Source organism: Rhyacophila brunnea, unplaced genomic scaffold (genome assembly GCF_057557595.1).
Source record: "Rhyacophila brunnea isolate RB1 unplaced genomic scaffold, BYU_Rbru_1.0 scaffold_8, whole genome shotgun sequence".
Lineage (NCBI taxonomy): Eukaryota > Metazoa > Arthropoda > Insecta > Trichoptera > Rhyacophilidae > Rhyacophila > Rhyacophila brunnea.
Genome location: NW_028233350.1, coordinates 11,179,613 through 11,301,508, shown reverse-complemented (window position 1 = coordinate 11,301,508; position 121,896 = coordinate 11,179,613). Strand labels below are relative to the sequence as shown.

At 31.0% G+C, this 121,896-nt stretch overlaps 1 protein-coding gene across 1 annotated transcript; it reads right to left on the bottom strand.

Moving 5' to 3' along the window:
* Window positions 1-428: 428 nt before the first annotated feature.
* On the bottom strand, window positions 429-68,407 carry LOC147063907 (delta-sarcoglycan-like). The gene is made up of 6 exons (XM_085959109.1): window positions 68,169-68,407; window positions 10,206-10,425; window positions 9,087-9,276; window positions 6,783-6,975; window positions 4,865-4,988; window positions 429-623 (listed from the first exon to the last, which is right to left on the bottom strand). The coding sequence occupies exons 1-6, from the start codon at window positions 68,405-68,407 to the stop codon at window positions 429-431; spliced, it is 1,161 nt and encodes a 386-aa protein (XP_085815235.1).
* Between the last annotated feature and the right edge of the window lie 53,489 nt (window positions 68,408-121,896).

Sequence of the window (121,896 nt, the reverse complement as noted above, 5' to 3'; positions counted from 1 at the left end):
TTTCGTCAGTAGAACTAGATCTAGCATATTGATAGAACGTCATTCACAATTTTAATACAATAGATTAAAAATAGTAATATGATTAAACAATACTAACTTACATTCGAACAAAAAATCTATTTGGAAAAGTATTTTTCTTAAAAATGAAAATAACGACAAAAACTGCATTTCGTTTTAATTTAATAGATGCTCAAGATTTATGACATGTTGTGTTGTCGTACGTATATTATGTCATCAGTAAATAACGGATCATTTCATAAAAAATAAAAAAAAATACAAAAGATTGGGAATTCTCAGTAGTAAAATATTAACATGTAATATATTGTAATTAGTATAGGTTTAAAAAATTAAATAATGAAAAATGTACTGTATCAATTTAATACTCAATAATTTCTAATACAATTAATTTTCTAGAGTAATATCATAGATCATCGACAGATGTAGCTGTCTTCTTTCGCCGCGCAGACGCCGTGCGGCGACGCCAGGAAAAGCTTTCCATTTCCACATGCGCACAGCTGGTAGATATCGTGGTGGTGAGGATCCCGCGAATGTGCAGTGCTCGCCGGAAGCGGCAAAGCTGATTTGAGCTTTGGCATGAATATGCTGGAAGCTTCCAGTTTTATCTGCGAGAAAAAAATCACTTAGAAATAACTTTCTGCAAAATCGTGTTATTATCGTTAAAAGCTCTTAAGATTTCTACACAAAATTAGATTTATTTTGCTATGTAATCATGTTTTTCAAAAACAGATAAACTTATACAAAATAATATTTTATTTATAAAATATAATAATATTAGATATTTTTTTAATGTTTGTAAAATCATTAATATAATATCTAAAATCCGCCTATGGCACTTAATTAAAAACTTAATATTAATTCTACTTGGAAATTTATTTGGCAGTGGGTATTAATAATTACAACGCATTTTTGTTAAGTATTTTGCTTAGTGACATAGTGAGTAAAGCGGTCGTCTTTGGATTGATACGAAGTCATGGGTTCTGGGTTCAAACCCGCAGCTAGTAAAAAAATACATGTTGTTTTTCAATGTATCTTTAATCCAGCGTAAGGATTCAGAGGGTTCGGAGAATGGCTTACAACTATGTTTCGTAGAAAAATATGTTAATATAATGTATACACTTAGTCCTATATTATGCTCCGCATAGAATCGAATGTATTAATTTATGTTACTTGATCCATGACATATACTTTGATTTCTTATATAATATAAAATACTTTAAAATAAATAGGTAAATAAATGTCTAATGACAACATAAACGTAAAATTGACCCTTTACTATCGAATAAATGATTATTTATACCTAGTATCCAGGTATAATAAAACGATACCAACTGAATGTATATACGATAACATAACAGCAGTGAACATCGTTAAAATATCATGTGTAATTTTCTACACTAAAATCATGTTTTATGGTTTGGTAATTAGCATTAAATTAAGGCCATAAAATTTAAAAAAAACTTATGTATTTGTAAACAGTTTGACATATAATACGATTGACTATTCAAATTTACAAAGTAATTCTTAACTTTTATAATTATAAACTTCTCCCAGAAGAACTTGGATAAAAAAATAAAAATTAAAAATTATATTATTATATATATATTTAAATGACGTACTACCAGTTATTAATTTTTCAAATACGTTTCTTGCAGGATCTATAATTTAATTACGTTACAATTGTGATTCAATATTTAAAATTCGCTTATTAAACTCATACAAATGACACTGTTTCCCTGTGTTGTTGTGAGGGAAATCATGGTTCTCACATAATGAAGCGGGCTCCGAGGCTAGGATCTTTGTCGGGCCCCCCTACCTATCGCTAAGGTTAAAGGCAGTATGAAGCCCTACAGTAGCCTTTTCCAAATGGTATTCACGGTAAAATAAAATTATGGGTATTTAGTATAACCCCACGATGGCCGCGTGGCTTAAGGGCCGGTCTATAGTGTCGAGGGTTCCAGGTTCGAATCCTGGGTCTGGCAAGTACACAAATTGTTTTTCAATTTGTGTATGAGTCAGAGTATGGACCTAATAGGTTGAGCAAGTGGCTGACATCCATTTCTCGTAAAAACAAAATTTGTTAATACAAACCTCCACTCTGTGGAGAGCCATATGATCCTATTAGGATCGGACATGGTCAAAAGAAAAAGAAGAAGTATATTTTTAATACTTGCATTATGAAGTTGTCGAGTATCGATACACAATTAAAAATTGCGTCGCATCACCACATACTTTAAAGTATTTACAGTATTGAAGTAAAATAGCTCTTATTTTACTGTTAAAACCAATTTTTAACGTGTGTTTATCTAACTTATCTGGTCGACCCGACACGCCGAGCCCTCCATCACACCCAGCTCCCAGGCTAGAGCCCTTTCAGCCCCGCCCTTGTACGGGTCATGTTTGATATTTTGAATATTAGGGTTACTTGTATTAAAGAAAGTTAGCCTATAACATAACAAGTTTACTTTGTGAATGTGAAATAACCACCGTAGGAATAGTCATGGAAAAAATCTATTTTCTACTATTTGAAATAAACTTATACATTTGAAACGTGTTTTAAACAAACCATGTTTGTTTACTCAAGTGGTCTGGTCTGTTATTGCGACGGGGCTTTCGGGAAATCCCTCTCTATTTTCAGTTATTTTGCAATTCAGTGTAGCCATGAGAGATTTCGAAAAAAATCAAACGAAAACAATGACCGGAAGAGTGGCTAGAAAAATATACACCACCACTACTCAGTGAATTGTTTGCGTTCGTGATTAAAAAATGACCATTATATTTTACGAGCGTGATTAATATTTTTTTAATATTACAACCCTTTCCTACTAAAATTATTACCAGACCATAAAAAAGTAAATATATTATTATTCTTCTTTTCTTTCGACCATGTCCGACCCTAATAGGATCATCTGGGCCTCCACAGAGTAGAGGTTTGTATTGACAGATTTTATTTTTACGAGAAATGGATGTTAGCCACTTGCTCAACCTATTAGGTCCATACTCTGACTGATACAAAAATTGAAAAACAATATGTGTACTTGTCAGACCCAGGATTCGAACCAGGGACCCACGACGCAATAGGCCAACGCTTAAACTGCTCGTCTATCGTGTATCATATATAATAATATATTTTATTGTATCTAAGCTATTTAAAATTGTGATCAAACTTTGAATACTGTTTTTCTTATAGGTAATATATTTTATACGTATTCATCCTCATAAAGGGCGGACATGCTCAGCGTAGGTCAAAATGGAGCTTTTATTGTATTTTCAAAGCATGATCCTGGACATTCCTTGAACGTTGTAGATAATATATTTATATAATTTTGAAGCCTAATTATTCTTTATATTTATTTTAAGCATTTGATTACTGCAAAAAGTATTTTTATTACATAAAATAGTATTCTTTTAAACCTCTCGCTCTAATGTTTTAGAATATAGTCATATTTTAGTACATAGATGTGCAGTGGTATTAAGATTTTTTACAATTATTAAAAGCATTTTATTATTCAAAAAATGAGCAAGATTGACACATTTGAAGATAATTCTAAAGATACTAATAAAATGCGTAATTTTTGTCAAATTTGGGATCACAGAGATTATCAATATAATTTTTTATCGTAAATATTTCACTATAATAATGTCAACATAAATTATACTGATGGTTTTATAAATGCGTTTAAAAATTAATAAATGTAAAAAATCTTAAAACCACTGCACATTTATGTACTGAAATATGACTATATTCTAAAACATTAGAGCGAGTGGTTTAAAAGAATACTATTTTATGTAATAAAAATATTGTATGCAGTCATCAAATGTTTAAAATAAATATAAAGGATAATAAGGCTTCAAAATTATATAAAAAGATTATCTACAACGTTTAAGGAATGTCCAGGATCATGCTTTGAAAATGCAATAAAAGCTCCATTTTGACCTACGCTGAGCATGTCCCCCCTTAACATGGTTTCAATGACAAAAATATAGACCATCAATAAATTAGTTAAATTCTATTTTTTTTTTTATTCTAATTTGATTGTATGTTTTGTCAGAGGAAAGAGACAACCAATGGTGTGCTAACCAAACAAATAAGATAAATATTATGATAATATGCAATAGTAAAAGTATCTTGTAATAAATATATGTTTATTTATTATGTTGCAAATCCAGGTACATAATAATAAATTAAAGGCACCTTTTCATGGTATCAATAGGCTACATCAACATTACTTCATATAAGCTAAACTTCTTTATTACCAAGTCATCTCAAATATTATTTTTAGATGATAAGCAACATTGATGCGAGGAATAGTTATTTGTACTGTGCGATTTTTCACAATGTCTTTAGCATTTTCAAAATAGACATGATAGAGTTACAACTACTTTTAGTCAAATACATAGTTATGTAGATATAACAAAACATATGGAAATATTATTTTAAATAGCTCTCTTGTAATATTGCAAATTTATACTGTCGCGCTTAATTTCTCTTTAAAATACGGTGCATTTTACTACGTTTTACTTTGAATACCTTCAAAAACTTTTAATCGATTTTTATGTTGGTAATAGTTATATTTTTTTTAAACGTGCTTTTCTCAGAATAATAATTACTTGCGCTTTTATTTATTTCAAATTTCAGTTACTGTATAAAAAAGTAGATACATGTTTACATTTATGGCTGTCAATTGTTTTTTTTTTTTTTTTTTTTAAATAATTTTGGATAAATGCTATTTATTTACATAATATTTTACCTTATCACAATTTTTAAAAATAAAAATAACACGTCATCGTCTTAACGATAATGTGTCTCCTTTAATGATATAACATAGAGAGGTGTGTTACTTACTGCTCCAGCTATTGATTGAAGCTTGAGGCTTGTCAGACAGGTGGCCGTAATATCTCCGGCTCTGGATTCGATGTTTATTGAATGTGCTGCTCTCATCTCTAGTGATCTTGTCAATGATTCAAGTCTAGACACAAAGAAATATATTAATATTAAAAAATGTTTATAATATTATACCCCGTTTACACTGCATGAGTTTACTGTTGACAGTAGGTATTATTGCGGACAAGAAAATGTATGGGTATGTATTATCCTGCAGCTGGCAAGATTGCATGCATGAATAAAAAAATGGAAGCTTCTGAATTTTCATGTGACAGTAGGATTTTTTAGATCTGTGCCTGCGCAGTAGAATGATAGTGGCGAACCTGCCGGCAAAAAAATGAACTACGAACGAATTTTCGTGTTGACTGATTTTTACTACCTGTCAAATAGTACGAAATAGCACCTAAAATGACAACATCACGCCTCGCTCACTCTTAAAGAATAAGATTAGAGAAACTTTTACATGTAAACAGCTGTTATTGTCACGATAGTTTAAAATAAGCACTATTGCTGCCAGTAAATCCATGCACGTGTACAGGCGCTATTATTAAAATGACGTGAATATATTTTTTTATTAATGTTGATCGTTTATAATATTTATTTTAAATACAATAATTTTATATTGTATTATAAACGATCGGGGTCTCCCAACTGCGGCCCGCGGGCCAAAGTATTCCCGAGAGAATATAATAATTGTCATTTGAATTACCTTGCATCCGACTCGTAACCTTCATATTTTGTTTTAACATCTACCTATTTAGTTTTAGGCTGCTTGTTGATATATAAATTATATAGAATATATACAAATTAAATTAATATTTTAACATTCATTATTTACAAAAAAAATCCATGTATATGTGTTTGAATATATTTCAAAGTTTATTCAGATATTAGTCTCTAATAAAATTATTAAAAAAATATATAGGTATATGTATACAAAAAAATCGTATATTAATGAAAATTGAAAAACTGTTCATTTCCGCTGACAATAGTTTATGGGTGTGGTTCACCTTACTAGTACCGACTATCGAAAGTTTTTTAAGATGCTTATTTGTCAAATTGAATTTATAGACAGATTTAAAATATTTCATTTTCGCACAAGTACGTAGAGCTAAATACAGAAAATACTCATTGAGCAAAGTGATGTAACCTTTCAAAATATCAATACAGAAATGATAAAGAAATATATTATTATAATTTTTATTTAATATGTAGGTACTTATAAAAAACACACTAAAAGTCAGATCTTGGCCCACTTGCCTATGAAAATTTGTCTATGAGGCCCTACGATCAAAAAGTTTGAAGACTCCTGGATTATATTATAAAATAATATATCTACATAATAAAATAAGACAAATATTTAAAAAACATATATACTACAATTATAGTACGATAAAGGAAAAATATTTAGGTTGGGATGTTATTTACAATAATAATTAAAACGTATCTGTTCTCGTAATCAAAAAAGTAGAGGTTGAACTAATGAAAAGTAAAGTTTAGTTAGTTAACATGCGTACTTATTATTACAGCAGTATTATCTAAAAATGTTTGTATGTATAAGGAAAATAAAAGTAAATAATTTGCTAACAAAAATAAATTAATTTAGAAGGAAAAATATTATTTAGTGTAAACGAAAAAAATACGCTCAGTAAGTAGGTACTCCAGTCATTTTGATTTGAAAAAGCAACGCTAATAAAAAAATTGAAACGTAGAACTCATTTATATAAGCAATAGTCATAATAATTAGTGCTTTTATTTCTCTTATACAATATTAATGTTGCATTGTAGATCACAATTGACATATTTATTTTATTCGTTTAATTTAGGCATCTCTCGTAAAACAAAATAATAGACTGTTGCTATATAGTTATCTACTTACACAAGTGGACTTCCAGAAGATGCCCTGACCAGCGGCGTCTGTACAGAGCCCGTGAAAGCGACGCCACCCTCGCCCGTCGCTCGCAGGCTGTCAGCCCCAACGACCACCTCTTCAGGATCTGCCGAGAACAGCAATGACCCTCTCGTATCCGTAATTCGTAATGAATTTGTTAGGCACTCCATTTTGTCATTTCCTGTAACAATTTAGTAGGTTTTAAAGATGTTTACATTTCCTATTACAACAAAATATTATAGAGGCTGCCAAAAGTTTGTATGAGACATTTTTTTAATAAATACCTAAGTTCTAATGGATTTAAGTTCTGTATTATTCCATTTGAGTCATTTTTGCGTATCTGTGACCTTACGGCACTGTGTACACTCACCAAAAGGAAACACTGACAACGAATACTATTTACTCTAACTCAGTGGTCTCCAAACTCAATAAGGATGTGTGCTACTTTCAGAAATTGAAATGGCTTGGTGAGCTAATTATACATATTATTCCTTCTTTATATTTTTTAATCATCGTCTTTTATCGTACCATACATAATTATTATACATATTACTTAAAATAAATTAGGACATCAGAATTCCAATAAAACATACAATGCGTACATACCTACATTAATTATTTATTTATAAATAAAATAAAAATTAAAAATTATCTTGGAATAAGTGTGAGTAAAAGTAAAAATAATTAGTGTAAAGATGGCATTCACCTTCCTCTACGATTTTTTCAATTCTCAGTGAGTTCCTTGTCACTCCCGTCTGAATGCAATTATCAAGATGTACATCTGTGAGTCGGTTTCAATGTTTACTTTTAACTACCTTCATAGTGGCAAACGTTGATTCGCATTAAGTAAGTAGAACAAAACAATGCCTTCATTTTGAGCGCAATTCGAAATAAAATTGCATACCTACTTTTCTGTTGGGACGAAAGGCCATACAGACTCTACAGTTGAGGCAACACTTTTAAAACCCATTCACTGTGGACTTCACTGCTCTAACTTATATAACAAATCAATAAAATCAATAGATTAAAGTAGGTAAAAACTTTATCACCTACCTATTTAGTCAAAGATGACAATAAAAAAATATAACAAAGAAATTATGAACAGTTAAAGTATTTGTAAAAAGCCCCCTACCTTATCAATAATAATACACCCTATAAGCGTATAATACATCGTCAAAACCTAATAATAGATCAGTAGTAATTATAAACAATAAAAATGCTGCTAACACTCAAGAGGTGTAAAATCGTCAATTCTCGGAACAATGGTAACGTATTGGGAATTAATGGAGTTAACTAATGAGATACCTATATTGAAAAAATAATAGGTATTCAATAATATTCTCATATTATACCTGACTCAAATGGAGTCGTTGGTACAAAACTTAAATCCATTAGAATTTAAATTCAAATTCCATTAAGTACCTTCGGTCGATAGTATTAATTAAATGCCTAAGTATTACGGAGGTGAGATTGTTTTGAATTTTTAATTTGGTCGAATCAAAATTCCTAACGATAATGGTTATCCAACTAATAAAACCCTTCTTACATTTGGGTAAAAAAATATATTGCAAATCATCCCTTAGGTACGTTCTTTTGGCCTAATAATCTCGGTATACTTATATTAATGGACTGTGTGCAGTGTGCTTATCTTATTTATTTTGAAATTATTTATTATGATAATAGTAAAATGCTTGTATTTTCAATCAGACTGTATAATATATTCCAGTTCATAAAATGGAAATATTGTTTTAATAAAATGAAGGGGTAAGTATATTAAGAGATTTTTTACGAGGAATGTTCGTTATCTATTCATATAACTCATTGGACCAATGGAATGGATCAATAATATACATTGAAAGAGCAGCACGTTTTTTGCTAGCCACGAAACCGGACTGGTAACTGACGGTTTTAGAGGCGAGTACTGTACCAACTAGATTATTGTTGATTATTAAGTGTAGTTGTGTTGCCCAGAGTAATAACTCACATATTCCATAAATCGAGATTTGAGATAATCGCAAATAAACACTAGAGCACTGTTTTTTTGTAATTAGAAGAAAAGTATTGAACTCTCTCGAATATTAATGAGCGAGTAAGTCACACAGATCACACTATGAGAAATAGATATTCCTGATTGAATAGATAGGCCTTGATGACAGAACTCATATTATTCATTGAAAAGTGTGAGTCATGACACCAACACTTTGTCAAAATATAAAAAAATATTAAACTAGATATTACATACATACCATTATAGTTTTAGGTGAAACATTCCAAGTAAATTTTATAACTTACCAATAAAAAATCTGTTTGCCAATCTTCCATCTCCATCTCTAGTGTTAATAGAAAAATTTCTAGATGATTCTATTGTAATTGGTTGACCTCTACGTGACCTTATTGAGGAAGCGTATAAGGAATCTAAAGCCATCGCCTGACCTAAGAGCTGTAGTCCCCCTGGTACAATTCGTAAATGTCCCATTCCTTCCTATAAGAAAACGGTACAGAATACAATAGGTACGTATTATTTCACAAAATTATTTACAGTTTTTATTGCACTGCTGTATGAAATACATAAAAATGTGAGAAACAACATTAATTTTTATATTGTGTACATATTACTATAATACAATACAATCAGCAGGTATATAATTATTTAATATCACTCCATAATATTTTACAATCGAGTTTAAAAAAAACATGCAGAGAGTGTGTGTCATGGTCATTTTAAATTATAGCCATAACAAGTACGCTTTATGATGTATGTCAAGGATGCAAAAAAACTGGACAAAAATTGTAATTTTTATGAGATACCTGTTTAATACATAAGGAAAAAAATAGGAAAACAATGAAATATTAGGTTCCTTCAGAATTTAATATTTTTTTCGTTGTGAGCTTTTATTTTAGTAAATGCTCACCATTGCAATTGTTTGTGATATTTTATAAATAATTATTCTTTTCAATATTTTTTGAATACAAAAAAATATTTTTTTATTGAAGATACATAATTTGAAAACACTTCTGAGAAAATAATGATTATTATTGACAGAGTTAAATTTCTTTAAAGTAGATGGCGACATGAACAAAGAGTTTTGTTGACTTTCGTACAACATATTATTTGAGTTCCATAATATGTATTGCTTTTATTAATACACAATATTATATTATTATTATATACCTATGAAATTTGTTATAGTTTTGTGATCAATGTAAAAAAGAACCAATTTTTTAATCATTAATGTTTTAATTAAAGTTTATCATAGGAACGGACACCTTACATTAAATTACTGACAATGTTAAAAGGAATAGTTTTATTAAATTCGTAAGAAATATAATAACATTATTATTATGGTGAAATTATGCTTAATAGATATTTAAATACAATATTTATATTGCCAGCGTTGAGTAGGTACATACCGTATTAAAGTCCATGACTTTCAAAACCCATAATGTTAAAGCCAAGTTTATGATCATCATGACCATAAGACCTAGGATGAGGAGGTAGAGACATCGTTTTCTCCAACCGTAAATCCCAACTTTTATATTGCTATTCTTCCTGGAATGGTGCGAGAGCAACGCGTCTGTCGTTCTCACGTGATTTACTGGATTTGCTTTTGTTGTGTCGTTATAGGGCATTCTGGAACAAAATAGAAAGACAATCGTTAAAAATATTTAAATAAACACTACGGGATAGTAACACACCAATAAATCTGAAATCCTGAATAATATATTATTACATATCTATGAGACTATTACGTTTCAGAAAATGTTCTGTGTTAAATTTTCTTATATGGTATTTTCATTCAACAGGTACCTACCAATCTAAGAAAAAAAAATGATTAAATTAACTGAAAAAATAGTCTATTGTACGATATTCTATCAAATAGTCTTTATAAATTTTTCATATTATGAAATTCGCTTCATAAGTTTATTGATAACAGGCGGTGGCGCAATTTTGTCAAAAGCGGGGCGAATCATTATTGCATATAATATATTTCATCTTATGTTAAAGAAAGCTGTAAGAAAAGTTCTTCAATAGAAAGACGTAGAATCAACTGAAATAGATCTTATAATATATTGAGATATGCATAATATGACCAGTGGGTCTATTCTATACTTATCGAACACTAAATTGATAAATAGTATCAAACTTAGGGTAGGTTTGTATCAAAATATTAGCACTTATTGTAACAATTACACGAAGCCGGTTTTTATTTTTGCAATAAGTGCGATATTTTAACAGCAGCAAGATAGGTGCTGTTAAAATATAGCACTTATTGCAACAATAAAAACCGGCTTCGTGTAATTGTTACAATAAGTGCTAATATTTTGATACAAACCTACCCTAAGTTTGATAATATTTTTCACTTTATCACTTTAGCGGTCGATAAGCATAGAATAGACCCACAGGTAATGAAATAACTTGTGCATATATTTCTATCATGATTTTTTCGACTCTCTGTAAGATATGACGAAGGATCTCCTATATATTATTATCCTAAGAGATTTTCGAAAACGCACCAACTGCTCATTTAAGCGACATTTTATTGTTATTTCGACATCTTCACTTCGATATGTGCGCTACTGAATTATCTACCATTTGAATTGAACACATTTCAGAAATTTTCATGATTTTACAGGTACGTGAGGTTTATATCCGATATTTTCTTACATACCGTATACGATCGCCATATTTACTGTTCGCGCCTAACAAAATTACATCTTCGTTGCTTAATATATTCTAATCCTTTATTGATAGATATAACTAATTATTTTTATTCAAATGTTACTATGTACACATTGGCGCACTTAATTTTTTTGCGGTGAAAAAACTATAATTTTGGAACGATTCGAAATCTTTGCATAGTCTGCCAGCGTTGTCACTGGTTTAATTCTATAGATAACGTAATTGTATTCCAAATTTGATTTTTTTTAAATAATTCTTTGTGGCTGTTCACACACTATTTTTTTTATTGAATAATTACTTAAAGGCTACTAATTTCCATAGATTACAATATAGTCATATTAATATGGCAAATTTGAATCTACTGAAGGAATGAAAGATTTTTTTTTTTTAATTTTATTAATCAATCCGATATTACTACGTGAAAGACAGCATAACAACAGGTGATATAATTATTATATTATATACATATTTATACCAATCCACTACGGGCTCCGCAACTTGATGCTACTCCTGTTAGATATACGAATTGTTATAGTTATCAAAATTTGTGATATTGTATAATATCTACTATTTTCATCATCCTTATCATCATCAACCAAGGTTATCTGAACCTAATTCTACTCTTCTTGGTCATATAAACTGCTATATTTTATTAAATTTGTAATTTTATATACCTACCCATTTATATCGTTACTCTCGTCATCAACCTGTATCAATCAACTGCTAGATGAAGGCCTCTTTAAGCTGATTCCACATCTTTAGGTATTATAAATTCCTATTCTTATCAGAATTGGTCTACTCCTCTCAGATATAATATGTATTGCTTTATTATTTATCAACATATTTTGTTTCGATATGAATGTCCCGCACCGGGAAACTATATTGTTTAAGGTTAATTTTTAATTCAAAATTAGATTTTAAACATTATTCTATAGCTGCAAAAGCATTTATTTTTAATAGGCAATGAAAAAAAATGTTTAATTTTATTTTTTTACGCTGCTAAACTTTTTCTATTATCTAAATGGGACCCGAAAGAGATTAATATTTACGTTATATTGGATCGCTATTCATATTATTCACATATATTGCTGTATATTCGAATGATTGAGATGTATAATTATTTTTCATATTTAAATGCACATACCTACACATAATATATTGTATTAAAATTAAAATGCCAGTGGTAGCAATCGGCGATTGCTAGCTGTTCTGCTAGGTCAAGTAGCCTGAGGTGGTGTCAGACGATATTGTAAAGGCCAAACTCCAGATTTATATTGGCAGTGACGACTTGAAAATCGTAAAACTGACAAATCAGCAAAATGTCAAACTGACTGAGGTGAATGAAAATTCATCCCGAAGGGAAAACTATGGAGCCGTCTATGCAGACTTCACAATTATATTACTATCTAACACCGCCGAGCCGTCTGAAAGAACTAGCGAGACAGACTGGCTACCACCAGCTGTCTCTGCTAGTATAAATTAATCAGTGAATATTGTGAAGATCAATAATTATTTCACCGTCAAAATATCTGAGATCCAATATCTTAAAAAAGAACAACTTGCTTATAGATTGAAGAATGAGAATGCTGTATTATTTATATTGGAGATTAAAGCTGCTTCCCAAAACAACCAAATTCCGGTAATACATCGATTACCGGATATAATTATTAGGGAATCTAATCCCGAGCCAAAATTCTGATCCCGGGATTTCGGGATTACAATTTGACAATCCCGGGATCTCGGAACTGGTCCCGGAATTGGCATTTTTTCCATTGTTACTATAAAATTTTTATATTTACAAATAAAATTGATAAAAACGAAATCGGAATTAAAAATAAATCTAGTATAATTTATATTATTTAAGACATTTGTATACGTTCAATCTTGGAAATACATAAGTTTAATAGAGTAAATAATATTGTAATATAAATAATAATTTAAATTTAATATGATATTGCAGTTTCTGATAGTAAAGACTTAATGAATGGGTTAGCGAGATTTAAAATAGTAAAGCAAATCATGGTGTACCTATGGCATTTCCGCTAGTCAGCCAAATATGAAACTGCCGTAAAACGCATGAGATCATGGTGGAATTACTTTGTTAATAGTGCGAAGCATTCCAATCTTTCTCATTTTTATTAATTTATGTGAAAAAATAAAATGAATCGGCAACTTACACATGGGCATAAATCAAACTCCATTCAAACTCAGTTTATTTCTAATGTAGTTATTCGTTATTAAAAGTATTTTCTCTGTTATATTTTCGTTTTTATTTTATTTTCCATAAAAATTTAAAAAAAAATCAATCCCGAAAGTTTCGGGATTATGTTCATCAATCCCGGGATTCATAGGTATCGAAAATAGCTCGGGATCCCGGGATTGGAATCTCTAGTTATAATATATATTACTGTAGGCTACTGGAAATACAAGACAAGGCTATCATGTAAGTTTTTGAAATTAATATTCTTCGAAAAATACTAGCACCGGTTAAAGAAAACCAAAAGTGGTGATTTTTAGGATTTGTACAAGCGCTGAAATCTTAACTGCAGCCTAATATGGCAACATTTTGAGAATGGTCATATTGTTAGACGAGACAGGTTTCGAGCTCTTTATAATATTAATTCTGAATGATCCCCAATGTGAACTCAGCTTCTGAGTAACCCCCGATTGAGATGGGCAGAAAACTTTTAGAGAAATATTGAGAGGCTGAGTATGACTGACTAAAAAAGAGAAAGAGTAAGAGCTAGAGATATATATATATATGCATAGGACATTATTTATGTCATCAGACATGAACCTGGATAAACTGTGGCATCAATAACTATTGAAGTAAGCACTTTCGTTAGGGCTAGAGTGGAGTGACAATAATTAACAAATTGAAATCAGAAAGGTATTTATTTAAAAATTACAGTAATAGCATAATATAATAATTATTAATGTACATTTATAATTGAACCGGAACCAGTGAACGTTCAGTGACAACACTATTTAATCATCGCCCTCTCCCGCTTTATCTTTTAGCCGACACTGTCGTTACTTAAGAAGCCTTGTGACCTTCTCAGAATTTTGTTCCGTTAAGATTCAATAGAGTAGGTATTTGGAAATAATTTACATTACTTAAAGTTAATCCAATTATTTGTACAGAAAAATAAAGTACGAATTAATTTTCATACCAGTATTACAAAATTAAACACCACCAGAAACCGGTTCCAGCGAAATTCTCTAAATTCGATTAATTTATTGAATGTAATTACAGACTATTGTTTAATTCATATGGCTAAGATTCAAACTGATACAGAAGTATATTATCGAAGAAATGTGATCATATCATAAAATTCTAATTAATTAAAAAGTGTGAAAATTTAAAAAAAATACATATACCTATACGACGGATATAAATTTTATATAAATTCGTAAAAATATTTCATGAAAGTTTCTGTCATTTTTCTAAAGGAAATAAATAATTTTTTCTATATTATTACTTTATCAAGCGCACATGTAATATTTTCAACCGTGAAGTTTAGAATCGTTTATGCATTACTTATAAGCATGCATCAAGAAGCTCACAGCGTTCCAGTAAACATGCCGCACCGAACGAAGGAAAGATTCAATAGCTCATTAGAAATTTAATTAAAACATAGCATACGAGACTCACGATATGCATTATATGGAAACTATAAAATGACGATAATGCAACCAGAGTTTTAATTATAATTATTACTAGGTGATGTACGCAGCTTCCCACGAGGTCGCTTTATTGATTGATATAATATGTTTATCTTAATTGACGAAACATTATTAATAATAAAACATTCTTCATTATTAAAATTGACTTACAATATATTGACATGAAAATAATTTTGGCAGCAATAAAGTTTAAACAAAAGAACACTAAATTAAAATCGAATCCAAAATATGTAAACTTTATCATTCTTATTCTGTGGTAAAATTTAAAAATTGGAACAAACAAATAAATAAACTTCGTATTATATTTGGTACATATTATATTATTATATATCACAAAATTTATAATATTATGTGTAAACTTTATAGCTTTTTCAGAGCACTTTAAGCACTTTCTTAGATTGTTTTACTTAAAATTACTGCCGTCTTGAACACCTTAAGCACCTACCTATATAATTATATTATTATGATTCGACATATCTCTGTAACCCACGCAAAAATTAACGACGATAGTGCAATATTTAAGTGCCGTTATCTCAAAAAGTAGATGAAAAACAACGTTTTTTTTATTTTGACCCAGAAACTATATATGAAGAATTTATCAGTAAAGGTTTTAGATCGAAAACGTCATTAATATTAATGTTAGTATTTAGAATATTGTATCGAGACCCATGACACCCGTGTTGGCCGCGCGGCTTAAGCGTCGGCTTATAGCGTCGTGGGTCCCAAGTTCGAATCCTGGGTCTGACAAGTACACATACTGTTTTTCAATTTGTGTATGAGTCAGAGTATGGACCTAATAGGTTGAGCAAGTGGCTGACATCCATTTCTCGTAAAAACAGAATCTGTTAATACAAACCTCCACTCTGTGAAGGCCCATATGATCCTATTAGGATCGGACATGGTCGAAGAAGATTGAGACCCTATGTTCTAAGTACCGATCGCTTCTTAATTTTAAGTCTTTGGATAAATGGAGAAATATAGTAAGTAGACATTATAGATAATAATTGTATACAATCTGGGGATTTTTTTCCATTTTTTTCAGGTAGGTACGTATACATCTACTGAGGTATTTTCAAATTATGTATGTTCAATAAAAATAATGTAGAGTTATATTATTATATAACTATATTAAAAGTGAAACATTTTGATGCAAAGGCTTTTCTAAAAATGAAGGCGAAGAGACTTTTAATAAAAAGTTTCTCAAGAAAACTTTTTGTCAAAGAAAACATGTTGATGGTTATATGATACCAACGCTAACATCTTTTGAGATATAGCGTAATGCTATTCTATAAAAATAATTTTTTGAATGAAAAATAATTTCCTTTAAGAAACATTTTATATAATAGAGAGATAAGATAATAATTATATTATTTTAGGTTCAGTAACTGAGTTGTACATTATTTCTACTTAAACAGGTATCAAAGGTATCTTTATGGTGGAGTAGTAGACAGAAAGATTTTCTGTGAAAACACAAAAATGAGTTCAAATAACGCGTTTAGAAAGAGACTACTGGTTGTATATTTATTTTAATCTACATTAATTGATCATAAGTAAAGTTTTAACAAATCTTGTAAATGGTTTGCTAATACAACCTCAAATCTGTGGAGGTCCATCTGCGATAATTTTATTATATCACCCTATTATGACGCGTCATCGGTAAAAAAGATTTTCAGAAATTAGAATTGTAATTACATAATGTTTAGTGAACGATGAAAATATATAGATCCATTTGTAAACAAGCATTACATAAATCCAAAGTGTAAACCGTACTGCATTGTAATGTGTGCAAACTAATTAAACAAAACAATACACGCGATTAAAATATATTTTCACATATTATACATGTCGGGTGAATCAATTTCACAGTAGTGATCAGCGTTATGATAATGGATTATACAATGTAAATTTCGGTAAATATACTCGTATAATAATATTTATAGAATTACGAACATATACCTACCATGTGTAGAATACTAACAATTATTATAAAATAATTACAAGATAAAAAGAACTTTTTATGTACAACGTTTTTAAATTTTCTGTTGAATCATATAAACTTGACTTGACTAGTTTAAACGATCAAAAAAAATTGTACTTAAATGTACTGTACTGTAAATAATACTGAAATCTCATATTGATTTCCATAGTAACGCACGTATATATTAATATTAATAATTAAGTTGCTTGGACCCACTTAGCAACCAATAATAGTTTTACTTTTTACGGATGTCTTCCGAAATAACTTTTTATACAAAACAGAATTAACTGAAAATGAAATCAATTCTATTTAAAGATGGCAAAAAGTATTAAAAAATGCATTGGCATCGTGTTCTGATATATTCTAAAAGTTTCAAATGTCTAGCTAGTCGAGAAGTTAGTTAAAAATCGATTGCAAGATTTGTACCGGACAAACAACCTCCGGAAAAATAAGAATACTAGCTAAGAAAAACGTTGTAAAATATATTGGACTAGTAGAAATACTTATTTCGCTACTTAGGTAGTCGAGTGGTAAAGTGCCCGGATCGGGTGTGAAAATTGTGCTTTCTGCAATAATGGCATAGAGCCTCAGTAACTGCATCGAAAACAAATTGTATTATAGTTGTACAAGATGACACCACTGCGTTACATTTTATGTAATAGATCCTGTCACTTCTTCTCTCTCGTATTCTACGGTTAAAAAAAAACGTGAAAAATTGATGCTAAGTGTGGTTTAAAGTGAAATTAAAGTTTAAAATTAAAATTTGAAAAGTAAATTTAAAACTAACTGTAAGCTGAAGATGTTCATAATGTGAGTTAATAAGGTAAATATATCATTCATATGTAGGGAGAATCAATAAGAGCTGAGTTAAAAATTTGCAGCCATCTTGTACTGGTGTAACTTGGTTATTTCAAATTCGGTATATTATGTATGAATTCAACTGGTGTGGAAAATTACTTATGAAAAACTGTTCAGTATAACAGCGAGTGAAAATTGTAAAGGTAAATATTATGATATTAATATTTCAAATACAAGTGTGTAGCGAACATTGTGTGATATATTCGGATGAAACAAGTCCAATTAATCATACAGAATGATTACTTTAATACCTACGCAAGACTTTTGGGTTTAAGAATTTAAAAATTCTTAAGTGGTTTATGAGAATTTTGTTCTAAATGCGATTGATGGCATATCAAAACATTTTATTGCATGAATTTAATGGAATGACCTTTAAAAATATATTGTATCAACAAGATGGCACTACTGAAGGTGCGCGAAACACAGGCATTATTGCATACCATATTTCCTGGTCGTAATATTTCCCCGTTTTCACCACGTTAATTAGCCTCATAGATCATGTAATTTAATAGCGTTGGAGTTTTTTATTTAGAGTATTTTCAAAATTAAAACATACGCTGGTAAGCCAGAAACGATTTATGATTTCAAACATAATATCCAGGGCTTCATCGGCGAAATAGATTTATCCGAGTCATGGAAAACATAGCCAAGAGAATGATTATCTGTCGGAGAAGCCAAGGTGGTTGTTTGAACAATGTAATATACTGTAGATCAGCGCCCGGCAACCTATGTCATGGATGCCACCAGGTGGCACGCGAAAGGATTTTTGGTGGCACGCCTCGAAAATGACGATTTATTAAAATTTTTGGTACATTAAAAACTGTACCATAATACTGATATGATAACCAAAACGTGGAATAAACTCTCAGATAGATTTAATTGTATGAAACAAGTCGCATTCGCTCTTTTAAGAGCATACTTCAGTGAAACGGCAAATAATTTTCAATTATATGTGCGACGAAATTTCGGACTGGCTGCCAATCGGAGAGCGAAAGTCGAGCTGTGAACACGTCAATTTGTTTTGTGATGGCGTCGGGGGAACTAATTCTTAAATCGTGTAAAAATGACTAAAAAACGTTACCCATTTACTTGAAAAAGAAAACATGTCAATGAATATATTATTATTATTATTACAAATAGAACAATACACACAACACTAAATGGACGCATGTTAAATTTTTAAGATGAATTATATTTTGTTCTGCACGCGTCGTTTGCACATTCTTCGCGTCGCGCAGTCACGATCGTTTTAGACCGTGCCCCAGCTGAAGTATAGACTTAAGTGCTTTCGGTACAACGTACTACTGTGAGCAACAATTCTTAATTATGAAAAATATTATAAACCCATATCGAAATCGTTGACCTGAAGAAAATTTGGATGTGCATAAAAAGAAAAACTTCAAACTATGAACCAAATATTGAGGTGTTAGCTTCCAGGACATATTGTCAGGTGCGGACCGGACAACCTGGAGAGACTGGTAGTTTTGGGTAGCCTCCAGGGAAAGCGAAGCAGATGAAGAGCGTCTGCGCGATGGAGCGATCAAGTGAAAGAGCTGACTGGGGGCACCATCCATTCTGCCCTGAGAGTAGCGGAAGATCGAGAAGGATGGAAAGTCTTGGTCGCTCAAAGGATGGCGAAATTTAAATGTGGTCACGATCCTCAGCCATGAGTGCACGACCAAGAAGAAGAAGAAGAAGCTTCCAAAATTGAGCCTCAAGGGAGTCACTAATGTTTAAATATTGTAGTTTTTATGTTTTTATGTAGCGTGTATTATTATAGTCAAATCTTACAATAGATTTACCAGTTTTATTTCAGTGGCACGCTGAGTGTCCAGTGCATTGAATTACCTGTTTTGTGGCATGCCAATGCATTTGGGTTGCCGACCACTGCTGTAGATAATTCTATGTATCTAAGAAAATAAATGTGATAAATAAACACCTTCTCATCGACAGGTTTCATGTGCACCTTGGAAAATCAAATAACAGATATTTGATGATTTTTTGGAATACAGATTAATACTAGAGTTCTTATATATAATCGGCCACTTGGTCATTATAGTGGTTTATTTTTAGCAATATATTATAAACAGTCATAACTGAGTATTTTTAAATAAATTATAAAATAGGGTTAAAAGAAAAATATGCTATTAAATTGGCATTTGTTTCGTAGGTTGTATTGGTTTCTCAAGGGAGATATAAATATATTTACGAAAGTTAACGTGTTTTTTTGGAAAACTTAACACGATTCCTACCTAGTTTGAAAGGTAGGGAAACTTAGACACTCGCTCGGCACTTTGGAAGCCCCGAATCACATTTTTTTACCTTTGCTTCCACAAGGTAGGTAGGTATTTCGGGAGGCTTTCGAAAACTCAAAACCTTCGCACACAGCGGTAGGTGAGAGTAACCGCAAATCCAGGGGTTAGTTAGGGTTTACCACCCGACTACTTAATGGAAACCAAAGTCTACCACTATATAGGGGACTAAGATTGAGAGTAAGGGTGTTAAATGTAAGAATGAATTCTTACCTCTATAAGTATTCATTGCTAAAGAGTTGTAATATAAATTGATATATTCCCAAAGAACGTATTGACTCATAATAAAAAGTATAATTATTTCTCAAAATGTGGTTTAAAACATATTGTTATTAGATAATTTAACAATAAAAAATAATTAATAAATATCATTTTGTATGTTTAATTCTTTGTGGTATTATACTAAAAGTATAACACATATGAAATAAAACACACACTTATCCTTTGCAGTAGACAGTTTGACCGTAAGTATACGATTTTTGTTAGAGCAAAACAAAATATTGGGGTTTACAAAACAAGTAATATATTTTATTATTAGGTATATTATAATGTTTGGTAATTATATTTTTATTTTCAATAATAATTATTGAATATTTTATATCATAGCCTGTATCAATCTGGACAGCCTGCTTCTCCGAGCTGAGTCCAGTATTTTAATCCTGTGCACGTGCAACTTCTATGTAATATATAGGTAAATTAAACACCACTGAATAACTTTAATCATACAGATAGTGTATTTTTCATACACAGTCTATCCATACACATGTGGGGGCATCCAGTATTTCAAATATGGGCCCTTATTATTTTTTTTGTTAATACTACGATCAATCCTTTTGATGCCTTCAACAATAAATAATTGCTCATGGTTGCTTTCATCTTATAGCGATTAATTTTGCATTAAATAAAAATGCCACAACCTCAATCTTAAGCCAAGCAAAGTCATATACGATGACATATTTGTAACGAATTTTATCAATTATAATCTTACATAATATTGATTTAATGAGAATTTTTTAAAATTCAATTAATTGTGATGAATATACACAAGATTCAAAAATGTTACATTATTAATAATGAAGATTGTAAATATTGAAAAACCTTACAAATACACCTACTTACTACAAACAGTTCGACCGAATATGAAACTTTCACTGTTCTTGTGAGTATAATTATTGTCTATTAAGCTACCAATTCTTTATAAATTATGCAAATAATCTGTATAACCACATTATCTAAGGTTGCTGAAATTCCAATAATGCAAAAACAACTAATTTTATAATTCCAAAGTAATTATATTCATAAAACATAAAAATATAAAAATGATATTTTTCAACATCTTCTGACATCTGAGATTTCGATTTAGAAATCTAAATGTAGAAGTTTAAAGCTATCGGCTTAAAGTGCTCATTTTATTTGGAAACAAACGATTCAAAGTTATCGTATAGTGATCTGATATTAGATAAACGTTAAATTAAAAGTTAATGCATGTTAAATTGCACTACTTAACCGCTTTAAAGCGATACATATCTATTCTACAATTTAGCATTATTGCACGCGGTGTAAACGGTCATAAATTAATGTTCTGCATAAGCGATCAATAATAATAATATCGTGTAACGAGGGAATACGAGCTCAAAACATTAATTTACTTTAGCACTGCTGCCAATTATAAAACAACTAACAAACAGAAATCCTAATAATTGATAATTTTGCCATTTCGTATTTTTTTATATAATTTAACCTATATAACTACTGCTACTTACTATAATTATTACTAAGATATTACATTAATCATTGGTTACATATTTTTAAAAAAATATTTGGAATTTCTTTTAAGTACTTTGAAGTAAAAAAATGACTAACAAATATAAAAAAGAATAAAATATAATTTTAAATGAAAACATTTTATCACAATAATTACAATACGATTATAAAATTTTGCTGGAACTTTGGTTTTTATATTTGATGGTTTTAATTTTATAATATTTTAAAATTCATCAATAATATAAGTAAATACTGAACAGAGAAAAAAATAATAAAAACGAGAGATTTTTCTTCAAAATAAGCATAAGACATTGTAGTATATCGTATATCTTTGTAGTATTCTAAGACACCATTAACTATTGCTATTATATGAGAAGTAAACTAGTTTGCTTCATAACTATTTAACAAATTGTTATGCTTAAGTTATTTATTTGGAGAGGTATTTTTTGTAAGAAGAATAAGATTATAACAGTAAAAACCTCACAAAGGAGTCAAAGGGCCGACAAAAGCTCACACGTCCGGTGACACGAGGTAGAAAAGCTCGTTTTCAGACTTCGCGGCCCGGACGTGTGCTTTGATAAAAAGCTTTTTGGTGTACTGAGTGTTTAGCGCACCATTGTGTCTCTATTATCTCCAGTTGTCTCGAGCCGCGGTCGACAAATGAGATCTAGAATAGTGAACGCTCCTAGAGGTCAAATAACTCAGGTAAGAAATGTCACTTGATCTTAGTCGTGGGACTTTTTGGTAATATTTACATTCCCCTTGAATCAGTGTCAAGATTTTTTCATAGAAAAATGTGAGAGAATAATATTTATAAAAAATGTATCAATATTTTAAAATATGTACTTGTACGTAATATGAATTTTAGACTTACACTTAACTAAAAATATTTACAACGTTGTTAAAATAAAGTAATTATTAAAATGTGTCAGAATTACATAATTAAAAATTATCAAATAGTATGAAAACGTACATATTATTATTAGGAAAAAATACGTAATTTGTATATACCTAAAAAATATTAATATATCAGAAAAAATCTTAGAAAAAAAGTTAAGTCAAGTGGTAGTCGAACCTCTCATCTTTTCACTAACCGGATGTATGCTCTCTCTCATCATTTTTATCCAAACTCTTATCTCCTGAATAAAAAAAAATAATGGATTTTTTTTTTAAATACAATGAGATTAAACAAATAAAAGGTAGGTATTAGAATATTAAATTTTAATTCCTTTTTGTCTGATACTTATTTTTCTGAGGTATTTTTAAGTTATGTATTTTTAAGAAGACGAATTTAACACCCTTAAATCTTCTGTTTATTCACTATTGAATAAGAAAATAAAAATTCAATAATTGTTCGTAAGCATAAACATGTCACATATAAATTCAAAAAAAATACTTAGCACCATTTATAAATCGTGTTAGTATTATAATCTATTAAGTGTCTCGAAATAATTTTAAGCACCGTAGCATTTTTTTAATTAGGTAGCATATAATCGACAGGGTAGCTTAGAAGCTAGAGTAGCCACGCAGGTTTGAGTCCCATTTCCCTCAACTTTTTTTTTATTGAATAACATAATAATGTAATAATTTCTGACACGTATAAATACGTCATTAATAAATTTGGCTAACCGTCTATGCACTGCCGGTAAGTCCTGTTAGTAAAATAAAAAAACTATATATTAAAAAATATAATATAAATAGAAATGTGTTCTAAAATCATAGTTGCATAATTTTGTTATATAAGTACCATGAAGGATAATGAGTGGGACCCTATTTTAAGAAGTTATAAAACCTTCTAAAGATTGAACACAGCTATTACTCTACCAATTGGTATAATAATTACCATTGGCAGGTACATTTTGTATTTTGGGAGAGCAAACAAAACCATTCTTCTGATTTGTAAAGCAATTAATAGGGATATAGTTAAATGTATATTATAATATAAACAATGTGTAGTACATACTACTTAGCGTTCCATAGTTATTTTTATTGGCATTTTAAATACATACCTATATGTGAATTTTCGCATGTACTAGTGATTAAATAATATAATATGACCGGTGTTGTACTATTAGAAGAATATTGCGAACGTCTTTTTCTATATTAAAATAAAAATACTCTAAATTTAATATTGATGTATTATACAAAACAAAAAACCTTCCATTTTGTCAAAAAAGTGATTTGAGGTTATATCGGTCACAGAAGCCTACGTTGTGTTTATATATATATACCTAGTACAAAATATTCTACGAATACAGCCACCCTAATAGTAAAACTTGAGCAATTTTACAGAAAATAAAATAAACATAAGATTTACGGTGAAGACAAGAATAACCGTCAAAGGATCTGAAATTCATTTCATCTCTTCATATATGACATTTTTACTCGCGTTAGCACCGCTCCCATAAAAAGTTACTACATAGAAGTTTTGCGAAAGCCACCTGCCCCCGCCGACAAGGAATTTGACAAATCGAAAACATAATCCTGAGCTTTGCCTAGGAAGTCGCTTTCTTTGCCGTTTACTTGTAGCTTTTCCCTTATCACGAAAGCCAGTTCCTAGGCAATAGAAATCAAATTACGTGCGTTATCAGGAGTCTCTCATATTTTCACTACGTAAAGATTTTATATACCTACTAAAATTACGTAACGTTACATGGTTTACGGGAAATTGACCGCCGCTGACAACTGGGCGCAGATAAAAAAGATGTGTTTTAATTTAAGATTTTTTTCGCCACGTCTTTATGCTCTTTATATTTTTTAGATAGAAATAAGTTATTTTGCTGAAACAATATGGTTAATATATAACATATTATGTTTTAATAATGACGAGACTATGGTCAAGATTTTCTTATACTGAAGAGATCCGGGTTCTATTTTCGGCGTTACTACAATAATTATTGGCTTTGCAATCAATTTCCTCACATGTGAATCAATTGTGCTGCAATTGTTTTACCCATTGTGATATATGTTCCATTCCTGATGATGTCACTCCAGATGGAAAGCGCATCTTTGGTGCCAATAGTCATCGCTAAACGATCTCGTCTACAACCAATGAAGCCGAATAAATGAAGAATGTGTCTTTTACATGTAGATGGCACACGGTAATTGACACCGAACACTTTTAATATAGAAAAATTATGATGCTGCAGTTTTTCCATATCTTGTTGACTTAACACATGGTGTCTTCGGACAGCACCTTAAAATTCCTAATTTAATTTTCTCAAGTACACAAGTCGACATTTGATTTTTAGTATTCATTCATTTATAAATTGATATGTCCCTACCTAAAAGTAACAGTGAGATAAAGCGAAAAATGTCAATTATGAAATTTTTGAAAGTTATACCTCCATAATGAATCACTGAGTATTTTTAAATTGTAATATCCCCATTTCAAAGAAAAAATGCCAATATTGCATTTATTAAAATTGTCCTGTAACTTCATAGCAACAGTGATAAATCTGAAATAGCTTACTGTTAATAATGGTATACAAAAAATTCTACCATTATTATATATTATAAACTGTAGAAAAAATAAAATAAACATAATATATAACTATACAATTAGGTACCTATCTCAAAACTAGTATGTGTGACTTATCCCATTGTTGCTTTCAGTTGTGTAAGCCAAATATGACGTGTCGTATATAAAGAATTTAATTTTTGGTGACTACCAAGATATACATCTTTTTTCATTGCCTCTACAATCTGGTGTAGATTTTGGTCGAGAAGAGGTTTTGTAACATTTTTTACAAGAAATGCAAGATAGTCACTTGCTCTCGGTTCAAACACATATTGTGAATTTTGCCAAACTCAGAATTCAAACCAGATACCCACTTACCGAGCGGATACTTTGGACGCGAAGATAATAGAAATATCTACGTATCATATTTAATATATATATATATACTGCATTATAACCAAAAAATTACTTAACACCTAACACCGCTATATTTTAGAACATATTCCGTTCTTCTCCGGTTTATAACTTCTAAATATAGATAAAGAAAATTTTATCACTTAATTATCAAAAAAAAATCAGTTAAGATTGAATTTTTTTTACATACCGTGAACATTACAAATTTGAGACGTTCACAACATAACATTTGATACCTATATAATTGGTAGATCTATCAATATACCCCATTTTACGGTTGAGAAATTTAATTCAACGCGTATAAATTTAACCATCTTGAAAAAAAAGTTAAATACAGACATGTTTAAATGAATAGGAATAAAATTAAGGTGGAGAAAGGACTGCTATAATCTTTTAACCATATTTTGTCAGGCATTTCTTTTTCACGCCAAATTTAAGGAGTGAGGTTGAATCTGCGGCAGGCTCGACTAAACGAGCCCTTGGGATCACAAAGTTACACGGCAGAGTAAGCTTGCACCTTGTTTCACCTCACAGACGCATGCGAGATGTGAAAAAAAACTTGTCCTCTCAGTGGGAAAACAAACCGAATCTAACTTGTATATAAATACAAATCGCAACGATTTACAAGGTGTTCTGTTTTTAATTTAAAATTGTCGTTTATTTGTTTGGAAAAAATGATTTTATATTTTTATAGTAGTTATTATTCATTGGATACTACATGTATCTGGGACAACAAGTGTCTATAGATAGATGTATATTTTGATGACATTGTTCGTAGATTAAAGCTGGACTGGAGTGATTTTGGCCGCTTGAATAATGTCTTTAAAAATGAACTCCCACTGTGCATGTGTTCAACCAGTGTACGCTTTCCGCATTTAGTTATGCGTGTGAAACATGGACCCTAAGTAAAAGAGAGATCCAAGAACTTAGACTTTGGCACAGCGCGGTATGAAAAGGTACATGCTGGGGACAACGTGAAAAGACAACAAGCGGAATGATTGGATAAGAAAACAGACAAGGGTTTGCGATGTAAAAAAAAATGCTAAAAACCTTAAATGTAAATGGGCTAGATACATATCTCGAATAAGAGACAATTGCTAGTCATCCAGTGGTACCCAAGAGGTACAGAACGTCCGCAAGGTAGACCTAAAGTCCGCTGGATGGATGAAATGGTTAAGTTCTTCGGAATTACGTCGCAACGCAACTATCGAAAGAAGTGGAATCAGCTTGGAGAGGCCTTCGTCCAGCAGTGGATAGATTCAGACGATGATGATGGTGATATTACGAACAATGTTACTAAAGTACATTTTAGTAATTTTGAGGTATCGTCTTATATCCCGTGGAATAAAAATAAGTACGCTCGACTGATAAGTGGTTGCGGGTTCAAATCTCACAATAATTTTAGGCGTTAAGATTAAATATGGGTTAGAGAAATGGATACAAATCAATAGTATACAACTTTACTATTGTTAGGAAGAATATGCACAGTTTTCGAAAAAAATTATGATTCATTTAAATATGTTTGCAGTTTCCTAATTACTGATGATTATAAACTTAATGAGTATCTATTCTGCTTACGATTCTTATCCAGTAATCTATGTACTCAGGTGAGTGAATTACCAGTAACATTAAATACCCACTCGCACTCTTGATTTGATAAATTCTGGATGAAAGTGTTCGTCTTAATATGTGGTCGCCAACCCTCTCTCTGAGTCATATAGCTAAATAACTGAAAAGTTGGTCTGAAATGCTTTATCTTTACCTACATATTTAAGAATAGATTTATTTGTATGTTTGGCAATTTATGGTAATATGATCAAATACCATATCTAAAAAAACATTGACTGTTTCCACATGGTCTATTTTTTTACACAATGAAGTTAAGAAATGAAAAATACAACAAATAATTGTACAAGAAATTGATCAAAATACTAAGTACTGTCACCATCATGGTATTTTGATCTACACATGTCATAGGTATCTAAAATTTTAAATCTCGTCGAGAAATTTTCTAAAAAAATTATTAAGAGGCATCGTTTGACCCGAAACGGCTTGGTCTTGTCTCTGGCTGGACGTTTTTTGGGATTAATCTCCGGTTTACCAAGTTTTCGTCCGTACTAGTTAAAAAATGTACTCCGCCAATTTTCATAGTTATGTAAACTATGAGACATAATATGTAGTCATCATCCTATAAACCTTCCGTTATATATTGTCTATTATCATTTTCGTAACCCGACTGTTATAATATTAATTATTATACTTAATCAACCCATTGTTAAAATATCCCAACAATGAGCTTTTCGCCGACTATTTTAAAGATAATCGAAATATCGGAAGTGTCAATATACTGTGTTGGTGGACATATTATTATTAAGTATTAATACTTGACAAAATATAATATGAAGTATTCTATTCCACTAACGTCTTTTTTAATGATTTTAAATTGATACATAAAAACAGTAGTAAGATAAGACGTAATGACTTAAATTTATTAAATTAAATAAAAATATATATTTGTTAAGTCAAATCAATAAAACGAGTTAAAAAAGTGCTGCAATAATATGTACGCATCATGATTTTGTCAAGCATAAATAAACAATGCAAGAAAACGGACATGCCTGTACTATGTAATTCCTAATAAATAAAATTTAATATTTTTTTTTAGAAAATCGATTTTACATACATATGCGAGAAACAAGTTATTTTTTGAAAGACACAGTGATTTTATATCATAACAAGATGGGTGTTATAACTGGAATTCTGAGAAAAGACCAAGAAAATATATTCCATTGCAGCTGAGTATATTTTAATCTGTTTCCAAGTTGAGGGAAATGCATATCTGACACGTATCCTAAAGGGAAATAACGGTAACATTTCATGTCTTCGAGTAAACAACGTTAACTCCTACCTACATAGACTACTAGGTACATTTTATGCATATATTTTGAAGGCAGCCCTGCATTCTGATGTGAATTATTATATTAAATACAAGTGATGAGAAAATTGCATATTCATAACAAGTGTACAGTATTTATATTTATGTATTTATTGTTAGTAGCATTGCAGTTAATATTAAAAGATAACAGTATCAAAAATGAAAAATTCACTTATAAATACACTTTATTTTGAATCCTAATAAACAAGTCGGACTGGGTGGTATTTTAACTCATATAATTCACTATTCAGGTGACTTTTTTATAATAAATATAAATTAAATATTTAATCCAATAGTTTAATTACAATTCGTAAGTGTTTGTTTAAAACTAAATTTTATGAACGGTACAATGAATGTCGTTAAATAAAATTGAATTGAGTAAGACATCTAGTACTTAATTGTGAGAACATTAAAATACCTTATACTGTTATAATTATACTATGCAGTATGCACCCACACACACGGGGCGATTAAAGTATCCATTTTACTCAGACAGCAAAATTATTTTCCGTGATTCATCAATTTTAAGATAACGTGCATACTAATGCTTTACGGTAGAAAATGACTTCATATTATTATTATGTTTGTTTATATTATATAGAAAAGCTATGTATATACAACTATTATAGCACGGTTCAACCAGGATGCTATAATTATCCAAATTTAGAAATAAACAATTTTTTCTTATTTTAATATTTTATTGGGTTCAATCATTTGACAATTATTGTAAAATCAGGTATTTAACATAACTTATCGATATGGCGTCTGGAACAAGAGTCCTCTTTGCATTAACTATATGCTCAATATATGGGAAGTTCACAATATGTCGAACACTCCACAGGCATCTATTATCTCATACATGGAATTCTCTCACGGGCTAGGGCCACTGTGAGACTATCCAGGGATATAATAATCTGTATATGGGGTATAGCAAATGTTCCACAAAAACATCATAAACTATCGATTTTATCATGTGAACATTACACTTCATATTATTACACCATCGAAAACATTGTGCAAATATAGGGGGTTGGTTAAATATTTAACAATATAACATATACTGTGGGAATTCGGTCAGTCTTAAATTTGCTTATTGATTCATGTCATATATCTAATAATATTTTATAATAATACTTACACTTTCAAATATATTTAAAAAATATACTAGATATTAGTTGCCTCAGATGTACGATTATTAATTTAAGATTATTTTTATTGTTTCATAGAAAGTTATCACCTATTTTATTCAATTAAGTCGATGTTTTAAATTCAATAGTCAGGGTCGTACTGAGAAATTTGGCATATCATGATAAAACTGCGCCACTAAATCACCATAAAATCGATTTAAAAGTAGGGATAATTATATTCTCGCGTAATTTAATATATTCACTTTTTTATTTATTTTCATCAGGAAAACATTTAAGTGTAGTAAAAAATAGAATATAGGGATAATTTTCCTAATGAAGTTTACATAACATAGACAAAGACTTACTACAATATACACAATTTACACAATAAATCTTAACTTAGTTTATTCAGTACTTATTATAAACGTATCTCTTTTTCACTTATATAAAAAAATATTCTTGCAATAATATATAATATTTACCACTACAATATAGTGTGGAAATTTTGTCAGCTATTAGTCTAATTATTGATTTATGTCTTATATAATATAATAATATTTTATAACACCGTGGTACTTTTAAAGACCTGCAGACAAAATTATAAATGATTACAAAAAAATGATTCAATATGTATCGTATTAAAGATAATGTGGTATTATGTTCTAATGAAATAATGACGTGAAGGTATGTACATATTTTGAAATATTAATTTTGCTATAGAGTTATAAAGTGGTTATGAACATGAACAAAAGCTAAAACATTCCGTGACAAAACATAGCATGACTCCAAAATTCTAATGCACTTATTTATCCCCATTGTTTTCGTCTTTTCACTTTTACGTAAACCGATTAGCGCCAGACTCTTTTGTTCATTATGACGTCTCAAACTCGCGAGGTTAACTTTGCTAAATCTGCCAAGACAAAATAATAATACTATATACAGCCTGTCTGGCTGGTTGGAAAGAGAGAGTTCCTATTCAGGAATATTTGTAGCAAAGTTTCCCGTAGGAAACTTAATTATAAGAAAGCGATGCAGAACAACCTGAGCATCCAGAATAAACGTAGTGTGGTGTACCTTTATGAAAGTTTGAAGCCATTTTTCCCACTCTTAACTTCGTTTGGCGGAGCAGTCATTTAACAGAAAGTTGTCGGAAGCCAAGTTTAAGCCAGTGTGTCGCGTCCTGCAATGCTGTTAAAGTTTTCACCGCAAAAAAGGATTCGCATAGATTCGCCATGTTTATTTTAAACTGTTGGATTGAGTTACTAAGCAGTTTGCATAATATTATCATTTGTGGAAAAGTTTTTCGATTGAATTTATCTAGAGTTTTGTTTAACATAGTACAGTTTTTAAATCTACAGCAATATTGGGTATTTAAAAAATTATAATAATATGCTTATTAATATTACATATTAAAAACGATAAGAAAATGACAATACACTTTTAATACCTTGAAATATAATTGTAAAGTTTTATGAACAAGAGAGATTAAATCTAATATAATATTTACTTCAAATCGTACTCTAACTAACCTAAACCCAAAAAATAATTATATTCTCATCTTGTTTTCGTGGAAACAAAAGAGCCATGTCTAAATCTTATTTTAGCGACTATTAGGTAGTATGCTTGAATTATGCATACTGCTACCAATAGAGTCCTTGTGAAACTCAAAAACACAGCAGTAACAATGGTATTAAAAAAACGCCACGCGTAAGAAAAAATAAGGGTTAAGTCATGTAAAATTAAATTATTACAATAATAAATACACCAGTTTGGTTTTATCTCGGAAAAGTTCTGCTCGGAGCACATTTCAACTTTTCGATGTCTTCTATAGTAGTATTAAGAGATGGATATAATATCTATTGTCTGCTGCTTTGTAGACTATGAGAAGGCATTTGACAGCCCTCATCGTGACTATCTTTGGAAGATTCAGTTGCTCCCAAAGAAATTGGTTGCCGTGATAAGTGCTGTCTGTACCAATACCAAATACAGCGTGAGAGCAGCTACAACCTCTCAATTGCGACTCGATAGAAAGGCTGTATACTTGCACCCTTTATTTTTATCATCATGATATATTTCTTGGTCTGTCTGTCGAGCTTATGACCTGGGTCAAATATTCAGTAGCCACAGTTGCCGATGATGGCGATCTTTGTGGTGAAGCTTAAATCCGCATGGGCGTGTTGGGGTGCCTTCAGCCAACTTCACTTCCGCGTGACTTCAAGTTGACTGTATTCTGTGAAGACTAAATGTCATTTGTTCACCTCATTCGTGGTATCTGTACTTCTGTATGGCTTGAGACAAAGCATCTAATTAAGCTTAAAAGCTCGACTTTTGAGCTTTGACAATCAATGTCTCCCCCAAAGAGTATGTTAGTATGACTGCATTCTCCTTCTTCCTCATTCTAAAGTGGTGCTATATAATCGATCTACGTGTTGTAGATAATATCACCTAGCGGGAGGTACGAGATATGGCATTGGATCAAAGGAAGTGGCGCAACCTTGTGCTTCCCTTTTACCCAAATGGTGGGGTGTAACAGCATGAAGTGAGTATGTAAAATCTCTATTTGATACATTATGACGTTAATTACACCTAGTATGAAATAGGTAGCTATAATAAAACCGTAGTGTTTTTTTTATCATGTTTGATCCTATTGAAAAAGATAACTGTATGGGTCTATACAGAGTAGTGGTTGTATGAACAGATTTTTAAAAGAAAAATGGATGTCTGCCATATGTTTAACCTATTAGATCAATACTCTGATCCAAATACCCGTTAAAAAATGACATTTTAATTTGCCAGAACCCGGCATTCACGATATTATAAGCTGATGCGGTAATCGCTCGGCCATTGTGGCATTAAAAAACAAGTGAAAAGAAATAGAAAAGATCAGCTTTAATAATTGAATCATTGTTTGACAGCGCATAACATTAATTGATAGATTTAAACGTAATCACGAGCAAGATCTTACCTAGGATAATATACCATGTCCCGTCACGTACGATGGCAGTCTCAGGCACGACGACTCGTCGCATTGTCGTGCGTCACGGTCCTAGTTCTTCGCCTACTTGTAAGCTCTGCCCGTCGAGCTTCGAGCTTGGAGCTTTTACGTGAGCTGCTAAACTTTTGATTTATATTCAAGCGCGCGAGGCGGCAATTTTGACATTCTGCACGTCGTATTTTTGATTGATTGATATTGTAGTTTGGGTGATCACTTTGTTCGACTTGAAATAAACTTAAGCCGACCATTAAAATTAAGTGAGAGCAAGAATTTGAACGAGCGTAACAAAAAAGAGTCAACATGTATTTTGAAATATGATTAATTAATTCTATATTTAAACTTATTTTCGATTCATATATTCAAATATATTAATATGGGGTTATATTTTAAAACTGTAAAAGTGCATGTGTAAATTGATAGTCAATTAAACATTAAACAAAATATATTATACATCATAATCCATATAATTTTATAACTATCTGGATTCATTTCATCCACACACATTAGCAAATGACAAAATAGTCAGTTTACTATAATATATTTCAGAAAAAGAAAAACTGGCCCCTGTTCATAATAAATAAGTCATGAATATTTTTGATTAATTTGAATTTATTTAATCATTACAAGAATTAAGCGTTTACGCACGTATAAGAAAAAATATATATTAGTGAAAATATGCAGAACCTACTTACTGGCTTTTTATTCCGAGGATTCCTGTTTTGATTTCTGGTGAAATTAAAATATATACCTATCTACATATTATAATTTAATCTATTCACGTATTTTTTGTAACGTGTTTTACTATTTAATTAGGCGTAGTGGGCATAACATTTAAAAAAAAACACTTTAAATTATCAAATAATTTAAATATGTTTTTTCAATAGAATACTCCGACATTGATCTTCGCCGCTCACAGAAGAGGTTTCTTTTTGAAGTTCAAGCAGGTAATTATTTAAATGAACAAGAAATGTGCATTTACAGCATATTATTATTAAAATACAGAGGATTAAAACAATACAACTGTAATATAGTCCGAAAATATTAAAGAGCTGTTTTAACATCACTCCATATCTAATTAAGCGTTGAACTGGATTCAAACCACTAACTACTTTATATGAAAAAATATATTTTATATCGATAAATATTCCAGGAAGTGATGTGTATAAATTTTTCATTGCAATATTTATGTAAGTAATATGAATGATTTTATATGAATTTTCATCCTCAAAAAACTTAAAATTGTATAAAATACGAAATAATTTAAGACGTAAGTTATTCGCACGTTTTACACAAATTTAAAATTTAGATTAAGACTGGTTTCATCCTAACGGACTTAATCAATTGGTGAATAACATATTTGTATTATGGTTATGAATACCACAATATGTACATTTGTGAGAGTCAACAGAATTGTTTATATATTTTGTGTTATAAAGATGTTGTTTACTAATTATTGAAAATATCCGATTTTGTGTTAAACAATAAAATATGAAAAAAATACGGCAATTAAAAATATAACTCACATACTGTTTAATGTAATTGTTTTTTTTAAATATCATGTCTGTTTATCAAGTACGTACGTGTGAAATATGTGGTAATATGATTGTGAAATTAATACCATGAGTTGGATAACCTGGCATTAGATCATTTACACAATATTGAACTGAGAGAGAACAATAAATATGTAGAATTTATAATCCAATATCTAACTTTCAAGTTGGTCGTCTCAATTTAGACACAAATAAAGATATATTCATTTAATCACTTGAATTTTATAAAAAAATTTAGCACATAAAAAGAGTATTAAATAATTCATCTTCTGAGATGAACACTATTCGCGCTGTATTTTATTTTCGATTAAATCAATAAAAAAATACGTCTGCATTATTGTGCATTAGTATTCCATAGACAAACGAAGAATACTTTTCCCGTTTCATAACCCAACAAAAAATACACAAAGATCATTTTTTACGAACTCAATACTCTATTACCGAAAATAACAAATGAAAAGCGATACCTCTGAAATTCTATCTCATGTAGGTATAACGTATTGATATTCAAGAAATGTTTTCCTCGGGAAGTACTCAATTCATTGGCGTACCATATTTCATAAGAAAGTAGAAAAAGATTGTCGAAACAATCGTACACCACTCAACATAAGAACACTGGTCAGTCATAGATTATATAATTTCATATCTATACATTTGAAAATTTTCTTTCGACTATTTGCAATCTTAATAGGATCATATTATGGGCCTCCACACAGTGGAGGTTTGTATTGACAGATTTTTGTTTTTACGATAAATGGATGTCAGCCACTTGCTCAACCTATTAGGTCCATACTCTGACTCATACACAAATTGAAAAACAATATGTGTACTTGTCAGACCCAGGATTCAAACCTGGGACCCATGACGCAATAGGCCAACGCTTAAGCCCCGCGGCCATCGTGGGTGTGTTATATGCATTTGAAAATCTAGCTAAAAAAATATTTTATAAAAATGAAATTTTTGTTGGTCTTTATTTTTTTCCCTAAATGTATGTCAAAAGGTCAGTTAGCAAATTTTGTGATCTGTAAGCTTCTACATAGAATACAGTGATTTACAATTAATATAATAATATTTTTTATAATATTAATACTATCGACCGAAGGTACTTGATAGCATTTGAATTTAAATTTTAATGAATTTAAGTTTTGTACTAAGTATTTCATTTGAGTCGTTTTTAGCGACCCGGGTTTCGCCTTAGGTTTTTTCGATTTATTATACGCTTATCGAGTGTATTAATATTGATAGGGTAGGGGGTCTTTTACAAACACTTCAACTATTCATAATTTGTTTATTATATCTTTTTATTATGACCCATGACTTGATAGGTAGGTAATGGAGTTTTTACCTACTTTATTGTATTGATTTGTTATATAAATTAAAACTAATATTATTCGTTGCCAGTGTTTATTTGCCTTTTAGTGAGTTTACACAGTGCCCGAAGATGCCGAAAGGCGAAACTCGGACCGCAAAAAACGACTCAAATGGAATTAGTACAAAATTTAAATCCATTAGAATAATAATATTTATAAAACTCTAGTACAACGACATTGAAACAATTGTGGTGGTAATCATGAAGCCATCTATTAATTGAGTTGGTGGTGTTATTCTTCGTCTTATTGTGAAGGTTGGCCATCGTTAGGGGGATCTTTGCCTTTTCCGGAACACTTCAGTCACTTCCGGAACACTTCACTCCTAGCAATCACGAAGGTCCTTAAGCTACGTCATTATCTGCTACACTTACCATTGATATTTCCTTGAATGACAAGTTGGGGAAGCTGCACTTTTGTACTCTCATAATGTGGCCGAGATAATATTATAGTTTCCTGGTTTTGATACTACGCAGAATTTCTAGTTCCTTTCCCACTCAATGGAAAGCTTCAACAATTGTCACCTAGTATGTTCAAAGAATTTTGAGGATACGTCTATGCAGACACATCTCGGAAACTTCAACTTTCCGTGGCATACGAGTATTATCTTGGCTTAGCGTCCATACTTTGAAAAGAATTGAATAACAACGAACCATACGTTGTCTCCTACCTAGGTTAAAGTCGTAATTGATAAGAAAGCATAGAGAACGGTACTCCTTGTTATCTCAATTCTAGTTTTGTTCTACTTTAGTAATGTTATTGAGTTAATTAAAATTAAAAAAACTGTAGCCATTGTTAGCCAAGTAAGTATTGTTAGTACTTCAGTTGATAGATTAATGGGAAGCGAAAGACGTTCGAATCTTATTTAGACCTGGTTCAGAAGGCGCGTGTCTCACCCCGCTTTACTCGCAATTACCTTAAATATGCTGCACCCATATAACGTGTTTAATTTGACAGTGAATGATCTAGGTGACGTAATTCACTTTTGAATGGGTTTAATAAAATAAGCGCAAGTTCTAGAATAAAGAATGCAACTCAGTCGTGACACACAGGTCCTGAGATTTAATATCTCGCTATAGTTTATTTAATACTGGAAAGATATATTCTTGTAGGCATAAAAACAAGATGACGTAATTATTTTGGTATGGATTTATAGCGTTGTCGCTTGCGCTTGTCGCGCGAGAGATAACATCCCGAGAGTGCTTGTGTACTGCTCAATTAGGTCACTTTTACTTGGAGTCAAATCGCGCCAACCGGCCAAAGTTTTATAGTCAGGGATTTTTTCAAAAATATGTGTTTTTGAGACATTTATAAGTTATTGTATTAATTTTTAAATGTATCTACTAGTCTACTGTAACACTGTCGGCTTGACAGCTGCTGTATCCAATTTTTCACTTGAATGAATTTATAAAAATAAACTATTATATTTATTATATTACTTAAATTCAGATAGAATCTTTAGCCTTTGCCTGAATCACTATTTCAAATATAGTCTATGGTATTCACTGGCGCACCATTTGCCAAAGAAGAGTAGGAAATGATTGTCGAAACAATCGTACTGTCAGATAATTTGTTCGTAATACAATTTAAGGCCTACAAACGTGTCCGAGGGTGAACTGAAGAGATAAAAGTATACGAGTTCTGAGTGAGTGATCTAGAGAAGCTTAGGGCATTTTTAGCGTAGTGAAGTATATACAAATAAAAGGGAAAACTTGTTAATAGAGAAGATAGAATCAACAGTAATTTAGTTTATTTAAATTCGTAATAAAATAAAAAGATATTTGCATTTTATTGACGATATTTTATACTATCTTAACATACAATTAATTATTAGTTTAAGTAAATGTTGATGCAATGTTGAGTCCGACATATAGTATACTTACTTATGTGGTATCGGTACATATAGCAAAATAGCATTCCGGGCAGTCGAAATTAGAGCACATCGTTCTCTTTTATATGACAATTACAGACATTGTGTTTTATCAATAATTGATTAAACCCAATATTTAGTACTAATTCCATTTTATTCTACCAGAAATTGACAGTAAACATATTAAAAATGTATTTTAAATAATATAACTATTTTTAGTCTAAGAATGACGAATATAAAACTAAATTTAAGAGTATAAGATAATGATTCTTGAATAAAATTAAAATTATCCTAGAAAATCTTGGACTAAGTAGCAGTTGATTAATGATAACATGTTATCTTTCGTTGAGCGTGCGATTCTAACCACTAACGTATCGATCCAAGTAAATTTATATTAAGTCAAAGCTGGGATTTTTCCTGATGCTGCCTGAAAGTACGACACTCCGCATCCTTGTAACATGTCAACAAGGATCCTATCAGTGTAACCAACTGTTTTCCACCTCTAAGCAATGTTATAATGGTGATCTACGCGCTGTAATCTGACGCAATGTAATCTAACCGCAACGTGTAGAATACGTCGATATGACGTCATCGTTATTCACAAAACACACGTTGCCAAATGGAGCTCCGCAGATTGGTCGAATGCAACTTTTTAGTTTGAAAAAAAAAATCTATTGCTGCTATGAACAAATCGCATGTGTTTCGGGCTGCGAGTTGAAGACGCACACACACACCTACGAATTGGTCAATACTGTACCGGATAGCCAGTCGCCGCATCCAAATATGTATATATGTTTTGAGAGGTTACGTGCGACTATCGCTAAGTAGATGTCTGCGGTCTTCACATGCACCATCGAATCGACGTTGCTAGTAGGTTTGATTTAGGTGTAGCTGTGCGGCAGACACGTTCGATTCCCGGTGAGGACACAATATTTATATGTTTTTCTCAAAGCCTGGGTGCTTATGATTGTTCAAACATTACTAACAACCACCTTGTACAAAAAAGCAAGGACATGGTTATTAATAATTATAAAAAAAAAAAAAGATAAGTGTATGTACAGACCTACAAAAGACTCGTAACTGGACATTTTTCAAAATGGCGTCCTATGGTAGTTTGTAGTTCCATTTTTGGCCATTCTACAGATAAGTTTGTAGGTCTGTAAGTGAATATTTGTCACACTATAGGTAGATTTTAATATTATAAAATAAAAAGAAAACATTTAAAAAATGTTAAAAAACATATTATTTGACTGAGTTCATTAAATCATTCCACGTCATTTTCGCTAATTCAAAAGAAACATGTCCAGCGTATCGCAGATTAGATCAACAGTCCCGACACGCCACCGGAAGGCCCTACTTTAACAGCGACTACGCCTTTGGAATCAATGTGTACCAATTTCCGATCGACGTCCGCGCATTTGGGTAACCTCTTTGTTTCCGCTATTTTTTCGTCGACCCCATCCCCGTTTCTTTGTTTCTCGCTAACCGTTTTAACTCTCTCCTTTCCCTTTGCTGAGTGTCTATGTGTGTAGCTAGGAATATTGGCTCTCTAGTCACGTACTAGTTTATAGGCACTTTAACACTGGCAGGGAACGCGCGCCGCCACTGGCTTTGGATCGCCCTACAGGTAGTTTTACGGGAGGGTCGGTCGGTGCGCTCGTGAAAATTGGGTGAAAATTGAAATGTTCTCGAAATGAATTAAGTATTCAAAATACTTGTAATAACGTTATAATATTAACTCAATACTTAGTAATTACATCACAATTATTTTACTAATACAAATTTAATGATGAAACAGGATAATGTTAATACTTAAAAATGAGGAGGAATAAAGTAGCATAATATAAATTTTATGAAAAGTTATAAGCGTGATTGAGAGTTTCACGGATATTTGTTAACGTAATAGATTTTTGGGTTATAATAGCGTGTCTCCCTATTTTTTCTCGATGTATCTTGCCAGTTCCAGAAAAAAATCTCAAGCGATAATATATTTACGTTTACTGTAAGGTGTATAACTACAGACCAGTAACGAAGAGTGGAGGTAGGCTGTTAAGATCCACCATCAATAGAGCACATTGTACTTTGTTAGTCATACGTATTTATTTTTATTGAACTACGACTACATTTTACAGATGGTATCGGTTAGTCTTTAAAAATCAATAATTAAGTCCTGCCTAAACCAAACCATAATAGTTTTGATATATTTTGGGATTATAAATGAACCCAAAAAGAAGTAAAAAGGAATGCTTTAAAAGAGCAATCACTCTTCGGGTGGACAATGATTGCATTGATAGCATACCCAGAAGAAAAATAGTTGGAAAATTCATTTTATTATGATTATCATAAGGAAAGAATCCGTACGTCCTTAACACAATTACCTTTTAATTACCACATTTACATAACACTTTAATTATATCTAATGGCCAACGTCTCCAAACGCGCCAGTCGTGGTGTTAGCACTAAATGAGTTAAGTAGAGAAATCTAAGAAATCTATTGTGGACTCGATCAAACGTAATTGCCTGGGCGGACCTTTTAGGACTCCAAATAATGCTGGCATATTCAAGAATACGTACAATAAATAAATAATTCGTGGGTCGGGATGTGTAGTCAGGTAAGTCACAAAACAGCAAAAATGAGATATGAATGCCACTATACTAAAAAAAAAATCTTTCGTTGTGTGTAGTCAGGTAAGCCGTACGTCTCACCATTTGCGAGATGCAGTTTCAGTTAAAACATATTTTTTATTTTACGGGGTGTGTACACAGTTAAGTCACATGAGTAGTCAGATAAGTCAAAATTTTGTGTGACTTACCTTACTACTCATATTTGGCTTACCTTCAAACGTCATAGCTACTCAGTGTTGATTTTGGTGAATCTAACGTATTTATAAAGATATTTTGAGAAATTTTGAAAAAAAAATAACAACAGAACCTAAGTAAAATAGTCATATTATAATAAATTATGACTTATATAATTAAGTAAGTATGTGTATTATTTGTAAATAATACAAAATATACCAAATTTATCGAATTTGATTTATTTAAATTTAAAAATACGTACACAATATCCAAACAAATAATCTTGCTACTAGGTTCAACCACATACTCCAATAACTTGTATGTTGACGATTCATTGATAGCATAAAAGATCTTGATTTTAGTATTCAAGAATTATTACAGTCTAATTTACCGACATTGAAGAAACACGCCCCTCATGCTCAACATCACAACGATGTTTTAACCTTTTACCCTCGTTCTCGATTGAGAAGTAATAATCACCAAACATGCAACTTAAGGGATGATACAAAGCTTTCAGAAATGATAAAAATGTTGCACGAAATACTGGCAAAAGTTACACAACAAGTACCTATAATGGAAGTTATGAATACGAAAAAAAATCGTATCAGACAAAGCGAACAGGAAAACAACATTTTCGCCAAGTAACAGTTCAATAATTCTTGACTGTTGAACTGTTACGGAAACCAATTTGTAAAGGTTGTACACTAAAAACATTACGTGAAAGTCACATTTTTTTTGAATATGTTTTAAGAAATAAACGTGCGACTACTTCCGGTATACTTATTCAAGAAGATGCAAGAGGAAAGATATCTCTACAAACAAAGATAGCGAAGAAGATAGGCAAATAGCAAAGACACATATACTCTCAATTCCATCATTATGAGAGTCATTACTCTAGAAGGGACTGTCAGAAATTATTTACCGCCACATTTGACAATAACTGTGATGTATTCTCAATATTTGAAGAGTATTTTAGCTCTAATCCCATCAATATTCGTTTATACGCAGAAATAGTTTATACATTCTATACATTCATACATTCAAACATAAACAGTTTATACATTCAAACGGCCAAATAAAGATACTTGCCAAAAATGCGATAAACTTAACTCAATTAAGAATTCCACCAACGATGAAGAAAGAAATAAAAATCGTGAGGAATTGAAAGAGCATCATGACGAAGCTGACTTTGCATATTCAGCGAAAAGTTGTGATAAAGAGTACTTGCAATATTCCTCTTGCCAAATTGTAACATTTGACATGCAGCAAAGTTCCCTGGCCTTTTACAAACGACATTTGACAGTGCATGATTGTGATAATAACCAGGGATATTGCTATGTATGCCATGAGACTTTTGCTAATAGAGAAGCTAACGATATTGCTTCATGCCTGTTCATATACTTAACCAAGGGGATACATGATAATATTAAGCATGTGGTCATGTATTCTGATAGATGTGCGGGTCAAAACAAAAATAGCCATGTAGCTGTAATGTGCATGACAGCAGTAAAACATTCTGAGACTTTAAACAACACCCTTTTTAGTCCCTGGCCACACACATATGGAGTGCGATAGTGACCATCGCATAATTGAGAAGAAAAAAAAGACATTTAGTGGGACGATCGAGCATCCTCATGATTGGGCCAAATCAATGTGTGAGGTTGCAAAGAAAAATCCTTTTATAGTTACTGAAATGACTCGTGCAGATTTTTTTAACTACTCGGATCAATTAAAAGGACAATTGCCACTCAGAAAAATAGACACAGATGGGAAAAAGTTTATTTGAAGAGATTTTTAGTGGCTTCAATTCAACAAACACGAACCGGGAATAGTGAAATTTAAAAGAACTCTCGACGAGACGACTGCATTTTAACAAATTTCATATATAAGACGAGACAAGACGAAAGATTTGATAGACTTACTTCCATACATTTCATCGTATTATAGAGAGTTTTGTGAGTCACTTGAGACATCTGAGATAGTCAGTGATATTTAACCTGATACCATTGAAGAAATCCATACTGAAGTTTAATGATAACGATGAACCTTTATAATATTCAGGTTTGTGTGCCTTTTCACTACTAAATAACATTAAAGTAAAAAAAAGTTATAAAAATGCTACTTTTAAATTTATATAATATTTTGTTCAATAAACCAATAAGATTTATGTATAAAATGTGTGTTTTATTGCTAATATTAGTCAGATTAACATGAAAAAATAACAATATTACTTTGTGCGTAGTAACGGTAAGTCAATCATTTTTTGTGCAATTCCAGTTAAGTCAATTCCTTTTTTTTAACCAATTAAGTTTTAATGAAACAAAGTAGTTAGAATACTCCTAGGATATATAATTGAAAGCCAATTACATGTTCTTTGATTTGTTACCCATAAAAAAAACATAACTATGAAAAGGGGAATGTGGGGAATTTTTTGAACTTTGTTTTTGCTATATCTCAAAATGACAATTTGTGCCTTATCTGACTTCACATCCCGACCCACAAATTGGCTATATATATGTTTATTAATAAAGTTGCTTACTTAGCGGCTTGGAAAATTTTCATATCAACATAATAAAAGAAACTATTGAGATAGTTCCTCTGATTTAGTTATGGCGAGAAAATTTTGGACGCGTCTGTGCCCAGTAAAGCGCCTATCACATGTTGTCGAAGAAATGTCAATGTTCGTGATGGATATTTTGGAGCAAAACGTTTTGCGATTGAGATGAATTGGTGAGAAACATATTTTATTGCACGATATTCTTTCAACTAGGCCGTATCTCATATGTATTACATAAATATTTCATATGAAATTCGCATCATAAGCTTATTGAAAAAATGTTATTGCGCTGTCAGTATGTTACAGAAAAATAAATCGGACACATCTGTTACGAGTTATTATTTTATTACAAATTTCATCATATTTTTTGTGAGAGTAGATTTTTAATATTCCTACTGGGTGCTTTTAGAAATAAGTATCTCTCAACAAATTTCATATGAGTGTAATATTATTTTTAATGTTGTTATAGTACGCTCAAATCGTTCATAGTACAGACACAAAATATCTATGGTATAGAGTTATAGACTATTGGGGTACAGCGATTAAATCAACTCGACATGAGTCTGGTTAGTACTCTCGTAGTAGTGTGTCAATGCGAGTATAATTATGTGTTTTAATTATGTATAATTCACTGGTAAAGAAGAAGGAAATACAATTTTATTAATCATCTTTGTAACAATACTTTATTTGTTGGAATGTTTTTGTAATATTATTATGCTTAAAATAACATTTATTAATAAATAAGGACATAATATAATAATTATATCATGCATATACCCACTAGAAAAAACCTGACGGGACTTGAACCTGTAACCGCTGGATTTGCGCTAGTGTGCTTTTCCAATTATGTATGTATGTTCAATATTTTATAGAATGTTACCTTCTCAAATCTTGTGTCTTATTCCTCGAATAAAATAAATATGTTATAAAATTATTAGCAAGTCTAACTGCATTATAAAAACTAGATAATGGAGTAATCTTTGATGCCGTTAGTAATTACGGAATTAATTTATTATACAAAAACCGTTAGCCAACGTTATAACGCAATTTTATAAGCATTTCATGTAAAAACCACAGTTAAAATCGTCGTGATTAAGTAGGATTCACGTAGCTTAATTGGAAATGCATACTGGCGTGAATCCAGCAGTTATATGTTTAAGTCCCGTCGAGTGTCGTTTTTTTCTAAAAAGATTTTTTCTAGTGGTTATATTATTATGAATGAGATGTTTTCAAATTATGTATGGTCAAATATATAGAATGTTACATTCTTAAATCTTGTGTCTTATTTGTTATATAAAAGAAATAGTTATATTATTAAATATGAGATTAAGAATTATTCTATTTTGCTAAAAAAAAAGTCAATAATAATAACGAAGTTAAGGTACAATTTTATTATTATGTAATGACTAGCAATGGTCAAAAGGCGTTTTTACCCCTCTCAATACGACCTCCATTCCGTAGAGGCCCATATTATGATCTTAGGATCAGACATGGTAAAAAAAATCAATAGCAAAATGAAAATAATATTCTTTATCACTCTACCCTACTACTACTATGATTAAAACATAATCATATTTAGTAAATCAATAAGTATAATGTTATGTTGTTTTTTTCTTATTTGGTGCTATTTAATACCACCTCACCTGTAGTAGTACACCTGTCTATATTGGGATAATATATCATCATCATCATCAGCCTGAATCTATCCACTGCTGGATGAAGGCCTCTTCAAGTTGCTTCCACTTCTCTCGGTCCTGTGAATTGCGTTGCCACGTACTTCCGCAGAACTTTATCATTTCATCGATCCAGCGGCCTCTAGGTCTACCTTGTGGACGTTTTGTACTTCTTGGATACCACTGGATGGCTAGATTTGTCCAACTATTGTCTCTTCTTCGAGCTATGTGTCCAGCCCATCTCTATTTAAGGCTTTTAATAAACTCTATTACATCGCAAACCCTTGTCTGCTTCCTTATCCACTCATTCCTCTTTTTGTCCTTTCGCGTTATGCCCAGCATGCACCTCTCCATACCACGTTGTGCTACTCTAAGTTTCTAGATCTCTATTTTACTTAGGGTCCATGTTTCACACGCATATGTCATCACGGGAAGCACACACTGGTTGAACACTTTGCGCTTTAGGCACAGTGGAAGGTCACTTTTGAAGATATTATTCAGGCGGCCAAAAGCACTCCAGCCTAGCTTTACTCTGCGAACAATTTCATCAAATATACATCCATCTATAGACACTTGTTGTCCCAGATAGATGTAGCTTTTCACCTGTTTGAGCTGAGTGCCATTGATGAGGATCTCTTTTTGGCCTGCAAAGCAGTTAAACATGACTTTCGTCTTTGTTACATGGGATAATATATAATTATAGATAAACATTTACGGATGTGTAGCCAAGATAATTTCTTTTTATTATGGCTCACTTAATTAGACACAGAGTATAGATAAATCTAGACCGCTAAGCATGCTGTTGACACCTGCGTTTTGTTCCTTCGTCGGAGGGGTCTCTGGTATTCACCAAGCTGATGAAAACACGTTGGCATGAATAATACAACTGAGGGTCTATCGGTAACTTTTTAGCAATGTTCTCTCAACAAATAGATTTATCGTTTATAAGTGCGACTGTATTTCTATTTGAATCAATATCTTCTGTCGCATACACCTTACCGACGTATAAGTAAATGAAATGAATATACAAAAATTCTCATAATAATTGTACTATAATAAGTACATAATGTTACAGCACAGTTTGATCACGCTGCTATAATTAGTCCAAAATTAGTAATAAACGATTTGATCTTATTAAAATACTTCATTGGATTCATGTATTAGATAATCGTATAAACAGGTATTTAACATACATAAGTTGACAGTATGAGATCTGTAACAAGAGTCCCATTATATTGGCTAGGTGCTCTATATATAATAGGTTGGTTACTCAATATACATTTGTTGTACTTGCGATATATTCACACAGACGATGATTAGTGGAGCGTCTCCATAATCAATAGACTTTACATAAAATCATCATAACTATCGACCCCATGATATACATCACAATTAATTTATTATTACTTCTTACCACAACACTGTGGGAACATACATACTCTGTAAAATCACGCAATAAATCTTATCCATAATCGGTAATTATTCTAAAAGGTATCCCTTATTAATTAGAATTGATATAAAAACATCCCTTGCGATATAACATAATACTGTGGGAGTTTGGTCAGTTATTGACTTACATTGAATCATATTATATAATTATATTGATTCGCATCTTATATCTAATACAATAATAATATTATAGTTATTTCGTAATTAACTTTAATTAATGAAGAACATAAGAAAATGTAATGATTAATCTTTGTAGGCTTGATAATGTAATGACAGGTGTAATAGATATCGACTGATATATCAATCTTAAGAATTTAATACAATTTATATTATCATTTTATAAAATAAAATTACCATTACAAAAAAAACCAACTCAAGTAATATCTAGAATGATAATCAAATTCTTATGTATAAAGTGTAATCAAACCAGCTGTGTGGTCTGGTCTATTATTATTTTTTGTTTTTTTCTATAAAGCCAAAATAATAAAATTAGGTACGCTCAATATGAAAATATCTGATTTTATAAATATGATATGAAATGTTGATCGTTAGAAATATTTTCGGTACTGTTCGGTTAAAGCGGATACAGCGGAAAACGCATTTTGAAAATAGCCGATAAACTGGATTATTTGTTAGGTTAACCTAACCAAACCTAACCTAACCTTACCTAACCTAACCTTACCTAACCTAACCTAACCTAACCTAAACTAACCCAAACTAACAAATAATCCAGTTTATCGGCTATTTTCAAAATACGTTTTCCGCTGTATCCGCTTTAACCGAACAGTACCAAATTTTCTAATATTTGAGTTATAGTATGTATAGATATTAGATAATAATATAGACTATGAATGATATCATGATAAAGAACATAGCGAAAAAACATTTCATTCACCAGACACATCGACGTTTTATTCTAGGAGACACGGATGGTATACTAATACTAGAGTACCACTGATTCACCACTACCGCAACATGGAGCGAGTTGTATGCTCTGCTCGTGAAGGCAATTAATCAAATGGTTCCTTGTAAATGCACAATAAACGTTGCTTGTTACTATTGCAGACTAATGCTTTACGAAGGTACTAATTATATACGATCTATGAGAGATGAGCAACTACGTCATTTAAATTTACTATAATGACTATGTTTGCTTTTTCTACGATTGTCTATTTCAGTCGGAATTTAACATTTGTGTATGTTAGCTAGTGTAGCGTATATAGAGGTACTAGAAATTTTAAGAATCTTGACATATATTGAACATACATTATATGAAAACATCTCATGCATATTATACACACTAGAAAAAATCTTTTTGTAGAAAAACTAAATAATAGAGTGGTCCGCGACGTCGGTTCGTAATTAAGGAATAATACTATACTAAAATCGATAGCCAACATTATAACGCGAATCGATAAGAATTTCATGTAATAACTACTAGCTAAAATCGTCGTCATTAAGTAGAATGCCCGTAGCTTAATTGGAAAAGCACACTGGCGCAAAACCAGCGGGTAGAGGTTTCGTATTTTTTCTACAAAAAGATTTTTTCTAGTGTGTATATGCCAGAGATGTTTTCATGTAATGTATGTTCAATATTATGTCAACGGTGAATTGCCATTTAAAGATATAATTTTATTGCTAAAAAATAATATGTACCTAACTCATTTTGGGCAAGATCATACGTAACCAAAATAGGCTTTGAGGTAGGTACATACTAATTATTTTGGAGTCGAATGGATCACGTGACATATGAAATTGCAGATAGTGCACTGGATCGGCCACGTGAATAGAATTCCCAAGGAATTACTAATAAGACGGGTTATGTACCTATGTTTTTCATGAGGAGTATATGAGACCTGGACGTTTGAAGCTGAAATGGCTGGACTCTTATCATGGATGTTTTCAGAATTCTTAACCAAACAACTGGAAAGCATCAGCACTAGATTTTCCAAGATATAAAAAAATAGGAGGCCAAGACTCACCGAGGGTTATAGTACCAGAAAAATGAAGATGGTTTCTATTTTGTGAGTTACATGTTTTTTTTAAATTTACAACACCCAAAAAGCTCAGACTTAAATCCAATACAGACAATGCCTTGTCATACTCTGTAACATTACTTGATGTTAAAAGGGTGGCCAAAATCATCGCCGATATGGCATAGAAAGAAGATTAAATTCACATTTTCAGTGAATCTGAAGTTCTGATTAAATGCTTGCTGGTTTCTATAGGTGAGGACAATTATTGTGTCACTACATTTCAAAATCAGCCAAGTCCACCTTTAGGTATTTTTGACTTTTTGTGAATTGCTAAAGAACTACTGCTTTTTAACATTTATGCATTATCAAAATGTGGAATTTATTAATTTTATATATTCTATACTCGAAATAATATAAACTTTCACTCTTGTGTTTGTGTATTTGAGAAAACAAAAAGCTGTTTTTCTTCTATTCATCTATTATGGACTTGGCTGATTTTGAAATATAGCGACACAATTATAACTGTATTATATTTACTGTAAATCAATCAGCAATGATAAATTTTTTTAATTTAATTTTCCAGTCGATACTATTTTATTCAGAGTTATTTAGGCGTCGTGTAGTGGACAAAGAGAACAAACACTACAAGAGGTTTAAAAATAATATATTAATTAATTTGTTTTTAATCAATAATGATTTGAATTTTATTAAATTAATAATAACTTTAATTTTAATTTTTGATTTAAAATGTGTCTATCAGTGTTATTGTAGCGAAGTTTCATTTTATTATCTGCTATAGTATTTTTTGGTCGTGGAAAATTGATAGTACTTACTACATAATTTATACTATAATTTTTATTGTACAATTATATTTAGTACAAAATGGTAGAGTAAAAAATAATATTTACTGAAAAAGTTTATCCACTGGATAAAGAAAAAGTTAATTATAATTGTTGTCTTCTTTGTCGAATATGAAAATATTTAACAAACAAGATGTTCAAGTAAATTTTGTTTTGAATAGATGATGTAGCTAAACCATATTATGAAAGTTGAACAAAAAGGAACTCTAGTCTGTAGATTAGGTTAGCTACAGGTGACTTTGCATTGTCCAATTTGCAAGTCGTATAAAAAATGCATCATGATGAGTAGATGAACAGCTAAAAATACAATACCTAAAAATAGTATTAAGTAAAAAATACCTATTAATTTCCTTAACGACAATTTATGCAATGCTGACTTAAGTATGCTTAATTCATTCTATGAATGCATTCAAAAATATCATAATAGAAAAAATAATGAGTATTACTCATAGTCCAAATACTTTGGTTGTTATTTTTTAATTATTTCGTTCTCGCCAAGAAAGAAAAAAGATAAAAAAAATGTTAATTATACTTATTATATTTAAAAGTGCTCAAGTAGTGCATAAGTGAGCTGGTGACGGCTATCGTCGTTATTAGATTATAAAAACAAGAAATACTATAAATATTGTGAAGTGAATGTTGCATGTGGAAATACATATTTTTGTCTAGTTGTATTTGTATTGTGCATCGATTTTATCAAGATGTCAGTGACATCATTGAAGAATATATGTCCTCCCTTGTGATGCAGTGTGTGGACTTAGTAACTTCATATACAATGCCACTGAGAGCTATTGAAAAGTTTCAACAACCGTAATAAAAAAGTAGGGGATACTTTCAATCGAGCAAAAAAATCGCAAAAGGTTTAGTCTGAGGCGAGCCACGAAAGCAAAGGGGGCCTTTTAGGTATAACACAAGGGTTGATGTGGAAAACTGATCAAATATTTATTGCATGTGGACGATTTGCAAAAGAAAAGAAGCTTTGTGAAAACTCGATCCTTTAAGAATATGATACACGGTACAGCGTAATATAATAATACGTATATAGAAACGATTCAATATTTTTACCGTTTATTTAAATAATAATTAATTAACGTTCTTTTATTTTGCTGGATTTTTGAATTTGCATTATATTATATTATATACAATATATACCACATTCCATAATAGATGATTATAAGAAAATGTTTCTAAAGTTTTTAAATATCTCATATTTCTGCAAACACGGCATTGTACATAATGAACGAAGTTATTTTATAATTGTTTAATAATAAGCAATATAAAACAAACTCTGTTGTCGATAGTTTGTTTTATAGATATGAAATTAAACAAAATATTAAAATTTCACTAACATGAATAATTTTGATATTTTTCGTTAATTATGGTTTTAAAACTATAGACAGAAAAATGACATTTCACCATTAACTCCGACTTGGCAATAATTTTTATTTATTTATTTAAAAAAGACTCATTGAGAAAATAATAAATTATTAATTCAAAACGTTCACAACTTGACATTTAGAGTAAAAAATACAGGTAAATCAACTTAATTTTATAGTAAAAGAAAATAAATTAAAAAACAACAACAATAATTCATGAAAAATACAAATTAAACAATAAAATAGAATTTTAAAAATAAAATACATATTGCATTGATAAAAATGTCGACATCTCAAGGGAGTGCATTGACTAGCCGCACAGCATTCGCTATTATTAAAACTATTCATGTGAAGAGTGACAAATATGCAGTATTAATTTCGACCATTTATTATAGATTAAAATATTTTAATTACAATATTCCATGGACATACAGTCACAATTAATATTGACATCTTCAAACGAATAAGAAAAGTCTGAGAGGTTCTGTGTAGTATCAAAATCAGAAAACTATAGTACTTCGACTACACTATGAGAAATCAAATGTACAGGATACTACAAACTTGTTATCAAAGAAAGATCAACAGCAAACGTAGCAGAAGACGATGCTACATGTAGTGACTTAAGAACGTACATGATTAGTACGAGTTCCAACGAACTGTTTTGGGTAGCAAATGATAGTGAAAAGATCAATTATTTTTTATTAATTATGTAGGATTATTTTTAAAAATCCTGAAAATACATAAGTAGGTAACTAAAAAAGCCATAGAAAAAATCATATTAGAATTTTTTTAAATATATATTATAAAGTTTTTTTTTACGTTATATCAAATATTTCTATTTATATCATGTGTTGTAGGTACCATCTATTCGTATAATGTCTTTAAAATATTTTATTATTGGCGTACTAAATTTTAAAAAAAATTGTCGAAGCATAAAATAAATATGTACACAATAATAATACGATATAATATAATAATACATACATGTTTGTATTCATTTTCTATAGATGTAAAATTTATTTTGTAATGATTATTAATAAATTTAAAACTCCCTGATAGCAGTTCCAATTTATCACGTATCATTTCTATACCCACTACTCATAATATAAATTTTAAAGTCCTCATACCTGATAGAGTTCACCATGTGAGCAAAACACTTATCGCAAAACAAAACAATGTGACCACACAATATATCTGAAATATATTTTGGTGAATATTAAGTAATAAACAAATTTTATAAAATTATATTGGTGAATATTAAGTAATATTTTTTTTTATAAAATTACATTTTATTTGAGATTTCATCATCAGCCTGAATCTATCCACTGCTGAATGAAGGCCTCTTTAAGCTGCTTCCACTTCTCTCGGTCTTGTGCATTGCATTGCCACGTACTTCCGCAGAACTTTATCATTTCAACTTTACCAACATGATATCACAAAGTAAATTAAGAAAATATTTATATCAGTTTAATCGGTAGCAAAGCTCCCTGAAAAATATGGCATCGTTATCACATGATTACGTTATGGTTGTTGTCACTCGTCAGACGGTGGAAAATACGAGGTTGATTGAGACATTCGTAAACTGCCATCTTGATTTTTTTGAAGTAAAAATTTAATATTGAAGTGGTTTAAAATCAAACGGGATGAGTTTTGGTCAAGTCATATAATACAATGGCTTACACGCTTTCATAATCATCAGCCTGAAAATTTCGTTGTGTTGCCACGTACTTCCGCAGAAATTTATCATTTCATCGATCCAGCGGCCTCTAGGTCTACCTTGCGGACGTTTTGTACTTCTTGGATACCACTAAATGACTAGATTTGTCCAACGATTGTCTCTTCTTCGAGCTATGTGTCCAGCCCATCTCCATTTAAGGCTTTTAATAAACTATATTACATCGTAAACCCTTGTCTGCTTCCTTATCCACTCATTCCTCTTTTTGTCTTTTCGCGTTATGCCCAGCATGCACCTCTCCATACCACGTGAGATTTATTTTGCTATCTAACGAAGCATCAATAGAAAACTAATATTTTAATTGGTCTTGGATCTTTTATAATATTTAATTTAGGTAACATGTAATTATGTCGATATATTATAAAGTTTTCAACGACCGATAAAACATTGAATAATAAAAAATGTACTGTGTTGTTATCTAGTAATTATTATTTCGAAATTTGCAATCCCACACTCTCAGTAAGGCTGTCTTACTGCAATTGAGATTCTGATGTTTGCTCCTATGTACACCTTAATCCAGTAGGAAATTAGTCACTAGGTAATTTACACGAAAGATTATGGCTGCTTGGCGTTCCAAGGCGTGACGTATCACATCGCAAATGTTTGAACGCGACGTGGTTTGACAGATTCAAAGTAATTGCACTAGGGTTGCGGTTTCATGAATTTTCCCGTACAAAAGGTATGACAATTATAATATAGAAATAGAAAGTATTGAATTATTATTTTTTAAGTTTTCCAATATTTTTATTTGTTTCCGAATTATTCAAAATTTAAATATTCGTTATAAAAATGCTGCATTTGTTATGTACATATTATAAGTATTTTATAGAGGCTTTCGTAGTCCAGTGTGAAAGGCGCTGCCCTTTCATCTGGAGGTTCCAGCTTCGATTTCCTCGAAGTCTGGGTGTTTGTGATTGTTTTAATTGTATAACTAACTACAATACTGTTATCAAGTCTCGTGGGCTGTTGTAGTGTTAAAAAAAAGAAAATACTTAATGATCACGGATGATTTTCCGCTCAGTTAAGATTTTGATAATTAAATTATTCAACATACATAATTCTGAAAACACTCATGAGAAAATATAGTCAATAGAAAAAATCTTTTTCCGAAAAAAGTAAGATACCTGGCAGGAATTGAATCTGTGTCTCTTGGGTATCACGCCCTGCTCAATTGAGACACATTTTAACTGTTGACCTGTTTAATACCTGCTCATAAGCGCTCTCCTAATTGAGTTACGGTCGGCGATCGGTTTTTGCATTCTAAATTTAAATATTTATTAGTTTAATTACAAACCGACGTCACGGATCACTCCAATATTTTCTGTTGTAACTTACTTGAACTTGCTAATAATTTAATTAACTATTCATTTTATTCAACGAATAATTCACAAAGATTTAAAAATGTACCATTCTATTTATGTTCTGTATGTATACTGTAAATTTAATAATTAGAATGGTACATTCTTAAATCTTGTGAATTATTCGTTGAATACAAGAAATAGTTACTTAATTAAATTATTCAAGTTTAACTTTTGGTCTCATAAATTAAGAGTAGACTATCTATAAATGAAATAAGATGCAAAGTGGGCTTATCATAAATTAATTAATCATAGGTAATAGATAATGCAATCCATTAGAGCATGGCCCCCACAAGGGAGGGCTGACAGGGCTCTAGCCTGGGGGCCCGAGCTTAGAAGGGCCCCGGCCAGTTAAGTGAAATAAACACACAAAAATTTACTCTTATAATAAAAAAGTTGCCTGCGACGCTATTCGTCAACTGGAATTTTATTCTATAATTATTTATGTGTTCCTCACTAATAAAATTACCATTTATCCAATAGGGCAAAGGGTCGCATGCTACATCGCTATCACAAAAGAAGGATCAGTGCTTTATAATACGATGCAGAGTGCCGACAATTTAAGTGTATTTATTTAAAAATACCAAAAATCACTAAAAATACCCTTTATTTTACACGGAACCCTGGAGTTCCGCGGAATACCATTTGGGAAACACTTATGTAGAATATTACAGCTTCCCTTAATCTTAGCGATAGGTTGTGGCCCGCCAAACAACGTGGCCTGGGGGCCCGCTTCAGGATGCATTAGAGCAATATGGCTGGAATCAGACCAGAGTAGTATACGTATAGCAGCTGATTGGTCTAGACCAGTGTTAGCAAATCTATGACACACAGCCGCACGTAAGAAACTTTGGTAATTGTGCCGCAGAGGTGGACACGAGCTTTTATATATTTTTTTTTTACGAAAACAGTTTATTCTATGTGGACTATTATAATAAATACCTTTTTCTGTCGGCGCAACGGCTTTTCGATCCAATAATCGTTAATTGAAAATTTGAAACTTTCATACATTTTGATACACCATTGTCACAAACTAAGATTATATGAGGTAATATTAGGTCGGGGTAGGTTAGATTAGGTTAGGTTATGTTAGGCTAGATAAGTTAAGTTAGGTTAGGTTTGGTTTGGCCTAAAAAGAAAGTTGTAAAATCTCTTCACCACCTCTGCGGCACATTTACCGAAAATTTAGCTGGCTCGTGAACGATTTACAAATTTAATTTTTAATGCCTAGTATTTCTGGACTATAATATTTCATCTTTTCGTACACCACATATTTTTAAGCTGACAACACTGGCAGTGTAGCCAACAAAATTTGTTATCATTGGAGGTTATGTTGGTTACTGGTTCCAATAATTATTAGATCCAGCTAATGTTCGCCGTAGCAAGTGTCAGTGAAAACAAACGCATATATTTTATTTAGGTAATTATGCCGCAGATGCCTGCATGAGCTTTTATATATATTTTTTAACGAAAACAGTTTATTCCATGTAGACAATTGTATTAAATAGATATATAAATATATATCTAGACTGATATTGTTGAGGACATGTTCTTAAAAAATAGTTAACTGCAATTTATTCTAGTTAAGTTAGGATATTAAAAAAAATAGAAAAACACTTAATCCATAACGCATATAACTAAAAAAACTGTTACTATTATAATAGATTAATGACAAGTTAAAAGCTTATTATTAATGTTCATTTACATTAACTACTTAAAGCACCATGCTCTTTCCAGAAGACTATTAAATTGTTACTAGCTATGAAACGATTTTTTCAACCCGACCGAGACGTTTATAGCGGCTTTTGTAACTACTTATCTATATAATGCATATATGCGTACGACAGAGAGTGTAGCATACAGTGACGTTCCGTGGAAGTAGACAAGTAAAGAAGCTGTCATACCATTTAATCTGATCATCTCAATAAAATAATTGTGTTTTAACAGAAATTCATTTATCAGTTAGTTTCAATGAGCTTTTAATTATCAGTGAGTCTATTCTATACTTATCGACCGCTAAAGTGATAAAGTGATAGAAATCATCAAACTTAGGGTAGGCAGCAGCAAGAGAGGCACTGTTAAAATGTAGCGCTTATTGCATCAATTACAACCAACGTATTGTAATTGTTATAATAAGTGCTAATACTTTGATACAAACCCACCCTAAGTGTGATAATATTATCACGTTATCACTTTAGCGGTCGATAAGTATAGAATAGACCCACAGAAGTCTATATTTCTTAAATTAAATAATTAATAAAAAATAATAAATTGCGAGTACCTATACCGACATAAAAACATTACACATTCATAATTTTGAAAACACTTCTGAAAAAAATGAAAATATAAATAAATAGAAAAAATCTTTTTTGAAAAAAGTAAGATGACCGCAGGAATCGATCAAACCTGCATTTCTCGGGTATCGCGCCCACGCACATAGTCCACTATGATAAAGGAGTCATACTTAATTACAAAAAAAATAATTATTGTCCTTTTAATACTCACTGAAGCGCATCCTAAATTAAGCTACTATTTGGCGATCATGTCCAATAATTAGAATGTTACATTCTTAGATATTCGTTGAATAAAAAAATAGTTTTTAAAATCCGATTTCTTACAATATTATAACTAAACATATAATAATATTTACTAATATATTTTTTACAGCAAAAAAATTCATACTGAAACAATTATTTCAAAAAAGATATATTTTCAAACATTAATATTATTCATTGTTATGACTTGGTGAATTATTTTAGTTGAGTATTATATTTTATTTTTATACCAATTATTTTCAATTAATCAAATATTTATTACTTATTTAAGATCAACTTGCAACTCAAATGCAGGAATAACGTACTTGATATTTATCAAATTTACATATTTTTTTAAAACATAATATAGTGAATTTTACAGATTATAAATTTAAGATGTTCACAACGTGACCAAACAAATCGTATACCTACCTAGTTCTCAGGCAAAGTACAACTATAATGTGAATAATGTTTTTTATCCGCAGCGAAATACATACAACACAATATGATCATTTTTATCAGATCATTTATTTGTTGTGCATAATATTAATTATATTGTTCTGAATCAGGTAATTAAACTGTAGAAATAATCACTCCGCTACTACTCCGTAAGTGAGTCAATGTTCAAGGCATTGGTCTCCTAGTGAGAACGGATCTAAATTGAGAAATGTATTGGAATTTGGTTACCAACTTTTGATAGAAGTTGTTGGCATCAACATAAAATAGGAAGCAATAGTTTCTTCTATAATCTTGTTAATCTATCCGCGAGTGCAGTTGTCCAGACATCGGTACAGACAAGTTTAATGCATTTACCATAGATCTCTTCTGAACCGACATGATACCACAAAGGAAATTGACAAAATATTTATATCAGTTAAATCGGTAACAAAGCTCCCTGAAATATATGGCGTGGTTTTCACATGATTACGTTATGGTTATTGCTACTTGTCAGATGGTGGAAAATGCGAGGTTGATTGAGTCATTCGTAAAGTGCCATCTTGTTTTTTTTAAGTAAAAATTTAATATTGAAGTGATTTAAAATCAAACGGGATGAGTTTTGGTCAAGTCATAATAATACGTTGGCTAACATGCCTTCATAATCATCAGCCTGAAAATTTCGTTGTGTTGCCACGTACTTACGCAGAAATTTATCATCTCATCGATCCAGCTGCTTCACGGTCTACCTTGCGGACGTTTTGTACTTCTTAGATACCACTAGATGACTAAATTTGTCCAACGATTGTCCCTTCTTCGAGCTATGTGTCCTACCCATTTCCATTTGAAGTTTTTTGCAAACTTTATAATATCGCAAATCCGTGTCTGTCTCCTTATCCACTCATTCCTCTTTTCGTCCTTTCGCGTTATGCCCAGTATGCACCTCTCCATACCACGCTGTGCTACTCTAAGTTTCTGGATCTCGCTTTTACTAAGGGTTGATGTTTCACACGCATATGTGATTACGGGAAGCACTCACTGGTTGAACACTTTGCGCTTAAGGTACAATTTAGGCACAGAGGCACGAATCCATTATTGTGATGATAACAATCTAACAATATGGAAAGGTGGAAAAGAAGAAAAATTAAGTCATGAAACATGAAAATGAAGCCAGGAATTATTCTGTATGGTTACGCTAGAATGATGATGAAAGAGTGGCATTGCACGAGAACGTCACTGGTGGTACATTTACCCTATATAAGCCAAAGCCCCCTGTTACCTTTAATAATATTCATGTCATATTATTAAAGTCACTTGCCACTTTATGGGGGCCGTAAAAAGCGTTGACATAAGACTAAATATGGATGTCATTATCCCACCGCGACTCTTGTATGAGTGTGGTAAGGGACATTTTCTCAAACCGCTATATGCTGCCGTCATAGTATTAGGAAAGCGGTTGTAGGACAGACATAAATTTTTATGCGTGATAAATATTTATGTGGTTTTTACAAAAGTTATGTAGGATTTTTTGCGCGGTCAAAAATGACTGCGAGACTTGCAGTCAAATGTGTGTCCAACTTTAAAAAATTTTCAATTGAAGTATTCTTATTTTGTACCATTTTATTATCTATGCGAACATTTTTTGAATGGCTCTACAATCTGTTATGTATTATAACGGCCTCCCAAACGAAGCTTCATAACAGATTATTTACGAGAAATAGATGTTAGCCACTTCAGCCTATTATGTCCATTCTCTGGATCCAAATACACAAATAGCAGTTCTTGGTTTGCTCATACTGTGCTTTCTAACGTTTATAAAGTTATGGTATACTGTTAAATTCATTAGCAAAATAATTGGGTGTCAATTTTAATAGAGGTTTTTTATTTCAAAATACATAATATATAATTGTAAAAAGTAATAAAATCAATGATTTGAGATAAAAACCCCATATCCACCCGTAATGAAAATATATGCAGCAATGATTTGTGCACAGCCATCTTTCATGACTCTATAAACGTGCTCGAATGAAAAGATTTTAGTGCTACACTTCCTTGCCGCTGAAAGAAGTTTCATGGGACTGATGCAGCAACCAACCACGTATTTTGATGCTTAAAGAAAATGTTTAGAAAATAATAATAATAATACTGACTTGATCTGCCGAAATATATCTTAAGTAAATAAAATGCCGTCTGTACCTGTGTACTGAAACTTAAAGTGATGCAAACTTCAGTACACTTTTAAAATGCCTCGAAATTGGTCTTAGTCAATGTATGGACGGACCCTTACAAATAGCTCGGTTCGGTTGGATTCCATCATATCGATGGTCGTGCCCACATGTACATTCCGGCTCATGATCTATTAGTCGAAAAAACTTGTAGCTTCACCACGAAGTCACAGTGGCCGGTCAGGAACTTATCCTGTGTATTCAGGACTTGATTATTGTCTCATATTATGAAGTCTACAGGATAATTATGTTTTACAAATACGTTTGTCACCTTATTAATTGAGTTAGCATTTACTTGGTAGAATTCCATTTTAAAATAAATGAAAATATAATTAATATTAAATTCTACAGGTTTTTTTTAACCTGTAACCTTTAACCTTTTTATTAGTCTTGATAATGGTGTTACAACCGAAATAGCTATCGACAAACCTTTTTACAAAAACCTGTAGAATTAAATATTAATTATATTTTCATTTATTTTACGTTTGTCACTCTTTGATGATTGTAGAAGACTTCAACTGCATGAATCAAGCTATATGCTTCTAGACAAACGAACTCACAGTCTGCCTGTAAACTATGTCTTCATATCTCGGAGAAGGCATCAGATGGACGCCGTCGATGGTGAGGTTGATTCCTCTCAAGAGGAAGGTGATTGATTCATGTACCGGAAAGCATATGATGGTGCCGTTTTGTAGATTTTTGTCAAAAAGATCAAAGATAGTCGCTGTCCCTAATTAAAGCTCCTAATAATATTTTATAATAAGAGTTATATGATGATAATGATTTTTTTCTATGGTACCATACACTGGAGGCGCAACTGTTAATAAGCATTTTTCGATTAGCTTCGATGATTTTATAATTTGAACAGGTAAAAGTTGGGAAACACTGCATTGACAAACTGAAAACTTCGTCTGATCTTCATTTTAGCTCTACACGTATACACTATTTTATAAAATAATTTTAAAAGTTAAACGATAGGTAATTATATATTGCGTTGATTCGATAGAACACTATTTTTTATTAAGAGCTGTTTTATATTATAAATTAAAATTAATGTTTAACTTATATCATACTCTCCGCAACAATATATTACGGTACACTGGTGTGGCTTGTCGTGTCGGTTAGAAACTTCCCATGCTAATGATTGAATTATTAAGTTTTGCATTTGGGTCTTGTCATCCTGGTGAGTCCATTTTGAATGAACGAGAAATCAGTCTTGAGGTTGTTCATTCATATTTATTTGAATGGGTTAGTTGGAGTTACACACTTGAAATTCAATAATGAAAAGTCACAGTACCAGTAGCTGATAATACAGGCGATGACTTAATTGCTTGCATTTTACGTAGACCCATTGCACTCCATCAAAGCCTACGTAGTGCGATGAAACAATTACAATACCTAATGTTTCTAATCGCACGCTCGTGCCTAATGGAATAGCAACGTCACGCATACCGTTACAAGTATTATTATAAGGGTAATTCAGGGGTGAAAATTTACTAAACTCTGACAAAACACTATTCACATCGATATAAAAGCAAGCCGAGAGCATTTATAAATAATAAGACTTCTTGGAATCGTAAATATAGAATTATTTTAAAAATAATTACAAGATAAAAAGAACTTTTTACATACAACGTTTTTAAATTTTCTGTAGAATTATTATGCTCAATATGCTCAAACTTGTACTTGATATGAAGTAAATGAAAAACAAACAAACAAATATAGAATACTGAAATGTCATTTTGACATTTCATTTTGATTTCCATAGTAACGCACGTATATATTAATAATTAAGTTGCTAAAACCACCCCCTTAGCAACAGTCTTTTACTTTTTACAGATTTTTCTGAAATAACTTTTCATACAAAACAGAATTAACTGAAAATGAATTCAATTCTGCTTAAGGATGAATGCATTGGCATCGTGTTCTGATAATATATTCTAAAAGTTTCAAATGTCTAGCTAGTCGGGAAGTTAGTTAAAAATCGATTGCAAGATTTATACTGGACAAATAAGCATACGAGTTAATAAAAACGTTGTAATAAACTGCTTGCGAAAAATGGGTATTTTAGTGGAAAACGCTTTAATTTTATTTTATTTAAAGAAATATTTTTATATTATTCTATAATATTTTTTTCAATTTAAAAGATAATTTTAATTTAAGAAAAAACATAGTGCTCATTTTTATTTTAATATGTGAATGATCAGTAATTCACACGAGGGCACGAGTCGTGTAATATTGTGTATAAACCTATTTTGTTTACATTAATACTATTTCCCGAATACTGATATTTTATTTGAAAAAAATACTAGAGTAGGTAAGATCTCATTTTTTGAAAAATATATAACCGTATATTAATAATGCAGTTTTACTAATTGTAAGACCTATCTCAAATTAAAAATTAAAAATTTTGACCCTTTGTATTATTATTATTTATTATAATAATACGGTTGAATAGAATTTTACCAAGTAGACATGTGAATTAATAAAATTCTACATTTTTTAAGTTTATACTCATTACATATACACATTAAACTCTTTCAGACATAATTATTTGTTTTCATTGAACTAAGAATACAATAAATCATAGACGGTGCCGATTAGTTTTTGAAATTCAAATAAACCTTGCCCAACCAAACCATACTAGTTCAGGTATGCTATGAAATCCGACAAAAATAGTGCACACTTTTTCAGTCATAATTATATGTTTTCGTTGAATTAAGAATACATTATATTACATGCGGTGTAGGTTAGTTTTTTTTTAATTCATTAAGCCCTGTCTAAACCAATAGTAATCGATAAAAAATATTTTATAGATAAACGAATATTTTTTTGAGTATTATCTACTATGACTTGAATTAGACAATGTTTCATTGAATTCTAAAGACTTACAAAAATACTATCTAATTGTAGTTAGTTCAATGAAAACAAATACGTTTCACTGACAAATTTTATTGTGCGCTATTTATGTTGAATCTTAACAGCCCACCTCCACTCTTCGCCACTGAATTGATGATTATGGGTATAATTAAAAATGGATTCGATAAATATTATGACATCTTGTCGTAAAATATTTTTTCAATAGTAAAATAAATTTTCAAAATAATCCATGTAGGTACCTGCGTACCATTAAGTCGATCAGTATAAAATCTAATCACATCATGATTAAATTTAACTGCATATTTTTTTAATTTCGGTAAATAAATAAAATTTATGGAGTAACGGTATGTCTTTCATAATGTAGCATTTTTGAAATAACATTTGAAATTATAGTAGCTCTTGTGCAAAACTCTTTAATTTTGAAAATATTTTTATTAAGTTATCTTTTTGTACATACTATGACATTATTCCTCAACTATTTTCCACACTTGGTGAGTGTGTCATTCATTTGGCGACACATGTAACGCCTCACGAGTAATAATAGTGTCGAGCTGTCACGTTGCGTGGCGTGAGGGATGACAGGTGCTTGCCGCTTGGTGGCAAAGAGTTGGAAACCACCCCTTATCTAGATGAGTCGAGATTTTGTCACTTCGCCGACAGACGGATGCATTACTGACTGCAAAGTGTGCACATGGGAAATGTTTACCGCGAAAGGAACTGAATAAAGTTTATTTTCGTCCGACTTTTCAAGTGTACTTTTCGAGACGATAAAAACGAGTTCAAATATGAGAAAGTTGTAACGAAGTTATGTTATATCTTGCACTTGAATATATAAATTATGCAAAGCTTTGTAACGTTAGATAATATTATGTATATGATTAATTATTAATTTAAATCAATAAACGACACAACCTTTGTAATAGTTTTAAATGATACTCATTTTCTGTAAAGTTTGTTATATAATTACAACGAAAAACTGATTTAACGGATTTAATAGTATTATAAGATGATGTATATGAGTATTATAATGGTATTTGATGGAATTTAAATTTAATTTCAAATGCATTTAAGTTTTGTACTATTCTATTTGAGTCGTTATTTGCGACCCGGGTTTAGCCTTTCGGCATCTTTGGGCACTATGTACACTCACCAAAAGGCAAATAAACACTGACTGTCTCTTTGCCTTTTGGTGAGTGTACACTATGCCTGAAGATGCCGAAATGCAAAATCCGAGTCGCAAAAAACAACTCAAATGGATTAGTACAAAACTTAATCTATTCGAATAAAATTATATTATCATTAAATAAAGATTGACAGATTTTTGTGTCTAAAAAGTTTGAATTTTATCCAGTATGTATCAAGTAAACACAATTTATTAAATAAATAAATAAAGATAAATTTTATCTTTTAGCATGTTTTAGTGTACCTATACCAAAGTTTCGAGGTTCCATCGCTTCGTTATATCATCACTTTTTGTCATAACAATCAATCCTTGTCTCTCAAAATACCTAAAATCTATTTTATGTATTATTACTATTTTATTGGGTGTTTTCATTTGCATTATTTTTATTATTCAGCAGTCAATCGGACTTGAACCATACCTTGGAATACACAATATTTTATAATGTTTCTGGTAGAGGTAATAGTTATAATATTATAATATTGCGAGAAGCTCTTTTCTCATCGAGAATTGACCGTAATTTACTTATCTATCAAAACAGGAATCATGCACACTCTAGTGGACGCCAACCAAAATCCTGAGAAATTGCTCCTGGGACACTCACAGTGCAACTTTGAAGCTAAACACTCGTTACGCTACGGTATGTGCTTGCTTAGCGGATATGTAAACGTGAGGGTGGTGAAGGGAAAAGCATGTCATTTTATGTTATCTATTTGTGTTTTCAGTTATAAAATACTATATATTATCATCATTATAATATCTCTCTCATGTGCTTGTCTTCACTTCCATAACCGACAAAGTGGAGAATTAATATATAAATGAAATACATTAATAAGCGAGTAAACAAACGTGTTTAATAAAATACAAAGTGTTAATACATCAAATTGAAGATTGGTAAAATATATCGTTCAAAGAACAGATAAATCCTGGACAGATATTATACATTGTCATTTAGTGGTATCTAAATTAAAAGACTTAAATCGTCAACTAAAAATTGTGTAGCTAAATAATCAATCGTAGCGAAACGAAAGATCAAGGACCGAAAAGTATGGAAAACTTTCACTGTTGTAAAATATTTTTTTTCCGAGTAAATGATGTCTCAAATATTTTAATACACGACTGCTGATTCAAATAATGCCATTTATTAAATTAATGCTCTATAAAAATACTTAATGCTCTATAAATAATTTTTGAATGACATCAAAGTGCACCCCAATATAATAAAATTCTTGATCAGAAATAAAAATAATATTTGGAATGTAGGTACTTAGTTCAAATTATTGTTCAAATAAAACTTGACTGAAAGACGAGTGTTCGATAAAATGTCAATCTAGTATTACCTAATTGAGATTGATTGTAAAACACCAGCTTAGTATGGCAAATTAGAGATATTTAACATGTTCACAATAGTAATTATTTCGTAATACTTTACATATTTATCTTTTAAACCTATAAAGCATTAAGTCCCCAACTAAAGCACAATGGACGATAAAACAATAAAATAAATCAATGATTAATCTTCTTTGAATTTAATGTTACATACAATAAATATTCTATTATCTTTCTTGTGTTTTTGAATGTATTAGCAAGTATAATTATTATTATATGAAAAATAAATAATGACATTAATTTGAAATTGTATATTGATACAATTTTGAATATCCTTAGCCACGTACGTATAGGAAACTAGACATGATTAAGTGCTATGAATTAAGACGATTTGGCTCGGTAGCTTATTGGATAAAGCTTTCAACCGGAATACGAAAGTTGTGCATTATAATCCATTAAGTTGGATGTTTCTAGGTTAATTTCTAATATACTTCTAATCGTATTTCTAGGGTTTTTACATCTCAATATACTTAAGTATTTAATATAATATCCCCATTGCAAAATAGACACAGTATTCTATGGTGCTATCTATCTCGTGGTGTATTGATATTTTTTGTTTTTATATGAGTTTTAGATTGTTGTAAATAGATTAATATTTCTCATATATGATAACTCTTCTTCCTTTAATTATTTTGCATGCCTACAGTTTTTTTTGATTCGTATTAGATTGATTAAAATTCTCACTGATTATTTTTTATAATATTTTCTGTAAATTTGTATAAAAATATAATTAAGTTAATTAATAACGGTATGTCTTTCAAAACAGAAATTATAAGATGTATTGATACTAAAAAATAGGTTTTAAATATCCAAAATACCGGTAATATTAGTATTAATAAAACAGACAAATGTACTTTTTCGAAAATAAAGTATAATGTCATTTCTTTATTACTTTCAAATTTATTGTCTATATAATTGTATGTAGAAGCTCTATCCAACCAGACACCTTTAATTTATATGCAAAATCCACACTGCATATTTTAAAATACATCATTAATCATTTAATTAAAAAAATAATGAGAGTCGGCCTCACATTTCAGATGTCTTAAAATACTTGCACAGCTCAAAAAATAAAATAATCATATATACTTACATACAACACAAGTTACAAGTCAATAGAGTATTAGGTACCGATTTACTTTTGTTAAACATGTGAATATTTAAAGAGATTTTTTAGCTATATATTTTATTGACTTTTGATTTTTACTTTATTATATTTCAAATAGGTATCGGTACCTATTCAATACAATATACCAAAATTCGGTATTGAAATCCTAATATGTATATGTCTTATTAAATATACTTTATAGTATTATGTAAAACACTGTTCAAGAATAATTCTGCCAGTAAATTATAGGCAAATAATTGTTGGAATATTGATTTTATTTATGTGCAATATAATAAGAAAAATGTGAACACATTCAAAATCTTGCAGTAAGGAATAAAACGTCATAGTACGTATGTAGGTACATAATGTTACTAGCATGCGGGGTGGATGTTTTCAAAGTTTTTTCGCTTCAGCTTTAAATTTAAACTTGTTGGCAATTCATCTCTTTTGAGCGGCTAGCGTAGCGTAGTGGTTGTGTTTATGCAGTCCACTCGCGAATTATGGCGTGATTAGTGGTGCATTTTAGCTGCATTCGGCTGCAGCTCTTGGAAGTAAGTGGATGACCAAACGTTACGGCGCGCACACTACTCGAATGAAGTGAAAATATTTACCACGAGTAAATTCGAACGTTTATTTCATTCATATACATTTGCTCCTTAATAATATTTCTTTGATTCATGTTTCATGTGGATACTTAATACAAATTATATATTTATATGGTATTATTTAAAATAAAACAAAATATATGCTATTTATTTATAAACACGTACCTACTGTATTTTTGAAGTATTTAATAGTTATCTAACATGTATTGTATTTTATGAAGCTAGTAATTAAATCATTTTTGAACGGACAATTTTCTGAGCAGTCTGAAAAACAAATAATCAAGATTTTTTAAAATGTTTAACTTTAAATAGTTGATTTCAAAATAATATGTAAAAATTAGAACGAGTCTTCTGAATCTGACTGAATTATGAGAAATAAGTACCTACTCTTAATAATTATATATATGTATTCTCTTTAACAGTACAATTTATTTATTAATACAACATAATACAATTTATAATTTATCGAAAAAAAGCACTAAAAACTATGTACATAATTAGTTTTATTCCCATATACACATGTGCACGTAACGTAAGTCTTTTTACTCTTGATCTATTCGTGTTAATAATTTTTATATCCTATAAAACCTAATCAAAAATATGTATACCTACTATTTTGATAAAAAACCAAATAATAATATTATTGGGTAATTATTATCATTTATTATTAATATTTAAACATTCTCACATAATATTGAAATTTATTGATAAAAATGTAACCTATTACGAATGATACTCATCATATACAATCATGTATAAAAATTCAATAAGAAAAACTAGTTTTTATATTTCTATTCAATAATTTTAAGAATTGTGTTTTTTTCAATATTAATGTTTGTAGATACCTACTAATTTAACTGTAAACGATTACCAATAAAAGAATTAAAGTTACGAATGTTGAGTATTCAATATTAATTCTTTAAAAACGAGATCAATTTAATTTTACAAGTACAAATTTAAAGGTCAATATAAAAATGCGTTACGCAATGTATCTAAAATAAATGTCTAATAAATTTTGTATTTCGAATCAAACAAACGTACTGTATTTGACATAAAAATACAATTTATAATTGCCCAACATTCAGACAGATAGTATACCTACATATTACAAAAATAACTGAAAAACGTTTCCGAGGTTGGTGTCCACAAGCTAAAAATTAAAACAATTCGCGGGTGTATTATTACTCTGTTTTCGGTGTTATATTTTTTCTGTCGTCGCTGACCGCGGCTCATGAATATGGTTTCGCCGTCGGCAGAATGTGGCATTTTCTTTTTTACGATTTAAAAGTGTAATTTCCTCCCCGTTATGGGGCGGCGGTCGACTTTATAATGTCACTCATTGGTATTTTATTCATACGCAATGGTATTTCAGCGGCCCTGCCAGAGGACTTTAGAGTGCTCTGAATCGCTGTTTCGGCGGGCGCCATAAAACGAGCACCGACGTGAAACAATCTTTCAAATTTGACGATGTCATTTTATATTTTTAATGTTTCAATCAGATATGAGTAAACACGGCTATAATATATAAATATATATCTTTAATCTAAAGTTAATATTAATAAAAAAATAATATTTTATTAAATCTCCTATATTTATTATTTTTGATTGCTATTATTAATTATACAATACTATTAATAGTAGTTTATTTAAAACTTAACAAATTTATTACCTACTGAATTAGTAAAAGTTACAGCACATTTTATTAGAATACTTAAACATTTATTGTAAGAAAAATTAATTGGTTTTCATCACTGATTTTTTTTATTAACAAGATTTAGTCAAAGAGTTATTAATTTATTTATTATTATTTTGCAGAGTTAATAAGGTTTGGTGTTTACGATATTGTAAGACCGACTGACAAGAAGTATTAAATAATAACAGAGTTAAAATATATTTTTTTTATATAAAACACTATTGACTGTACACATGGAATAAAAATAATTTGGACTTAGTTTACTAAATTTACCGCACGTGGAAAATATTATATAATCTTTATGTAAGTATTTGATATTAATTTCGATCAATCAAACATAATATTGAAGTACCTAGTTATCATACATAGCTTATTGTATGTAGCTTTAATTTTCCAAAAATAATTTCATACATAAATTCATAGTTGATCATGATTACTAACGTGGTTAATATTTTATTTATTGGGCCCTTTAAATTCTTTTCTATATTATAAATTAAATAAACCAACCTATTTACCTCAAGAAAGAAAAGTTGAATATACTTACTTTCTGCCTTTCTGATCGGTGTATACAATGTGATTTCTGGATCCTGTTGTAACTACTTGGGCGGGCGGTCTTGGTCTGTTTGCAGAATTTGCAGGCCTCGTTCTGCCAAGGGAACCAGGTCTAGAGAGATCTACCGGCCTCGATCCACCAGGGTCTAAAGAGTCCATCCGAGGTGGATCTAGAGAGCCAGGTCTTGCCAAGTCTAAGGCTCTATGATCGAGTCCTGGTATTGGCTCCATTGTTCAGTATTGACTTTCAAAAACCATTATCACTTTGCAATATTACTTCACTTCTAGATTTTTTTAATGTTTTAAAAAAAATATGAAACCCTAAAATAAATAAACAAAAATCGTTATATTTCACATGGTAAGTACATACCCAAACACATTTTTTATAATTCTCATAAATTATACACGCTGTATAAATTTTACAATTAATATCTCATTGATATAATTTAAGTAATAAAAATTTATTGAACTTGTTAATGTCAAAACTAAAGACATGTTTATAAGCTATCAAACCAGCTAGCTGTAGTGTTAATACGTATACTATGCATTAAATATTTTGTAACTTTAAGAATAAATACCTACATATTTTTTGTAAACCATCATTTATAGGTTAAAATTTATTGACTTTATTAAATACAGCATTATATTTTATTTGGTAAAAAAATCATTAATGGTTTTTAAAATTATAATTACACCATACAGATTGATGACTTTGTCGATAACTATTTCTATTATTACGTCATTTGGTACTAGTATGATAACCAAATTTATATAAACGACAAATAAAATTTTTTTTTGGAAATTAATATTTATTAAACTGATGAACACATGATATTAATTTAAATATATTTTTAAATAAAGTATATAATATTGTTGTAAATCATTATTGTTAAAATAATTGTTATTCGGTTATTGTTGAAAGTTTAAAAAAATCAATACAATCAAAGGGATTAAAATGGGATTGTAAATGAACATCGAAATAATTTCAGTGAAAACTAAAAAAGCTTTCAAAGCTTTTATATTTTGAATTTGCATATTGCCAGTTTGATGAGCTTTACGTTGTAATTCAATCGCGCAGCTATCAAAACTATAAAAGTGTGAGGCTTTGCATGCTTAGGCTTTGAAAAGCACCGGCTCTTAAAATTTTTGATTGGAGGATTTCTCAGAAATGAAATGCATTAAATCACAGCAAAATATAGAAAATTTATTATTAATTTTTGGCTTAAATTTTTATGGTTTTGTACTTCACTTGTCGTAGTTTAATTGTGCAAATTCTTAGAAAATAATATTACATTTTTAATTATCAGTAAGTACGTTATTTAAATTAAATAATATATATTTTATTTCCATAAAAATATCCATTGGACAATTTTGTAATAATCGCACTATACATCATAATATTAGTAGTTATTGCTTGGTTATTTAATATATATTATAAAAATAATAAATAACAAAAAAATAATATCTTCAAAAAATTAATTAAAATATCATGACTGGGAAATCACGCAGGATAACAATTTATTTGAAAAATTAATATCACATTAGTTGTAAAAAGTTAAATTAGGTCTACCTGTGGAATTATTTTATGCAAAAAAAGATTACAATTATTTTTGAATTGAATGCGACATATATCTGTAAAAATATATTTACAGAATTTATCAAAATAAAAAAACCACGTACTTATTTTATTATGTTTATGTGTAGTCCGTATAACTAATGCTAATATATAATATTACAATTTATTATGCCTAAATAGTGAAGAATAATTTAGATATTTATTGCAAAAAAATAACTTTAATGTACCGTTAACATAACATAAAAACTTTTTATTATGGTTATATTAAAATTAGCAAAACATTGCAAAATTAATATATATTATGTAGCATTTTTCTTACTGAATCTAGATGTCATATATTACAAAAAGATTAAAAGTTGTTAAAAAGTTACTTCCATCAAAACTATGTTTTTAAAAATTAGTTAAAAGTTATACTAACTTTGAAAGTTTAGATTGGAAGTTACGTAAAAAGTTTCGTTCGCTGCGATCACACGAGCTTTTCATGAGCGTCGCGACGCCATACCGGCCGACCGTTCTCGGCGGCGAACGGCCAACGACTGTTGTCATATGCGCTTTTAAGGGTTGCGTTTACTTCGTTAAAGCAATTCCACCGCTGTCTCTGCGCCCACCTCGAGGGGGATGGACGGCAGAGGGAGACAGTCGAATAGTTAAAGCGAGAAGTGTATACATTGGGGGTGGCGCATTAAGTTGCATCTCGCGCAAGCGCGTCATGAATGTTAAACAGCCCACCCGGTGCTTTGACTCTAGATCGGAGGCTTTCGCGACGATAATGAATAACAAATTTGGATAGTTTCCCGTGAGAGTGGCTTATTCTATTTGGACCGGTTTGCCGCTGCTCTTTTATGATTAGTACGGCAAAGCGTCTTTTGCAGAGATTGCTTTGGTAGTAATCTAGCAGGCAAAGCACGTCTACTGTAATTTAGCTTTATATAATCGACATAGAAAATTAAGTCGTTTGTCATCCATTAATAATTATTTTAAATTATTATTTGATTATTAATTGAATGTAAACATACTTACTGATATATTCAAAATAATCAATATTGATATTGAATGAATAATTAACAAGATTCAAGAATGTATCATTAATAAATTTATTGAACATGGACAAATAAAAGGTGTTATAAATATTATTTAAATTTAATTAGTAAAACACGGCACATGGACTACCATGATAGATAGATTGATAGGTAGTATTCAAATCCGATTTGGTAAAAAAAAAATGTATATTTTGAAAAAGTATTTATTTATGAAGTGGTCGATATTATTGATATTCTAGTTACTGCAGTGGCGAAGAGTTTTAAGAGGTTATTAAGATCCGACATAAATATTGCACACTAAACTTTATCAGTCAATAATATTTGTTTTCATTCAACTTACACTACAATATAATAGATAGTGTGTTATTTCTTAATATTCAATTAAACCTTGCCTTATCCAAGCCATAGTAGATAATAACCAAAAATATTCATTTATCTATAAAATATCAAAAATTTTGCCATTAAACCATACATCATTTTAGATATTTTATAGATAGAAAAATATTTTTTATCGATTATGGTTTGTCCTAGGTAGGGCTTAATGAATTTAAAAAAAACTTACCAACACGATCTTTAATATGTATTCTTAATTCAACAAAATCAAATAAATATGTCGGATCGCCCATGGGATTCTTAAACTCTTATGGTTTGAGTTCCCCGATCATGTCCGATTCTAATAAGATGATATGGGCCTCCATAGAGTGGAGGTTTGTATTAACATATTTTGGTTTTACGAGAATTGGATGTCAGCCACTTGCCCAACCTTTTAGGTCCAGGTGGTTTGGGTAGGCAGGGTTTATTTGAATTTTAAATACAACCATCACCATGTGCAAATTGTATTCTTAGTTAAATTAATAAAAAGGTTGATGTGCACTATTTATGTCTTATCTTAACTGCCTTCACCACTACAGTAGTTAGTTTTAATCATTTCATTAAAAATAAAACAGAATTTTGCGTTAATTACTAAGTTTTATATTTTCTATTCTCCAAATTATTGCAGTAAATACAGTCAAACATGATCATTTATTTCGAATTATTTTGTATCTGGAATTTTGGAGAGATTTATAAGATTTATAACCAAATAAATATTTACTTAACGGCCCACATGCTCAGCGTAGGTCAAAATGGGGTTTTTATGGTATTTTTAGAGCATAACCCTGGACATTCATTAAACGTTGTAGATAATCTATTTATATAATTTTGAAGCCTTATTACCCTTTATATGTATTTTAAGCATTTGATGACTGCATAAAGTATTTTTATTACATAAAATAGTATTCTTTTAAATCTCTCGCTCTAATGTTTCAGAATATAGTCATATTTCAGAACATCCATGTGATCTTGCTCCCTACATCATTTATCGTTTGTCAATTTATGGCTACAGCCGTATGTTGTAGCTTAGCCACTGAGAAATGCCAATATAAATGGCGTATTTCAAAAAAATACTACCTTATTCTTAGATCAATAATAATTATATAGCAAACATAATTCATAGGATGTTTATCACATTTAAATGGGTAAAGACATAGCTTATGATCAATATCTTTAGAATTATCTTAAAATGTGTTAATCGTGCTCATGTTTGAATAGTAAAATGCCTAATTATTGTCAAATTTGGGATCAAAAAGATTATAAAATATTATTTTTTATCGTAAATATGTCACTATATAATATTAACATTAATTTTACTAATGGTTTTGTAAATGCGTTTAAAAATTAATAAACCTAAAAAAACTTAAGACCACTGCAAATGGACGTACTGAAATATGACTATATTCTAAAACATTAGAGAGAGGTTTAAAAGAATACTATTTTATGTAATAAAAATACTTTATGCAGCCATCAAATGTTTAAAATAAATATAAAGGATTATAAGGCTTCAAAATTGTATAAATAGATTATCTACAACGTTTAAGGAATGCCCATGGTTATGCTATGAAAATACAATAAAAGCTCCATTTTGTTCTTTATAATATGAATTTGATGAAATAAGTAGTATGAAGATTTTAATAAAAATGGATAACTTAACTGACTATTTTATTAGAATGTGTAAATAACCATTCGCATAACACTTTACGTTAATTTATATTCTAATTAATTTTAATAAAATTTAATATAATAAAAGAAAACCAAAATCAAAATCAAAATAATATATTAAATACATCCTGCCCAAAATATGAATAATACCCTATTTACACTTTTATGGATTTACTGCTGATAGTATAATAAAAAAAATGCACGTTTACACACGTACAAAAGTTGCAACATTGCATGCATGGATCAAAAAAAATCAGCGCCATCTCAATTTTCACGCGATAGCTGGAATTTGCATGATGTATGCGCACGCGTAGTATAACGATAGTGGGGAACCTTCTGGAAAAAATACTAACTACACTGCTCAGCGCATTTTAACGCTTAACAATTTTCACAATCTATCAAACCGCACAATCGAATCAAGTTTTCACGCGACAATTGGACTGTGCGATATCTGCACCTGCGCAGTAAAATGATGTTGGCGAATCTGCCGGTAAAAAAACGAACTACACCATGCACAGTCTCATTTTGAGGTTAACTGATTTTCACGACCTATCAAATAGTACCATACAATGACAACAACGCGTCTCGCTTACGCTTGAACAATGAGATTTGCGAGACAGTCAGCATAATTATGTGTGAACAGTTAATATCGCGATAATTTAATTTACACGCTATTAATGCCAGTAAATCCATATTATTATGTATTAATCTCTACTTAACATTAACGAAAAAAATATATTTATACGAGAATACTTATATCAAAAAGAATTAGAAAAACAACATACAATACAATTAATGAGTAAAACAGTATTTAAAATGGTTGAAGTATTTTTAAGACTGCATAATGACTTTTTTGCAGAACTCTTGATTCTATTTGAGATGAGCTACAATGTAAACTTTAAACGTGGTTTAAACAAACGAAAACACAAAAGCAATGTGCATGGAAAACTAAAAACATATCACAGCTTACAAAGAAACGTTTGACCCGCGGAAACATAAATCAGGCATTGACTCAATGAAATAAAAATTACTCTGAATAACAATAAGAGAAAAAGTGAACGAACACAATGCATCCGCCGGAAGTCTAATTCAGAACCCGAAAGCTCTGTGTTTCACACGCAACTCTACCAACAAAGCTCCCAATTAAAGTAGGTATAAAGTCTCAGTGATTTTGTAGAGTCATTGTTATAAAATTGACTCAGATTTGTTTGAGCTAAAATAACAATGGAGTAACTAAAAGAAAGAAATATTGTATTCGTTTTTACTATGTGTAAGTTTGACTAATGATAGAAATTTTTGATTGACTTTCGGGTATCGTTTTAGTGCAAGTTTTTTTTTGTTTGTAATACAACAGGATGCAATATTTATTATAAAAAATATTTAGATTATAAATAAGTTTTTAACCAAATGTTCTCTTTCTAGATATTCTAGAAGCAGTAATATTATGTTTATTACCTAAAAATCAATGAAACAGGTTACAGTTTAACGTACTTAAGTATAATGTTTCAATACAATCATCTTATCATAGTATTTACAGTAAAAAGACGTAGCTGATGTCCCCTTTTTGTATAATTTTCATATCTTCAAGCTTCGTGTATATAGATAAGCTTTTCTCAAAAGTTTTTGTTTTCATCAAATAAAAAATAACTCGTAATCTAGTGCGTACAACGCTGGTCTTTCATCCAGAGTATCGAGGTTTGATTCCCGATGAAGTCACAATATATTTATGAAATTTTCAAAATGCCTGGGTGTTTGTGATTATTTATTTTTTTTAAATTTAATATTACGAATAACTCTACTGTCATTGGGTCTCATAACATGTTGTATTATTAAAAAAAAATAGCACTAATGCCAAATAAAGATCCTGGACACATTAAAAAAACATTTCCAATCCACCTATTTGCCTCATGCTCTTCCCGCTATCCAGTAGGTTCAGTGATACACTGCTTTTTTATAAATAATCCTATAAACAACTGTCTAATTCTCCTGACTTAATTTATTATTCCAGTATATTAAAGTGGAACTCTTAAGATATTATTGTCTGCCAAATGAAGTTACCAATTACCTTTACTTTTCCTTTTCACGTGGGAAATGACTCGGATAATTATGGACGGATAGGATGGACTGGATAATTATGAACTATTAATGATTTATATTTTATAATATTATATTCTTATACTATTATGCTACTTTAGATCAAGGTGATATATATCGGTTTGGCGTTGATCTCTATTCCTATTCAATTATTGTTATGTTTATTTTATACATTATCAATGGTTGTAGACTAGAGTAGAGCAGCGATTTTCAAACTGAGAAAAGCTTAACACAAATGTAGCCACAGGTTTGCAGTTTGCAAATGCATAGTTTGCAAAACGGCCGCTAGTTATAAACTGCATAAATAGTCCTATAAAAGGTTATAAGACTGGAGACTAATTTTATAATACCTCAGTTCTATATTATTGTGAAGGGCGCTGGCTATCTCGTGAAAAAATGAAATAAAAGGGTTAAACCATAATATTGAAATTTTAGGCAAATTTGTTTAAGAACGATAAATTTGTTGTTAAACATGTCTATTTGGTTAAAATTTGAAAAAAAAAATGAGTGAATGAATGAAAACCACTATACAATATGTACAGTTTTTGCATTTTATTTTCCATATGCCATCTTCGTGTGTTATGGCTTCGAAGACCCCTTGCAGTATCTATCTAGCACCCCATATTATGATTTTTATTTATTAATGAGCTTGGCCAGATTTAAGGTCCAGAATTATGGTCCAGTTATATGTCAATATGTAACTTGAATCATTATTTTATTCTTCTTTGATACGAATCTTGATTTGTCGAGACCATAGAAGGATTCATTGTTGGTGTATTTTACACAATAACTTATTGGTTTTAATGAGTTTTTATTTATTTATTTTGAAATTATTACAATATAATATAATTTTAATTTTTCAGCAGTATATAATCACTTTAGAATCTAATCTGTTATGATTTATCTAATTCTATTTCGACCACTGCAACTTTTATGGTACCACCTTTGGAAAGTCGACGTTCTATATCTGATCAATATTTTCTTTTTAAAATTATCAATGGTTTTGCTGACTCGCCAAACCTACTCGAAAGGGTGGGTTTCCATTGTCCATCATGATTTATGCGAAACCAAACTTTGTACCATATCAGTCGTAGCGGTTCTAATTATGCACAAAACTCTTATTCGGCGCTCTTGTTTAAATATAATAATATGTATTTCGCCTCCGTTGATCCTTTTAACAATCCATCTCCAAAATTTTGTATAAATATATATAGGTATATATTTATATTTTTTTATGTTACTTTTTTTTGTATATAATTTAATTATTCATGATTTTTCCACATCTTTCTCATGTAATTTTCTTATGTAATTTCTTTATATTTATGTTATTCTTACTCTCTATCTTGTTAGGCTTAACTATATTATAATGAATACACGGAAACTTTGCTGGTTGCATTAACTTTTCATTATTATATTTTAAATTTTTGTAATCAATATGTAACTGTTTGTTTCCTTAAAAAAGAATATATATTATCAATTAATAACTCATAAAAATACAATGAATGTTATCGATTTTATTATTGATGGATATTGAATGATATTGATTATAGAATCAAATTCCGTGTAGTAAATGTGTAGTTGCAATCATGCCCCCCCCAACCTATCGCTAAGGTACAGGGTAGTGTAATGTTCTACAGTAGTGTTCCCCAAATGGTATTCCGTGGAACTCCAGGGTTCCATGTAAAATAGAGGCTATTCCAAGTTTTTTAAGCGATTATTGGTATTTTTTTCTGTCGGCAATCGGCATTATAATATTATGAAGCACTGATCGCGACCCCTTTTTGTGATATCCGAGTAACATGCAAATCTTCGATAAAAAGTCATTTATATTAGTCAAGAAATACATTCAAAGTATACTTGCAAAATATTTTTTACTATAAGAGCAAAATTATGGTTTGTGTTTATGTCACTTTACTAGTCGACCCACCATGCCGGGCCCCTTCTTAGCCCAGGCCCTCAGGCTAAGGGCCTGTCAGCCTGCTGTTGTGGGGGGCATGGTTGTAATACTCTTATAACTTAATGCATTTCAATTTTTCATAGCGCCTGCACACGTGCATGGATTTACTGGCAGCAATAGTGTGTATTTACTATTGCGATAATAATTCAATCAATGCTGAGTAAAGAGTTAAATGCTGAAAAAAGTAAAAGTGCTGACTGTCTTGCCAATCTCATTCTTCAAGACAAAGGGAGACGCGAAGTTATTATTTTATAGTACTATAATTTGACAGGTAGTGAAAATTGATTAACCTCGAAATGAATCTCTGCGTAGTGTAGTTATTTTTCTAACGACAAGTTTGCTACTATCGTTCTACTGCGCAGGCGCAGATATTGAACAAATACAACTATCGCGTGAACATTCAAAAGCTTCTGAACTTTTTTGATTCATGCATTAAATCTTGCAACTTACATGATAATACACCATGTGTACACGTGCATTTTCTTGGCCGCGATAGTAAATACATGAACGTGTAAACGTGGTATTTCGTATTGAAAAGTAGATGTAATAAATTATATACGACAATGCTCTGAAACAAATAATTTGAATTAAAATGAGAAACACAGTAAAGAAATAAATGCGTATGTCCGATGTTCCAATATATGCGCCCATACACTGCCTATGTCAGTCTATTTGGGACCATTTTTCGCATTTCCGATTACATAGGATAAAAATTCTATTAGTTTGAGTGCTTTTGTGAAAAAGTCTTCATTGAAAAGTATGATTAGGATTAGTCTCATACGAGAACAGTCTGTTTTCATAAAGGAAAGAAAACAATATTTTCTTTATCGCGCTTACAAACTATTTATACAAAGGAGTAATTTGTGTGATGATTGTTTTTTTAGATATACGATGTTTTTACTCGTGAACAAATTGAAACATTGTTTTAATTAAAGGAATTTGAACGCAAAAAGTCGTAATGTTTCGAGACATTATATTTACAAACATATTAGAAATGTAGAAATAATTATAATATTTTACTTGGTGGCGCTTTTAGCAGTGGACTGAATATTTTAAGGTGATGGTTGATGGTAGATTACGGATCTAGGTTGGAGGGGGGGAGAGTTACACAGGACGCCAGACACTGATCTTTGATGTTGAGAGGGCTGACGCGCATTGGAACTGGTTCAGTGTTCACGCACTCGCGCACTGGTAAACGGAAGATACACTTTTGGATGGATGATATTATATGAGGTTGATGATAGGTTGTATGAATGATGAGAACCGGTATTACGACTTACCAGGTATTCAGAAGTATCACTTGACGACGGTCACACTATATCAAGCTGATCCGGCCGTGGCCACGAACAACTTCTGAATCTGTAATCGATAAACAGTGTAAAAAAAAATACCAGTTGTCTCGAGCTAACTTTTGAATCACTCTGTTGTTAACACGGCCTCGTTCGTATCGTATCAGATATAGCTCGATAGCTTTAACAAGTCTACGCGAATCGGCTGTCTCGAAGTCACTGAATGTAAATTGCAGTCACTGTCTACTTATGACCCGTAATTGCTCGTCGTCTGGTCATGTGACAATAATAAATAAGGAGATTTGAGTAGGTAGGGAATAAGAATGACGGTCACCACAATCGGCCCAACTATTACTTATAAACTATGTTACTAGTTATATTCCATTATACAATGAAATTATATGCATAGGTACATTATAAATTTATCTTTTTGAGACCAATAATAAAATTGATGTATAAAGATTGTATCTTTCCATAATAATATATTATAGCTATCAGTGTTATCATTAATAAAACATTTACTGTATATTAGTTATACATGTATATGCATAAATATAAAACTACACCAAAAAATTTCCTTAGTTAAATTAAGATTCGCGATCCATGTTTTAATCTCAATCATAATCATTATTTTCATCAAATAAGAAAGATTCTCCTGTAAACTCACATTTCATAAACATTTATTTTGTTATTACCAAGTATATAATAATTATTTTGGAGTATTGATTCATCTACTATTAATATTTATACCTTCGAGAATGTTACCAAAAAAATGATTCTCTAAAAATGACCTCTAAATGTAAATTAAATTTAATATAAATGGTGACAGAATGTAGACTTGTCTTATTCCGTTTAAAAGTTGTCGATAGCAAACATCCTAACTTTCTTTAAACCGTCTGGCTCCCGTACATACAATGTATTTTCCGTCTAATCCAATATATTTTAATATAACCATAAATGTATCGTGCTTTACTTACATTGTCAAATATTATTCCATATCATATAGAAGAAGCGAGTCTAATCCGCGCTAACAGTTGTAGAGCAAAAAAATAATAAAAGATGCAGATAGTTTTCGGTTTATGTATTTTCGGATCTATTGTGGAACAAGAACTTCTTATCCACGTGTAAAAACTGTGAACTAACAAGCCCCTCCTGTTTAGTTAATCGCACTTCCGTTTTCAAATGAGAAACGCCTAAAACCCACGGTGGCCGCGCGGCTTGAGCGTTGGACTACCACGCCATGGGTCTCAGGTTCAAATCCTGGGTCTGGCAAGTACATATATTGTTTTTCAATTTGTGTGTGAGTCAGGGTATGGACCTAATAGGTTGAGCAAGTGGTTGACATCCATTTCTCGTAAAAAACAAAATCTGTTAATACAAACCTCTACTCTGTGGAGGCTCATATGATCCTATTAGGATCGGAAATGGTCGGAAAAAATAAATAAATACAGATCTATAAAATATGTACGTAATTTGATGCTTTTTATAATTAAAATATGTCTAAAACGATCAGGAAATATATTATTATAATCTTCTATATGCGACTACAGCAACTTCCGGTTATCGACAAGATCTTGTTGTCGGACAGTACACAAATGAAGTTGTGATATTTATACAAATTTAATATTTATTTATGAATATTGTTGTAATATTTATTATGTGCAAGCCACTGTTATCATAGTACCCGTTCTTAAATATTATTTCCGGCGCCCATAACGGCTGTTGATTTTTTCCACGGGAGGACGTCGGTAGCCGGCGTCGGTGGCGACGGGACGCGCCGTGAGTGGAATCTAATTCAAGCATTTGCCGCCCCCATGGTCTCCCCAGCCCCCTGGCACCCGCCACTAGGGATTTGTACTCATCACGTTCCGCACATACTGCGAAATTGTGGTCATGTACTATTTATGTGCTTGTCTTCGCTCGAATCAATTGAACATAAATTAAATGGATACAGTTGTGTTACGAATGTGAACATAAATTATTGAGGAATTTTAGCAAATACTCTATTATTAAATGTATACAGTGCATGGCTTGAGCATCAGCCTATAGCGTCGAGAATCCCAGGTTTGAATCGTGGGTCTGGTAAATACACATATTGTTTTTCAATTTGTGTTTGAGTCAGGGTATGCACCTTATAGGTTGAGCAAATGGCTGACATCCATTTCTCGAAAAAAAAAAAAAAAATCTGTGGAGGCCCACATGATTTTATTAGGATCGGACATGGTCAAATAATAATATTATTATTAATAATAATAAGAATACTCATAATAACAATAATAATAATATTAAATGAATTTATATATAAGACATTATATTAATCGTCATTGCTGACTTTAACTCTTCAGTGGCTAGAATAGTTATGACGTAAGACTTACTCATGGATGAAGGTCGAAACATTCCTGTTGATTGTATCATTCAATATTATTTCAAGAATAAAAATGCAAACAAAATTATTTGAATTCATAATATTTTATTACAAGGATATTAATTTTCATTCAATTCAACTTTTATATCTAACTACTTTATCGCAGAATAGATGGGTTGCTACGTGATTATGTTTATCGTGCGGTTTAAATATTTGATTGCACCAGAACTATCGATTGTTTATGAATTGTGTAATTTTTATGTGTGTATTAAAAATCCAAGTGATTTAAAAGTCTTCTATCAATTTCACTACCTAGTAATAGACAATGAGTTTCTACTCAGTCGTCGAATCATTCGCTCTATTTTGCAATTATTTCCACTGCTGGCAGATTCAACATCTCGTGGGATTACCTACGACATATCTGCCTAGATTTTAGGCGTTATTGCGCTGGTGAACAACTAAAATGTTATTTATTGTTGTGTCTTTAAGCTTTATTTCATTGATATGAACAAAATTAACAGTTACTATTACTCACAGGTTGAAGCGTTGTTGCTGAAAAGCGCGTCAAAACAGAAGGCCCACTTAACAGCACCAAAGTGTTGCTTAAAAATGCTATAGTGAAAGCGTTCTACTATATAGCATTGACCAATCACTGCCACAATATTGTTTTCTGAATAAATAAATAAAAAAATATTGCGTGAGTACAAAACACAAGAATTGTGTTAATGGGTCTGATTTCTCGGTAAAGCAGGAAGTTTTCTACGTGAGTTCAAACGCCTCCAAGATACAAATGGATATAATTCACGCATATTAGGAAAATGTGTGTATGAAGAATATGCCATTTAAAGATAGTTATCATTAATAGACGCAGGAATTATGTAAAATAAGGATTTCGCACCGTAGTTAGCTCTAATTTTATATTCAAGATATGCGATAAAACTGAAAGAAGGTGTTGTTATAAGCAATACTTTTTGATGGCGGAAGTTTTTTCAATTATTATGAAAAAACTGAATAATTGAAATCCAACGAAAAAACATTGTATTTGTAATAAGTAGGGATTGCAATACCGAATGAATATAATATCAATACCGATATTTCAGATTTTTTAAAATAGAATACCCGTATTCGTCAAAACATATTACAAAAAAATTAAGTAGGTACCTATCAATAAATATAACTATTAAAATCTATAGTCTGAAGTATCTACCTATATTTAGTATTCTAATGGATTCAAATTCCATCAAGTACCTTCAGTCGAAAGTATTAATACATTTAGTATGTTGACTTTTATAAATATTTATAGATCATAATATTTTAGAACTCCTAATTTTTACATATTATACTACATGATATTACGGATAGAGGAAAATCTCTCTCAAATTCACCGTTTTTTGGATGTACTATCAATTTTGGATCAATAGTTATAGAATCATTGGAAATATTTGCCACGAATACTTTCTTTTTCAAAATATTATGTTGTGACAATTCTAAAAATATATTTGAGGGAATTTGTTTTATTATTATTTAACTTTTGTTGGCTTAAGTTAATATATTTCCGTTTCGATACTTTTATACACTAAATTTAATATGAAAAAATAATATGAAATTCATCTTCAAAAAATATTAACGTGTATTCTTTCTTAATACAGAAAATATCCGTATTTTGTATTTTTGAAACCGATATTTTGGTATCGATAAATGATTGAATACCGGTTTTGAAATACCGGTATTGCAATCCCTAGTAATAAGGTATAGGTTCACAAGACAAATTTGAAATATCAGGTATAAAATATGTAAGGTTGGGTATCAGAGTGTGAGTAAATTAGTATTTGATAAATTTATTCAAAGTCAAGTGGTATTCATAACAATATTATATAAATTGTTTTGATACGTATTGCACTTTCTATGATACATTTAATAATATCAGGTAAACAAATATTCTACGTTCATATTTAAATAGTAGGAAGTTATTTGAATGGACGATCGGTTTTTGTGTAGGCTTATAAGGTCATGGGTCCCAGGTTTGAATCCTGGGTCTGGCAGATTCACATATTGTTTTTGAATTTAATTTTAGAGTCAGAGTATGGACCTAATAGGTTGAGCAAGTGGGTAACATCCATTTCTCATAAAAAATCTGTGAATATAAATCTACACTTCGTTGAGGCCCATATGTACCTATTAGGATCAAACATGGTCAACAAGAGAAAAGAAAAAGAATTTTAATTTAAAAAAAAGTTTAATTAATTTTTCGTAACTATCGTTTACGATTAATTTTTAATGAAAATAAAAATTATACGATTATACTGCTCCATATTAAAATTAAAAACAATTTCTATAATTATTTTGAAAACTTACGTATGACAAAATAACATAGAAAAAATATGCATGGAAAAAACCAGCAAGGGTAAGTATATGTATTATTAAAATGTTCTATTATGTTTTGTATGAAATTAAATTTTGTGATGTATTATTTGAGTAAAGTTTTTGTTGAATATTGAAATTGAAATTAATATCTGTTCCAAGTTGAAAGCCGTAATTTTTAATGCTTTTAAATTCATTCATAACACTATTAAGTACAAACTAGAAAAAAATAATACAGTTCTCTATCGGCACTAAACTTAACGAACAAGTTGTGAATCAGAACGTCCATTGAACATTTTGAAGCGAAGAATTCCATAATTATTGTCTCTTTTTATATTTGTAAAAAAAAAACATTGTGAGACTTGAATCGTTCAATAATGTTTTTTTCTCCATTTGCCACATAAAATCGTTTTAAGTAATTAGATGTATTTTTTAATATTTGCCGATTTAAAGCAAAATCATTTTACAGTTTAATTAATGGACTGCTATTGCACATTTATGGTTGATTATTTTATGTTAATAAAAACATCATTTCGCATTATTCTGAAAAGTAGAGTAAGGAAACCTAATGATATGTGCAGTAGAATCTACCCTAATCTAGATTTTCCCCTGATTACCCCTGAGTCAACAGATTTAAATATTTGGTAAATGGTTTAAATCATGGAACATAGAAAAACATAGATATTTAGAAAACATATTACGTAACATTATCTCAATATAGAGCAAGTCTTGAAAAACCTCAAAAACACACCGATTGGAAATAATATAGAAGTTAGTAGTTAAAGAAGTTAGACAGATTAACATTTGAATATCTTTCACTGTTTGGGTGAAAACTTTTATCCACTCAGGTATTGATTCGTTTGCTATGGTATTTGTAAATACTTAGTTCACCCTGTCACGCCCCGATATTGGGGCATAGTTTCAGCATAAGGTCATGCCACCTCCTTTGGTACATTGCCACGTCATTGCGCCTTCGGCTATGTAAAACCTGCAGCGCGTAGATCGATTTTGTAGCACCACTACATGGTGAGAAATGGTCGGTCTTGGCGACGGAACCGTTGAGATTAGGCCACAATAGTGTCGCACTCTCTGACAGCATCTCGTTGGTTGGGACGTAGTGTGTTTCGGTTGTTTTTGAATAATTTAAAAGAGTTGTGGTGTCATTACTTTTTTGTTAGATACTAAAATTTTTAATTTTGCTTCTACGTAGTCCTCTCTCCTATGGGTACTCCTTAAAGTCATGTAAATTCAGTCAAAGCACATTTGAGTGCATGGTGACCTCAGTCTTGGGTAACTGCTCCTAAGATATTCCCAGTCATAAAAACAGGTGATTCACACCAAACATAGGGTCCCGTGTTACGCTCGATTAAGACTGGGTGTAGTGCGGGCGGATGTGTGGTTTGGTCGGGCCTTTCCTTCAATGTTTGTGAACAATATCAAATAAATACACTACCTATCTGAAGTATCTACTTAAAAATGTTTTAATATGTATATTTCTGTGTTTTTATTAAATAATATAATTTAAATGAAATGATTCTTACATTATTCTGAAATCTTGTTTACAGTATTGAATAAATAAATTATTTAATTGATAGTAATTTTAGGGCGAATGAACAATATCAACTTTTGAAATGGTGTCCTAAATAATTTCGTTAGTTACTTGCCAGTTCTGCATTAAGGTAGTGATAAGTGTAATCCATAAGTGAACCAATTTTTCTCGCATTATGAATATAATCCTGAATATTTTGAGGCGCCAAAGTTTAGCAAAGCCGTCGGGTATTGAATGAGATACGACGAAGTGGGTAGCGCGTGACTATTGTTTGCAGAACTCGCAGAAGCCTTTCTTCAGCGAAACTTGTAGCACATCTGACGACAGCCGGAAATGCCCGGAGGAGCCAGCGGCATCTGCCCGGAGTTGCTCGCCTGTAATTAACACTCGGTTTGCGCCGTTTACGTTTGAAATACACCCAACCTTAGCGATAACTTAGTTCCCATCTCCCTCCACCCTCTTCTTAACTGTAACATGTGTAAAACGATTTGCTTAAGTGATAATGATTGCTTTGTGCAAATCGTGGCAGTATCTTACCAAACTGACAAGTTTTATATACCGATATAAGATCCATTGTTAGCTGTTATGCTACTAATATTTACATATTGTAGTCAATCACCTAGTAGCGAAAACCCCTTACTAGACGATTATTTAAAACCTATTCACTTTTAATAAAAATATCTTATAATAGTATTAATACTATTGACCGAAGGTACTTGATGGAATTTGAATTTAAATTTTAATGGATTTAAGTTTCGTACTATTCCATTTCAGTTGTTTTTTTGCAACCCAGTTTCGCCTTTAGGCATCTTCAGGCACTCTCTGCACTCACTAATAGGTAAATACACAATCACAACGAATATAATTAACTTTCACTTATATAAGTAGGTAACAACTTTATCACCTACATATTAAGTCAGTTAAGAATCGTTGAAGTGTTTGTAAAAACACCCTATCAATAATAACACAATCAATGATCAGTAAATATTACATTCAAGAGGTGTAAAATCGTCAATATTGGGAAACAATGGCAACGTATTGGGAATGTAATGAAGTTAACTAATGAGATTATATCAATAATCCATTAGAATCTTATAAAACATTATTTCAGTAACGGAATAATATAGGCATATTGATGCGTATTATAATGTAATAATTATTTATATATTTTATGGTGCAGTGCGTAAGGCGCACGCCTTTCATCCGGGAGCTTCGAATTCGATCCCAATGAGAACATCATATATTTATGTGATTTTCTCAAAGCCTTGTTTGTGATTGTTTCTTCTTCTCACTTCGTCACTTCTGTTACAAAATATACTACGGTTAACGGGTTATCTAATAATAATTATTGTTGTAATATTTTCCCCAATAAATGGGCTGTAGTGTATTTTCCACCAATAGGTACCTACTCAAGCATAATCAACCTTACGAGAAGTCCCTACATAAAAATACCAAATCAAATCAAATATTGAGCTATTTACGGAGGTTGAAAAGCTAACAAAAACGTTATGAACTAGAGCAAATCCAACTTTTTATTACGTAACATATTATATTTTATGTATCCAGCATTATTGCGCTTATTTTGGCTTATTATCTCATCTTAAAAACCCCTCATTGGTAACATGTCCAGAAAATTTTCATTATATGCCGATGCGACCACATTTCAAAGGTCTCAATTGATTCGATGGTCCGTTACCTTAACGTCCAATATTTTCCGTTTACCAGTAGACGTATTCCATGTGTTTCTCCCTTTTTACTGGCTTACTTTAAATTTACCGCCGGAATTTTTTAACCTTTTATTTTATGACGACTATAATGATTTTTGTCAATAAATATTGAAAGCTTTATCCACCAGTGGCACTGTATAATCCACATATTATACTAGATTCGTCTATATTAAATTTCACATTCACACGCGAGTACTACAACTGGTAACATACATTGGTCAAATAGTTCGCGCTATGGGAACAATAGTTTATCGTTTATGAATATACCTTTCAGGCGGCCGAATGCTCTACATGAAATTTAATATTATCTTCAATATTGGAGGTCTCTTGAAAATACATTAATGTCATCTGCAAAATGTAGCTTACTTAAATATTAGGACACTTCAAATTGATACTTGGAATAGAGTCTTAGCCGCTGACAAGTCTTGGTTAAAAGGCTTAAGTAGCGCGAGTTCCAATAACCAAGAAGTTGCAGCAAATAACGGTGCTTATTGAAGAAAAAGATGATTACAGCGTGATACGGTTTGCAGTTGAAATAAATATACCACATAAGCGTGAATTTCGATAGTTTTAATAGAAAAAATAACATAAAGCGACACCGAGTGAGAGAAAACGATGCAATATGCTTCATGTAAGAGCAGTGGGAAATAATAACAATAACAATTCTTTAATTTTCTCTATGGCATTGTCTACATGGCGCGTGTCTCGCCGCGATTTGCCACGAGTACATATAGACATCTCAATGAGGTCACCTGTAGCTCAACTGCGCACGATAGTCGTCACGGCGCGAGTGCGTGTGGACGGCTCAATGAGGTCACATGTTCCTGAAATGCGTGCGAGTCAAAACGCGCCATGTGGAAAAAGCCTATGTTATTTGTGCGCAGTTGCAGAAATCACAATCTGCGCAAGTTTGAGGTTAAATTATTGTTCCACTATGCAGTGCTCCGCAACCTTTTCTCACCCACGGCACACCAAAGATCTTCCGAGAATTCCACGGCACACCACACGGCATACCACACGGCACACCATACGTAAAACAATTTATACACCAAAACATGGACCCCACATCCTAAAGAGGGATCCCTGGCCAGGATCTTTGGCGGGCCCCCTACCTATCGATAAAGTTAAAGACAGTGTGATACTCTAAAATAGCGTTTTTCAAATGGTGTTCGAGGAAAAATATTGGTATTGATTGTATGTTTAGCGATTTTTTGTATTATTAATACATCCACTTGAATTATGGTTAGCTGTCGGGTTGGGAACAATTTTATTATTTGTCGACTATTGACGTAATAATACATTGTATCTTACAATCGCATATTTAAAAATATTAATATCAGCGTAGTAAAATAGCGCCGCAGGCGACTTTTTTTACTTTTCGAGCAAAATTTTAATTTGTGTTTATCTCACTTATCTGGTTGACCTGCCACGCCAGCCTACCCTGAGCCTGGACCCCCAGAGAGCTCTGTCAGCTCCCCCTTGTAGAGGCCATGCACCATAATTACATTAGTGTATGTTTATTTATTTGATAAATAATTAAATATACAAACAACATAACACACGACGAAGAACTAAATGTACAAATTGCCATGTATTTGTATTATCAATAACTAATTAATGTGATAACTGAGCTTTTTTCAATGAACGTAAAAGTTTTATATATTTTGACTTGATATTTGAAAGAGTAACCCGAAGCCGTCAGTCGAGACCGTTAAGCAAGACTGCTTATTATTTTTAATTATAACTTGAGTTGAAAAACTTTGCTCACCTAGATATTTCGTATAAAATGGGAGCTGAACTGCGATAGCCTTGTCGGAAATCCGAGGATATTCTTTATTAACCGAAATCCTGAAAATAGCCAATGGAACATTTCAGTTTTAGCGTCCCGTCGTTTCTCAATTCAACCAATTCCTCTCGAATTTATAGGGAAAGTGCTTCTATAGAATTTTCGGCATTATTTGCAAAAGGGTTTCGAATCCAGTCGTATTAATTGTATGAAAGTAATGATGAAATTTCTTTTGCAGCAAAGTTAAAAGTTTTTGAAACGGATCCAAAATTAATTGTTTGTTTTCAATGGTGGTCTGATAGGTCCTTTGGTACATTTGTAGAGATCCTTGTCTTAAAATTATTTGTGTTTTTTTTGGGAGCATTGTACCGCGGCACACCTAGCATCGTCTCACGGCACACCAGTGTGCCGCGGCACACCGGTTGCGGAGCACTGCACTATAGTTTAGACGGGACAATCAAAGTCTGACTCACCCCGGCAACAGGTCGCTGGTCCAAATGACGATGATTAGTCATTGGCAGCATATTATAGCAAATAATACCTACCAGCGTTCTTTTAATCGATCTGCCTTGCTCTAAACAGGTATTTATGTGACAATCATTGAAGATAATTTGTACTTAATAAATCGATCGAGTTTTGCGTAGGATCAACTACAATAGAGAGGCGCACCAGCATGAACTGTACCCAGGGCTCTGTCATCGGGCCCTTTTTCTAGAACGTACGTGGCGGAGAAAAACAGGATGCAAACCAAATCCTCTAGGAATGTCCGAGAATGTGCATCGAGAGGGAAGAGTTACTCGAATCAAACACACACACACGTACACAAAGCCCAATTATCTTGCATTTAAAAAAAAATGCGGCGTCTTACTGCGGGCGTGAAGATCTCTTCACATATTTTTTTCTGTCCGTATGATTTATTCGTTTTTTTGTTATATTAATTAAATTCCTTTCTTTTTTGTTAATATATATATTAGAGTAAAATCAGTAAATTCAGTCAAAGCTCACTTGAGAGTGTGGTGACCTCAGTCACAGGTAACTGATCCTGAGATATTACCAGGCGTAAACAACTGTACAGATGCTTCACGTCAAACGTAGTGCCTCGTGATATGCTCGATTAAGACCAAGTGTGGTGCGGGTTGCGTTTGGTCTAGAGAGCGTGTTTGTGTTGTAAAATAAACTTAGTTGTTGAGATATTATAGTTAGATTCCACATTGTTTTTGGAAGGCATCTAAAACATTGCTATCAAAACTTGGAATGTCCTTTTTTGTTTTTGCTTTAGGAACAAAATGAATCTTGTATAATAAGTCAGCATCGTACAATAACAGTGCATCCTTTAATCTTTCATAAAACAAGCAACACGAAAACTTGCCATGTTTTATCTTGATGCAAATCGGTGCATTCAAAGATTTACGTCCGATGCCCTCTGGCGTTATGATTACATGAATGTTTTCCCATAGAGCGGCGCGCGGCGAGCGGCGTCGGCGGTGTTGGACATTTGTTAGAGCGCCGCGCTGTTCTTGGGCGATTAAAGAACGAATACGTGCCTGCAAAGCGCGCATTAGCCCGCTATCTAGGACATTTCAATCTTGTACGTGGTCGACGGGGCATGCCGCCAAATGAAATACGTTACGCAGCGCCTGAGACATATTTTTGGGGAAAATTTTCTTGAGTATTCTTCGAGTTAGTTACCTTGAAAACGACGCCGTATACTTTACGTATAATCACTTTACTTGGGCTCTATATATGTTTTTTTAATAAACTGCCATTTGTCGTTTGTCTTTAAAATAATATGTATTTCATATTAACGCTTAAATGCATGATGGAAACCCTTTAATGTAAATACATATTTTGTGTAGTATTTTTGTAGTGCAGTAGTAGAAGTTTAGAAGTGAGATGGAATAAGGAACAGGCAGGGTAGGTTGGTTTGACTCCCAAATGAATAACTCATACTTTGGTGCGTGAATGAAAATGAACCCTGGTTTTATTATCTCCTTCCAAATAAATATTAATTTAATTATTATAGATAAGTTTACAGATTATAATTTAGATGTGTGAAATCACGAGTATGCGTTATGATGAATTGCGAGTTGATCGGGCGAAGCTGAACGATAACCGTATGGTTAAATCTTTGATGACGATGTTGCTTTCTTCTACTGATTGTTTTATATTGATTCGATACATAGACTATAGCTACATCTAGACGCCACCCGTTGCATTGCTTAATGAAGCTACGTGCCGTGCGTTTGGTTTGTGGGCGAGCGAACGCATTCGCCTATGAATGTTCGAGACCATAGACCAATTCGCTAGTGCTCGCCCAAAGTGGTCGCACTAGACGCTCAGAATTAAAATATAATTTTCTATTTTTTTACGTTATATAGTATTTTTAAGCGGTCAAAATGCAACCATTAGGTAAAGATATCCATAATTTAAGTTATTTTAAAGAAACACTAGGTCACTGATATTAAAATAAATAATAATATACAAATAAATTGTCACGAACATGTATCAACTTACCTATGAAACGTAATACCATCTTCTTGCTTATCAGTACGGCTACCATATTTTAATACAACACGCAGAACCACCTTTCCTACTTAATTAACTAAAAATATATACCACTGACTTTATGTTTAACACAAAAAACAGCAAATTTAGCAACACGAACTCGCAGATTATCGATGCTACGTGAAGCGATTCACCACGATTTGCCAGCGATACTTTTGGAAACTGACTCAAAAATATGTAAACCTTTTATCTTACTCTAGCGCGTATCGATCCCCATAACCATTGAAGGATGATCCAAAGTCAAAGTCAAGTCAGAGATTATAAGGGTGCCGAATACTTTCTCACTCGCACTCATGCATCGTTTTTGTTCAGGCCTTGATTCGATACAATAGAAAAATGCTGCTATCACTACTTGAATATTTTGATAGTCATGCTTTATTGTGTAATGCATGATTCGTTTCGTAAAGTATAAATAATTGTTTTTAATTTGAACAATTGTGCAGTTTTAATGATTGAGCAAGATTGATTTTCATACAAACAAAATTTGTGGATATCATGGTAAACCTTTATAGCATTATTTATTAATTTGCGATATTATTGATTAATTCAATTACTATATTATTTTGCTAAATTAGCTTTCTGTTGAAATTTGGTTGACTCACATAAATCGCTTGTTTTGCAATTTTAATAATATTATGTTGCAAGATACATTGTAGTTATAAATTAATGGTTTCATGCCAAGTCATGCTGGATGGTAAGGTATTGACCATACAGTAGTGTAGAGTGTAGTATTTTTATGGTTTATAATTACTAATGATCTATTATTAGGTTTTGACGATTTATTAGACGCTTATCGAGTGAATTATTATTGATAAGGTGTAGGGTTCTTAACAAATACTTATCTACTATTTATAATCTGTTTTTTATATTTTTTTATTGTGATCCTTGACTTAATAGGTAGGTATAATACCTACTTTATTGTATTGATTTGTTATATAAGTTAGAGTTAATAGTAGTCGTTGTCAGTATGTATTTGCCTTTTGGTGAGTATACACAGTGCCTGAAGAGGCCGAAAGGCGAAACCCCGGTCGCGAAAAAACGACATAAATGGAATTGTATGCAACTCAAGTGCAGTAGAATAATTTAAATACGCATTTGTCAATCGATTATATTTCATGTTTAATATTATTATTATAATTAAAAGTGGCACCTGTGAATAAAAACTATATCTGTTTTATCAGCATACTTTGCCCACTATAGAAAACTGCAAGTTTTAAAATAAAATTTCATTCATATAAAAAAATATGAAGATTAATACAGTTTATTGTTGAAAGGAAACACCGTGCAATTGATGTTTAATTGAGATAAAATTTATTTGGTAAATTGACAATCAATAGTCTAGCTAAATTATCTTGATACGAGTATGATGCTATAATCAAAATAGCATTTATATTGTGTTATTTATTGCATGAAATTAATGGGTTGAGAAAATTAACATACATTTAACGTAGAAAATTATGTTGAGAAACTTCTTCGAGAGGCATGATTCATATTGAATTATAAAGCGATTGAAATAAATTGACTGAGCTTCATGAAAGCTAATGTTATTACTATCAATAATATCAGTAAAGTTTATCCATACTACCTATTTTTAAAATTCTAGAGAAAATCACTGGCGGAGTGAAATTTGAATACACATCTTTCGCTTGCTACGCGATCTATTAACCAATTCAGTTACAGATCCAAGTGTCCCTTTTGCAAATAACTATCCAGAGCTTTAAAATACCGCCAAAATACTTAGTATTAATACTGTAGTTTAAATCAAGGTCATTACCTTGATATTATTGACTTGATTTATATAATATTATGGCATCAGGATTCGTCCAAACTTCACTTTTGACGTCTTTTCAAGATATTCTGTATTCATTGTCGTACTCTCTGATTTAATGGATCTTTTTCCTATTTTTGATCCATTTATAACGTTGGTATTTTAAGTAATTTTGTTTGTTTTTTTAAACTTTGATTAACATTATTCGTAAAGTGTTTTTGCCTAATATTATTTCATAAAAATAGTATATATGAAATTGCTTTTCATAGGTTTTGCAAATTTTAAATGCTAAAGTAAATTTTAAGATTTTTTATGCAGAGCATTTCCACAGTTTTTGTGTTATACACAATAACAAAATAGCAAACATCGTGATTTTTCTTTGTGCACCGAACGTTGTGGAGCTTAAAATGTTCAGGTAAGCCAGCACATGTGCAATCGTTTCTTTTCAGGGAATTTAAACGAGTGAAAAATATTTATTATATTAATTTATTTATATCTTAGTTTTTATCTAGAATACATCTTGATAATTCTATGTAAAATTATTAGAAGTAAATATGTTTCAATTGAGCTACTTTTTTGATCAATAATAATAATACAATACGATATTTAGGAATGACACATTGTTTATTGAATACACAATAGATAGGTACGCATTATATCCCATATTTTTATTAGATATTAATAATTAAAACATAGTATTAGTATATTAATTTTTAATCTCAATGAACTATTTTCTGAATAGTCGAACAACATAATGATATTATTGATAATTTTGGAATATCGTGAATTTATGAAGATTTAATAAATTTTATTTCATTTTAGGCAAGCTCTTAATTTTTGCCATCGCTTTTCTGTTATTTACTACTCTGACCAGGTCTCTGCTAATCTAGAGTCAGGGCATTTACACACAGACCAGATCCTCTGGAAATGTCTAAAATTTGTACAGAAAGGGAAGCATTGCACAAGTTGGCTCAAACTGCTATCGGGGTCATCGAACTATCTAACCTGGTCGCCAAAAAGGCCAATTTTGTTACATTTCGTCGTTGAAACTAGAAAAATGTGTAACTCCGATTTAATCGAAAATTGACTTTGAATACCATATAGTGGTCGTTGTTAATATCTACCCGTCTTGCAAATGCTATAATTCCAAAAAAATGTAACATTCTTAAATCATGGATAATTTAACTCCATAACCATATGTTTATATAGGAATCCATAATGTTTTTTGTCTCTCCTGTAAAGTAATGTTTTTTGGAGTTACACAAATTTTGAGTTTCAACAACGATTTAGAAAATTTGTGATATTACAATGGTAACTCGAAGATCATATTACTTCGTTAGCTTTTACTATTTACCACATTTTTTAATGTTGCTTTTCTGTGCTGCTCTCTTCCATGGACACTTTCAACTTAAAATTCAGTTAAAGTATACTTACGTGAATGGGAACCTCAGTCTTGAGTAACTGCTTCTGAGACGTATATACCCAATTATAAAAATATTTTTATTTTACATCCAAATGAAGGGTATCGTGACACACTCGACCGGGTGTGGTTTGGTAAGGCAAATAAAATTTTTATTAAACATATTAATTATGAATGACATTTTTTTAAATTTTTACAGTGACACCAGTTTTTATTCGCAAATAAGTTTAATTTAATACAAATTAATCAAATGTTTGACCGCGGCCCACAGCACGAATCAATGGTCAAAGTTCAACGTCGAACTATATCTACGGAGTGTAGAGGTGTGCGTCTACGCCAGCAGAGGCAGTCAGCGTAGCGCCGTAGAGGCCGGGAAATTACACAATATTTATAAGGTTTATTATCCGACGGCCGCCGCGCCGGCATATGAATAGTGTATGCAGGCTGGCCGGTGGATCGTATGCGCCACTATGCAAATGCGATACGCTCACGGCTTGCAAGAAACTTATTAGTGAATATTTCGACGCCTCACTTACCTCTTTGTATTTAACAACAAAGCAATTAATAAACTAAGATGGTGATATATAGATCATAAACATAATAGCTATCTAATATAAGGTACCTATGTATAGTTATCTACATGACATGTCTTCACTTCATCTATTGGCTGAGCTTCATGGGTTCAGTGCTTCTTTCTATAGCAGTGTGTGCCGCGACTAACTTATCGTTTAATTAATGCCACGATAGTTGGGCAGTCACATTTTGGCTTACATTGTCCTGGGCTCAAGTTCCGGGTCTGGCAAAATCCACATATTGTTTTTTCAACGTATCTTTCGAGTCGGAGTATGGACCTAAAAGGTTGAGCAAGTGGCTTACATCCATTTTGCGTAAAAAAATTAAGACCTGTTAATACAACCTGCAATCCATGAGCCCTATAAGATTCTCTTAGGATCAAACGTCGTGATGTAATGTAATGTAGTTACTTACCTACAAAAAAAAATAGACCCATTCCATTACACATGCTGTGAAAATAACCGTGAAAGGAAATTAGGGTGGTTTTTTGTATTTATTTTTGTTCAACCGTTAGTTATGTTCTGATTTTAGGCGCCGTTGACAGAATAAAATTAAAAACATCTATTCTATATCTCTTGATCCTTCCTTTCTCCCTTATTCACATATAATATCAGTTGATAGAACAACCGAGAGGTGTATTATACAATTGATTCGAATATTAATCACACAAACTTTTAAAAATTATAAGAGAAGAAGTCTTATCGGTAAAAATATTGTACACTGTCTATTAACTAACAAATTTTACTTTTATACCAAGATACTGGGTTGGACTAAAAGGTACTTTATATGCTTAGGTGGTCATCAAAATATACTTGAAGCGGGAATTTACAATATTTTGAAAAGGAAAACAGGTCGTTAAAAATAGTTTAAATGGAATAGTCTAACACAGTCAAAAAATATGACTATCTGTGACCTAACTATATTGTCTGTGCCTTGGGTTTCGAGATATTTGGACCCTGGAAACCGTCTGGTTTGAAGACAGTGTCTAAGATTGGTCGTTGTTTTACTGATAAAACATCGTTGAGTATCATTCAACTGAGTACCTGGGACAGGGAAAAAGCATATTATTTTGTTTTACTCTTTTATTATTATTACTGTTTCTTTATCTAATTTATTAATTATCAATGTAATATGATATGTAACTGTTTATTTTTATGGTTTTTAAACAATTTAATTTTGAATAAAAAACCTTGTAACTGCAAATTAAAATACGCCTAACCACTTATGGTCACACACTTCCACTCCTCTGTCACCCCTTAAAATACAACATTACGTCCTCGAGGTTATAATATATAAAAAACATGCTGAAGCAAATACAAATATATACTTTTAGGTTAAATGTATCTCATATCAGAATGGTTATCTTTATGTGAAAAAGATTGAGTATTTATCATGCAATCCATTTTACTTATCGGTTTGCTCTTTAGTATATATATATCAATAAAGATAACACGTCAATAGCGGCGATAAAGGTTAGTAATTGAATGGAAAAATAAGTGATTCTCATCACGGAATCTATTACAGACCCTTTACTTTCAAAAATTAGATATAATTATTTTGATTAAATAATATGGTATCAGTAATCCAATACTTTCTTTCCACTCCCTCCAATCACAGAGTTCATATTCTTTTTTAAAACAGTTTGGTGTCTTTTTATGCCTGTAATCCAGATATTCATAAGAATATTGACTTATTATTAATTTAATAATAAAACGCAAATGTTTATCGTAATTATTCTACTTTTATTTAATATCTGGACCGGTTTTGTTTGAAATGAATAAAATTGCATATTAAAATTCGATAGTAAAACCAAGCCTTCTTCATTAACGTAAAACAAAAATAAAAAGCTATAAACACTTACAATAATATGTTTAATATATCACCAAACTTACTTATTAATTGGTCTCTTAATGATTATTTGGTTGATGTTATGATATTTTTTTCACTTTCTAATCTTTCTTCGCGTCAAACTTATGAGATTTCAGTTAAAAGCACTACTCGACTCATTAATACATTGCTCAAAGATATGAATATATTCAGTGATGCGTTATATTAAAATTTATTGTATGTTAAGTTTTTTTTGTTCTCTAAATATTTCTATAATTTTATGTATGTTATATTGGCGTTAGCCTTATTAATCACTGTCATATATTTTTATATGTATGTATAAATGAAATATTTTGTCTTCATCAAGTACTTGTGTACCTACTTACTTTTCCCTGTTTAGCGATAGCATGGAATAATAAGACCAGCACATGGTCGAGCCATTTATCTCGGCCTAATATCGATGGTGTGGTACTACAAATGTACAAAGTATCACGTTTTTTGGGCGGTATTTGTATTGAATCTAATCTAGTTACGCGAAGCACCGTTTCGTAATTACAACGTGTAATGTCAAAAAAAGTCAGAACATGTAACCCCGATGCATTAAAAACCGACATGGTCTTCAAAAAATATAGTAGCAACCTTTATCTGACAATAGGTTGGTTGAATACAGCCCGTCATTCTCCTGTGAATCACAAATTCAATCGAAAAACTAACGTCGTTGATAACTGTTTCATACAAGTCTTTAAATTTGTTAGCTGGCTTGAAAAGTAGACCGGAAATACGGAGAAGAGTACCGCACTTGGTTTTGATCTTTGCCGGATTGACGGTACTCTTACACGGTATAAACCGTATGGGTCTATTGAATTTGTATTGTAATATTAATTTAAACGAGTAGGTACCTACAAGTTACCTCATTAGAACGTCGTTTATTTTTTCTAGTACCTGAAATGTATCTTGTTATTTTATTTTCGTGACCTACTCGGGTACCTTTATTTTGATGCGGTAGAACAACATTTGCGTCTTACCACAAAGCTTTATATACTTTTAACTTTAATTTTTAATTTAATTTAATTTTAACAACAAATTGTTATATAAATAGTATGAATAGTTTTGTGTATCATTAATTTGTATTATATTTAATTAAATACATGGATTATTCCCAGTTTCAAAGTTCGAGTTCAAACCTCCAATGTAGACATGGACGTTCTGTTACTATTCCAGTGTTGTTTACGTAAGTACGTAATTTTGTTGACATATTATGTAGGTTCTAGCTAAATGTAATTAGAGCATTTATTTCGTACAAAAGAATACAGTTCTTGAATATACAGAAAACACATAAATGACATAAGTGCATTCACTTCTATAAAGGCTATATTTTTCATTGAAAGACTAAACATGTTATTCATAATACATTCCAATAATTATCGATGTCATTCATTTTTTTTTTAAATTACTAGAAAATGTGTAGATATTTAATTATAAAAATATGAATTAACGTTGTATTAAATCAATATCACTGTTTTTACTGAAACAAAAAGTGTTCACCAGCTTGTTAGATTGTATGACGTTATTACCAAAAAAAAATAACCCCACTCAACTTCAATCCAATAAAATGATACGGAAATAATCTTGTACCGGCCATTCTCAGGAAGCTAAAAGCCTCGAAACTCCACTGGCTTATCAAGACGTATCATAGACTACCCCCTAGAGCAGAGGTACTATATCTGCAGGCTGATATTCTAGTCGCAACTACACAATCCAAAAAAAAAAAAACAATATAATAGTAATATTATACTCATTGTTTTGTGTAAATATTGTGGATCATCAAATTAAAGAAGGTGGATTTTTTTTTTTATAAAATCGACGCATCTTGTGGTAGGTAATTTAAGCGTATCGTGTACAAACGAATACGACTCCAAATTGAGCATTTATTCATTTATAATATGAAGCGCCTAGTTTCAAAAGCCCCTAAAACGATTTTAGGTAGTTCTGAGAAAAATGAGAAAAACGATTTTAGGTAGTTTTGAGGAAAATGAGAAAAAATCATATCTATTAAATCTGTGAACTTTATCAATTTATTTTTTAATTCGTTACATTCTAAAGAGTATTTTGGCGTTCCATTTTAGCGGTATTTGAATAGCACACCCAATCATTTTAGTGGGTTTTGAAATTTACCCTAATTTTTGATTGATACGTATTGACGAATTTTGGCATATTTTAAGGTTCAATCTTTGGCCATCATAATATAGGACACAAAAATATCCATCTAACTATATATCTAACTCAAAATTTTTCAAAAACCGTTTTAGGGGCTTTGAAACTAGGCGCCTCATATATTTATTTTTAGTTATTCATCCGTATTTGTAAAATATACCTTAATACTACGATTTTATACCTTCTTGTCCCTTACCTTGTCCCTTTCTCCTGGTTCTTTAAATCCCTGCGATTCTTTCAAGGATCTCCGGTGTAATGGTTATCGATACAGAAATGATAGCAGTTGTCAATGTGGTTATTAATATCTTTCGTCAATTAAATCATTAGTTGTGAATCACTTCAAGGATTTATTTCTACATATTACAAAAATGTAAACTAAGTACCCTTAATTTTCGTGCATAATTAGTGACATATGGATTTTTTAATTTGATTTAGAATAACTTACAGTATTCAAATACTAAATATAAATAAATATTTTATTTATAATTGATTTAAGTTCTATACTATTCCATTTGAGTCATTTTGGTGACCCTGATTGAATATTCAGGTTTCATATATACAATAAAACAATAATTAACTGTATTCATTGTCAATATGTATTTAAAATTGGTGAGTGCACATAATATCTGAAGATGTCGAAAACTGAATCCCGGATTGTAAAAACATACCTACTCAAATGGAATAGTACACAACTTAAATCAATTATAATTTTAATTCAAATTCCATGAAGTACCCATGGTCGAGAGTATTATTTTTGTATTTATATTTGTTTTGAAGATGTATACTATTACCATGTCAGTCAATCTCAACCTACTGCTGAATGAATTCCGCTGTCTCCACTCTTCTTCGATCCTTAGATATACAAATAAGAAAATTTAGAGAGTGGATTGGTGTGTAAAACTCCCAACTTTGCACCCGTTATATTGTATATGCACCCACGTCAGAAAGTGGATTACACCACAAAGTATTTAAGGATGCCCAGCCAAAGAAATTGGACATCGGCATGCCTATTTTGATTTAAAATACAAAAAGCCGATCGCCAATAGTAACTTAATTTGGAAAGTGGTTCCGAGAGTATTAAGAGCCATTAGTTAAAATATGTCGCAATTAAGTATGACGCCTATAATAGCATATTGGTATGTGTGCATGGACGCGAAACCCGAGAGATGCCTGCTGGGTGTCTTAACATATTTTTTCTGTTAGTTAAAATATATAAGAGTTTTTTAAATTATGTGTGTTACATAATATTTATTAATAATACAAGTAAAATCATTGTCCCTAGAATTTCAGTTAGCAGTAAGTGAAATATAGTTATCTTTATTTAAGAGTAAAACATAGTTAGTATAGAAACATGATTTAATAACGAGTTATTTAAGAACCACTGTTACAGAGGACGTAAAATGACTGTTATCAGGGTGAAGAAAAGAAGACTGGGGCAGAGTTCGCCGACGGCGTTCATTAGATGATTGCATTTTTATTATTGGATATTGAGACCTCAAAACCCATGGGTGGAATAGAAAAAGGTTACCATAAACTATTATTGACTTTGTTGGCCTCAATTCTATGCAGTTAATAGTAGCTTTACTATTTTATTTGGCAAGTTTTTCAATTATCAGAGATTTTATATATCACGTTTTAAACAATGTAATGATTTGAAATTTAGAAAAATGTTGTAATATTTCTATTCAATTTTTCTTCTTGCCATGCCTGAGGATTGTAATTTGCATGAATTGGCCATTTGTTGGCCTTTTCTATGGCTTGGCGTTATTCAACAGTATGCAGGGTCTATGTCAATGGAAAACCCCCGGTATTCTGGATTTATATTTATATCTATCCAGGCAGAGATTTTCCCCATTCTTTTCAACATTCGATCTAACCAAATAATCTTGATTATCATAATTTTTGCAAGCTATTTGAATAAGAATGAACAAATCAATCTAACTTACCCCATACCTCAGTATCATAACATCTTCCTTTTAATATGAGAGTATCTCGTCACCACACCATGACAAAAAAATGGAGAGTGGCCGAGTTAAACTAACATAATAAGTTATGTCTCAAATATGGAATTAACGGATTATGAAATCGTTGGATTGTTTGGCCATCCACGAGTCTCGTAGCATCTGCCTTCAGCACCAAACTTTAAGAGCGTCTAGCCTCTGCTTTCCACTTGCCTATACCGTTCAGGTTTTATAGATCTATTCAGTTATAATAAGGTAATTTACATTAGTTAGTGAGATTTTTGAGATATTTGTATATAGTCTGATCAGATTTACTTGAGTATCGTGGGGATCCATCAGTCTCTTCTTGCATTCAAATTATAAGAATATATCATGTGTAATGTTAAAAACATTGAAAGATACCTACGTTATATAAATATAATAGTTAACTAAAATTTGATACATGATCGGTAGACTGTTAATGTTAACTGCAATTTATTTTTGTGGTGGTTTTTCCATGTTCATGAAAACGCCGAATCCATTAATTTTATGCAATTTGACAATATGCAGTGCAATACATTAAGGAGATACTTTTAGGAAGAGATTAAGAATATCTGATATGAGTATAATAATGTTATACGTGTAATATTCATCGAATAAAGATCTATATAACTTTATAATTATTATATTCGATAAAAATTTGTTATTGTTTTTAGATAGATTATTACATTTGATCGTATTGTACAAATATGATGATTTATATTTAAGGTAAAAGTAAAAAAAAATGGAAGTAGCTATTGACCTGAAGATGTATTAATTAGAAGTCGTTTGTTTTCATAAGATATAAATAAAATGGTTATGCTCTTAGCAATTAAAAACATATGTCAGATATAATATAATTAATATTAAGTAAATATTTTAAGTTTACAAAACAATAGAATTTATTTACATATTACACTAATAATAATAGGTAAAGGTATATTATTGATTTTTTAGGAATATTAAAGACATATTATTAGAATCCTGATAGGTACATAGTACTACCTACTGTTAAAATAGTAAACAGAAGTAATATAATTTTTAATCATTAGTAATTATTACGTGGACTCCCTTATACTTACTGCAAAATATCAATAGTGGTTTAACTGGAGTTGACAACAAAAATGGTAAGGTGATCAGCGCACTCATTGAATCTCTGGAATAGCAAAAGTTGGCAACAGACAAGTTATCAACCTAACTCAACAAAAAATCATTTAAATATTCTTTAATATATCAATTTATAATATATTTTATTAGATTGGCAACTCGTCTCTTCAGCGTAGATGCTTTAATACGATGCTACGTGTATGAATGAAAAATAGAATCAATAATATTTCTTACCAACTAAAATATAATTAAATAATTATTGTACTTAAGTATACTATTACATTATATTTCATTATTATTAAAATAATAGAGAATATAGACTAGGCTTAAGAATGAAGAACTCTTTTTATTGAATATACAAATCAATATTTATTTATTTTTCGACAATCTCCGATCCTAAAAAAAACATCCACTGAGTGGAGGTTTTGCTTTAACAGATTTTTGTTTTTATAGGAAATGGATGTTAGCCACTAGCTTAATCTATTAAATCCACACTCTGACTCTAAACACACATTGAAAAACAATATCTGTAAGACTCAGGATTCAAAACCCACGACATTATAAACCAACACGTTAGCTGCTCAGCTACTGAAATATACATTATTTTTATTATTACATAAAAGAATGCTTACTTAAATCAGTATTTGGCCTGCAAGCATAATGTAACGTTGTGATTTTGAATGTGACTAGGTCTAATAATATTTTCAGATTATTCCAATGTGTATTCCAATATCCAATACATATTTGAGGCTGTTACAAATTAAAATATTTCGTTATCTTTTAAATTTTGGGTACTTTTTATAATCCATATGCATTTATCAAAGATAAATAATCTTAATTAACCATCAAAATATATATAAATAATTATTTAATACGCATGACAGAATGCATAAAAGTTGAAAACATTTTTTAATATTTCATTATATCATTTTTTCTTGTTAAATTTCTGAAAACATGGACTCTCGATCGCGACAAATGAAATATCCCGCAGGGCTCAGTTCAACAGTTCACAAAAAAAGCGATTGAAAATCGACTTTTGTCTTTGTGTTTGGATAAAAGTGATATATATATAAATATATATAAACCACGGTCTCTTTTCAGGACGGGATCGATTGGACGGCGATTTTTTGGCCCGCGGGAAAGATTTGATGGCTCTGAATATATTAAAAGTTTGTCCATCGATGCGAACGGATTGAGGTGCCTTTTTATTGTTTTAATCTCAGTCTGAATCGACTTTGAGTATAATTACGCCATTAATATGTCTCGAAGAACGGATTTTTCTTTTCACTGGATGTCTTTAAGACTTTTTTCATTGGTACTTTGCTGATATTAGTTTTTTGTTCAGGTAAAGTTTTTATTGACTCGTGAAAGACAAACCTATCAAAGGTTATGCGATAAAACTCCTTAATGAATTATTGACGGATACAAAATGAAATTTACAGCCTTTAAGAATAATACTATTTTTTGAGAAAGCATAGTTTCATCCCTATGAAGTTTAATTAAGATTTTTGGTAAAGTCTAAAAAAATAATATTGCCATTGCTCAAAAATCTCAACAACTGATTTATACAGCTCTGCGACAAGAAAAGGATAGCCAAAATATATAGATATCTTTCAGAAAGAAGAGCTTTTTATTTATCATTAATATTAGCTTAAGTTGATGTAGTGACATACATTTTGAAGGTTTCCTCCAGTTCCTTCCCCTTAGAAACGACTGCGTTTGTCCAGAAACTGTCCACTTGACTTATTTTATTGGTTTTTTCCATACTGTGCTCAATATGCCACGTTGCGCTAGTGTTAGTTTTGCATTTGTTTTGCATTTTTATATCAATTTCACATCCATACGTTAACATGCTAACAGTCTCATTGATAAGGTTTGGTTTTGTGTCAGGTAATTAGTTTATGTGTCATTTATTATTGTTTTGTAGATAATTTGCTAATAACGTGATATATTGTTATAGTGTCCATAAGTACCATAATCTTACATTATTTGATTAGACCAGGCTAGATTTCAATAAATTTGTACCTAGTTAAGTATAGTATACCATAATATAAATATCTAGGATTTTGGCCATATAAAATTATTGATTTCTATATGGGATTTTATAATAACAACAAAGCACATATTATATCATGATAAATTCTGTTAGATAAAAACAAACACTATTAAAAACTGGTATGATACTGAGTACCAACAACATTTTTGTGCACCTGGAATGTCATAATTAATTTGCATGGTTAGATGTTAGATTGGACTTAATAAAATATGCTTTACTTGCTCAGGCACAACCAAATCAAATAAAATATTACTGTGTACCATGCCCTCTACAAGGAGGGCTGACAGAGCTCAAGCTTGGGGCCGTGGCATATCGGCCAGCTAAGTGTTATTAATAGAAGAGATATTAAGCTGCTTCATTAAATATTGACATTTGTTTTGTCCATGCAACTTTTTATTTTATTAGACACTTTGCATAATACCTTTGTATTTATCATAATTTAAACTTAAACTGATTATTAATTTTAAATCTTATAGAGCAGCGTTTCTCAATACATTTACTACATACAATTTGACAGCAGCCTACCAAAAAGTGATGTTAAAGAAAAAATAATATATTATTATAATAATACTGAAATTAATAAAATATATTTTTCAGTTATTTCAACCAACCTGCCTTCATACGAGTGAATAAATTTTGATGGTTTTTACTTTTTAATAAAAATATTATGTAAAAACATCTTTCATTTTATAACAGTTTTATTTCTCTTCATTTCTGAGCAGTTTAAATCTTTTCATTTGAATATAACACTTAAAGAGGGGCATAAGGGAGGACTTAGTAAAATGGTGGAGGGAGGCAAAGCGCGTGTTTACACATAATTATTCCGCATCGTGAGATCTGCATGTTCTCATAAACTAAGTTTTCCGTTACCTACGAGTTACCTTTTTCTTAAAAGCTTAACATATTGTTATTATCATTGTAAAACTAATAACCACTTGATATCCAAGAACAATGATTTCTGATTAATCTGTTGTTTTGTAATACTAGTATAACTATATTGCATATTGAAACATATTGCAAAAATATAGTCCAACAACAAGAAATCGGCGATAACATGTAGTCGCTGTAGTCGCACATAGAAGATATATCAGTGACTTACCTGTCATGGCGGCAACGCGCGCACAGTAGGCGTATTTAAATAATTTATAGGCTCTCTTTTTAGATACGACTCCTTTCTTTTTTGAAATAAACCAAAAGTTTACTCATAATAATTCTAATATCACTCCTGATCGTTTTAGACACATTTTTATTATAAAACCTTCAACTTACATAAATTAATAGATCCGTACACCGCGTGAGCGTGAAATGAAATGATACATCTGGGGGCGTTCCTCATTTGAAAACGGAACAAGTAGACAAGAAGTTTTTGTTTGACAACAGTGATTCATATTATCATAATATTTTAACTCCTGAACAATAATTGAGAATAATATGCCTGTTGCATCCGTCTACCTGCGACGTACAGATTTTATAGGGAAACATTTGACATCTTATTTCGCAATATTAATAAGTAGTTTCTTTTATTTTGTTAACTGCCAATTCCACATAACATTTAAGTGAAATTAATAATTCAATATGGTTCGAATATTAAATATTTCGGTGCTAGAAAATAAACCGGAAGGTGGCTACCGGAAATACTCGGAAATGCTAGGAAAATCTTTCACGCGTTCGAGCTTTGGTTGTATAGACTAGGCGTCCGTAGCTCTATCTATTGACATTATAATGAATATTTAAATGCTCTTGTTCCCAAAAGTAGTTTAAATATAGATTAGGCAGAAACGCAAACAATATTATTACTCTCTGTGATATTTTGATCCCAGTTTTTAAGTAATCGTGTTTTAAAGCATTTTATTTAATTTATTTAGACTATTTAAGTGCATTTTCAGATTATTATTATTTTTATACATGCATAATATAGATACCAATTTGTCGTCAAAAATCTCAGTATTTTTTATTAAAACACTTTCGAAGGTGATAGGTACTAATGAGTACTTAAAACTAGAATAAGAGACAATAAATAATATGCACTCTCAATGAGTACGAGGATGATGTATGGATAAATTATCTAAATTCTAGATAATTATGAATAAGCGGCATTTATAAATTAGGAAGTGCCTCAAATAACAGAAAAGGACAACTGGAGTATGCTAAATACATACTTTACATACGAGTATTATATAAGGAGGCAGATAAGAGTAAGTGATGAGATAGAAGTTGTACAGCTGATCAAATAGTAATGACCTCGATATGTTGCACGATGAGTGAATGACCCCTGGACAGTGAGCCACTAAACAACTACAAGTAGGCACTTGTTGTAATACAATGGTAGATACCTAAAACTAACTGACCCAACAAACACAACTTATAAGGTCTATACTTTGACTCCAAAAACAAATCTGTGATTCAAACCTGTAATCAACGACATTATTAGCCGCTTGGCCATTGTGGGCGTATAAAAAACATTCTTCTTTTTTCTTTCATCCTCTCATGCTCCAGCTTTGGGGTATAGTGCAAGCATAAGTTTGCGCCACTTCCCTCGGTCTATCGCCTAACTGTCGTGCCTCCCGCTATGTTAGACCTGCAGCGCGTAGATCATTTTTCCATTGTCACTTTAGCACGTTGCAGATAACCCAACTTACTAAAACGTAATTTAAAATTGTTATATTTTTCATATTATTTATTAAACAAAAAACTATTACTTATATTATTATTATTGTTTGATACAAATTATTAATTACATTACGTTGGTCGAATGGATAACAACTATTCTTAGTAAAATGTTGGGTAAAATAAGAAGCTTTGGAGATAGGTCCACATGTTCAGCTTAGGAATAAAATAGGTTTTTTTACCACGTTTGATTCTTAAAAGATCATATTATGGGGCTCAACAGATTTTTGTTTTTATGAGAAATGGGTGTTAGCCATTTGCTCAATATATTAGACCCACACTCTGAGTCTAAATACAAATGTGATGTTTTTGCCAGATCCGGAATTCAAGCCCAGAACCTACGAATTCAGAGGCTAGGAATAATTGAACTGCAATACTAGACTTCCTCAATGCATTTGATTTTCACACAAATTGTATGTAACTGGGTGATATATAAATTATGTTCATATATTGCGTGTCATATTTTGTGTCACTATTAAGTTCAATAGTCAATGCTATATTTTAAAATGAGTGGTATGAATATATTGGTGTGAAGACGGCTACTTTCTCTGTATCGATGTTTTAAGTGGATATTGCTATTTACTTTTTTTTTGCATCAAGACCCTCAGGATATTATTGCCCTTTAATCATATAGTAAATACAATCCTGCCTACACGTTTCGTAATAGATTCTAGGATCTCCACCGCGTGTACTTCTTCCTTCTTTCCTCGACGTTTAGTTTGTTTCAGAGGCCATTATCAAGAAATATGTATTATGATGAAGTGTTATGTAGGTGTACGAATGCAAACGTCATTCTAACGTCGAGGAAAGAAGGAAGAAGTATACGCGGTGGAAACCCAAGAATCTATTACTTCGGCCATATCCGCCCCTTAGTTGGAGCACATGGACACCCCGCTGCGCCTCCAAGAATCCCTGTCGCTTGCCAGCCTTCTTGCTTCATTTCAGGTCAAACCAGCATCCCGTAGCTCCGCCGTATACATTCAATACATAATATTTAGCGGCCTTCCAGAACGCCGGAATCCGGTCGGCTTGAAGAACAGGCGAGCCAGGTTGAGGTTTTTTTTCTGGTATCCGCAGCACGTGGCCGCGCCAGGTTCAACGTCATCTCTTCACTCTCATCGTGCTGAGAGGTTGCTTGGTTTTTCTCTTATCTCTTCGTTGCTCATAAAGTCATACCACCGCACACCCAGTATCCGTCGCAAACATCTGTTTTCGAAGTTCAGTATACGGTTGCTCTGAGCCTTCGTAAGGTACCATGATTCGCTAACGTAAAGCAGCACCGTCAGAATGCAATCATCGAATAGACGGCATTTGGTTTTGACCGAGTACAGTCCCAGACACTCCGCATCGAGTTGAATGTTGCTCCAGCCATTCCCAATCTGATAACGAGCTCTTTCTGCAAAATGCCATCTCCCGTGATGTGTATCCCCAGGTACTTGATGCTGTCGATGCTCTCGATGTTTTGTCCGTAGCTATTACAATACAAAATAACCGTGAAAGTCTCAAACATTATACTTCCTACATATGTTTAGAGAAAACTAAAAGACGTAATATTATGCTGGTTTTATAGAAAATAATATTTATAATATTATGATGTAAAAAGATCTCAAATACTCTAAGATTGCAAAAATTTTGACCATAGTTCACGATGTAAAAGAGTGCAGAGCATGCACGGCGTTGTCGGCCGATATTTCTTAACAGTCGAATTGAATCGGACTGACAAATCTTTCTATATGTGATTCGCGAGTCTTGCTTCCTGCCAAGCGATTCTGATGTTTATTTCGAGACGGCGGAAGAGTCAAATTGTTATTGCGTGTGAGTGATTTTCCGATAATATATGAGAGCAGTCTTCACGTATAGCGGAATAAATGGCACTGCAGTGATGCTTTTGCTTGTTACGTATATTTCAAAATGTGCATAGCGAAGATGGTTTTACGACGCATTGATTTTGAATGCAATATTGATGTATATAGTAATAGTCATTTAGCACATTATGTACACAAAATGTAAAGATAAAAATTAATCAGCATGAATAAAAACGCTATTTAAATTGTTTGAAAATTTATAAATTGAAGAAAACATTTGTTTAGTGCTTTAAGGGCCCACATGGTCAGCGTAAGTCAAAATGGAGCTTTCATGGTATTTTCAGAGCATAACCCTGGACATTCCTTAAACGTTGTAGATAATCTATTTTTATAATTTTGAAGCCCAAGAGTTAAGAGAGAAGTTAAGATTTTTTAGATTTATTAATTTTTAAACGCATTTACAAAACCATTAGTAAAATTAATGTTAACATTATATTATAGTGACATATTTACGATAACAAATTATATTTTATAATATGGCTTCAAAATTATATAAATTGATTATCTACAATGTTTAAGGAATATCCAGGGTTATGCTCTGAAAATACCATAAAAGCTCCATTTTGACCTACACTGAGCATGTAGGCCGTTAAAACAAAGTATTAACCTTGTTAATGTTCAAACACGCGCGTCAATATCATTTTACTCCCTACTTCAATTATAGTTTGTCAATTTATGGCTACGGCCGTATGTTGTAGCTTAACCACTGGGGAATGATAAAAGAAATGGCGTATTTCAAATAAACACTACCTTATTCTTAGGTCAATAATTATTATAAAGCAATCATTATTCATAAGATGTTTATCACACTTGAATGATCAAAGACATAGCTCATAATAAATATCCTTAGAATCATCTTCAAATGTGTTAATCTTGCCGATTTTTTGAATAATAAAATGCCTAATTCTTGTCAAATTTGGGATCACAGAGATTATCAATATAATTTTTTATCGTGAATATTTTACTAAAATTATCTCGTCATAAATTATACTAATAGTTTTATAAATGCGATTAAAAAATAACAAATGTAAAAAATCTTAACACCACTGCACATTCATGTACCGAAATATGACTATATTCTAAAACATTAGAGCGAGAGGTTTAAAAGAATACTATTTTATGTAACAAAAATACTTTATGCAGTCATCAAATGTTTAAAATAAATATAAAGGATAATAAGACTTCAAAATTCTATAAATAGATTATCTATAACGTTTAAGGAGTGTACAGGATCATGGTTTGAAAATACAATAAGAACTCAATTTTGACCTACGACGAGCATGTGGGCCGTTAAGCAATGATCAAAAATAATAGCTATACTTTTCAATGTTGTGTAAATATTTAGACTGCATTTTGCTATAGTCCTTCGGTGCAAGTAAAATTGAGAAAATGCTCGACGGAAAATACAATAATATGAATACGGTGAGTAAAAAATTAAAACTAAGTAGTTTTAGCAAGTAAGTTTAATAGCTTGAATGCACTTGATCGGAATAAACGTTTGGTATCTGTCGCTTTAAATCAAAGATTATCGTTTACTTTTATCCATTTTTACCCTTAATGCATTTCATGCTTGCGCGATTGAATAATATGCAGGAAGGTAAAAGGAAGAGCTTTAAAAAATAGTCGGGTTTTCTACAATAAGTTTTTGTAGATATAATTTCATTTTAATGACAATATAACATTCTATATATTGAACATACATGACTAGCTCTGGCTAAGTTTATTATTAATTATAAACGTTCTTGTAATTGCGAATAATGATTTTTTTACATTTAATACCGAATACACACATGGTTTAAGATAGTTTTTCTTTTTATTGTACCATCCCCTATCGGAGGTCAGCCACCATCAAGGCGATCTTATCTTTGTCGTCTGGTACCCAGAACAGTTCAGTGAAGCTGCACTCGTACCAATCACGGAGGTTCTTAAGCCACGAAATGCGGCGCCGTCCTCTATTACGCTTCCCATTGATCTTTTCTTGAATTGCAAGTTGGGGAATGCTGTAATTTTGTCCTCTCATAATGTGACCGAGGTACTGTAGCTTCCTGGTTTTGATACTACGTAGAACTTCTCGGTCCTTCCCCATTCGATTGAGAACTTCAACATTTATCACTCGGTCAGTCAAAAAGAATTTTGAGGATGCGTCTTTACAGCTACATCTCGAAAGCATCAAGTCTCTGTGACATCTCTAGGTTTAGCGTCCTTACTTCCATACCATAGAAAAGAATTGAGAGAACATAAAGACGTACCATACGCAGTCTCTGACCTAGGTTAAGATCTCGATTGCTAAGAAGGCGTGTCATTTTGAGAAAGGCGCTCCTTGCGATCTCAATTCTAGTTTTTATTTCCTGAGACTGGTCCGATTTCTCATTGACCCATGTACTCGTACCTATGTATGTATAATGGGTCACACGTTCGATTGGTTCGCTGTTAATGACAAAATTTGTGTTGGTGTCTGGTGGCTATTTTTGATACTTATTAGGATGGTTAGATTTTCAATTATTGAACGTATATAAATTTAAAAAACGACAGGAATATACACATTAAAAAATCTCAAATACGAACATATACGTGATCTCAAACGAATGGGCTGTATCGATTAAGCTACCAATACAATTGCTAATCATGCCAACATATCGTGATAACAATGTCATATCGGTATCATATAAAAACTGCTTATAATTTGTGTAATGTGATTAAAATAATTAGGTAGGTACCTCGGAAATGAAGTAATTTTCGTATTTTTTTCTAGTGGGTTTATATCTGAGATGTTTTTAAGTTATGTATGTTTCCTAGATATACTTTAAAATTAATAACCTCTATAGTAAAGATTTTGTACGAAGTGATTTGTATAAACTGAATCCTTTTTAAAACAAAATGACTCACCCGTTCGTAGGTCGGTTGATTTTTCCAAATGCCACTACACAATCGCATGATTGCGCTTCGGCGGTCAGCTCCGACAAAATCCACAGGAGGAAATGGTTGAAGTAAATTATTCGGATTCATTGGGTCGAGTTTCCGTGAAAGAGATATATACAAGTGCAGTTCAACGTATTGAATTGTATTGGAAGACCGCGCACGCAAAAAGGACGAGGCATTCTTGTTTTCACAATAGTGAACCTGAAAGTTATTTTAAAGCACGAACTAAATTCACAGGCACCACTGTTTTTTAATCAAAGTATTACAAAAAATACTATATCAATATGATATTGTCGAATTATGTATTTATATATAGGTATATATTTATTCAGATATCCAATCATTTTATAACATATTATATAAAACATGTTAAAAAAATTATTCTTTATTCTGCTTTCTTTTAAATAATGATTCTATTATAATTGTGTGTGTACGTAAGAGTATATAAATTATTTTAAATGATACTTGTCAGGAAAATATTCTTAAAAACTGTTAAATTGTATTATAAATTTAATAGAAACTTATTAAACGATATTTAATTTCTAAACAATATATTTCAAAAATAGTTTCTAAAATTGTCAACATACAATAATATTTTACTTGCTCGTACAAGTACATCGTAAAGTATTCTTTTCGAAACAAATCTCAAAGCTCTCTTTGTGTGCAACAACCAAGAAGATTGATCTCTCCACCTCATACCTGTTTGTAATAAGGGTGGGATACAAAAGAAAGACGTACGCAACCTTACAAGACTTTACTAACTACTTATTAATTGGTTATTTTGGGGTAGATGATGTAGAAGAGATAATATATAGTCGTTATTGCTTGAATTTTTTGAGAGGAAAGTTCATTTATTGATAAGATAATAAACAAATACAATAATAAGGATGACAGAGATTATAATCCCAAAATACCAGTGGGATCGATGTGATCAAGAGATTGATTATATTAATAAGCCGAGAGACTAGACTCGAGTGGAATGACGGATGTCGAGTGAAGGACTCGTGGCGATAGTAGTGCATTGCGTGACGAACTCGATGAATGAGTAGGGATTTTTGGATCGTCCTCCTTATTTATACTAATAAATGTAGTCCATATATTACAAGAAGCATAGTCGCAATTAAAAAAAAATAATAACAGACCCTAGTGATCTAGATATGATTGAAGAAACGCTGAGAATATCTTTTGCTCTATTGTTTTGTTTTGACAACAAAACATACGAGTACATATTAAAGTATGTCACTCATGTAATTCTGAGTGGTATGATTGCTTGCTTGCATATTATACCTAATAAGAGTTTCCTACATACGTATTCATAATAGTAAAGTTATAGTTATATTTTATATTCAACTTTTTTATACAACTCATTCCATCATTCAAAAATCCATCACGCTATATCAGTAACGCACTAAATAGATCACTTTTGTATCTTTTATATAGATTAGCAAATGGTCCAATAACAAATCCTTATGACTGTGCCATACGGACGTGGACGTATCGGAGAGTATACGAAGCACATGTCCGGATCTACGAATCTTAACAGCCTACCACCACCCTTCGCTACTGAAGTATACATAATATTACATTAAGCGTTCAAAAACAAGTTTACCAGACATACTAATGTAATAATAATTACAAGATGAAAAGAACTTTTTATGTACCACGTTTTTAAATTTTCTGTTACAAATAAGGCAATTGTCAACAAATCATTTTTTTGCTGTTTTGCAACAAACAAACATAGAAAACTGAAATGTCATTTTGATTTCCATAGTAACGCACATATATATTTATAATTTAGTTGCTGGGACCACCCCCTTAGCAACCAATAATAGTGGATTGGATTACGGATTTCTTCCGAAATAACTTTTCATACAAAACAGAATTAACTGAAAATGAATTAAATTCTACTTAAAATGGCTAAAAGTATTAAAAGAATGCATTGGCATCGTGTTCTGATATATTCTAAAAGTTTCAAATGTCTAGCTAGTCGGGAAGTTAGTTGAAAATTTATTTGTACTGAATAAACAACCACCGGACAAACAAGAATACGAGCTAAGAAAAACGTGGTAAAAATGAATAACCACGATTGATAGGACCGAGAAGACTGGATACAGCAAAGAGAGGCCTCTGTCAAGCAGTCAAATGAGAATTGATGATAAGGATAGTGATGAACATTGCACATAAGTATAATTTAATTTTGGATGTCATTATAATAATATAAAGTGGGTTATGGTTTTTAAGCTAAATTTTATATAAAAAGGTTCACTGACGATCTTTGCAGGTTCTGAGACACTGTCCGTGCAGCTGCTTTGGGCTCGGTCGTATCTGAGTGGGCGACCTCTTCAGTTTTCCACCGCGATCTTACCTCGCCGGCCCATACGTATGTTTGTTTTGATCTCTACAATAAGTTTTGTTTGCCAGCGGATATATTGCGATCCGGGAACTGTCGGCGCGCGGCCGCACCACTACTTCTTGCCCTTGTGTTTATATATTTTTCGGATCGGTTTTCCACTCGCGGCGACTCTTTGCGGGCATTGATGTTGAATGAAAAAATAAAATCTTTATTAAAAACATAATAAGTATAATAATGTAAAAGCGGTTTGCCGATTTGGCGCAGCCATCCAGACGAATGCCAAATTGGCGCATATTATTTGATTTTTAATTAAATACAGAAGAAACATAATTTGTTAACAACTCAGATAATTTTAGAATTTTTTTTTTACATTATAATGAACATAACAGAATATAAATTCACAGCGTTCACTGTCATTACATACAAAAAATATTTAATTACAAATAGAGGATAATATGTGTAAATAATAATAAAAGTACATGGAAGCATACCGAGTGCACTAGATAGAATATATACTCTATCTTAAAAATATATAAAACAACTTTCACCTAAACTCACCTCACGTAAGTGGAATATATCAATATCCGAAGTAATTTGATTGAACATAGCTGTTATTTCCCTCCCAATTTGCATTATTAATGAAAAAACAACGGATGATCCCGATTTATAAACTAATTATCAGAAACATACTATTCAATGTTACCAAGAATGGGAGAGTTTCCATTTATGCCGCGTTTAAGTCGGAAAAAATATTTAACTTAATAAGGTTCCCTTATAAACTTTAAGCTACAATATTTTAACATAACTAAGAAAAAGTCAGATGGAGCCACGGATAATGTCCATACACTCAAGAGTAAAGGAGCCTCAAAAATTATATGTATATATCTCTAGCTGAAAAAAATACGATACTAGGCGGGACTTGAATCCACATCAATTGGATTCCGACAATTATTAATGTACTTTACCAATATACCCACTTGCGACCTACCTAATTCTGAAGAAATTAACTAGATTCATACATTTGAAAGGTTTTACAAAATGCTTTGATATTTGCAATCGGTTTTTGTGGTTTTAATCAAGGTACCATTAATAAGTATTTATCTAGATTCCTAGCCAACGCTTGGATCTCTTCGTTCTCACACTCTACTTTTACTTGTTTTGAACATTCTTGGATTTGCTTCTAGAAGCTTGATCTCTATAAATTTATTCATTTGGAATTTACAATTTGTGAGATATTTATCAATATTTTTTATCAAAAGACTTATTATTATTATTTTTTTTAGCAAATTAAGATACGGGCATATTACTTAATTGCGTTAATGTTGGTTATTGGTTTTTGTGTTTTAAATCAATGTATCAATTAAGTAAACAAATTACTAACCGACGCCCGGATCACTCCAATGTTTAGTTATAACATACTTGCACTTGCTAATAATTTAATAAATCATTTCTCTTATTCAACCAATAATTTATAAGATTTAAGGATGTAACATTTTATATAATATTATGATACATTCAATATTGAATGACGTTGAATAAAAGAAATGATTCTTTATAAGTATATTATAAGAATAATTATTTTAAATAGTTAACTTAGTTAATGACAACATTTATTATCTGTCTTAATTACAACTCTAGGACAAGATTAATTATGACGTAAGTATATGAATTTTGATTTTTAATCAGGTGGTAATTTTCTATGTTAATTTTCTTAATACATACATTAATACTATAAGGATGGGATTATATTAAATTATTCAAAATATCTACCATTGTTATAATTTCAGTTTATTGTTTTCTTTTAAATAAAAATATTTCACACGAGTCGTCCTTGGATAGAATTTTTATTGGTATAAACGTTTTCATCTTACGTTCTGTATATCTACCTTTTCCATATAAGCGGAAATGTTCATCATAATAATAACAACACTCTGAGATTTTATTTTCTTCTATGTTGAATATCTTAATTATAAGTATAAAATGAATTATTTAAGTAAAAACTATCATCAATTTTTTTGTATTCACATGACTGATACTTAAAAAATCTTAAGCCCTGTTGGTTTTGAATAACCGTCTTTCACTCGCCGGATAAGTAGTATTAAATTAACGAATTAAGCTAACGACCCAAATATCCAAATTTACATCTGGTATTTTAAATGTATATAGTGTAGACTCACTGGGTTGAACAAATTACTAAATTAAACTATGTCCTGTAAAAACAAATCTGCATTAAAAACTAACTAATAAACTTGGTTGTTTGTCAAAAAAAATAAATGAATTGGAGAATACAAAGTAATTATCAATAAATTTCATTTAACAAATGGCAGATCAAAATTTAAAATTATTAATTAAGTAATATATTATAATAATAAGAATGGTAATTCTAAATGTATGTTAATAAAAATGATAAAAATACGATCGTTATTAAATTAAATGCTTTTTGCAAAACCCTTCCACCATACGAAGTATACCCAATTATGTAGGTACTTCGTACCGAAAACGAAGATATATTACTAGGGAGTTTTATTATCATTTAATTTTCCGACGAATAATGGGCGAATATTTAACCAAACGGAAAAGAGACAATCGTGCTCAATTTAAATATGCTAAGTTGATTTGAGAAGAAAGAATTTATCACCGTCTGGCGTCTGTTCGTATTATAATATTTGGGCGTCCCACCAGCCCGCTACTCCGTCACATAAAATAAACCTTTCGAATGAGCCCGCGAAGATTAGTCCGCGAATACTTTTGGCTATAAACGAGAAGAATTCAATTACAATGACGGTAACTTTATCATATCATATGAATACTATACAATGACTACCCCTATTTTATGACAATAAACAAACATTATAATAATATTATGTTGCCATCAAAATATTGAATAATTTTAAGTAAACTGACTGGTCATTATTAATGATTCATCTAGTATAACAATCAATTTTCTACTACAATTAATTTGGCAGAGTATCATTAGGCACGGAGCCTATCAGGTGACATCGAGAGGATGTGGATTTTGCTTGACTTTATCGAAGGGTTTACGTGACATGCTCAACGTACGTACTGCACCTAAGGCACAATGTCTTCATCAGAGGGGTTGCTTTTTTATTTTATTAATTATCTCAGAAAATCGATAGATGTCATATATTTTTTATACATTACATACATACAAAAAGCGACTAGCAAAATTCGGTAGCCATAAATTTTAGATCGATATACCAATAACAAAAAGTTAGTGTTTGCATGCAAAACACACATAATTAAAGAGTGCCATTTTCTTTTACCTGCAAAAGACACGTACATAACCATCATTGCTAGTAGTTTACCTGGCATTCCATGTACTGGTCCAATTCACTACAGTCTCTATGTTTCCATATTATGTCACATTAGTTTTTCATTAAGATAAAGTGAGTTTCGTTATTTTATTATACTTGACCTCCAAATACTATTTATTCAATAATATCAAAGATTACTCTAAGAATTTATCTCTGAAATATGTTTAAATTTCTCTTATCTATATATAACTAAGTGCATTGCAATTCACACGTCAGTATAAGGCATATAATTTTAACCTAATTATCTGAAAGTTATGCATATTATGTAAATCAGTCAACTGTTGAAGAGATTGGTGGTCGAAAATAATGAATATTGCTTAGCAACTTTTGGTTTAGATTATTAACACGATATGATACGAAAATTGGGGGGACATGCTCGTCGAAGGTCAAAATTGAGTTTTTATTGTATTTTCAAACCATGATCCTGGACACTTCTTTAACGTTGTAGATAATCTATTTATATAATTTTGAAGCCTTATTATCTTTTATAGTTATTTTAAACATTCGATGACTGCATAAAGTATTTTTGTTACATAAAATAGTATTCTTTTAAACCTCTCGCTCTAATGTTTTAGAATATAGTCATATTTCGGTACATAACTGTGCAGTGGTGTTAAGATTTTTTACATTTATTAATTTTTAAACGCATTTATAAAACCATAAGTATAATTAATTACTAGATAATTTTTGTAAAATATTCACGATAAAAAATTATATTGATAATCTCTGTGATCCCAAATTTGACAAGAATTAGGCATTTTATTATTCAAAAAATCGGCAAGATTAACACATTTGAAGATGATTCTAAAGATATTTATTATAAGCTATGTCTTTGACCATTCAAGTGTGATAAACATCTTATGATTAAAAAAATATAAAAATAAATTATTTTAAATATTTTTCTTTAGATGTTAATAAAAGATTTTCCTTAATTGAAGATTTTCCTGGAAAGAGTGGCAGAAACTGTACAAAATAGATAAAAAAACGTATAATAATAAATTTTAATATACTAAATCGAGAATGCGAGTATCACTCATTTGTTTAGCGAACAATAACGATAGTTGAGTGAGAATCATTAATTTACAGTATAAATAAACTGAACGATTCTTAGTAATGAGAATGATTAAAATAATGTTGCTTAAAAACCTAATAAAGCTTTGGGTAATAAAACCTCTTCAAAAATCTCATTGTGTATAGTCAAATTAGGAGGAAGAACGACCGAAACCCATCTGAGTAAGGATCAAGGATTTAAAAATGAAATAGTAATAAAACGGATAAAAAGGAATAAACGAGGACGGCGCCGGATCCATCTAGCGGTGGACTCTAATCCTAAGCCGATTGGTGTTCGCCTCTATAGCTGTAAATAAACCAGCCCATTTGAATAGGCATGTAGTCCACGGTGCACACGTTTCAATTTAGAATAGAGTTAGTTATAGCTCCTACTGGTTTTCTATTTAAATCGATTATACTTTAAATACAATTCACTTACTATGTACTTGTAAAAACTACATAGTGCTTTTTTGTTAAGTAGTTTTGATTGCTTATACACTACACCAGAGATCGGCAAACTTTTGGATCAAAGGTGGCCATATTGAGTAGCACAACAGTAAAAAAAAAATTCGAGAGCCATACGTATATTTTTATAAATATTATGATTTATTTAAATGAATTAATTACATTTTACAATTGTTTATTTTTTAAGTTAAGAAGATTTCCTGAATAAAAGTAACGTAAATATATGTTTTTATTGTTGAAATTATAAATATAATTTTAACAGAATATGAATTACTTACAATTTCACGCATTCCTTAAAACGACCTTCCTTGCATTTATTTGGAGAGTTTCTGTATGTTTGGTAATTTATGTATCTTGTAGTTTTTAATTTCAGACGCGACTCCAAATTCTCATCGGTTATTTGGCTTCTCTAAATGATATTTATATTATTCATGTTTAAAAAATATTTTTCACATATATATTATGTAGACTCGAATATGAGTTCGTAAAGGTGTTCCGTGTATTAAAAATCATAGTATCTACATGATGTAGATCTTTTAGTGCGCTCCACTTATGTTGTGAAATTAAATTGGATTTTTCTCTCTCCAAATCCTCAATTTTGGTGGTAAGACCTACAAATTTGGAATAACTCTTTGCTTGTGAAATCCACCAATAAAAATGGTTTTTCAACAGTGCTCGTATCAATTGATTAAAATAATGGAGAAAAAATTAGTTTGTCGACTTTTACAATGGGCGGATTTAAAACAGCAACAATCATACCTTTTTCCATCAACCATCATGGAGGAAAAATTAGGCTAGCGATAATATCATTATATAAAAAGTGTACTAATCAATATAAATCAAAATCAATAACAATCAAAAATAAAAATTGTGAATTTAGCAAAAGTTTTTGTATAAATTGTGAATTTGGCAAAGAGCCACATGCGGCTTGCGTGCCGCAGTTTGCCGACCCCTGCACTACACTATATTACATTTATAAATAAAATCTAATTAGATTCGAGATATGAGCCATTATATAAAATATAAACCATTATTGCAATTAACGTAGAATTAAATTTTCATTCACACAAAATAAGCTTGTTACATAATGAGGGTGGTTATAAACGCAATAAAAAGTGATCGTGTTTTTTATTGGCTATAAAATCCGATGTAGATCGCAAAAATGTTTCGTAACAGATTTTTTTTGATGCGAAAAATGGTTTTTAGCCACATGCACAATCTGATTTGAGTGACCTACTCCATCTAAACCCGTCATATATATGCAGTTGCGATTTGTATACGACCGTCTTCCATGACACTATAAACGTATCGGAATGAAGAGATTATAGTACTAAAGTTTCTTGTATTGAGACGAACACGCACGGGACTGATGTACCAACCATGCATCATGGTACCTATTTAAACAAGGCGTTAAGAAAAAAAAATATTTGCTCTACCGTCATTTCTCTATACTAAAATTTAGTTTCCGTTGTATAGGAAAGACGGATTCTTCTGGCGTCAATGAAAGTAACGACACCAACACTTAAATGAGTCACCTACATCAAAAAGTTTTTTTAGTTTAAAATGGTCTATACTTACTTCTGATCTTTAATACAATGTGCAGCAAACATATTAAAATTTGAATAGTATACTGTGATACAAAAAAGGTTGGAAAGCATTGATAAAGCAAAATATCATTTTACATTCACATTATGTATTAAGCACATTGATTGTACCCTTAATTATTATTTTTTATTTTAAATAACTATCGGTTTAACATTAATTATAATATGTACATATAGGTACGTATGTAAAATTAGTGTTATATTATATTAATTTTAACAGATATATTAAAATAAATTGTATTTCATAGATAAAAAAACAATATTGTGTATTATTAAAATATTACAATAAACATGCAGATAAAAGGGAGTCACGAACTCTATTTGAATAGAGCGTTTCACATTCAAAAAAACGGCGCATGCACTTATGATCGATTGGAACGTTGGATGTCCCGTACAGAGAGAGAGTAAAAACTCAGTTCATAAATTAAAACTTGGTGTCTGTGAATAGCATGTGGCTGGCTTGGTTTTGATCGCAAATACTATGGGTTTATCCGGAAACTTCAAGACACGTAAAATTTTCACATAGGATTTAAATTACGCTTTTGTTTTTTTTAATATTTAGTTGACTTGATTATCGATACTAAATAAATGCATTACTTGCAAAAAGAAGTTACTAAAATAAATAATATATCCATACAATTATTTGTCAGTATAATAAAGTGTAATAAATTATTTTCGAATAGGCAAATTGAATAATAATTTGGAAAAATTAAAATTATATTAAAATACGTAATAATGTGTATTACCATGTTTGCTTCACAAAAATATGGACATTGTTTAGTGGAGGTTATTTTGGAAAACTTTTACAATGATTTATTGTTCGGTCAAAATATTGGATTCGTGATTTATATTAAATCCATGTTCCAAAAAGCACCCCACAGTAACGTTATCGCAAGGACACATAAATTCAAAATCCATTTAGATATTATTTAAATTCACTTTAAAACAAATATGATTTTCCGTTGGAATTGGAAAGTGATTAAGATAAGGATGCATTTAATATATAAATATTTAACCGTTAAATTTCAATAATAAAGAATCCTAGCGTTTACTTGGTTGTAATTTATAACAACTTAATAAATGTGAATCACTCAGTATTCACTATGTATAAAAATTAATTTACTATACATGTCCGGTTCAGACGGTCAGCACTTATTAGCAGCTGAAATTTACGCCTGACTTTATGTAATGTTACAATATTAATTATCAATACTGTATTAAGGGAGAAGAACATATTATATGCTATTTGATGTGGGATAGGAATAGTTGACAAAAATTAGAAGTTGATAAAAAAGATTTTTTTGGGAAAATTGTGAAGAGTAGGGAGAACCTAGGATTTTAAATTTTATAATGCGTAATTGCTGTTATAATTAAAGATGTAAAGATTAACTATATTTTTTATTAAATGTATCATCATTTTCGTTTGGGTGGTTTTTATATCATAAAAAAATGTTTACGCGTGTAATTTTAATATTTTGTAAAATATTTTTTATCAATGGATAATACCAATTTAAAATCCAAAAAATTGAGGAATAAGTATATATCCACTTTCTTTAGTACTATAAAAATTGTGTGTGTATGAGTCCTCGGTTCCATATTTATTAAAATTATGTTTTTGACGTGTTCTAAATTTTGTACATTTTCATGTTGATTACATATAAAGTTCTGTAATAAATGCTACAGAATTATAAACATAAATATTTTTAAATACTTTTTCATCAGATAAAAGATTATTTTGCCAAATATATTAACGGTTTCGATTATTATTAATTTAGTCATATATAATTAGTAGGTATATTAGGTACATGCATCACGTAAAGTAAAGTAAAGAAATTATCCAAAATAACCTTACATTGGAATTCATAAAACGCATTTCCTTGTTAAAATTTAATTAACGAGAATTTTTAACCAACCCTTCGATTCATGTTCGTTGAGTGGCAATTTCCTGTAATAAAAAAACCAATCAACAGGGAATTGGTTCAAAATTCTATGTAATGATAAATAATTCAACTAAGAACATATCGATTTTGATTGTACACGATAACAGTGAGCCATAAATATTGTTCAATAAAATATTTTTAAAAAGGCAGAAGAAATAAAAGATTGCTAATTAAAGTAAGGTATGAATAACGTCATCTTAAATCCACACAAGTCATTTAATTGGAAAGAGTG

Bases quoted from the DNA above. Each gene is read 5' to 3' on its own strand.
- LOC147063907 (XM_085959109.1), bottom strand. From the start codon at position 68,407: ATGGAGCCAATACCAGGACTCGATCATAGAGCCTTAGACTTGGCAAGA. The intron at 4,989-6,782 runs GTAAGTAGATAA...CTTTGTGTCTAG, and splicing joins TCTTCTGGAAGTCCACTTGT to ACTTGAATCATTGACAAGAT. The intron at 624-4,864 runs GTAAGTAACACA...TTTTTCTCGCAG, and splicing joins TTCAATCAATAGCTGGAGCA to ATAAAACTGGAAGCTTCCAG.